The following is a 139,573-nucleotide window of genomic DNA, read 5'->3' on the forward strand; positions in this document are numbered from 1 at the left end:
TCATTTCTTGATCCGGCCAGATCCCACAATGGGTTCCAGAGTTATGGCCCCTGAAAGGGCCAAAATTAGCTATTTTGACCTTGTCTGCACAATAGCAGCTTCATTTATGATTTGATTTTAACCAAACTTGCACACAACTTGTATCACCACAAGATCTTGCTTCCTTTCTTCAACTGGCCAGATTCCAGCATGGGTTCCAGAGTTATGGCCCCTTAAAGGTCCAAAATTAGCTATTTTGGCTTTTGCAGCCATATAGAGACTTCATTGATGGTTTTATTTGATACAAACTTCCAAAATATCTTCAACAACAATAAATCTTGGATTCCATGACAAATCAGATCCAATCGTAGGTTCCAGAGTTATTTTATATCTGATTACCTCCCCTGATTGTAATCAAAATGGATAAGTACTTATAGGACTTATTTGAAATTTCATTATTGTTATTAGTTGGACAGAGACAATCAGGGTAGATAACTATGGACTGGTTTTATTTCAAATTACCTCCCTTTATTTCAAATTAAAATGGGTATATCTCCATAACTTATGAAGATACTGATCTGAAATTTCATTTATGTCAACAGATTTATTTGGCAGATCCTTCTTTTGTTCACTTACAATATTTAATTTTTTAATTACTTCCCGTTTACGTTACTATAAATAGCTTATTTTTAGTAACTTTTTTATTATTGGCCGTAGGGAAAAACCGAGACCACTTTTCTGTGGTACAACATGGATGGTACCTCCAATTTTTAGGTGTATTTTGACATATCTATACCTTGTAAGATTTTTTTTTCTTTTTGGTTAGATTTCTTCCCTTTGTTGTTCCTGTCCTTTGGACTTTGATATTTTACTGAGGACCTTCTTGTCCTCAAGTGCAATGATAACAGGTGAGCGATATAAGGCCATCATGGCCCTCTTGTTTTTCCATTGTTATCTAGATAAAGTCAGTGTTTTAAAGATTTATTTCATAGTGCTTTATAAATTCACATAACTTACAAGTTCTTTTTCTGTTCACAACAGGTGTAACATAATATATATTTTGTTTTCCACAAATTCTTGGATATCTCAATGAATTTTCATTGCTTTAGTTTACCTATATGGTTTTTGATAATAAAAACTGCTTTATATTAATTCCTTTTGAAATATTTTTTTGTAAAACAAGAATAGTTTTAATGCATTTCTGTTTTGTTTCAATTTTGTTCCTTGCAATTGCACAGCATTAAATCATGTCACTTTATAATAATCCCATGGTATCAACATATTAGTTCTTCTTCAGTTTTAAGAATGTTTTGTATAATATTGTTGGGGTTGAGATTTGGTATAGATTCATCTTCAGTAAAGTGACAACATATTGAGATTTATATGTATGTTTTGTATCACTGACTCTAGCAAAAAAATGTGTTATCCAAAACAGGAACGTGTGAACATGATCAACAACTCAGTTTGATCAATCATTTCATTTACAATTGTAGTCCTTCTTTCTATTGGTCTTAACATATTCTCATGAAGAATGATGTTCTGGTGTGCATGTGGATCCAGAAACACAGCATTTATTGTAAATGTTTTGTGAACACCAGGGCCCAGTTGTTCAAACTTTAACATGCTGTTAAACTAACGGGAAACACCAGTACGATGTTTTAATTTTACTGCAGAGACATTTTTGTGTTCATGATAATTAACTCTACATTTGTTTTTGTAAGTTTTCTAAACAGTCGAAATACGGCCCTTAAAATTAATCAACCGTTAGCTTAATCGTACGTTAAAGTTTCGAACAACTGAGGCCAGACCTGATATTTCAAATTAAAATGGAACAAACATTTGTAGGTATCCCTTTGTGTCCCTGTCAAAATTGAATGGTGACTTGACTGCTGTCTTACTGCTCACTGTGACTTAGTCCAATCAGTGACCCTAGTTACCTCTCTTGATCCGTCCACTGAGTCACAAGACTGAAATGGGAGGGATAATCATATGCCACAAGTTGGACTATCTGCGACTGAACTAATATAATCATGTTTGCTGTAATTCTTCAGGTTTATTATGACAACTTTGCCTAGCTTTTTTCCTTCTCAGCATGTTGTAATATATAAACTAGACATGTGTCCATGGGACACAGATGCCCCCACGACATGACATTAAAATGACAATTTTTTCCTAGGTCAGGGGCCATAACCCCTACAATACTGAATGAATCTGGACGCGAAACCCCAGGTGCACAACTGCACATGCTGACCAACATTCCTGTAAACTTGGTAACTCTTAATCAAATACTTTTAGAGCTACGTGCAACACAACATTAAAATGACCAATTTTTAACTAAGTCAGGGGTCATAACTCCTACACGACTTAATGAATCCGGATGCGAAACCCCAGGTGTACAACTGCACATGCTGACCAACATTCCTGTAAATTTTGGTGACTAGGTCAAATACTTTTGGAGCTACGCACGACACAACATTAAAATGAGCAATTTTTAACTAAGTCAGGGGCCATAACTCCTACATGATTGAATGAATCTGGACATGAAACCCCAGGTGCACAACTTCACATGCTGACCAACATTCCTGTAAAGTTTTGTGACTCTACGTCAAATCCTTTTGGAGCTAGGCACGACACAACATTAAAATGACCAATGTTTACAAAGTTAGTGGCCATAACTCCTACATGACTGAATGAATCCGGACGCGAAACCCCAAGTGCACAACTACACATGCTGACCAACATTCCTATAAAGTTTTTTGACTCTACGTCAAACACTTTTGGAGCTAGGCTCGACACAACATTCTCAGAAGGAAGGACGGACGGACAAGGGCAAATCTATATGCCCCCCACCCTCCCCCAAAGTGGGGGCATAATAAAATGAAAGTTTGTCCAAAATTACTATTGAAACATAGGTCAAAACGTTTTAACAATAATTTTATCTTAAGATTTAAACTGTTACCCATCAAGTGACTTTGCACATTGTTTTATTTTTAGTTCGTCTGATTTTTTTGAAAAAAAAAGATGAGTTATTGTCATTACTCGATCGGCGTCTGAGTTGCCTGGTTAAGTTTTATGTTTAGGTCAGCTTTTCTCCTAAACTATCAAAGCTATGGTTTTGAAACTTGCAACACTTGTTCACCATCATAAGCTGACTCTGTACAGCAAGAAACATAACTCCATCCTGCTTTTTGCAAGATTTATGGCCCCTTTTGTACTTAGAAAATATCAGATTTCTTGGTTACGTTTTATGTTTAGGTCATCTCTCCTAAACTATCAAAGCTATTGCTTTGAAACTTGCAACACTTGTTTACCATCATAAGCTGACCCTGTACATCAAGAAACATAACTCCATCCTGCTTTTTGCAAGAATTATTGCCCCTTTCGGACTTAGAAAATCAGTTTTCTTGGTTGAGTATTATGTTTAAGTCAGCTTTTCTCATAAACTATCAGCTATTGCTTTAAAACTTGCAACAGTTTTTCACCATCATAAGCGGACGCTGTATGTCAAGAAACATAACTCTATCCTGCTTTTTGCAAGAATGATGGCCCTTTTTAGACTTAGAAAATCATGGGTAGGACAATATTTCTATTATACAAAAAAATCAAACGTCAGCACTCGCAAGGCGGTGCTCTTGTTTTTAAATTGATATTTTCATGCACCTCAGTGGAAATTTATGCTTATTTGTTTGAAATAAAAACTGTGTTGCTGATTTTGTTGTTTTCATTTTTGTAGATCATTTTGTGCTGGAGAGACACTAATCCTTTTTATGATTGTAAGTGAAAAACCAGTGTATGTACATTGTTATTACAGTTGTGAATAGACACTGATATATTTTAGGGACCTAAACCATGATTTATTAAATCATAATTGTGTCTCCCAACATACAGTTTTGTGGGAGACATATTGATTTACTCTTGTTTGTGTCTCTGTCACAAATCTTGTCCGCACTCTACGTAAACATTTCTCATCTGATCTTCACAAAACTTGTACAAAATATGTTTGACCATAAGTGCTCGGCCAAGTTCAATACCTTGCCAAATTCACCCAGGCACTTCGGAATTATGGCCCTTGAATTACCGAAAATCGACCTTTTTACTCTTGTTCGCGCTCTTAGTCAAACAGTTCTCATCCGATCTTCACCAAACTTGAACCAAATGTTTTTGACCATAACTCCTTGGCCAGATTCATTAAGTGACCAAATTGCCTAAGGCACTTCAGAATTATGGCCCTTGAATTACCCAAAATCAGCCTTACTCTTCAAAGATATGTTTGTAGTGAGTAAGTATATAAAGACTGACTTACTATTTAGATGATTAGGCAGTTGTGGGAGGCGCTTTTCTCAAAAGCAGCTCTAGTTCTTAAATGTTTTAAAGATACATAAGACCCAGCCTCATATTTGTAAGTATGAACAATGACTTCATAGTTATTAAGTAAACATAAAATTAATGTGTCAGTACAGTGTGTCAGATTCAAAATAGTACTTAATACATGTGTAGCTGTGCACAGTGTATATATGTGTGCTACCACTAAAATCCTTGAAGTTTTTTTAAAACAAATGACAGTTTTTACATGACATTAAATTGTGATTGTAGCTCTATAGACATGATAAGTTTATATAGTTGGTCAAGATGAGTTAATTTGATGGGGATATTCAAAGAAAAGTAGACTTCACTTGTGGGAATATATTGAAACTTCACACACTTATTCACTGTGATAAACTGACTTACACTGCACAGGTTACATAACTCTGTTTTGCTTTTTTACAAAATTATGCCCCATTCTCGACTTAGAAATTCTTGGTCAAGGTTTTGTATGTAAGTTGGTATCTCAGTATCCGCTAATGGGAATGGATTGAAACTTCACACACTAATTCACTGTCATGATTTGACATGCACTGTTCAGGTCCCATAACTCTACTTTGCACTTTTTCAAAATTATGCCCCTTTTTCTGACTTAGCAGTTTTTGGTTTTTGTATGTAAGCTGGTATCTCGGTATCCACTAATGGGAATGGATTGAAACTTTACACACTTGTGCACTGTCTTGATCTGACATGCACTGTGTAGGACCCATAACTCTACTTTGCATTTTTTCAAAATTATGCCCCTTTTTCGACTTTTGTATTCACTCAATTGACAAGGCTGTTGAATAGTTGAGCGTTGCTGTCCTCCGACAGCTCTTGTTTACCTTAAAGTACACTATTTTAGTGAAAGATGCACATTGACTATCTTAAGATAAATCAAGCTTGATGTCCCATCTGCCTACTTATATATTATTGGGACCAAGACCAAGAAATAGGTCTACAATATTTGATTGAGAATTTTATTTAATCAAATAATTTATAGCAGAAGAACAGTTTAATGAATGTAAACACATTTGCTTCTGTTTATCAATATTTTTAAAGGTATAAAAGACCCAAATTTCACATTTGAAAATACAAACAGTTACTACATAAAGTTTGTGTAAACATAAAATTAACAAATTATGTTTATAGCCAGTACCATGCATAAGGTTTAAAGTAGAACACACTTCAAGCATGCGTAGCTAAACTCTGTATAAATGTGTACTACCACTGAAAACTGGAAGTTTTTTTTAATCCCCCACCATGAGTGGTGGGGGTTATAGGAATGGTCTCATCCATCTGTCCGTCAATAACAATAGTGTCTATGCCAGATAACTAAAACCCCTTGAAGGATTTTCATGAAACTAGGGTCAAATGATCACCTCATCAAGACAATGTGCAGGACTCATGAGTCAGCCATGTCAGCTCAAGGTCAAGGTCACAACTCTAGTTTTAAACGTTTAAGCCTTCCATTTTGTCTCTGCTCTGTATCTCCTAAACCCCTTAAAGGGTTTTCATGAAACTTTGGTCAAATGATCACCTCATCAAGATGATGTGCAGAACTCATGAATCACCCATGTTGGCTCAAGGTCAAGGTCACAACTCTAGGTCAAAGGTTTAAGCCTTCCATTTTGTGTCCGCTCTGTATCTCCTAAACCCCTTAAAGGGTTTTCATGAAACTTTGGTCAAATGATCACCTCATCAAGATGATGTGCAGAACTTGTGAATCAGCCATGTTGGCTCAAGGTTAAGGTCACAACTCTAGGTCAAAGGTTTGAGCCTTCCATTTTGTGTTTATTCTGTAACTCTTAAACCTCTTGAAGGATTTTCATGAAACTAGGGTCAAATGATCACCTCATCAAGACAATGTGCAGAACTCATGAGTCAGCCATGTCAGCTCAAGGTCAAGGTCACAACTCTAGTTCAAATGTTTAAGCCTTCCATTTTGTGTCTGCTCTGTATCTCCTAAACCCCTTGAAGGGTTTCATGACACTTTGGTCAAATGATCACCTCATCAAGATGATGTGCAGAACTCATGAATCAGCCATGTTTGGTCAAGGTCACAACTCGAGGTCAAAGGTTTGAGCCTTCTATTTTGTGCCCGCTCTGTATCTCCTAATTTATTTATTTGGGTTTTACGGCGCACCAACACAGTGTAGGTTATATGGTGCCAAACAGGACTACAAATTTTGGTTCCACATCTCATTTACATCGAAATATGAGAGAACTCGTGAGGCAGTCATGTCGGCTCAAGGTCAAGGTCACAACTCTAGTTCAAATGTTTAAGCCTTCCATTTTGTGTCTGCTCTGTATCTCCTAAACCCCTTGAAGGGATTTCATGAAACTATGGTCAAATGATCACCTCATCAAGATGATGTGCAGAATTCATGAATCAGCCACGTGGGGTCAAGGTCACAACTCGAGGTCAAAGGTTTGAGCCTTCCATTTTGTGTCCGCTCTGTAACTCCTAAACCCCTTAAAGGATTTTCATAAAACTTGGGTCAAATGATCACCTAATCAAGACAATGTGCAGAACTCATGAGTCAGCCATGTCAGCTCAAGGTCAAGGTCAAAGGTTTGAGCCTTCCGTTTTGTGTCCGCTCTGCTTGAAGAATTTTCATGAAACTAGGGTCAAATGATCACCTCATCAAGACGATGTACAGAACTCAAGTCAGCCATGTCGACTTGAGGCCAAGGTCATAACTTCAGATCAAAGATTTGAGCCTACATTTTTTGTCTGCTCTCTATCTCCTAAACCCCTTAAAGGATTTTCATGAAACTTGGGTCAAACGAACACCTCATCAAACCATTTGCAGAACTCATCAGTCAGCCATGTTGGCTCAAGGTCAAAGGTTTGAGCCTTCCATTTGTGTCCAATCTGTATCTTCTAAACCCCTTGAAGGAGATGTCGTCATACATGGACTATAAAATATACTAAACAACGTCAATGCAGATGCTTCCACTCTATACCATCAACACTTTTGCTATCAATAACAGCGGCGGGGGATATAGCTGTCTTTCAGACTGCCTTGTTTTTTTATGTTTTAGCTACTTCTCTTACACCATTGTGCAGATTTCCACAAAACCTTTCAGGACTTATCAGTGTCGCGTGTAGTTATGTATATCTTGGGTATGTTCTGGTTCAGTGGTACACAGTGGAGTTGTGGCCCTTAATTTGTCATATTTTATTGTGTTGGCACTACTTTAACACGTAAACCACGGGCTAAATTTCACCAAAACTTGTGAGTGATCAGTGTGGAGCATAGTGTTCAGTGATTTTCACTTTGGTAATGGCCCTTAATTTGTAGCGTTTTACAATGTCTGCATGTTAAGTGGTGTTTTTTTTTTTATGAAAAACTATCTTAAGTCTGTTTTAGAGCTGTGACCCTTTTCTAGACTTCGAAATAGTAAAATTACATCAGGATATTGTGTACTCGACTCGTCCTTCGTTTTTCATCCAGTTGAAAGAAACTTCCTAAAAATAAAATCGAGATGCGCATATTATTGGGACTTTTATGCCTAGTGTTTCTGGGTCTGGGCTTTATTTATTTGTCCCTATCAAAGAAGAGGGGGTACATTATTTTGCTCATTGACTATGCTTTTATGTTTTATAGCCTGTAGGTCAGTCAGTAGACTGTTTGGTTTCCAATCAATAACTAAAGAATGTTTGGATCACAATCATTATGGTCAAACTTCACAGAATGATTGCCTATGACAAAAAAAATAACTCCCTATTGTTTTGTAGATCAGTAGTTCAAGGTCAAGGCCACATGCACAATTTTGGGATTGAAAACAGTGTCCTGCTCAATAACTAAAAAATGTCTTCGCCCACTATCATCAAATTTCATAGAAAGATTGTCTGTAGTCACTAGATGAACACTATTATCTTTGACCTACAAATACCAAGTTTCAACTGATTATTGCCCGTGGACAGTAGTTGCATCGCACTGCTTTTTACGGAACATAGGTTAAGGTCATAGTGACGTCAAGACTGAAAATGGTTCCCTCTAAATAAACTAAATAATGTTTTGGCCTACAGCGGTCAGACTTCATAGAATGATTGCCTGTTGACAGTAGATGAACCTCACTGCTGTAGTCACTTAGCACTAGGTCAAAGACAGACTGACATGTAGACTGAAAATGGTTTCTGCTAAATACCTTAAGAATTAATTTAATCCCTTGAGCTTGCTGTCTTTAGACCTCGTAGAATATGATTGCATGTCAGTAAATAAGGCCTACCTTTCGTGTTATTTTGTTTGTTTTTTGTTGTTGTTTGTTTTTTGGAGCCAATAGGTCAAAGGATCGAAGGACAATGTCACAGTACTCTCGGGACTGGAAATGGGAAAGGCCGTCTTAGGGCCTACATGTCTTACAAACAGCTCTTTTTCCGTCAAGCATTTTAGGAGGCATGTTAACATACAATGTTGTTCAGGACTATGATTTGCCATTGTAACTGTAAATACTGTGTACGGTGTAAAATATTTGAATATATTGGCAATGTTTGATTCTGGCTGAACTTAATGATACCGCAAAAGAAGTTTTCTGCAACCGGGAGGGCAAGGGAAACAACTGTGTGCTTGTTCTGCAAACTCCAACACAGTGTTACTTCCCCTTATCTGCCTGTGCAGATTTACAAATGTAGCCTCTATGCCAACTACGATATTCTGAAAATTTTATAATAATCTATCAGCAAAGTTTGATTTTTTTTCCTAAACTTACAATTAAAAATTACTTCATCAAAAATGATATTTTAAAAAATCAGTATTACCACCCTCGGAGTTCTGTATGATGTATAAAAAGGCATTGTAAAATAAACTGAAGACTGAAGACTGAGCGGTTTATACTCTACGTGGCATTTATATGCTTCATTGTGTCTGAAAGAGCGGATGGACCGTAATTAAACTTAAATAATCAATCAAACTGAAGACTGACAGCAACACTGTCTGACTACGAAGCCTTGAGTCGTTCGGCACAGCCTCCGGTTACCACCAAAACAGTTGGTCTTTAACCGAATCTACAAAAGATTATTATGCTCGGAAATTGAAGCGTTTTCTGTATCTTGGTCTAGCTATCCTCCTACTAACACTGGATGAGTAGTCCATGATGGTTACTAGTGGCAACTATAAAGAAGCTTACACGCAGAAACTGACAGTTGGCAGAGGCGGCGGAATATGTTCGGCTCTGTGGATGGATGCTGTTGCAGCATTGTTCTGCAAAGTCATACTAATATTGTGATATTTTCACACACAGTTCATGGCTTAGGGTGATTTATGCTTTGTCCATAAAAAAAAACATACTAGTACCAAAACTCAACGTCGGCGCTGACTGTAGGAAGGATTCAAACAAAGTGGATTCTAAGGCTACACATAATAATGTAGAAAATCTGGTGACCGCGTGCACACGATAGGCCTAGTAGTCTAAAATATATCGTTTACAAATATAATATTTAAGTATTCATTAATGGGCATATCTCGCTTTTAAAGAAAATTTCCTTTGATGATGTACATAATGTCTGTGTTTGCTTCGTGCGGTTCCTACGACTTTCGTATAGATGTAGACCTCAAGCACCGACACGTAGCAGTTCCACTTCCCCGTAATTACTTAATGAATATAACCTTAAGCATGTTTTAGTGTATGATCTTACATTTTTTTTTAATTTTGAAACAATGTATACGGGACAGACAAACTTAACACTATCCACGAGGTTTGGAGGGGATGGGGATACTTTCGGTGAAATCAATTTCATTATATGGAAACTATGATATATAACGAACTATGCATTTAATTCTTAAGAATCTTATCCCAAAATATTTACACTAAAAAATCAAGGTTGACAGCATTTTACATGTTTTATGACCGAATTAATAGTTTTTTACGTAATTTCATGTTGTGATTGATAACAAACTCAGAACTCTTATTTAAATTTCAATTCACTAGATCTACTGCATGCAATATGTCATTCGAATGTCATATGTTTTCACAAAAGAAGGATTAGCGGCTATTGTTGCGGTGTTCGTTCTTTCAACACACCTGAGCTGTGTAGAAGATACCTGTATAATCACCTTATATGGAAAAGCTGTTCTGTGTATTCACATACTAGTATCTGCTACGCGAATTACAGTATGATCCGTGTGTTTCCACTCGGTGAAATTAGAATCATATCACCCCATTTCTCGTTACGTATGAACTTATTTTGCTGATACCTTTGGCTTATTACATGTGTTCTTTACTACGAATTTCACTTTTAATGACTTAACTAATTTAATTTTTTACTTCACTCTACACAAAAAATTTTCTATACATGTACAAGCATATTCATTTGCTTAAAAAAATTATTACAGTCCGTTAAAAATTCGTCTGTTCCTTTTTTAAAAAGTCGTTTCTTCTTTATATTGTCTGTTTGTCATTGCGCCCGTTGCTCCTTCATCAGACTCGTTTTTTCGATCGTCTGTTCTGACATTGTCCCCGTCTTTTCCCTTATCGTATCTCGTCTGTTTTCATCTTATTTTCTTGTTTGTTATTGCCCCCCATCTGACTGTTTATATTCGTGTTTCTTATTATGTCTCTTGTTCCTTCTCATATTTCGTTGTTTATTCATTATATATCGTTGTTTATTTTATTCTCGCTTTTTTTTTTTTTTGTTTTTGTTTTTTTTTTTTTTTCTTTTAATCCCGTTTTTTTCCCCACCTTTTTACCCAGTGTTTTACATTTTACTTATTGTCTAACTTTTTACCGTTGTCCATTTTTACCTCTGTGTTCCATCATTGTAACGGACATTCCTGTATTATATCCATTCTGTTATATCACTTTTTTTTAGTTGAACCAGGTGGTTAAAATAAAGTTAAGGGCGGTGGGTATGATTTTTTGTTTTTTTTTGGGAAAAGTGACGTTTTCCACAGTATTTTTTATGTAATAAAGGGCCCCTGGATTTTTACCGTTTTAGCCCTTCTCGCTTTAAAATGCGTACCAATGAAAAAACGTAGAGGGATGATTCAGAATAAAAGCGTCACAGAGAACAACGCTTCGACGGGAGATCAGCACAAATAGATGCGTTTTTTTTTGTTCTCTGTAAATTAATAAAAGAATTATGTCGAAATTTATTTCATGCTGTTTTTTTATAACCATTCAGCAACTTATTAAGGGAGAGGGGTTTAAAGGGTGTGTCTGTCAGCCTCGAGGTCGGGGATTCGACCCCCATGGCGGTCGCGCCCATGTATTCTTATGACTCATTTAGGGGTTTTGCAGGAAGATTAAAAATAAGAACCCAAGCTTGACACAACCGGCTGAAATAATTAGAAAAACTAAAGTAAAAATTCATATTGTTGTTGCCCATCTAGCCAATTATTTCCCCCATTTTCATATGTGAAAAAAAAATTTAAGTTTTTTTTCGCCGGGGGATGTTTTTTTTGGGTTCCCCTTCACGATGCAGAAAAAATTAGCATGCGAATTAATTTTTTTTTAGCTAAATGTTCTTTTTTTGTGTGGTAGAGAATTTTTGTTTTTTCCATAAACAAAAGGGGTTTTGCGCATTTGGGTGCCCTGCTTGTTTGAATAGTTTTTTTACAAGTATCGAGTGCAGATCATTTTGTATGTGAGGGATTTTTGCCAAGGGAGCCAATGGAGGAACAGTTTCAATGTGGGTTGAATAAGTGTTGAAACTGTTTCTGACATTTAATCAGTAGCCCTTTCAAAATAGCCCAACAAAACCAAAGTTGGGGTATAGAAAAATAAACGGTGTGTACCAATATGTATGTTCCCAGACAACACGCATGTTGGGTTTGATTTGTTTCATTGTGTAGCGGTACGGTGGGAAATGTGTAAGAAATTCCCCGAAGAGCAAAGGGAAAATTTGGTTGCGCATGAATGTGTTCACTCTCGTCAGTTGTGGGCAGTCGTTGGCGGAAAAAGAACGAACACGGGAAGGAAGGTAAAATTATTTTTAAAAAAAAGAAATTTTTAAATTTAAATTTTAGTTTTTAGATTTTATTTGTGTTCGTGTTTTTTTCAATTAAACAGCAACAGTTTTGCAAGAAATTTTTTTTGTGGTAAAGTAGTGTGTCATGATTGCTTAAAATTTTCCTGTAAATGCAATTGGTTACAAAATAATATTTCCTTTTTGTTTTTTTGCAAGTTTCTTGCGTAAGGTAAACATGCCCTTAAAAATGGTGTTGGTTTATTGTAATCAGCCCATTGCATAGGAAATATTTGTTATTTGGCATAAATGTTTGCCAAAATTGAAAGTTTTTGAGAAAGATAAGGTTTTTTTTCAAAAAGGGTCAAGGATTATTCCCTATAGGGTCAAAGGTTTGTTAGATTTGTCTGGGCTGAAACCCCTTTTTCCCAAGTTATTTATATCTGGATTTTTCTTTTTATCTAAAAGATTTGTATGAGAAAGTATGGGAGAAGATATATATAAATAATAATACAGACGGGTTATGGTTCTGCACTTTGCTTTTAATTCATTATTTGTCAAAATATTCAGTGCATTTTTTTGGGGGTTTTTAAAAAGTTACAAAATGTCAAAGTACAAGGGAAATAAAATTTAAATTCCTTGCATCGAGATTTTGTTAAGGCCTTGTTTCATTCATTGTTGGGAAAAATCTTCCCGTTTGTCACTAAAAAAAGGGGGAGGTTTGGTGGCTTTGTGATTTTTTAAAATTTTAAATTTGTAAGTTATCTCTTTTAAGTTTTTAGGTTGTCAAAAAAAAAAAAAATAACTGAAACAGCTTTTTTTTGCTATCGTGGAATTTTTTTGGATTGGTGAAACCATGAAAGGGCCATACTTATTTATTTTGCATAAAAAAAGTATTCCTGATTATTTGATGAAATTTTTGAAGTCTAGTATTTGTTTGTTTGGGTAGGATTATCGGTTATTTTAAAAAATAAAATGCAACATCTTGTTTTGTCGAGAAATGCCAGTAGGCCTTTACTCAAAATTAAATTCTCTAAAAAAATTTAAATTTGGATAAAAATAATTAGTTGTGCTCAAAAACCAATACTCTGTAAAAAGCCATGTCTTGATTTGCAATTGGTCTAAACCGTATCCTTAAAACATTAATTTGGGAAAAAATGTCAGTGCTGTAAACCAACGCATCTCTATGAATTTTCTTGGTTTACTTAGATCTAAACCGTATCTCTAAAAGGTTAATTGGGAAAATATGTCAGGTCTGAAAAGTAATTCCCTGTAGTCAATTTGGTTTACAAAAAAAACTGATCCAGTTTTTAAAAAAAGGTTATTGGGGAAATTTATGTTGGTCTGCCCAGTAATTTTCCAGTTGTTACAATTTGGTTTACAATAAAACTGATCCGTTAGCTCCTCAAACAGGTTTAAATTTTGGAAATTGGGTTGAAAAGTTATCTCTCAATAATAACTGGTTAAAAAATGAAATAAATCAGTTCCTCAAAAAGGTCATTTGGGAAAAAAACCAGTGCCAGGTCGAATCGGTATTTGTGATAGTCAATTTGGTTACAATAATTTGAAGGTTAAATTGGGAAAACCATGTAGGTCTAAAACCGTTCCTTCATAGTCAACTTGGTTTTCAATAGATTAGCCCCAGCTTCATCCTCTAAAAGGTTTAAATTTGGGGAAAACCCCGTGTAGAGCTGAAACGTAGGGTTCATTAGTCACTTGGTTTACAATTTTTTAAAACGGTATCTTAAAAGGTTAAATGGGAAAAAACCCAGTGTCAGGTCTGAACAGTATTTCTCAGTAGTAACTTGGTTTACATATATTTGAACTGTATCTCAAAAAGGTTTAAATAGGAAAACCAATCCCATTTCTGAACAGTACCCTCTAAATAGTAAACTTGTCAACATGGTTTAAAAAAATTTAAAAATGGTACCCTCTAAAGGTTATTGGGAAAAACCTTGATGGTCTGCCCAGACATTCAATTGTCAACATGGTTTGAAAAATTTTTTAAAGGGAAACCCTTAAAGGTTTAAGGGGGGAAAAACCAATGTCTGGTCTGAACCAGTATCTTCAATAGTCAACAGGGGTTTATGGTATCCTTGGGGAAACCAGGTCGGTCTGAACCGTATCCTCCAATGGTCAGTTTTGTTTACAAATAATATATTGAAAAGTATCCAAAAAGGGTTTAAATTGGGAAACCTTTAAACCTTTAGTGTTTTTCCAAAACCCTTTGTCTTATTTTGGAAGGTATCAGGTTGCAGTTTCCTTAAAAAGCAGTCTTTTTGGCTTTTTAAAATATTTTTCCATCTTAATAATGTTTTTTCCCAGTTGGTTACACTTTTAACATATTTTGGGAGAAAAATTTTGCTAATAATTTTCTGAAATTTAAAAAATTAATGAATTTGGGTAAAATGTGGAGGGCAGTTTTTTGCTAACGTACATTGCTGGAAAATTATCTTTTTTTTAAGGTTCTAGAATTTTTAAAGGTACTTTTACTCAATTTTGTATGGGACTTTATTTTTCACCCTTTCCCTTTTGCACCCTTCCTTGCGTTCTGCTTGTTCAACCCCTGCAATCCCCTGCATGCACAAAAGGTTCCAAGTCAAATTGAGTGTAATGTCCCATTAAAATTTAAATTTTTTTTAAAAAGTTATTTGTATGTAAGCAATTCAAAATGAAGTTCAGCATGATGTTTGTTGGTAGGTAGTTGGTCAGTAATCAAATCAAAAGGTCCAGCAGGTACATGATTATACACTTCTTTTAACTTAGTACTTTATTGGTTGGAAACAATATGAATTTTAAAAAATGTTATAATGAAATGTTTTGAGGGTCTGGTCTGTTCCTCAAATTTTAGGTCACCATGACAGCATTTTGTCCAGATTATCATTAATAAAACCCTGTTTAATATGCAATGGATTTTAGTGAATTTATCACTTCCTGTGCAATTTCTGAAATCCGGGTGACCACAGGGGGGTACTTAAAGTAACGTACGGTAGTAAGGGGGGCTGACAAGCCTGAAAGGTGGGTGAAACCATAGTGAGGTGGGCTGAAAAGGGCCGTAGTGAGGTGGGCGAAAAAGCCGTAGAAAGGTGGGGACAAGCCGGTCAGTCTGTGTTGTAGGTCAAATTGATCTTTTGTCACCAACTTGGGGTGTGTAAACTTAAATAAATTTAGCCCTGCTTTTTTTTGGGCCCAATAACATTTTTCCGTTTTGATTTGGAAAAAGAAGGGGGCTAACGGAAAAATTTGGGGGCTGCGGTTAATAATTTTTGCCCGACTGACTAGTGTCCCCAAACTGGTGTGTAGTAGTTGAGGCCTTTGGTTCAGGTCTGTGTTGCTTTCCTGAAAATTTTGTTGTATTGACAGATATTGTCCAAAGGGAAATGTATAGCATTTAGATTATATTATGGGGATCTGCTTTTTATATAGTATGAAAGGCGTTGGGGTCATGGTCAAAATTGGTGTTGAATTACAGTTGGGGCCCCAGGGCCAAGGTCATGTTAAAAAAAAGGAAAAAAAACCTTTGGTCAGAAAGATTATTTGGAATGACCATTCTGCCTTTGGGGTTGCTTTTAAAATAGCATGACTAGTTGGGAAATGTATTTGGGTTTTGTGCTAAAGGTCAAGGTCCGGAACGTTTTTAAAACAAAATTTGTCCCCAAATTGGTGTGTATAAGCAAATTAAAACCAGTTTGTATTAATGGATATACTGGGTTAGGTACGGGTAATAAAAAAAAAAAAAAAAAAAAACAAGGTTTTGTCAATATTACCTAAGACAAAATGTCAAAGAGGTATGGGTAATTCTTGAAAAAATATAAAAAAATTTTTAAGGAAGATTTATTTATTTTTGGAACATTTTGTTACAAAATTTTATTAAAAGGGACTAGTACTGTAAAGAAAAAGTTATTAATATAAAAGATCGGGTTTTTAAAAGCTTGTCACATAACGCGTTTGTGATTATTCGAAATGGGGAAATGTGCTATGGTTCTTTTTTTAAATATTGCTTTTTTTAAGGAAAATGTCGTTTATTTTTGAAGCTTTAAATTTTGTAATTTTTTAGTTTTTTTTATAGCAGTAGGGAAAAAATTGTAAATAAGTGTTTTTGGTGTTTTCAGTTTTAGGTATTTAAACTATTTTGACAAAAATGCCTTTAAAAATTTAAAAAGGAAAGGGTTTAAAAGGTCTTTTTCAAAATATAAAAAAGTGTTTGAAAAAGGGAAACAGGGTGACTGGCTACTGGTTCTATTCTGCTTTAAAAAGACATTTTTGCATTCATTTTTGGGAATGTTTTTTATGTTACAGGTAGCTGATTTTGTCCCACAATTTAAAAAAAAGGTTACCTTTTCCCTGTTTAGTAAAAAATTTTATGTGTTGGTCATCTTTAAAAATTTTTTGTAGTCACTAAATAGTTTGCTCGGTTAATATCAGAATACAGCATATTTGTCTACAATTTGTAAAACTTAGATTTTTGGAATATGGTAGGATAGGTAAAGAAATAGTGGTTATCACTAATATGAACTTTTGTTTTCGCATTGGGTAGTCTTTTTCTCTTTGATTCCATTTGTTTGCCACTACAATGTTTTATTTATTCAATTACTACCTATCCACCCTACTTTTGTTATTTATTTGGGAAACTAAAAACAATAGTATATATTTTAGGTTTTTTAAGTGTTACACAATTATCTGGGGGCAATATGGGGTTTGGTAATAATTTGTTTGTTAATGTTAATTTGGGAAAATTACGTATTTTCAATGTTATTCTTTCAAGGCGTTGCTGTTTTTAAAAACTTGAGGTCGGTCATGAAATCTATTTTGGGGAATATTTTTTAAAAAAACAAAGGGAAAAAAGATCCCTTTTTTTAAAGTTTTGATTTCTGAGCATATATTTCAAATATATTTTAAAAATGATCCAGCAACTTTGAAGAAAGTTTTGTGAGCATTTGTCTTTGCAGTCGGGAAAAAAAAAGTGTTTGTATTCAAATGTGAAGATTTATCATTTGAAACCTTAATGATTAGAAAAATTGTAGCAAAAAAAAAAAGAAAAAAAAAAAAAAACATTCAGGTCTTATTTTCCTAAAATGTACATTTATACATATTAGCTTTTTACAGTTTGTGGAAAGTAGCCTGATGTACATACAGTGGAATAATTTTTGACAGTTTTTTGTTTTTTGAAAAACACCTTTGGAATATTTATTTTTGTGGTTTAAATTTGTACTATAAATAATCCCAACAGTTCACTCTTTGTGCTGGAAATAAAATGTTGAGTTTTAATAAAATTTTTAAAGTCATGTCGTTAAGGTCAAGGTTGTATGATGGTAAAATGAAAAATCTTTATTTTTTACTTTTTTTAAAACTTTTTAAAATTTGGATTTTTTTTTTCCAAAGTAAGAGACTTTCGTCGTTGGTTCAGTTGGGGTATATTGTGGATCTAAGGTCAGGTTTTCATGTACTTTAACACAGAAAAAGACCTATATAACTTTGAAAGTTGCATGATGAAAAGAATTATGCTAATTTCTTTTCATCATGCAACTTTCGTCATGTGCAGTCGAAATTTTTTGGGTCAAGTTTACGGGGGTTGAAAGGTGAAGGCAGTTTTTCAATTTTGTTTATATTTTTTTTGGAAATATTTTCAAAAAAAATTTGGATATATATTCTGTTTAAATGGAAATGTTGCATTAAATACTTTAAAAATCAAGTTTAAAGAACGTATTGGTGAAAAAAATAACCAAAAAAAATTTTACATTGGTGGATTGAATTTAGTTTTAAAAAATTTTTAAGTAAAGGTTAAGAGGTATTAGGGTTTTGGGAGAACCTTTTAATGCGAGTTGAATTTTTACTCATAAAGGCAGTGAGCGTTTCATATGCACACCCCTTAGTTTAAAATAATATGTTCAAAAATTTAAAAAAAAAAAAAAATAGAAGATCTTTGAATGCTTTGTTTTGAGAGTTTAAAAAATTGCCCTAGTCAATGTCCCAAGCTCAGGTTAAGCGGTTACATAAGATTGTTTAATTTTCAAAATTTTTGATTGTTTACATTCCGTTTGAAATTGTTTGCATATGATTTATTAAATGAAAGTATTTAAAAAAGCTCCTTTTTAAAAAACTGAAAGATTAGATCAGTTCTTTTATTTTCTCCCATTGCTTTTCTATCATACAGCTTATTCGTGTGCTTTTATTTATTCAGTACCTTTTTCCCTCCGGGTTCCTTTCCTATGCTGCTACGTGTCTCTTCCATCCACTATCTTCACTAGCTATCCATGGTTTCCTCCTGATGACTAGGGTCTATATTTTTCTAACTTTTACATCACCCAGCCTTTGATAGCTATTTTCCTGGTGCCCCCCTGATGTTTTAGGGTTTTTTTCTTTAATATCAATATCTGTCTCGAAATAGTTCCCTTTGGGGGTTCCCCCTGAGTTTTGGGTTATATTTCTTTTAACTATCACATTCTCTGTCTCGAACTAGTATCCATGGTGTCCCCCCCTGATCTTCTAGGGTATTTTCTTCCCTTTCTATACATCCATCTTTTATCTCTAACTAGCTATCCAATTGTCCCAAACCTATTGTACTAGGGGTTTTATATTTCTTCCCTTTTAACTATCCTCCCTGTCTCTACTAGCTTCCCTACTGCCTTAGGGCCAAAATTATATCAAATAGCTTTTACATGTGTGGGGTTTTTTTTTCATCCCCCAGTAGCCCCAAATTTAGCTGTACCAAGAAAGATTTGCTACACAGCCCGCCCCGTTTTTTAGGGGCTTTTTAAAAATTCTTTGCTTCTTAAAGCCATACCTATATATTCCAATATCCTATGGTCTTTTTGGCTTTTATTTCAGCGGCAAAAACATCTCCTTATACTTTCTTAATTAAAATTTAAATAGTCTTGTGTTACCGGTTGTAATTTCTTCCATCAAAAAAAGCTAGTAAAGCTGCTAAATTATATGGTTGTATACGCCGTGCTTTTATTGCTATTGTTTTTTTGACCTTTTGTCTTTCAAACTTTTAATATTTGCAACTTTTAATTCAAAAATTTAAATAGAAAATGGTTTTCATCATGGAAAAATGGTAACTATGAAGAAGCAATTTCATTAAATGGGCTACCACGAAATAAAAATTCAAAACATTCGCCTGTTGAGTTTTTGCTGTTTGATAGAAATTTTTTTAAAGCAAATTTAAAAATGAAGCTTTTAGCTTGCATATAAGGTTTTCAAAAACTAATATTTTTAAAATCTTTTCTTTTGGGTACATAAAAATTTAGTCCCAGAACCAAGGGATATTTTTTACATTGTTTTTAACACCAAATTTTTTAGTTTGTATCTCTTAAAAATTAGACTAAATTAATAAGTAGCCTTTTTGGACCATTTTTCCCCAGTTACTGTCCTTTACTGTTAAAATTTTAAAAAAAGTTTTTTCTGCCCCTTTTCTTGACTACACTGTTTCTATATAATTAGGTCAAATTTCTAACTGTATAAGCAGAGTTATTGCCTTGAAGTAGTCAAAATTCTAAAAACTAATGAGTCTGAAGAGTTTTTGCTCTTTGATTCGAAAACAAGCTACAGAAAAGTTTGCAATTGCCAATAAAATCAGAATAAAGGTCAATATCATAAATTAAGACCCGTTTCCCCGGATGCCCTTGAATTAGTCAAATTTCCAAATTTTTATGGGTTGTCTTTATTTTTTTAGAAAAGTTTTGTTCTTTGTTCATTTAACGAATATTCAGGTCTTTTAAAATAATTGTAAATGAAAAAATTTCGAGTAAAGACTCTTGAAAATTTGTCAAAAATTTCAAAATTTGACATCTCCTAGTGAGAATTTTAAAAAAAGAATTAATTTGATTTTTATTATATTTTGGGACTTTTGTTGTTTCTGGCATAAGTTGAAAGGGAGGAAGTGTTTGGTTTCTTTTTCTTGTATTTGTATTTTTCCGTGGTGGTGTTTAAAGTAAATTAAGGTATGAAAGTGTCCGTTGAAAGTGAATAATTTTGGTTTTTGGTGCATTTAATTCAAAAAGGGGTCTTTAGTACTGACAAGGTTACCAGGTTACAAGGTCAAGAAAAAAATTAATAAGATTTTCTTAAAGGGAGAAAAATTTCTGTTCAAAATTTTTGGGGGTTTTGCTACCCAAAAAGGGGCTTTCTTGAGTTTGTTTATTATGTGGCTTTCCTTTCAATGTAACTGAAATATTATCTTTTTCAAACTTTGGGATTTTTTATCAAAACTGTTTTTTTTTGAATTAAATTTTTCGAATTAATTGGATCAGGAAAATTTTGCAATGTCTGTATAAGGAAAAATTTTGTAAAATACAAAATTGGTTTTAAAAGTTGAGTAAAGTGTAATGTTTAAGTGGCTGGGAAATGAGTTGAATGAAAGCAAAAAGTTGTTCAAAAAAACACAAGCCTTAGAGTAAGCATAAATTTTAAAATTTATATTGTTTCTATATTCCTTTTTCGTATAAATAGGTCCCAGGGCAATCATTAAAAAAATCTTTGTTAGCAAAACAGGAAAGAAACTTTTTTTTATTAAGCTTGGTCATTGTGGGTAAAAAGTAGGTTGGGTTAAAAATCTAGAAAAAAAATGTTAACACTGTAAAGGGTATTTTTACCCTATTTAATAAATTAAGGTCAAAATAGAAACTTTGGGAATTTTATGTTTAAAAATAGGTTTAAGTCTTTCTAAGGGAGAGGCCCAAAATTTTTTAGGTAACGGAAAAAAACCTTTTTTTTTGGGGTAAATAAATTTGGTTTGCTGTGTTAAAAATTTACCCGGTATTATTGATACAAATATAAATTTTTTAGTGAGAGGAAGTCCAAAATGAATTTATTTTAGGTCAAGAAAAAAACTTTGGGTTTCGCTTGGTTTTAAAAATGTAAAAAATTTGGGAAAACAATCTAGCACTATTGTGACGTCTTCTTTTTGTAAATTTATTAATAGTGTAATATTTAATATTTTGGTGTGTCGTTTAAATTATTTTTATGTTGTATTGCATTAAATTTGGTTAGGATAAGGGTTTTTTTCGTCTTTAAGAGGTGAGTTATTGTGTAATTGTCCGTTATCTGTTCATGCGTGTGTGTCATGCATGTAAAAAATTTGCCGAGAAAAGTTCGTATATGCGCTGTGTGTCGGATGTAAAGAATTTTTTACCGGAATCTTTAAGGTCACAGTTTTAGCTCAATCTTTATGAAATTGGTAGAATCCTTGATAAAAAATTTAGTTTTTTAAGGTGAAAAAATTTTCTCCCTAGAGGCCACATTTTTTCCTCATTTTCAAAATTTTTTTCTTTTAAGAAAAGGGATAAATTTAAAAATGGGTTGTGGGTCAAACTAGGTCAACCGGTCAAATTTAGCAAGACCAAATTTACTCTGATCTTTAAAAAACTTTGGGCGATAATTGCCTCTTTTAGATTGGTAAGTTCAAAAAATTTGGGTTTCTAGGTCAAAAGGTCAATTATAGATGACATTTTTCCCCAAAGTTTACATTTTCTCTTATCTCCCTGAGACTTGGTTGGAAAGTTTTTCTGTTTAAAAACTGGATAAAATTTTTGTTTGGGGCCTTTGGGAAAAAAAAAAATAGGTCATTTTTTCAAACAAAGGGAAATTTTTTTAAAAAAAACTTAGCATCCTTTTTCAACTTATCTTCTAAATTTTTGTGGGAAAGTTTGGGCAGGAATTAGGTCTTTCAAATGGGGGCCCGGGCAAATCTTGTCCTGGGGTTGAAATCAGAAAAATTTAAATGTCTCCCCATTTCGGATTCAAATTGTTTGGCTCTAAAATCTAGGCCAAAAAAGGGCCCCCCGGTTATTGATAAAATGACTTTACAATACAACCCACCCCTTTTTTGGGTTTTGTTTTGTTTTTGCTCTCCACTTGTGAGGGGGAAATTTTTTCAAAAAGGCAGGTTCTTTTTGGAGTAACCTTACAGATCCCAACTTTTTTCAAGCCCCTTTGTTGCTCGGGGTTTTGTTTTATATCCGCTGTGAAAAAGGGGAGGGGGGTCTTTAAAAGAGGGGGTGTTTAATGAAAGGTTTTTCCTTTATGTTTTTGAGAGGTAGGAATCGGGGAGTTGAGGATTTTTTATTTTTTTTAAAAGGTCCACAGCCCGCCAAAGGGGCAAAAGACTATATGTTCCCCCCCATACATGCAGAGGCGGTTTTCTTTTAGTGGTCAAGCCTGCCTGGACCCCTCTATGGGTAGGGAGGATTTTTTTTTTTTTTAGATTTCAAGGGCCCGGCAGTCCCTGAAAATGTTGTCAAGACTATTGCGTAACTTCGAGGGACCCGGTGTCAAAATTTTCCCCCAAAATGGGAAGCGTTAAGGGAAAAAATGGTCTTAATTTTCGCCCGGGTGTTGTAGATGATTGTTGTTCTTTGTTGAGAGGACGGAAATAGGGGTTTCAAGGGGTATTTTTTTTTCGGGGCCCTACCCCGCCCCGGGCTTCTAAGTGTTTTACTTGGACGGGAAAATACATTGGGCAGGATTTTATTTCTTTCAGGTTAAAGGGCCCGCCCCGGGTGGGCGGATTTTTTTTTTCAGATTTCCCTTTAATTTTTGCCCTTCCCTTTCCGGAAGGCCCCGTTGTCGATTTGTTTTTATTAGTCACTTCTGCGTATTAAAAATTTTTGCCTTATTAATTAATAAGTAACTTTTTTAAAAAAATAATTTTAAGTTTGTTTTTTCCCGTTTTGGCTTTTTTTAATTACGCTTGGGAGCCGAGACTGTATTCCCATGGAAAGTGAATAGAGTCCTTTAGTAGGGAATTTGGGGGCCCAAGGCAAATCCTGTAGTTCCTGTTTAATTTTAGACCCCTATGCTGGTGTTTTGTTTTTGTAAATATATTTTTTAAGGTAATTTAATGTTATGAAAATTTGTTCTTTGGGAAATTTTCACTAAAAAATTTAAATACGTTTTTCATAATAAAAATAATAAAAAAAAATAGAAAAAATATGCGGTTTCTAATTTCATTCAGCAAAAAGTTAAATGGATAGAAATTTGTTTTTGCGAAACAGTTAAAATGGATAGAAAATTAAACCTTATTTTTATTTTCTAGCTGGTAACTGTATGAAGAAAATTAAATTCAAGAAGAGATGCCTGTATAAGGAAAAAATTTATAACAAATATGTTGACTCCAAACAAAAAATTTGGTCCTCGGTTTTAATTTTTTGGTTAAAAACAGACAAATTTTGGTGTCAAAATAGAAATAATAATAAATTTATTGTAGAAAAGATTCTTTATTTCAGCAGAACCCTAAAGGGAGGTAAAAAAATCCTGGTTTATTAAAAATTTTAATATTTTAAATCTGTGTTCAAAGCTGTGAAAAATATATAGAGAATATTTGTGTTGAAAAAATTTCACCAAAAAATTAAGCAAAATTTTTTTCGAGTGGACGCCCGGGTGAAAATATAAATTATGGTGTTATGAGAGAAAAATTTTCGTTTACACTGAAAAACAAAATTTTTATTTATTTTGTGCATTTTTGGGGTTTTTAAACCAAAAATTTATTAGTTTGCCCACGCAAAAACACGTTACGTCAGGATGTCTTTCTAGAAAAATTATAAATAGTTCTATTACATTTTATTATGATAAAATGTAAATATTTATGATTTTTTTCATTTTAAAAAAATTTACTTTTCTGAAGAATATTTCAAAGGAAATTTCCTTTTATTTATATTTACCCTTTCGATTCAAATGTAGTTGTACCAGTGAAAAATAAAAAGATATTTTCACTGTTTGAAACAGTGAAATATCAAATTTTTTTTTCATGATAAATTTCAGTTTTCCCGAAGAAAATTAAAATAAAAAAGAAAACTATTTAAACAAATTTAACTAAAGAGTAACGTGTTTTATGTTTATAAGAAAAAGGCAGCAGCTACAGCATAGTCATTGTGGCCCCTCAAACACAACTTGGTAAAATTCCACACACTAAAAGATGACATTAGATTAAGAGCAGTGTACATGAACAGTAACTCAACTTTGCTTACTTAATAAAGATATTCCCTGCAGAAATTATGCCTGAAACTTTTGAGAATAATTAAATTTCACATGACACTTTGTGTTTGAGAAGCGAGTTAAACCTTAATTACAGCGCTGGACACTGTTGATCCTGCCTTTGCAACCACTGCAGATCATGATCATCCTGCACATCCATGAAGTCTGATCATGACCAGCACTTTTTGTCATTCAGTCAGTATCTTTTTGGTAAGCACCCCTTATAAAAGTTAATGGTACAGTCCAGATTGGACGCTGGACAAATTCTATATAGAAATTTAGCAGGGTAAGGGTTAAGGAACTGCAGTGTACATAAACCATAACTCCTGCAAACACATTATTCATGGTAGTTCTTGACATGCTTTTACATTCTGCATACATTTCATTTAGTTTTGGTACAGACTGTTTGGAAAGACTGGCAAAAAATGACTGATGAATAAAACTACAGCAACAACAATTAAGCAACAACAGACCAGCTAACTCAGACGAACTGCCAATAGCTGCTGGAAATGTGGGACAGAGTGAATAACTTCCAGCTGGATCTTGTCTGGAGCTTTCTGGAGTTCATTTGAACTACATCTGTACAGTCAACACTATAAATCAGGTAACATGAATGTTTAAGTTACACATTGCAGGAATACTGAACCTCTTTAAGGATTTAGTGCTGAAAAAAGACAAAGTCGCAAATGGCAAGGCAGGTCTGCTGATTGATTGACATTTTAAGCCCCTCTCTTATTTGGTTTGAATCAACAAGGAAATATTCACTGTCGTTTTCTAATCACTTAAGAATTAATATGTATGTTGTAATGCACTTTTCACATCTGTAATTAATAGTTATCACTGTTTTACAACTAGTTGAAAGCTTTGCATATAATAGCAATGCCAAGAACAATAAACAACTTATTTCAGGCTATTGAGTCTTTGATTGGTTCTACACCAAGAAATGAGGAGACTTCTTTGTTCTGATGTCTGCCATCACTTCAGTCTACTGTCCTGAGAATCACCATGGCAATGGTGTCAGAACAGGAACCAGAACATACCTTATTGAAAACCTAGACATTCTCATTCTTCCAGTAAGTTACCTGTATATTAGTTTTGCCAGGGATAATAGGACTTGCTTAATTACATATTCAAAATGAAGGCTACATTGCAGCTTTGCCAAGCTAATTATTTGCCAGGATTAGCTTTAGATGGGAAAGTTATATCGGCGGTGTCAATCGAAAATCCCGAAAAATAAAAAGGTGGTTTTCAGGAGAGGCAAAAAACTAATTTTTAGTGTTTTTCCGGCATTTTCTCCAATCGACAATATCGATCGGCATTTTCTATTTTCCTCATTATTTGGTATTTTATTTCTTCATGTTTCACCCTTTTTCCATTGGCTAATTGTCCCCAGATTTGGAGAGAATGTGCGCTGGAAAATGCTGAACATTATTAGGCAAAGACAAAAATAGGCATTTTCATTATTCGGGATTTTCAATCGACACCGTCGATATTATACATTGAAAATATTATATATATGAGAAAATTAAGTGAAACGGTTAAAAAAAATTATCAAACACAATGGATCCCAAGAGGTTGCAAGAACTTAAAAATGGAATTGCACAGCTTGAGGAAATGAAACAATTGTTTAAATCATTAAATGTGTGTACATATATTGAATTACAGATCTGTCGTAGGGTTCATGGAGGTCATTGCCAACATAATACAGATGCCCCTGTTCTAAGATTTATTCCTGCAAACCAAGACCAAACTGATCGATAAAGTATCAGCTAATTCATGTAAGTTCTACAGAAATCTACTGTGTTTTTAGCTCGACTATACGAAGTATAAGGAGAGCTATCCTACTCGCCCCGGCGTTGGCGTCTTTCCGCGTCCCCACCTTGGTTAAAGTTTTGGTGCACTTTCTCTTTTTTCAACATACCTCTGTAATTACTTGATGGATTTGATTCAAACTTGAAATACTTATTCCTCATCATCATCCACATCATCTGACATTAGGGCCATAACTCTGGCACCAATATTTCATGAATAATCTCCCCTTTTCACTTAGATTTTCAGGTTAAAGTTTTGATGCACTTTCACTCTATCTCTGTTATTACCGAATGGATTTGATTCAAACTTAAAATAGTTATTCAACATCATCACCCACATCATATGACACAAGGTGCATAACTCTGGCACCATTTTTGCATGAATTATTCCCCCTTTTTACTTAGAATTTCAGGTTCAAGTTTTGGTGCACTTCCACTCTACCTCTGTTATTACTGAATGGATTTGATTCAAACTTAAAATAGTTGTTCAGCATCATCACCCACATCATATGACACAAGATGCGTAACTCTGGCACAATTTTTCATGAATTATTCCCCTTTTTACTTAGAATTTCAAGTTAAAGTTTTATGCACTTTCACTCTATCTCTGTTATTACTGAATGGATCTGATTCAAACTTAAACAATTGTTCAACATCATTACCCTTATCATATGATGCAAGGTGCATAACTCTGGGACAATTTTTCATGAATTATTTCCCCTTTTTACTTAGAATTTTAGGTTAAAGTTTTGATGCACTTCCACTCTGTCTCTGTTATTACTGAATGGATTTGATTCAAACTTAAAATAGTTGTTCAACATCATCACCCACACCATATGACGCAAGGTGCATAACTCTGGCACCAATTTTTTATTAATTATTCCCCCTTTTTACTTAGAATTTTAGGTTAAAGTTTTGATGCACTTTCACTCTGTCTCTGTTATTACTGAATGGATTTGATTCAAACTTGAAATAGTTGTTCAACATCATCACCCACACTATATGACACAAGCTGCTCAACTCTGGCACCAATATTTAATGAATTATGCCCCTTTTTGCTTAGGATATACTTACATAGTGTTTTGATACATTTTATCTTTACCTCTCTTATTACTTTAAGTTGATATTTTTGACATAGACTCAGGCTATTGTGCAATATCTTCATCCACAATAATTGGAGTCATTAAACACTCCAGTGACAGCTCTAGTTTCCTCAGATGTGCCCAGTTTCACTATCCAGCATAGTCGAGCACGCTGTCTCCTGTGACAGCTCTTGTTAGCTTGACTATTATTCAAAGAAAAAGGAGGGCTATTGCACTTGCCCTGGCCTTATGCATCGATGTTAGTCAAGGCTTTATGTAGTCTAATATTTTCTTCTTTAATTAATATTCAATTAAAATATGCTGTACTGGCTAGTACTGATAAATGTTAAATAGCATGTTAGGCTGTGTAACTCCGACTGCAGTATCATCAGAATTATGCACCTTTTTAACTTAGAAATTAGATTTAAGTTTTTTTGATGAAGTCCAATATCTTCATTACATAAGATATTCATTTTGATACTTACTGTACTACTACTTGTTCATAGTGAAATTGTATATTAGTGTGACTAGATGCAGAACCCTCCCTGCTATTACTTAAAACAGATTATACTGATTCAAGGTGGTGTCCAACTTCATAATCCGCATCAGTGGTGTTAATCACTCCAGTGATAGCTCAAGTTTCCTCAGTTATGCCTGTTTTTTTTTTTTTTTTTTTTTTGCTATTTAGCATCGAAGTAGTCAAGTGCATTGTCTTCTGTGATAGCTCACGAACATGTTTTTTTTTCATAGTTTGACTTGCTGTCGGAGGTAAAATGCATTGTTTGCGTGAGAATTTCAAGTAAAAAAATTATTTTGATAGTGTTCAAATTGTAGATTTTCAATCATTTCCTCATTTATTTACCTCTACTGAAAACCTGACTTGTTGTACAGGTGAGCACTTGGAATGTTTTCATGATATCTTTAAAGGAATATTTTTATACGCCCAAAGGGATGTATTATGTTATACCCTAGGTGTCTGTCCGTCTGTCTACTATTTTGTGTCCGCTCTGTACTCTCGAACCCCTTGAAGGATTTCAAAGAAACTTCACATAAATGTTCACCGCATCAAGACGACGTGTAGAGCACATGTTTTTGATCTCTCGCATCAAGGTCAAGGTCACACTTGCGGGGTCAAAGGTCATATCAGATTGTTTCCTGTCACTCTGTAACTCAACCCGCTTGAAGAATTTCAAGGAAACTTGGCACAAATGTTCACCACACCGAGACAACGTGCAGAGCCCATGTTTCGGATGACTCACTTCAAGGTCTAGGTCACACTTAGGGGTTAAAGGTCATATATGACTGCTTTGTGTATATTGCTCTGCATTGGAGTGCTCTTGTTTTTATTTGGCAGATCCCATTTTTGTTCACTTACAATAATATTTTTTTTTTTTTTGGAATTATTTCCCTTTAATGTTACTATAAATAGCTTTTGAAACTTCTTTATTATTGGCCGTAGAGAAAAACTGAGACCACTTTTCTGTGGTACAACATGAATAGTACCTTCAGCTTTAGGTATATTTTGACATACCTGTACCTTGTAAGGATTTTTTTTAAAATTTCTTCCCTTTGTTCCTGTCATTTGGGCTTCAACAGTCAAGTTCTTGAAATTTTGCTCCCATCCTCTGATGTAACCCTTCGGGCGTATATTGCCCCGCTTGGCGGAGCTCTTGTTTTTGTTAGCTCACCCATCGTCAGTCCGTCCGTGCGTCAACAATTTCTTGTCTGTACGGTAGTGGTTTCATTTATGATTTTATTTTAACCAAACTTGCACATAACTTGTATCACCATAAGATCATGGTTCTTTTCTTCAACTGGCCAGATCCCATTTTGGATTCCAGAGTTATGGCCCCTGAAAGGGCCAAAATTAGCTATTTTGACCTTGTCTGCACAATAGCAGCTTTATTTATGATTTGATTTTTACCAAACTGGCACACAACTTGTATCACCATATTTAGATCTTGGTTCCTTTCTTGAACTGGCCAGATTCCATTATGGGTTCCAGAGTTATGGTCCCTGAAAGAGCCAGAATTAGCTATTTTGACCTTGTCTGCACAATAGCAGCTTCATTTATGATTTTATTTTAACTAAACTCTTGTTACTATCGACGCTTTTGACTTGAAACTTTAAATACTTACTTACTATTAAAGTTGACACCAAGAGAAACAATCACCATAACTTGGTTTGAATTTTGACAGTGTTATGCCCCTTTTTAACTTGGATTTTTTTTGGTTAACTTTTTAGCTCACCTGTCACATAGTGACAAGTTGAGCTCTTGTGATCACCCTTCGTCCGTCCGTCCGTGCGTCAACAATTCCTTGTCTGCACGATAGTGGTTTCATTTATGATTTTATTTTAACCAAACTTGCACACAACTTGTATCACCATAAGATCACGGTTCCTTTCTTGAACTGGCCAGATCACATAAAGGTTCCAGAGTTATGGCCCCTGAAAGGGGCAAAATTAGCTATTTTGACCTTGTCTGCAAAATAGCAGCTTTACTCGCGAACCACTGCACCCAGGACCTTCAAACTTCACTTGCTGATAGTACTTATTGAGTACACCACTCCTACTAAATTTGGGTTCACCAGGTCTAAGGTCAAGGTCACAGGGGCCAAAGTTAACTTTTTGCATGAAGGCACTTTACTCGCGAACCACTGCACCCAGGACCTTCAAACTTTACATGCTGATAGTACTTTATGAGTACACCAACCCTACTGACTTTGGGGTCACCAGGTCAAAGGTCAAGGTCACAGGGGCCAATGTTAACTTTTTGCATGAAGGCACTTTACATGCAAACCACTTCATTCAGGACCTTCAAACTTCACATGCTGATAGTTCTTATTGAGTACACCACCCCTATTGACTTTGGGGTCACCAGGTCAAAGGGCAAGGTGCTGCGGGGGCATTTGTCACCATTAGTGACAGCTCTTGTTATTTGGCAGATCCTTCTTTTGTTCACTTACAGTACTTTTTAGCTCGACTATTCATAGAATAGTAGAGCTATTGGACTCGCCCATGCGTCCGCGTCCGCGTCCCGATTTGGTTAAGTTTTTGTATGTAAGCTGGTATCTCAGCAACCACTTGTGGGAATGGAATGAAACTTCACACACTTATTTACTGTGATAAACTGACTTACATTGCACAGGTTCCATAACTCTGTTTTGCTTTTTTACAAAATTATGCCCCTTTTTCGACTTAGATATTTTTGGTTAAGGTTTTGTATGTAAGCTGGTATCTCAGTAACCACTTGTGGGAATGGATTGAAACTTCACACACTTATTTACTGTGATAAACTGACTTACATTGCACAGGTTCCATAACTCTATTTTGCTTTTTTACAAAATTATGCCCCTTTTTCGACTTACAATTTTTTGGTTAAGGTTTTGTATGTAAGCTGGTATCTCAGTACTCACTAATGGGAATGGATTGAAACTTCACACACTTGTTCACTGTCATGATCTGACATGCACAAAGCAGGTCCCATAACTTTATTTTGCTTTTTTACAAAATTATGCCCCTTTTTCAACATAGAAATTCTCGGATTTAAGCAATAATGTGTTTACATGTAATAACGATGAATCAGAGAGGTTCTGTAATAATCACGATTTTAATAATTGTGAATCTCCTTTTGAAGAATTAAACGTACCTATTACAGTCGATGAGATTATACTTGCAACCAAAACATTAAAACATGGTAAAGCAACAGGATCTGATTTTTTATTGAACGAATATTTTTCTGAAAGTATTGATATTATAGGTTGTCATTTATGTGATATATTCAATGCAATTTTAGACTCGGGTTATTTCCCAGACAAATGGACCGAAGGGGTAATTGTGCCTGTGCATAAAAAGGGAGACCCTCGGGTGGTTCAGAATTACAGAGGTATTACTCTTGTAAGCTGTCTTTCTAAACTATTTACAACAATATTAAATAAGCGTATTGTAGAATTTTGTGAAACAAATAATATAATTTCTGATGCTCAGTTTGGATTTAGAAAAAATAGGTCAACTGTAGATGCCATTTTTATTCTTCACTCTATCATACAGAATTATTTAAGTAATAACAGACGTCTATATGTGGCTTTTATCGACCTAAAGTCTTGTTTTGACAGCATAAGTAGAAATTCGTTGTGGCTAAAAATGTACAAAAGTGGAATACAGGGAAAAATTTTAAGAATCGTAAAAGACATGTATGAAAAGGTAAAATCTTGCGTCAAATGTTGTAATACATATTCTGATTTTTTCAATTATGCTGTTGGTTTACGACAAGGGGAGGTAATTTCGCCGATACTTTTTTCACTGTTTGTTGAAGATTTAGAAATATATTTACAAAGTAATGTAGAATCAGGATTGCTTATAGATGATATTGTATTAATATTATTATTATTTGCTGATGACATGGCCATTCTTGGCAAATCTATCGAAGATCTACAAAATAGTTTGAATTTATTATGTACTTACTGTAAATGTTGGGGTCTGGAGGTAAATACACAAAAAACAAAAGTAATGGTTTTTAGAAAAAGAGGTAGAACAATGGCTGATGAAAAGTGGACTTATGATAATAATCAATTAGAAATAGTAGATAACTTTAATTATTTAGGTACTGTGTTTAATTATACTGGTAATTTTGCAATGAACCAGGAACACCTAAGCGGAAAAGCACTTAAAGCAATGAATGTATTAATGTGTAACTGCAAAAAGTTTAATTTAAAGCCAAAACTACAATGTCAACTATTTGATTCCTTTGTTGGTTCCATACTAGGATATGCTTGCGAAGTCTGGGGTTATTCAAAGTCGAAGGAAATTGAACGTATTCATTTGAAGTTTTGTAAAAGGATATTAAATGTTAGAACAAGTACCAGTAGCACAGGTGTTTATGGTGAATTGCAGCGTTATCCTTATATAATGCAAGATATGTTAGGATTATAAAATACTGGTGTAAATTATTGTACACAGATAATATTATTTTGAAAAAGGTTTATGAACAAAGTTTAAATGATTGTAACAAAGGTTATAATAATTGGACTGCTAATGTTAAAAGGTTACTTAGTATATATGGTTTTGCAGACGTTTTTTCAAATCCTGAATCTGTGGACTGTAATGTATTTCCTAAAATATTTAAACAGAGGGTTTTTGACAATTATTTGCAAGACTGGCATAATTCAATACAAAATAATACCGTTTTAGAACTATATGCACGATGTAAAAATGATTTCTCTTATGAAAGTTACCTTGACATACTACCAAAAAATTTAAGAAGTTTTGTATCACGAATTAGACTGTCTGCCCATTCTCTTAAAATACATACAGGTAGATATGGTAGAAATAGAACACCAAGAAATGAACGTTACTGTGACTGTTGTAATTTACGTGATATCGAGGACGAATACCATTTCATATTGATTTGCCCTTGTTACTCACAAATAAGAAAACAATATATTAAAAAGTACTTCTTCAACCGGCCGTCAATGTTTAAATTTATAGAATTGCTTAAATCAGAAAATAAGACCATTCTTATTAGATTAGCCAGATATATTAAGGAAGCATTAACAATAAGAAAAGAAAAATTGTATATTAGTTCATCCTCATAATAGTCGGATATGAAATTATGCAGGTTTGAGCTTTTGTGATAAGTTATCCCTGAATTAGCTGTTACCATATTTATCTAAAATGATTTATCTAGAACGATACCTATGTCAAAAATTTCGTTATTGTTTATTAGAAATTCGTGACTATATATGTGTATTATATTTTCTTTATCAAATGACAATGTATGTACATACAAGTCATAAATAAAATATATGTTCTGTTCTGTTCTGTTAAGTTTTTGTATGTAAGCTGGTATCTCAGTATCCACTAATGGGAATGGATTGAAACTTAACACACTAGTTCACTGTCATGATATGACATGCAGTCCAAAGGGTCAATAACTCAACTTCGCATTTTACAAAATTATGCCCCTTTTTCAACTTAGGATTTTTGGGTTAAATTCTTATATGTAAGCTGGTATCTCAGTACCCACTAATGGGAATGGATTGAAACTTCATACCTTGTTCACTATCATGAGCTGATAAGCATTATGCAGGTTCCATAACCCTATTTTACTTATTTACTAAATTATGCCCCTTTTTCGACTTCCGTATTCATTCAAGCGACAAGGCTGTTGAATAGTCGAGCGTTGCTGTCCTCCGACAGCTCTTGTTAGCTCACCTGTCAAATAGTGACAAGGTGAGCTTTTGTGATCACCCTTCGTCCGTCATGTGTCCGTGCGTCAACAATTTCTTGTCTGCACGATAGTGGTTTCATTTATGATTTTTATTAGTCCCCTACTGGTTGAAAACCAGTTTCGGGGACTATAGGAATGCGCTTTTCCGTCATTCCGTCCGTCCGTCTGTCCGTCCGCTATTTCGTGTCCGGTCCATAACTCTGTCATCCATATTACTTGGCACAAATGTTCCCCATGATGAGACGACGTGTCATGCGCAAAACCCGGACCCCCTAGCTCAATGGTCAAGGTCACAATTGGAGGTCAACAGGGCTTTTTTCCTGTCCGGTCCATAACTCTCCCATCCATGAAGGGATTTTAATATTACTTGGCACAAATGTTCCCCATGATGAGACGACGTGTCATGCACAAAACCAGGACCCCTAGCTCAAAGGTCAATGTCACAGTTGGAGGTCAAAGGTCAACAGGGCTTTTTTCCTGTCTGGTCCATAGCTCTCCCATCCATGAAGGGATTTTAATATTACTTGGCACAAATGTTCCCCATGATGAGACGACATGTCATGCGCAAAATCTAGACACCTAGCTTAAAGGACAAGGTCACAATTTGAGGTCAAAGGTCAACAGGGCTTTTTTCCTGTCCGGTCCATAACTCTACTGTCCATGAAGGGATTTTAATATTACTTGGCTCAAATGTACCTCATAATAAGACGATGTGTCGTGCACAACTTTCAGACCCCTAGCTCAAAGTTCAAGGTCACACTTAGCAGTCAAATGTTAACATAGCATGAACAGGGTCTGTTTCGTGTCTGGTCCATAACTCTGACATTCATTAAGGGATTTTAATATTACTTGGCACAAATGTTCCCCATGATAAGACGACATGTCATGCGCTAATCCCGGACCCATAGCTCAAAGGTCAAGGTCACAATTGGAGGTCAAAGGTCAATAAAAAAAATTTCCTGTCCGATCCAGAACTCTGTCATCCATCAAGGGATTACAATATCACTTGGCATAATTGTTCCCCATGATGAGATGACATGTCGTGCGCAACACCCAGTACCCTAGCTTAAAGGTCAAGGTCACACTTTGAGATCAAAGGTCAGTAAGATTTTTTTCCTGTCCAGTCTAAAACTTTGTCATGCAAAACAGGATTTAGATATCAGTTGGCACAAATATTCCCCTGGATGAGACAATGTTATGCGCAAAACCCAAGCCCAGGGTCTAATGTCAAGGTCACACTTAGAGACCAAAGGTCAGACACAAGAATGACTTTGTCTGGAGCATTTCTTCTTCATGCATGGAGGGATTTTGCTGTAACTTGGCACAAATGTTCACCAACATAAGACGGACTGTCATGCGCAAAAACCAGGTCCCTAGGTCTAAGGTCAAGGTCATATTTAGAGGTCAAAGGTCAAATTCAAGAATGACTTTGTCCGGAGCATTTCTTCTTCATGCATGGAGGGATTTTGATGTAACTTGGACCAAATGTTCACCACCTTGAGGCACCCTTGTTTTTAGAATTACGTCCCTTTGTTGTTACTATAAATAGATTTTATTGTAACTTTTTTAGCTCACCTGTCACGAAGTGACAAGGTGAGCTTTTGTGATCGTGCAGTGTCCGTCGTCTGTGCGTCCGTGCGTAAACTTTTCCTTGTGACATCTCTAGAGGTCACATTTTTCATGGGATCTTTATGAAAATGGGTCAGAATGTTCATCTTGGTAAATTCTAGGTCAAGTTCGAAACTGGGTCACGTGCCATCAAAAACTAGGTCAGTAGGTCTAAAAATAGAAAAACCTTGTGACCTCTCTAGAGGCCATAATTTTCAATGGATCTTCATGAAAATTGGTCAGAATGTTCACCTTGATGATATCTAGGTCAAGTTTGAAACTTGGTCACGTGCCTTTAAAAACTAGGTCAGTAGGTCTAAAAATAGAAAAACCTTGTGACCTCTCTAGAGGCCATATATTTCACAAGATCTTCATGAAAGTTGGTCAGAACGTTACCCCGATGATATCTAGGTCAAGTTTGAAACTGGGTCACGTGCCTTCAAAAACTAGGTCAGTAGGTCAAATAATAGAAAAACCTTGTGACCTCTCTAAAGGCCATATTTTTCATGGGATCTGTATGAAAGTTGGTGTGAATGTTCATCTTGATGATATCTAGGCCAAGTTCGAAACTGGGTCACGTGCGGTCAAAAACTAGGTCAGTAGGTCTAAAAATAGAAAAACCTTGTGACCTTTCTAGAGGCCATTATATTTCACAAGATCTTCATGAAAATTGGTCAGAACATTTACCTTGATGATATCTAGGTCAAGTTCAAAACTGGGTCACGTGCCATCAAAAACTAGGTCAGTAGGTCAGATAATAGAAAAACCTTGTAACCTCTCTAAAGGCCATATTTTTCATGGGATCTGTATGAAAATTGGTCTGAATGTTCATCTTGATGATATCTAGGTCAAGTTTGAAACTGGGTCACGTGCTGTCAAAAACTAGGTCAGTAGGTCAAATAATAGAAAAACCTTGTGACCTCTCGAGGCCATATTTTCCATGGGATCTGTATGAAAGTTGGTCTGAATGTTCATCTTGATGATATCTAGGTCAAGTTTGAAAGTGGGTCACGTGCCATTAAAAACTAGGTCAGTAGGTCAAATAATAGAAAAACCTTGTGACCTCTCTAAAGGCCATATTTTTCAATGGATCTTCATGAAAGTTGGTCAGAATGTTCATCTTGATGATATCTAGGTCAAGTTTGAAACAGGGTTATGTGCGGTAAAAATCTAGGTCAGTAGGTCTAAAAATAGAAAAACCTTGTGACCTCTCTAGAGGCCATACTTGTGAATGGATCTCCATAAAAATTGGTCATAATGTTCATCTTGATGATATCTAAGTCAAGTTTGAAAGTGGGTCACGTGCCGTCAAAAAGTAGGTCAGTAGGTCAAATAATGAAAAAACGTTGTGACCTCTCTAGAGGCCATATTTTTCATGGGATCTGTATGAAAGTTAGTCTGAATGTTTATCTTGATGATATCTAGGTCAAATTTGAAACTGGGTCAACTGCGATCAAAAACTAGGTCAGTAGGTCTTGAAATAGAAAAACCTTGTGACCTCTCTAGAGGCCATACCCTTGAATTTATCTTCATGAAAATTGGTCAGAATGTTCACCTTGATGATATCTAGGTCAAGTTTGAAACTGGGTCACGTGCCTTAAAAAACTAGGTCAATAGGTCAAATAATAGAAAAACCTTGTGACCTCTCTAGAGACCATATTTTTCAATGGATCTTCATGGAAATTGGTCAAAATTTTTATCTTGATAATATCTAGGTCAAGTTCGAAACTGGGTCACGTGCCATCAAAAACTAGGTCAGTAGGTCAGATAATAGAAAAACCTTGTATTCTCTCTAAAGGCCATATTTTTCATGGGATCTGTATGAAAATTGGTCTGAATGTTCATCTTGATGATATCTAGGTCAAGTTCGAAACTGGGTCACATGCTGTCAAAAACTAGGTCAGTAGGTCTAAAAATAGAAAACCTTGTGACCTCTCTAGAGGCCATATATTTCATGAAATCTTCATCAAAATTGGTCAGAATGTTCACCTTGATGATATCTAAGTGAAGTTCTAAAGTGGGTCATGTGCCATCAAAAACTAGGTCAGTAGGTCAAATAATAGAAAAACCTTGTGACCTCTCTAGAGACCATATTTTCCATGGGATCTGTATGAAAGTTGGTCTGAATGTTCATCTTGATGATATCTAGGTCAAGTTTGAAAGTGGGTCACGTGCCATTAAAAACTAGGTCAGTAGGTCAAATAATAGAAAAACCTTGTGACCTCTCTAAAGGCCATATTTTTCAATGGATCTTCATGAAAGTTGGTCAGAATGTTCACCTTGATGATATCTAGGTCAAGTTCAAAACAGGGTTATGTGCGGTAAAAATCTAGGTCAGTAGGTCTAAAAATAGAAAAACCTTGTGACCTCTCTAGAGGCCATACTTGTGAATGGATCTCCATAAAAATTGGTCATAATGTTCATCTTGATGATATCTAGGTCAAGTTCGAAAGTGGGTCACGTGCCATCAAAAAGTAGGTCAGTAGGTCAAATAATGAAAAAACGTTGTGACCTCTCTAGAGGCCATATTTTTCATGGGATCTGTATGAAAGTTGGTCTGAATGTTTATCTTGATGATATCTAGGTCAAGTTTGAAACTAGGTCAACTGCGATCAAAAACTAGGTCAGTAGGTCTTGAAATAGAAAAACCTTGTGACCTCTCTAGAGGCCATACCCTTGAATGGATCTTCATGAAAATTGGTCAGAATGTTCACCTTGATGATATCTAGGTCAAGTTTGAAACTGGGTCACGTGCCTTAAAAAACTAGGTCAATAGGTCAAATAATAGAAAAACCTTGTGACCTCTCTAGAGACCATATTTTTCAATGGATCTTCATGGAAATTGGTCAAAATTTTTATCTTGATTATATCTAGGTCAAGTTAAAAACTGGGTCACATGAGCTCAAAAACTAGGTCACGATGTCAAATTATAGAAAAAATGACGTCATACTCAAAACTGGATCATGTGGGAAGAGAAGAGCGATTCAGGACCATCATGGTCTTCTGGTTATTATTGGCCGTAGAGAAAAATAGAGACCACTTTTCTGTGGTACAACATGCATGTTACATCCATTTTTTAGGTGTATTGTGACCTATCTCTACCTGGTAAAGAGTTTCTTGTGGACTTGTATTATATAGAATTTTTTTTTTTTTTTTTTTTTAATTTAATTAATTTCCCTTTGTTGGTACTATAAATAACTTATATGATAACTTTTTTTATAATCGGCAAAAACATTTCAATATGAAAACAACTGGGTTTTTATATATGCATATTTTAATCCAGGTGTGTTGTTATAACATATTGTATATAATAGTACAATATTGTTTATACATCATTGACAGATATCAGTTCATGATGTTACACTGCAGTAGAGAAAATTAGGTGCCTTCCAGTAGGGGACTTTGTATTGAATGGCAATACTTCATTCACTTGTTTTAACCCTGAAAGGGCCAAAATCAGCAGTTTTGACCATGTCTGCAAAATAGCAGCTTTATTTATGATTTGATTTTTACCAAACTGGCACATAACTTGTATCACCACAAGATCTTGGTTCCTTTCTTGAACTGGCCAGATTCCATTATGGGTTCCAGAGTTATGGCCTCTGAAAGGACCAGAATTAGCTATTTTGCCCTTGTCTGCACAATAGCAGCTTCATTTGATTTGAATTTAATCAAACTTGCACAAAACTTGTGTTGCCATAAGATCTCAGTTCCTTTGTTATACCGGCCAGATCCCCTAATGGGTTCCAGAGTTATGGCCCCTGAAAGGGCCAGAATTAGCTATTTTGACCTTGTCTGCACAATAGCAACTTCATTATCTCATCTGATTTTTTGAAAAAAAAATGATGAGTTATTGTCATCACTTGAGCGGTTGTCGGCGTCGGCGTCTGCGTCGGCGTTGCCTGGTTAAGTTTTATGTTTAGGTCAGCTTTTCTCCTAAACTATCAAAGCTATTGCTTTGAAACTTGGAATACTTGTTCACCATCATAAGCTGACCCTGTATAGCAAGAAACATAACTCCATCTTGCTTTTTTCAAGATTTATGGCCCCTTTTGTACTTAGAAAATATCAGATTTCTTGGTTAAGTTTTATGTTTAGGTCAACTTTTCTCCTAAACTATCAAAGCTATTGCTTTGAAACTTGGAATACTTGTTCACCATCATAAGCAGACCCTGTACATCAAGAAACATAACTCCATCTTGCTTTTTGCAAGATTTATTGCCCCTTTTGGACTTAGAAAATCAGTTTTCTTGGTTAAGTTTTATGTTTAGGTCAGCTTTTATCCTAAACTATCAAAGCTATTGCTTTAAAACTTGCAACACTTGTTCACCATCATAAGTTGACCCTGTACAGCAAGAAACATAACTCTGTCCTGCTTTTTGCAAGATTTATGGCCCCTTTTGGACTTAGAAAATATCAGATTTCTTGGTTAAGTTTTATGTTTAGGTCAACTTTTTCTCTTAAACTATCAAAGCTATTGCTTTGAAACTTGCAACACTTGTTCACCATCATAAGCTGACCCTGTACAGCAAGCAACATAACTCCATCCTGCTTTTTGCAATAATTATTGCCCCTTTTGGACTTAGAAAATCATTTTCTTGGTTGAGTATTATGTTTAAGTCAACTTTTCTCATAAACTATCAAAGCTATTGCTTTAAAACTTGCAACAGTTTTTCACCATCATAAGTGGACACTGTACATCAAGAAACATAACTCTATCCTGCTTTTTGCAAGAATGATGGCCCTTTTTAGACTTAGAAAATCATGGGTAGGACAATATTTCTATTACACTAAAAAAAATCAGATGAGCGTCAGCACCCGCAAGGCGGTGCTCTTGTTTATGATTTGTTTTAACCAAACTTGCACACAACTTGTATCACCACAAGATCTTGGTTCCTTTCTTGAACTGGCCAGATTCCATTATGGGTTCCAGAGTTATGGCCCCTTAAAGGTCCAAAATTGGCTATTTTGGCTTTTGCAGCCATATAGAGACTTCATTTATAGTTTTATTTGATACAAACTTCCAAAATATCTTCAACAACAATAAATCTTGGATTCCATGACAAATCAGATTCAGTGGTAGTTTCCAGAGTTATTTTACATCTGATTACCTCCCCTGATTGTAGTCAAAATGGATTTATATCAGTAAGTACTTACAGGACTTATTTGAAATTTCATTATTGTCATTAGTTGGACCGAGCCAATCAGGGTAGATAACTATGGACTGATTTTATGTCAAATTACCTCCCTTTATTTCAAATTAAAATGGGTATATCTCCGTTACTAATGAAGATACTGATCTGAAATTTCATTTAAGTCAACAGATTTATTTGGCAGATCCTTTTTTTGTTAACTTACGATCATTTTTTTTTTTAATTACTTCCCTTTTACATTACTATAAATAGCTTGTTTTTAATAACGTTTTTATTATTGGCCGTAGGGAAAAACCGAGACCACTTTTCTGTGGTACAACATGGATGGTCCCTCCAATTTTTAGGTGTATTTTGACATATCTGTACGTTGTAAGAATTTTGTTTTTCTTTTTGGTTAAATTTCTTCCCTTTGTTGTTCCTGTCTTTTGGACTTAGATATTTTTTCTGAGGACCTTCTTGTCCTCAAGTGCAATGATAACAGGTGAGCGATATAGGGCCATCATGGCCCTCTTGTTTTTAATTACTTCCCTTTTATGTTACTATAAATAGCTTCTTGTTCTTAAGTGCTATGATAACAGGTGAGCGATATAGGGCCATCATGGCCCTCTTGTTGTAGTAAATGACTCGCAGGGCCTCAGAGGAGGTAAAAAATGTGTTTTCAAGAAATGGCCCATTAAACTAGGTGTCCGAAACTAGCGGGGTGGACCCCTTAGGGGCCATTTTGGTTGACAGCAGGTGATTCAGGGTCATTTATGGCCCCTTAAAAAATGGCTCTTTGGCTGTTGGCCCACTGACCTATAATAGTGGACCATCTGTCTGTCCGTGCGTCAACAATTTCTTGTCTGCACGATAGAGGATTCATTTAATGATTTTATTTTAACCAAACTTGCACACAACTTGTATCACCATACGATCTTTGTTCCTTTTTTGAACTGGCCAGATCCCATTATAGGTTCCAGGAAACGGTCCCTGAAAGGGCAAAAATTAGATATTTTGACCTTGTCTGCACAATAGCAGCTTTAATTATGATTTGATTTTTACCAAACGTGCACACAACTTGTATCACCATAAGATCTTGGTTCCGTTTTTGAATTGGCCAGATCCCATTATGGGTTCCAGAGTTATAGCCCCTGAAAGGGCCAGAATTAGCTATTTTGACCTTGTCTGCACAATAGCAGCTTCATTTATGATTTTATTAAAACCAAACTTGCACACAACTTATATCACAATAAGATCTTGGTTCCTTTCTTGAACTGGCCAGATTTCTTTATGGGTTCCAGAGTTATGGCCCCTGAAAGGGCCAGAATTAGCTATTTTGACCTTGTCTGCACAATAGCAGCTGTATTTATGATTTGAATTTAATCAAACCTGCAAAAACTTGTCACCATAAGATCTCAGTTCTTCTCTTAAACTGGCCAGATCCCATTATGGTTTCGAGAGTTATGGCCCCTGAAAGGGCCGAAAGTAGCTATTTTAGCTTGTCTGCATAATAGCAGCTTTATATATGATTTGATTTTAACCAAACTTGCACACAACTTGTATCACCACAAGATCTTGGTTCCTTTCTTGAACTGGCCAGATTCCATCATGGGTTCCAGAGTTATGGCCCCTTAAAGGTTCAGAATTTGCTATTTTGGCTTTTACAGTCATAAAGACTTCATTTATTGTTTGGTTTGATACAAACTTCCAAAAATAGCCCGCCCGCTTAGCTCAGTAGGTAAGAGCGTTGGTCTACGGATCTCGGGGTCGCGAGTTCGATCCTCGGGTGGGGCGTATGTTCTCCGTGTTTATTTGATAAACGACATTGTGTCTGAAATCATTACTCCTCCACCTCTGATTCATGTGGGGAAGTTGGCAGTTACTTGCGGAGAACAGGTTTGTACTGGTACAGAATCCAGGAATACTGGTTAGGTTAACTGCCCGCCGTTACATGACTGAAATACTGTTGAAAAACGGCGTTAAACCCAAAACAAACAAAAACAAACTTCCAAAATATCTTCAACAATAAATCTTGGATTGCATAACGAATCAGTCAGATCCAGTTGTAGGTTACAGAGTTATTTTATATCTGATTACCTCCCCTGATTGTAATAAAAATGGATTTATATCAGTAAATACTTATAGGACTTATTTGAAATTTCATTAATGTCATTAGTTGGAGTGAGACAATCAGAGTAGATAACTATGGACTGATTTTATGTCAAATTACCTCCCTTTATTTAATATTAAAATGGGTATATCTCCTTAACTAATGAAGATACTGATCTGAAATTTCATTTATGTCAACAGATGGACTTGACAATCAGTGAAGATACTTATTGACTGAATTTATGACAAATTACCTCCCTTTGTTTTTTATCTAAATGAACACACCTTAGCAGCTTCTAATGAGATTGGTTTGAAACGTTATTTATGTCTCCATGGTAAGAAATAGTCATATTAGATAACTCTTGATTGAACATTTAACATTGAGATTGGTTTTAAATGTTATTTAAGTCTTCCTGGGTAAGGAATAGTCATGTTAGTACAAAAGTCCAAAATGCAGCATTTGAGCCTAGGACCCTCTAACTTCGTTTGGAAATTGGTCCTGACTAGGTCAAAAGGGATTGTTAAAAGAAAATGTTTATCCTGATGATATTTAATGTGTATGCCTATGTGCTCTATGGCAAAACTTTATCATATCATTTTTAGCTCGACTATACGAAGTATAAGGAGAGCTAATCTACTCGCCCCGGCGTCGGCGTCGGCGTCTTTCCACGTCCCCACCTTGGTTAAAGTTTTGGTGCACTTTCTCTTTTTTCAACTTATCTCTGTAATTACTTGATGGATTTGATTCAAACTTGAAATACTTATTCCTCATCATCATTCACATCATCTGACATAAGGGTCATAACTCTGGCACCAATATTTCATGAATTATCCCCCCTTTTCACTCAGATTTTCAGGTTAAAGTTTTGATGCACTTTCACTCTATCTCTGTTATTACTGAATGGATTTGATTCAAACTTAAAATAGTTGTTCAACATCATCACCCACATCATATGACACAAGGTGCATAACTCTGGCACAACTTTTTCATGAATTATTCCCCCTTTTTACTTAGAATTTCAGGTTCAAGTTTTATGCACTTTAACTCTATCTCTGTTATTACTGAATGGATTTGATTCAAACTTAAAATAGTTGTTCAACATCATCACCCACACCATATGATGCAAGGTGCATAACTCTGGCACCAATTTTTCATTAATTATTCCCCCTTTTTACTTAGAATTTTAGGTTAAAGTTTTGATGCACTTTCACTCTGTCTCTGTTATTACTGAACGGATTTGATTCAAACTTAAAATAGTTGTTCAACATCATCACCCACCCTATATGACACAAGCTACATAACTCTGGCACCAATATTTAATGAATTATGCCCCTTTTTGCTTAGGATATACATACATAGTGTTTTGATACATTTTATCTTTACCTCTCTTATTACTTTAAGTTGATATTTTTGACATAGACTCAGGCTATTGTGCAATATCTTCATCCACAATTGGAGTCATTAAACACTCCAGTGACAGCTCTAGTTTCCTCAGATGTGCCCAGTTTCACTATCCAGCATCGAAATAGTCGAGCGCGCTGTCTCCTGTGACAGCTCTTTTTTTTAGCAATGGTACTCAGCTGAGCGATACAGGGCCATCATGGCCCTCTTGTTACAAAACTCTGCCCCCTTTTCAACTTTAACATTAATTAAATTAACAAGGCTGTTGAATAGTCGAGTACTGCTGTCCTCTGACAGCTGTTGTTTTATACCTGCTTAAATTAATAATTATAGATTGCATTTAGACATATGAAACAATTTTGTGACAACTATTACACACATACTAAATGACATGCAGATCAATAGTCAAATCTATTGTCTGAGATGCTAAGGACAGAGACATTCAAGAAGTGATTCATTACATGACACCAGGAATTAATTTTCAGTTTTGTTTTAGAATATTTGGTCATATTAACCCAGTAAACAATTGTTGAATATGGACTGGTCATAGGGCATGAACTATGAACTGGCATGGTCATATAGCATGAACTATGAACTGGCAATGTATGTTAAGTCATGCAATAATATTTATGAATATTTTTAAACAGAAAACAACAAACATGCTTATACTTTTATTTGCAAATTGAGTAACCGTTTGGGCCCAGATGTTTGAAACTTTTAACATGCGATCAAGCTAACCATCAATTAATTTTTAGGGTTATATTTCGACATTTTAGAAGACTTGTATCAATTTTCTTGCATTTTTTCAGTTGTGTCCCTTGCTTGAAGCTGCTAACCATGGAATTTTTTCACGAAGTCATTGACTGTCAACGTGGCATGAAGACGGAATGCACTGATCAGTCCTAGTTCCTCGCTGTTTCCTGGCAGCCAATGGAAGAGCCGAGAATACCAGTGCGAGTCAAGTGTTGAATTTTCCACAAAATAGCACTGATTCCGAGCACTATTTCTCTCTGGTCAGAAAAAAAATCAGAGAAATAACTAATCAATGATATATTCCTATCTGTTAGTAATGATTGATCACAGACTGAATGCTACCATGGGTCTACTGGCAAGCTGGAAAGATACAAAGATAAAGATAATTTATTAAACTTACTGAACAGGACATTGGAGAATATTCAGTTGTGAAAGTGAAATAGGCATTAAAAATATTAAGATCAAGTACAAATTTGATGGTTCATGATTGACATTAACACTTACTGAATGTAACATTAAAGGATGTTCAAGTGTGACAGTGAAATAGACATTAAACATTAAAGATCAAGTTGTGGTTTAAGATAAAATACTGAAAAGATCAACACCAGGATGTTCACAATAATGTTGCAATTTATTTTATGGCATTTAGAACCTTAGCATTAATATGAATTTTGATATTGTACTTAACAACTTTCTCTATTTTTGCTCCATCACACTCACATGAGACACTGCAATTGACAAGATCCTGGTTAGTTAGCTTTCAGTGTCTTCTAACAATTTTGGCATAAACACTGCTGTAACATCAGTTAGTTGATCAATGGTCAATGGCAAAATAACACCAGTTGGCTCATTTTCGACTTTGTATGTACGCTCACAATCAAGGCACTCAAAACCAAGGCAGTCTTTGTATTAAAATTTGAAGTGTTGTTTTCTTCATTGTATTTGTCACTGACCTTAATCTTTGCTCCATCATGCACCTGGTTTTGAAACATTGCCCTGTGACATGCTAAATGCCACAAATTCTGGTGTGATTAAAAGCGCTTTTCCTTTTTATATGCCCGTCTGAATGTATGGTGTATTACGTGAACATCTGTGGTGGGCGGGCAGCATCCACAGCATGTTCGCTCTTTAAGTCGGTTATCATCCGATCTTCACCAAACTTTCTGACAATGTTTGTGGGCATAATATCTCGGCCAAATTAAGCATTAGGCAAAGTTAGATGACAGGCGTATTTTGTGATAGTCTGGAACTCTTGTTTCTTGAAACTGTCGTTGAATAAGGACAAACTCATTCATTCGTTCATCGTGCATTTGATCCAATAATAAAAACAAGAATCACCAATCCAAACATGCCACCAATGGTCAGCACATGCTGATTTCAACTTCTGAAAAAAGAATGAAACAATGGAACAAAGTGGGGCAACACCTTGTAGTGGTCAGTGACAAAAATACCACGAGGCAGAGATGTTTTTCCCATTATAGAATTGAACAAATGTGGTGCCTCACTGTGTTCCTAGATAGAGACACTTGCATTTCTCTCTGTACATTGTGCCATCAAGTTCGTTGTTTTTACATCGACATCGCATTGCAAATCAAAATTATGCCCCTTTTTCGACTGGTATCTCGGTACCCACTAATGGGAATGGATTCAGATTGAAACTTCACACACTTGTTCACTGTCATGATCTGATATGCAATGCACAGGTTCCATAACTACACTTTGCATTTTTTACAAAATTATGCCCCTTCGACTCAGCAGTTTTTGGTTAAGTTTTTGTATGTAAGCTGGTATCTCAGTACCCACTAATGGGAATGGATTGAAACTTAACACCATTGTCCACTTCATGAACTGATATGCATTTTACAGGTTCCTAACCCTGTTTAGCAATTTTACAAAATTATTCCCTTTTTTCAACTTATTTTCATTCAACTGACATGGCTGTTGAATAGTCGAGCATTGCTGTCCTCCAACAGCATCTGTTACTTTACTCTCAGATGAACATTGAAGAATATATAGTATTAGTATTTGTAAGAAACTTTCAACATCTCTGCTGCGTTAACAGATTTATTTCATTGCACATAGTTGTTCCCAAGGGGATATTTAATTTTGGGGGCAGGAAATTCTTGGTATTGGCTCCGTTGTATGGGGAAATGAATATGCAGATTTCAACTTTTAGAAGATAAAAGAAATAGCAATTTCAATTGTTTAATGGGTTGATGCAGCCATGAAATCCGCAAAAAGTAGTCCCCCCTTAAATATTAAAAATTTTATAGCATGACTTCAAATGTCTGGTTTGTCTGTTAATTTTTAGCCCGACTGACTATTCAAAGAATATGGACAGCTATACTATTCACCCTGGCATCAGCGTCCGCATTGGTTAAAGCTTTTTTAGCTCGACTATTCGAAGAATAAGTAGAGCTATCCTACTCATCACGGCGTCGGCTTTTTTCGTACCAGTCCACATTTTGACAAAGTCTTTTGAGATAAAGCTTTGAAACTTTCAATACTTGTTTACCATCACCATGTCCAGTTATAGGCAAAAGTACATAACTCCATCAAGGATTTTGGCTGAATTATGGCCCTTTTTGACTTAGAAATCTGGGTTAATATTTCGTACCAGTTCATATTTTGACAAAGTCTTTTGAGATAAAGCTTTGAAACTTTCAACACATGTTTACCATCACGATGTCCAGTTATAGGCAAGAGTACATAACTCCATCAAGGATTTTGGCTAAATTATGGCCCATTTTGACTTAGAAATCTTTGTTAAGTTTTTCGTACCAGTTCATATTTTTTGTAAAGTGTTTGACATATGGCTTTGAAACTTTTATCACTTGTTTAGTATAATAGTTTCTATCTGTAGGAAAGAGAACATAACTCTGTCATCTATTTTGGCTGAATTATGGTCCTTTTTGGATTTTGAAATTGGTTCTGTTTTCATACAAGTCCATGTTTTGTCAAAACTATTTGACATATGGCCTTTAAACTTTGAACACTTGTTTATCATTATGATTTCCATCTGTAGGCAAGAGTACATATCTATTTTGACTGAATTATGGCCCTTTTTAGACTTTGAAATTGGCTCATATATTGCCATTTAGTGCAAGACTTATCGAAATCAAAGTAATACAGGAACATTGTTTGTCTAATCTATTTATTCCTTTTGTCTGAATATCCGTGGAAATATTTTGACCCCATTCTTCAATCAATTCTTCGAATAGTCGAGCGCGCTGTCATCAGACAGCTCTTGTTATAATATCAAATAACTTGAACACTATCAAAGATATTCAAGTGAGACTTGGAATACTTTCATGAAATTATAGTGACAGTGTGCACATGTATGACAGTGGATATTACTCTGTCAACAATACAAAAGTGAGTCTACCTTTGCGATCAGTGCAGACCAAGATCAGCCTGTACATCTTTGCAGTCTGATCATGGTCTGCACTGTTTGCTATTCAGTCAGTAAATTTTCAGTGAACACCCCTTCGAATAATAAATGGTACTGCCCAAATTGAACGATGGACCAGTCCATTTTAGAAATTTAGCAGGCAAAATGTTAAACAGCATATAAAACATACATACAAGTCTATCAAAGCATCATACAAGTCTATCAAAGCATCATCAATTTGCTCAGATAGGTACTGAATTCTTGAAAGGGACTGCATGAAGGGGCCATAACTCTGGACAGTTCTCACCTTTAAACACGCGTCATTATTAGCTCACCTTAGCCAAAGGCTCATGGTAAGCTGTTGTAATCGCTCAATGCCCGTCGTGCGGTGTGTCCGTCAACATTTTCTAAAAAAATCTTCTTGAAAACCACTGGGCAGAATTACACCAAACTTCACAGGAATGATCCTTAGGTGGCCCCCTTTCAAAATTGTTGAAAGAATTGAATTCCATGCAGAACTCTGGTTGCCATGGCAACCGAAAGGAATAACTTTAAAAATCTTCTTGTCCAAAACCACAGGGCCTAGGGCTTTGTTATCAGGTGTGTAGCATCATCTAGTGGTCCTCTACCAAATTGTTCAAATTATCCCCCTAGGTTCAAATATGGCCCCGCCCCGGGGGTCACATGGTTTATATAGACTTATATAGGGAAAACTTTGAAAATCTTCTTGTACAAAACCACACAGCCTAGGGCTTTGATATTTGGTATGTAGCATCATCTAGTGTTCCTCTACCAAGATTGTTCAAGTTATCCCTCTAGGGTCAAATATGGCCCCGCCCCGGGGGTCTCAAGTTTTACATAGACATATATGAAAAAAAGTTTAAAAATCTTGTCTGAAACCACAACACTTAAGACCTTTAATATATGGTTTGTAGCATTGTCTTATGGTCTTTGACCAAAATAGTTCAAATTGTCTGAAACCGTACAACCTGTGCTTTTGATATTTGGTATGATGCATTGTCTAGTAGTCCTCTACCAAAATTGTTCAAATTATGCCCCTGGGGTTAAAAGAAGCCCCGCCCTGGGGTAACTTAGTTACTATGTGAGTTATTTCCAAGACTGTTTAATAATAATTACCTGATGAACCAAAGTAATATGATGTCACTTGACTTTGATCTTGACATACATTTGTAAGTCCTTGAGGGGGGGGGGGGGGGCTATTGTATTGAAACTTCACACATGTCTTTGGGTCATTGCATACAGTCACTGGGCCAAGTCCAATAACTCTAAATTGTATTTTAACAGAATTATATCTTTCTTGTTTTTTAAAATACAGCCTTTTTGATGACGTACACAGTTTTGCACACCAGTCGTAAAACAGAATATCATTGACCATGAATGTGACCTGACTTTCTTAATATTTTATCATCAGTTTGATCTTTGAAACATGTAGCTCATATTACTCAGGTGAGCGATCCAGGGTCATCATGACCCTCTTGTTAAAGAACTGTTACATCTTTGTTTTTATGCAACTGCAGTTATGTCCCAGTGCTTAAACTTCACATTTGAACAATTGTTTACTTTTATTATCCCCCGACAAAGTCTGAGGGATATAATTTTAGCGTTGACCGTCCGTCCAGAGCCATATCTAGGAAGTTGTTGGGAATATTTAAATAAAACTTCATATACATGTTAACCACTACGAGGTTTTGCGGCCGGTCAAGTTTCAGTCAGATTGCCCAAGTAATATCATAGTTATGGCCCTTAAAAGGTTTCTAGTGTTAACTATATAGGGTGATATAAATATGGCAATTTCTGCTTCATACCGTCTGATATATTTGACCTAGAACTATGAAACTTAAATTGAATTTAGATCACCATAATGTGGTTGTATACACACAATTTCGTCTGGATTTCCTTTAATTGTTTAAAAATCCACATATTTGTACATAACAAACTTACCATTTGGTAGAATTTCATCAAATTTCTTTCATTCTTTTCCATGAACATTTGTTATAAGCATGTGAAGTTGTGTACCCACACCTGATCACCCCCTTCTTTACAAATTGCATTCTTTTATAAATGGGGACAACTTCTAAGAACATTTTAAGTATCCAATGGGACAGGGCAGTAAGGTAAAACATGTTTTATTAGACAGATAGATTGTTGGTAAGAATGTTGTTCCTTTACCATACATTTCTGTGATTTGGTGATACACTGCTAAACCTTAAAATAAGTTATCATAATGATAACAATCTCTGCAATGCATTGATACATTGGATTCAAACTTAACTCATGTCTTTAGGGTCAGTAAATACAGTCACAGGTCCATTTCCTAGAAGTCTAACTTGTATTTTTACAAAATTATGTGTTCATACACATTTGTAAGTCCTTGAGGGGGGGGGGGGGGGGGGGGGGGGGGGGGCTATTGTATTGAAACTTCACACATGTCTTTGGGTCATTGCATACAGTCACTGGGCCAAGTCCAATAACTCTAAATTGTATTTTAACAGAATTATATCCATCTGTCTACTTAGTTCATACTGAGGTTTTGCATGCAACTTAAAATATTTTAAGCACTAGGGCAATTGGATTGAGACTACAAAGCTATGTAAAGGGTTGATGTACAAGGTCGCGTATCTTAGACTTGTATTTTAACAGAACTATGCCCCTTTTGTACTTAGTGTGTAAATACTGAATATAAATTTCTGCCATTGTAAGTACTTGTAAATTACAGCAGGTTTTATAATTTTGACCCTTACTGTGACATATAGTTGTAACAGTACTATTCTAAAAGTCATTTTATTGACGAGCCTTTGAATAGTCGAGCGCGCTGTCATCAGACAGATCTTGTTTTTTACTGTATTTTCATCAGGTACAGCGGTTAGTAATTCCATCAATACTGAATTTCCTAGATACTAATTCCAGTCTTTGCAAGTAAGTGACAACTTCTTCACATGAAGTACTAACTGGTTCCCAGCAAGTACTGACAAAAAATCCACATGAATCTCTGCTAGTAATGATAACATCTCGAATGAAGTATTAATCTTTCTGCAAAAAAAACCCTAGAAAGTAACTGACAATACTTCCAAGTGAAGTACTTGACTGTTCATTGAAAGTAACTGGCAACTTATATAAAGTATGCACCTGTTTTTCTGCAAGTAATGACATCTCCACATGAAGTACGAACCTCTACAACTTCTCTTCACAACATAACATGTTCTCTGCAAGTGGCATATCCATCGTAATGTCTTAAGGTACATATGGTATCGTGTAAAGCTGACATACTTCAAAATTTAGATCACCTGAGCTCTCCTTGCTCGGGGGAAGCTGTTATAACAACTCCAAAATTCTTGACGTCTGGACAGACAGACGAGGAAATCAGTGCTAACCCCACTTTTTTTTTTTCTACAGGAACCTTGAAAACCATATCGGAAGGTACTTTTGGGGTATGAAACAGTCAAATCAGTCAATCTTGAAAGTTAGTGCCAACTGTTTAATGATGTCATTGTTTGGACAGTTTAATTTTTAAGGTTTAGCAGTATATCATAAAACAATAGATTTTTTTTAACGAATGAACAGCATCTTGACACACAACTTATCTGCCCAATACATGTTTTACTGTTCTGTCCCACAGAGTTGGATACTTAAAATATTCTTAATGAGTTGTCCCCCTTTAAATAAGAATGCCATTTGTAAAGAAATAAATTTAAACAATTGTCAAAAACAATGTTTAACCTAGTTATGTAAAGTTTAAACTCTCGCACGATGTTGCAAATGCATCAAAACGAAGATGTGTAACAGCTTTTAAAAAATGGTGAGTTTTTAAAGGTGCTGAACTGTCCTGAAGTGTAGCTCCTTCATGCAGACCCTTTCAGGAATTCAATGTATTAATCAGTAAATTGACAATGGTTTTGTAGAATACCGGTAATATAAATTTTATACGCTGTTAAATTTTCAAGTAAAACAATACTTTCTTTCTATGATTTGATAACGTTCGAACTTTTTTCTCTGAAACATGGACCTAAACCTTAAAACATTTTAGCAATATATAAAATCAGGGCCTATATTCAAAGTAAGTTTTAAGTCTGAAATGTAGACATACACTTGAAAATCCCAAATTTTATTTTTGCTCTTTTTAATGTGATATTTGCTTTGACTGTAATGAAATTTTCTTTAAAACAACACTAGACAATAACAGATATTACAATGAAATTTTATCATTATAATTATGTTTGTTATAAACAAAATTCCAGTGAATTGAATATTCTTTACTCTTTAGTCTAAGTCTGAAACTCAAATTTTTAATGTTGAAGAATATGGGCCCGTAATTACAATTACTTGAATTGATGGTAACAAAATAAGTAAACACAGGGCTACGCAAAGGGAATTTGAAACAAAATGATACTTTCAGATGGATTTGTATGCAAAGGGTTATATTTTCTAAATCTTAAGTATTATAAAACTATATATACTTGACAATAAAAAGACTCGGCACAAGATGGAAGTCTATAAATTGAAGAAATAAAATGACTTCACATGCCTTTCCAACAGTATTTAATTACAAAAATACAAACTAGTTTCAGCTATCAGATATTCATCAGTGTACATACATACATACATACATACATACATACATACATATATATTATAACAGTCTCAGCCATGCAGAACAGGAATATGGTGTTTATTTTTAATCATGCATATTGATTTAAAGTTATTTTGACTGAAAATTCTACTTTGGCTCCTATTAAACATTCATACCGGAGAGATGCCTCATTTATATTGCATATTCTAAATGTTGCATACTGTTTACATGTTGAATATGGACCAAAGGCTGCATCCATATTAAAATCAGTGCATACGGAAATGATAATGCATATTTAATACTTCTGTATAATTTTGAAGCAGAAGTACATGTTTATGACATTGCTAAATCCCTCTAATTTTCAACAACAAAGCCATGAATAAGGGATGGCTTACTAAAATATTCATATCTATATCTATTTGTAATATTTCAAATGAATGGAAAAAGAAAGTTATGTAAACCTGTAGGGACACTTACCTTACCCTGCTAAATTTCTATAATGAACTTGTCCATCTTTCAATTTGGACAGTACCATTAACTGTTAAAAGGGGTGCTTACCAAAAAAGTACAGACTGAATTGCGAACAGTGCAGATCATGATCAGACTGCATGGATGTGCAGGCTAATCATGATCTACACTGGTCACAAAGGAAAATCAGTTGTGTCCAGCATGATAAGGGTTAACATGTCTCCTAAAAAATGCAGGGACTTTAATGGAAACTTTATTTATACAGCAATGTAGCAGAAGCTGTAAATTTTACAATATATAAATATGTAAATAAATAGTTCTTTCCCTCGGACTCGTATAATTTGAATACAGCTCTTGCTCGAAATAACAGACAGATCCCTACACAATCTTTTCTGTTATTTATCAAAGCTTTTGACTTGAAATTTAAACTTTAACTAGTTACTTACTATCAAAGTCAACACCAGGAGAAACAATCCTCATAACTCTTATTTGAATTTTGACAAGAGTTATGCCTCTTTTTAACATAGATTTTTTTGGGTTAAAGTTTTTGATAAAGTCAAATATCTGTTACTATCAAAACTTTTGACTTGAAACTTAAAATAGTTATTCACTATCAAAGTCTGCACCAGGAGAAACAACCTCCATAACTGAATTTTGAGTTATACCCCTTTTTAACTTAGATTTTTTTGTTAAAGTTTTATAAATTTTTTACTGGCAAAGCTTTAATTAAGAGTCAAGCACTGAGAATAGTCGAGCGTGCTGTCTTACGGACAGCTCTTGTTATTCAAAAACAATGTTTATTATGGATTGAACAATTTTAAAGAAAGCATTTTACGTCAGAAATGTTTGAAATGCATGCTGCTACTCTTACACTCGTACAGTTTGACAATTTCATTGAAAAAAGTAAAATAGAACTGCGTTTCCTTCAATTTTAGGATGAACTGTATTTCACGGTAATATGACTAAACAGATGATTTACCGATGTACAGTTTTACATTGTATTCCATCTTGTTACAGGGACTTAAATCAGAACCATAGCAAGAAAACATTTTACCAAACTAGTGTTGAAAAAATGGTGTTAAACCTAAAACAAAGAGAAAAGTTTAAAATGGGACATGAAATTATGCATTTTCAAACATTCTTTTGCATAACAGTACAGTTAAAATTGTGTTAGATCAGAAGAAAACAAAGTAAAATAAATATATCTGTTTTTCTGAAACTCTTACTCCTGCATAATGTGAACTTAACTAAAAGATGCTGTTGTACTTTTGTAGAAAGCGTCTCCCCCAATATAATTAGTAGTAATAGGCAAGAAGTCAATAGGGGACAGAAGCGACAGTCAAAGAAACACTGAAGGTTGGCTGAATAGAGGTCATCTACCTGGCATGTCCACTCTTCCCACGAAGTTTCAACATTCTGGGCCTGATGGTTCTCACTTTATGGATTGGAAACGATTTTCCATGTTCTGGCCTAGTGGCCTTGACCATTGATTGAGTGACCCCTAAATCAATAGGGGTCATCTACTCTGCCTGTCCAATCATTCTATTATGTATCGATTTTCTTGGTCAAGTGGTTCTCAAGTTATTGATCGGAAATGGTTTTCCATAGTCAGGTCCTTGTGACCTTGACCTTTGATGGAGTGATCCCAAAAACAATAGGGTCGTCTACTCTATAAGCCCTGTCAGCCTATGAATTTTGAAGGTTCTAGGTCAACTGGTTCTCCAGTTATTTATTGGAAATTACCCGGTAAGTGTGACAGATGGACGGATGTTCTTACATATGACTAATCTTTTGTTCTCTCTATTGTTCATTTAGCTCTTGATTGTTACCATCTACGAAAAAAAATTGGGCCAAGAGTTTGGGAAAAGTATTGAGAATGTCTGGCAGACGTTTTGTGTCGAGAAAATATAGGAAAATTGTAAGCTTAGCAAAGATGCTACCTGAATCAGTGATTTTCCGGTTTCTACGTAACCGAAATGTCACGTGAGTTGGCCACCCATTACGTTTATGCTCGTAAATGCTTGTTAACATCATGCAAGGAAGTCATCATTCGAATTGAGGAATATCAGTGGCTCTATCCTGGTGTCTGCACATGCGCAACATATATTGACACTATTCACACGTGCCTTATAAAAGAACAACAAAAACTCGTCATCAAACCGTGATTTGAAAACTGGCATCGACATCAAAACTGTTAAATTTTCGTCTTCCAACCGTGACATCTCAATATTTTAATAAGGTCAGTTAAAACAAAATATGATCAAAATTAAAAAAAAAAAGAGTTAAAATCCACAACTTTGCTTTGATGGAATTCGTGTAATAAGAAAAAAGCAACGTCATTTGGAGTTTGGAAGTTTAATATCACAAAAAAAAGTTTCTTCACAAGTAAAGTTGAATTCTGTAACCTTTGTCATGGTAAAAGTGTAACATGCATTGGAAACAAAGAAAATCATATATAGTTAATCAAAATATCAAAATAAATCATTTTCCGTGCTCAGAAAAGCAACAACATCAGGAAATCCATTCCGACTTTTACAAGAAGTACAAATCTGGATGTCGTTACATTCCAATGTGACATGGTAGGGTACTAAGATTTTCATTTACGTTAATTTGGATCTATGCCTGTACGCTTGTTACATAAAACGGATATTTGTATTGTAATTTGTAATTAGCCATCTGTTTCTTAATAACATAATTCTATGTTTTAAAACTTATTATACAACATCATTGAATATGACAGTTTTAGAAATAAGTGTTTTACATTTTGATGAAATCATGTCCATTGTAAATTAAAGCTAGTGTGTGCCTCGCAGTTTTGAAAAAGAACAGAAATTTTGAACCCATAATTTTAGTTGTCATGTTCTCGTAACTTTCTTAATATTTCTTTAATACAGTTTACCCTGCATGTATTGTAACAATCCCCATAACTCAGATTTGTGTTTTTGATGGATTTATGCCCCTTGATGTATCTTTCTTTTAAAGTAGAGTTCTCTTATTCAGACATATATTCATTTTACTGTCAAATCTCCAAATAGTGGAGCACGCTGTCTTACGGACAGCTCTTGCTGTTACAACCAGTATAAATTGTATACCTTAAGCTGATTCATTCAGTACTGCACGATTTCAAATTCTTAGATAAAATAAATTGATGTTAATCTATTCATTTTCCATATTCTTCAATTTAGGAGCAACCTTGTGACATGACTTTTATTAGAGAGGAGCATTAAATATCTTTTTGATCGTGTTATTCTTTGTGCTGCCACTACTTATCACTGTTATGATACTGATAAATGAAATGACTAAAAGTTTTTTTTCTTTGTAAATTGATGAAAAAGAACACAGAAGAAAATCCCGAAGCTCTTATGTTAATTACTGTATTTTGCAGTCGCTTATCCTGTGTCTCCTGCATTACTGACCAGCACGGTCATGAATCGCCTGATATTTGTCTTCCAAGAAACATAATTAATCATTTATGATAAAACACGTTACAGGAATGTGTCAGTGATACTCGAAAGTGTTAAGTGTTTTTGCGAAGAACGTAATGAAATAATGCTTTTTCTGGGTTGTGGTATTATTTACCTGTTTTTTTCACGTGGTTTTCCAAAGTAATTAAAAAAGTGCTTAGATTTGCTGGAAAATGAATTGCAACAAGTACTTCATTATACTCGGAGCACATCTTCCACTATATGCCGTCTTTGACAGTGATTTACAAATAACAGAAAAATATAATTTCCTTACCCCAAATCACCAAAACTGCTCCATTTGGTCCGAGATCATGCGTTACTGATCCGGTTTTTCAAGGTAACGATTGGACTCGGTGTTTTTACCTTATCCATTTATGACGTGAGTGTAAGCATAAAGTGCACAGAAACATTTTTAAATCTCCATGCTTTCAGATAAATTAATTTTAATTTCAAAGGTAAAATATATGTTAAGTCAGGGTGCCTAGCTATACCGTCAGGCAGGCATATTATACTACCAAAGGGACTTTCGCGAAAAATGAGGGATTCTGAGGTGGCTTATATACTGAAACATACTGTACAACACACTGGGACTGGTGCTTTTATTGTATTATCTTTACTGTTAATGTCTCGTAAATCAGCAGCAGCTTTTACAAGCCTTTTCAACTCAAGCCGACCAGAAAAGTTTACAATAATATATACATTTATAAGTTGTATATTTAATAGCTCAGCATATTTATCTTTTACAAGGAAAGCTATACCCGGACTGCTGAGTCGACATCACAGGATTCTCTTGACAGTGGTTGTGAGCTTTGTCTTCCCTCCCTTGTATTTCCACGGCGAAAACTTGAGCCTAGTATGTATAAGCTTTCTGATTCAATTTGTACCATAAAGTGAAATGAATTATATAGTACTAAAAAGTCAGCAACATTGAAAGATTTCTTAGAAATATTAGCAGAAAACCTGGTAACGTAGAATTTCAATTTAAAGATTTTTAATTCAGACACATTTAACAATTATCATTGTATACGAATTCAATTTTTTTCATTGTGATTTCAGAACTTTATCATACTTTTGTATAATTATGATTCTTAACATGTCAAGAACAACTGAGGGGAGCTGTGATCTAGTGGATAAGGTGTCGGCTGCTCGATCCAGGGGTCGTGGGTTCAAGCCCCACTGGGGTCATGACCATTACTTCTCATATGACACCAGTACAGCCCGAATTAATACATACAATATATCAAAATATATAAATGACATATGTCAGCAAAGGGGTCTAGCCACAAGCTCTAACAACTTAAGACCAATTCTCTGTAATATTTATTAAATGACATTTTTTTTGGATAATATAAAAAAAAACACTTCTACTTATAAGGTTAAAATACTTTCAGTGGTAAAATGAACGTTTCTGTTATCAATTTACATCAACATAAGCATGTAACAAACTTAATTTTTGGTATTTGAAATACAAATATCCCAGCCATTTTCATCCAGCATATTTTTTTAGTGAATATTTTAAAAATTGATATTTTAACAATCAAATTAAGTAAATTAGATGATCTACATAACAGTTTAGTTATTATTTTGCTAGATACAAATTTAGATGTATATAATTCTTTCAAACTATCAAGACAATGACCAGACTTTTCAAGGATAGCTTTAGTTAATGTAGATTTAAGACTTGGCTTAGTCAAGTTATTTAGAAGAAAAAAACCCTGATCATGCACATTCCTGTGCCAGTAAATACTCAGTAAATACAAACTGAAGTTGCAGACATATTTCCTAATTCTTTCTGAAATTAATCAAAATACACAAATAAATCTACATTATTTTTTTTTAGATAAATACATGCAGGTAAAATAGAATGTTATATACATTGTATATCTTAGAATGAATGCTGTTTTACAGATGACAGTATTATTGTTACATGAATGAGGCCTTAAATTTGTCAGAAATTAGTCAGAAAGTCAGCTGGGAACTCAGATATTCTCTTTAATCATTGACCAGTTAGTATATATGGGCTAATTTACCAAAATCATATAGGTAACTTTACCAATGTATGAATTGTCATTAAAATCTGCATTGCAGACATTTTTGGAAAAATGAATTTCCTGAAGAAAATATGATTTTATGATACAGACTTGAGTGAAAAAGAATTGTAATATTATAACAGTCTCACAAAATCAAGTATACTAATTCAACCATTATTTTGCTATATTTTCTAAGTATTTTTTAAAGATTGAAAAAACCCAAACACAATAAGTTTATCTTTGGTAAAAAATAACCAATTAGATCTGTATGTGATTGTGGGTAATAAGACTTCATGTATAAATATGCTGTAAACTGGAAACCAAATCTAATGGGAACTGCAAAACATGTTTTTTTTTTACAAATATTTAAAGACTGTCATGTGTCTATTCCTTTTAAATATGTTCAGATGCATCTTTTTCAAAATACATTAAATTTTATCTAATTTAGATATAACAATTTTAATGTTATACATGCAATTAAGAGTAATCAAGCAATAATCGATTTTTTTTTAATTTAATTCAAGGTCAAGAATTGAGTTATTTTTCCATTAAAGGGTCTTTGGTTAAAACATTATGAACATTTTTAAGAAATGACTTTCTCAATTTTTTCCATAAATCTGAAAAAGAAACATTCATGCAAAAAACATAATTCTATTTTCAGGGAGGGTGTCCAGTGCTAGTACTTCTATTCACTGTCAAAGACACCAATCACTCTTAAAGGCAGATCTTCACTGTTCAGATGTCCATAACTTATTATAAAAACACTGATTGATGATTCCACACTTTCAGCCTCTCTATTTGGAAAACAACAACAAAAAGCACTATTTCTAAACATTTTGCCTTCACGGTGACACACTGCATCTCTACCTTAGAGATAAAATGTCATCTTGTCAACACTTTAACTACCTGGATCAGGCAGTTATATAATAATCTTTCACTGGTCGCGGGTAAAGATGGGAATATCCGGCACGAGGGTAACTGTTTAGGCGGTAACGAGGCTTCCAGCCGAGTTACCGCCTAAACAGTTACCCGAGTGCCGGATATTCCCATCTTTACCCGCGACCAGTGATTGATTCTTTTTCTTGCATACCGATTTCAAGAAATAATAATAAAAATAAAATCAATCGAACGGCTTTCCTTTTAGAACTATTTCTTATAGCAGTGTATTTAAACAAAGCGCGGGAAACCAACGTCCGTAAACAGGAAAGACGTCATGACGTTTCAAAACAAATAACAATGTTTAGTTCCGGTTTTGTTTTATCATTTGCAGCGTAACGTTATGAATTTTTGATAAAATAACGTGATTTGAATCGAGAAATATACTATCAGGAACTAATAGGAACAGTCAAGGTATTGAATTTTTATTCCGTTTTTTAAATAAAATATCAATTACTACATAAATCTTCTACATATATGTAGTTCGTAATACGTCATTTACAGCACGAGAGTCATCTTACACCCCGGGGTGTAAGATGGAGTTTTCCAGCACCGGTAAAAATACCGGAAATCCCCGTCTGGTATGCAAGAAAGTCACAGACTGCACTTAATTTTAGCAGTCCTTGTTATTTTCATTTGATACACATCCAAGCTTCACATGCCTATTTAGCATAAAATCTCTGACTGTCATTTTGTTAATTTACTAAAAATTTACAAAATCCCAGTATGCATCCTCGTTTCCATGGTAACCGGGACATATATTGAACAGGAGTTTCTGAACTTTGCACCCTCCTCAGGAAAAATCGGTATAAAGGAAATCTGTGAATATGGGTTTCCAACTTTTTTTGTTCTTACAGAGAATCTGTCTTGGCTGTGCCCTGCATGTATACTGTAAAATTACCGCACCGGCTTTCATACAGTTACTTTAGCAAGGTACTTGTATGATATCATCAGTAAAGTGATGTCATCAATACACTTGTGTGTACACATATTATGTTTACCAATTTCAAGGTTAATAAACAGTGTAAAGGCGAGACATTGTATTAACTATCTCTTGAGAATATGTAAATTTAAGTATACATTTGGAATTAGGAATTACGTGTGTTTAAAGTGACAGCAGGTCTGTAAAATGAAATGCTGCATGAAATGCCTACGAAGCTTCTGTAGATGTACTGCTGAATATGGAGTAATTATCAAGTTAACAAGTAAGATGTTTGCTTCTATATTTCACATATCGATGTGAATGTAGAGCTAGTGCACAAGGGTGCAATACCATACTTAAATTACAAACAAAAGAAACATACCTTTGTGGTCGCAGGTCGCCTGGACATTTATACTGTGTTGGTGTTTTCTGTTAACAAATGCGGCCTCATCTGGATAACCAGGCGAAATTATTTTAACATGGGTCCCGTCAATACAACCAATTACAGATGGGAACCCACGAATGGCGTAAAATCCACTCATGATCCGTCTTCGGTCGAGGTCCGTCACTGGAAACTTGATAAATTGGTCTTTCAGTCCAAATAGTACGTCGATAACGTCTCTCACGACCCGGGAGACGGTAGAAATGTCTACGCCAAAGGTGTCGCCGATAACCTGCATGAAATTACCTGTAGCAAGAAATCTCAATGTTATCAAAATATGTTGGCGTGTTGCCGTGGGGTCAGGCGTCCGTCGCTCCAAAGTCGGTCCAAGAAGTTCAACAAGTCTGTCTATGTTGTCAGCTGAAAACCTGTACCTTTGGCGTAATTCTTCATCGGTCAAGTCCGTAAATTGTCTGTCAATACGTCGAAACTGTCGAGGTCGTCTATGTCTTACAAAATGAATGGCGGCCATGTTTGAGTGGTTACTTTGTGGTTACCAAGCTCCTGTAGGTGGGTTAAAATTAACCGTGGTTGAAAACAATCAGTTTTACTATAATAGAATTTCGCTTAAGCCGGTGCTAATTAAAGGGGTGGGATGGGTGTTGCACATTTCATTACCTCTCATTAAGGAGGTAGGTTACCTTCATATTTGCATGTGCGCATGTCCAACCGGAAGCTAACGTGACGATTTACGGCGACGTTTACGACAAATTAAATGTGTTTGTATATTCATTCTCCTGAAAACAAATCATGAACCTGTCTCTGATCTGATGCTTTATGGTTTAGTAATGCAGAAATAATGAATAATTTGCCGCAGAAACGCTTCAAAACAATGTTGCCTTAAAATGACGTCATTGACGTCATGACGTTACGTGTCAGTTACCGCGCAAAATTAGTAGCTTTTATCTTGAAAGTACGTAATTCTGTGCATTTTCTTTATTTTAACTGTTTTCAAATAACCACAATTTGCTGAAATATTTGTTATGGGTCTTTTGCTCTGAATAAGCATCAATATTTTGTTTCTTTTATGTAGTTATATTGAAACGTTATGCGGAATGTAAGAAAATGGATGATGGTAACCAATGTTATCTGGAATATAGTCGGGTGAAAGGTTACGTGTAACGGCCATTTTCAAATAAAAAAATCTAGCATTTTGATTTGTAATACCTATTTTCCAGGTTCCGTTGATAATTTGTTACTTATATACTAAATCTAAGACCTAAAATTGTTCAAATTTTAGTAGAAAATTGTGGTTTCTTGAATTTAATTGATGTTACCATGGAAACGAAGCCCGTGATCTATGATTCTAAATGTAAAATTCAAAAGCGTTGACACTGATCTATTTAAGAAACACAGCTTCGGCTTTTTATTTTCATTTCAACAATATCCATGAGAATAATAGCAGCATGCTGAACGATTTTTCCATGAAAAATGCCAGACGAAGGGTACTGCTGTAACTATTTTAAGCTGTGAAATTTGTTTGAATAAATGCAAAAAACACGAAAATATAACTTACGTTAGAAATAATATGTTTTAAAGCTACATAAACTAGAAAGATAATCTTATTCAATATTTTTTATAAGAAATTACGACAAAAAGCAAGATATAAGCTATTTTAAACATCTCTGTTGCCATGGTTACTGTAAACTTTAAGAAAAATAGGGTACCATATAAAGTGCTTGGTATTTTGCTAATAATATTTCCCAAATATTCCATGTTGGTCATTAACGGAATGGCACTGAAGCCGTCGAAAACCCCTATTTTTATACGTAGTTGTTTAGAAATGAGAGAAAATGCGTTACCATGGAAACACGAGCCCCGCGACACACACGCGACATATACATTTAAAGCTTATATTAGAAAGCTAACGTGCATACTAGTAAAATTATCAATTATGCAGACTTCTACGGATATCAATGAAACTAAAATACACTGAAAAGTGTTAAATATCCGTATTTTCCTTCTTCTTTCAATATGAAATACCTTTGGAGGGTCATGTTCTTCAAACCTGGATAAAAATTGAACTTAATTGTAGCAGATATAACTTCAAATTATACGAAATACAAAAAAATGGTGCGGTTCAACTAACTTGAATTTACCCTTGTAACAAGGTAACCTACCTCCTTAACAGACTCAATCAAACCAAGTTTGCTATTACCATTTACTTGGTTGCGTTCTATGCTCCCAGTGTATCCGTCACAGATCTTAACAAAAACTATAAAGGGCTTGGTTCACTTATAGGTGAAAATGGCACAAAATCAAATGTTGTTGAAATATTATTATAATGAATGACCAACAACTCAGAATGCAAAATCTCATATTTTAATTCATCTGAAACTGTGCTGTTGCCATGGCAACCGATTGATTTTCTTTATGGAAACACGAAAATCTCTTATAACTAATTACAATAACAAATTACATCAGAACGTATAATTAACATTCAGATATGCTAAGATATAACCCTAAGCAACGCCTATAATTTGAGGCAAAAAATATATGGTTGCCATGGAAACGGAGATAAAAATGAGAATATTTGCTATGTCTGTTTTTTTATGGAATAAAACCAATTTAGGTCATTCTTTAGGAAAAATAACATATGTAATTTGTTTGTGAAGATCATTATTCATAAATAATACAATATATTTCTGTTGCTATGGTTACAATGGAGTTGCAGTATATGCTTCAATGAGACAACAATGACGTTTTTGCTAAGTTACTGTAGAACACTTTCAGCATTTACCATTACATGTAAAAATTTAAAAAAATGCACCACTGAAAAGTGTTCTTCAAACAATGTTTTTTTCAAAACATAATATAGAACAACAGAAAAATGTTTCCATGGTTACGCAGTTAATTCCGTAAACATAATACTTCATAATCTCATTTAACACACAGTAATAGTTTAAGAAAACTGCCTTATTAAATGTCTTGATCATATTAAAAGAGTTAGATGATACTAACGGCAATAATATATAATTAGGCATACAAAAACTAAATTGTTTCCACAATAATCCAATGTATGTTTTTTACAAATTATACATATATTGTGCTTTCAAGACAGGTTAAATTAATTGTTCATGAAAAGGGAAATAAACATGATACTGCCGACAGAAATGATTACATTCAGTCTGAATACAGCAGAAAATATTCGTAGATCTATATAATCCAACTGTCGTAATGAAAAAAATGTATATTACTACCATATATGTTACAATTATTGTTGAAAAATCTTCCAGTGTTTTAGAGGAATTTCACATTTATACTGTGTTCAGCCTTACATGTATATAGTGAGTCAATATTTAACAAATGCATAGTACTGTTGACACCATAAAGTTGTTAATTCAATGTTAACATAAATTATATGTATCATTTGTTCTTTTTCAAATATATGGAATTTGGGTCTAGTACATCTTCAAAAAATCAAAAACACTTTCAAATTAATCAAAATTTCAGAGCTCTTTCTCAGTATTACTTTAAATGTTAAACACTTTTTTCCATTCATTCTTCGTTTTAAATGACTTGAATTATCAATTTTAATGGCTTTGACACTGCTGGTTTTGAGCATACATTGCTGTTGCTGCAAAGGGGCGCTATTTCATTATACAGGTACCACTGTCGACTGGCATTCAACTCAGGAATGGTAATACGGTTGGTGAATTTGCCTGTCATGCCAACCCCCTGCCTAAAAATATTAATCTCCGTCTCTGTGTTGAAGTTATAATCCTTCAAGAATACTATCTATACCAGGTCATGCAGAAGACATTCTGTAATGATAAATGTATCAAATATTTAAGACAAAGAACACATAACCTTTTCATCAATCCTGAACAACAGCATTCCAAAAGACATCCCACACATAATTACATTAAATAACATTTTAGAATTTTATTACAGTAATAACTTCTTTTCATGAAAAAATTCAACCATTGCACATATTCTACATCAAGTAAGGGCCATGATTTTGATCTCATTTTAACAAATAGTTCTTTAACCTGGTTAAGAAAAAACAGTTACTTTATTAGAATTATGTTATTTCTGATTAACTTGCTTGCAGTGCAGTGAGCTAGACACTCTTTAACAACACAAACATAAACAGAAACTGTGGTATTTTAATGTAAGTGGCCTCTTTACAGACATGATCTCTGCAGCAAGTTCCATCAATACTTGATTATTAATAAAAACATAATTGATTAAAGAGGCTCAAGCCAAATATACCTAAACATGTTCAGGACTGAATTCTGTATGCCTCAATCAGGTTGTACTCCAAGTCATCATGTAGACCCATCATAACAAGCCACATTCCATAGCTAAAATAACGGGTATATTTAAACAATGAATTCTTAAACAAAAACTTCTAAGTAGCAATAGTGAGTCCTTAGAATATAACATAGCATCACTTTATTAAAACAAATAAATGCCAGCTACACAGTTTATTTTCTTACATACACACCTAAGTCTTAATACAGTATGTTGTGTAAGTATGCAATATTCAAATTGTAATTCAATGTTTATCAGTGGAGATATTATTTTTCATTTAGATAAAATTATGCACATTATATATATAAACTGGAAACTAGTGACTTTCCAAACTGAAATGTATGAACACACTGTAAAATTAAATATTTCAACATCAAATTCTGTGTGCTTAATAAATATTTCTTTATTTATTGGGAATTCTTACCTTATTACAACACTTTTCTTATTTTGTCCACTATAATTGTCCATATGTAATGAAAGATTCTTTTCTCCATAGCCATAATGCTTGAAGTGATGGTGGACCATAGATACCACACTGTTTGCTCCTCTTCCAACAGCAGTACTGTACTTTTCATACAAAAACAAGAACAGTTTATAAGAAATGTATTAAATTCTCATCAAAAATGGAGTGAATCAACACTGACCAAACAGTTCATCATTCCTTATAGATATTGCTTAACATTAACTTGTATTTATCAAAATTTAATTGAATTCCAATTCACAGTGCTTATGATATAGCATCTGTATTATAAAGCAATGCAGTATTTTCAACCCAATTTCAGGGATTTACAGAAAGTTCAGTGAAAAAAAAAACCCGTAGAAATTAGTAATATCATGTCTTAACAAAACATAACTTCCTTTAGATAATTTTACTTGACAAAATTTCTGCAAAGGTGTCTCTATAATTCCAATGTAAAATGTGCACTGCAGGCCTGAAGCTTTTAAGCTTTTATTCATAGAGTCAGGATTTGTTTGAAGACTATGGAATTTAATTTAGTGATATATGGAATTTCATAGTTAAAATTGATATTGAAAAAGTGCATTTGAGGATACTGACACTGATATGAATGTAAACACTAACTTCAAAATCTTATACCTGCATGAGGATTCACAGAAATACAAGGGCCCTACTTGCTGAGCATAGTATGGGGTCAATACTTGTTGAGCACTCAAAACTGCAGTGGGCCTTTATATTTCTTACTGCTGGAGGTTATCCTGAAAAATAAAAAAAAGTTCTCATTTATTTAGTAGCCTACCAGCATGCTGTCTACCAGTAATGGCAGTAGTGAGAATGAAAAAGGTAGTTTTTATTGTAATTTGCATGTAGAATTTTTAAGAAATTTTCAGGAGGTCTATTTTAGTTGCTATAATTACAACAAAAAGTGACAATTTAAAACACCACTTTTCCTGTGTTATTGTACAATAATTTTCAATTTTCATAGATTCCACTGTGCATAATGAACCTGTAATTATAAAATTGTTCACATCTGTGACAGTTTAAACTGTTCACATCTGTGACAGTTTAAACAATGTACAATATCTTGTAATATTGGGCTATTCCAGAAAATATCCACCCCCTCCCTGTGGAAGCAGTTTTTTTTGTACAACCTGAGAGGAGGGGAGTGGGGGGGGGGGGGCGTATTTGGAGGGATCCTATTGGGAGCAAGGGGAGGGGGGAGGGTATTTGAGGTAACCTGTGTGTGGAAGTGGGAGGGGGGATATTTTCTGAAATAACCCGAGAGGAGGGGAGGGGGAGTATTTGGAGGGATCCTACTGGGAGGGTAAAATGTCTCCAGGAAGTGGGGGGGGGGGCTTAATTTTCTCCGAAAAAAACTGCTTCCACAGTGGGGGGGGGGGGGGGATATTTTCTGGAATATATAGCCCATTCCTGTTTATCAGATCAGTTCATTTACCTCTTTACAATTTCTAGATAGAAAGTTTCATACAGAATGTAGGCCTACTTAACATAGTAGATGCCCGACTGTCTTGGCTACAAGTATATTCTGCCATCATGAAAACTTACAAATACATCTACACAAGAAAGATATTAAAAGTATTTGACAGCAGACAGTCGAATCGAAATGTCAACACTGCTATTTTTCGCTGCAAAGTTGTATCTTCGATAAGTCAACAAACGAAGCGGTCTGTCCATTTTGTTTTGCCTCCAATTACGAATAAATTTATAATGAAAATTAACACTTACCATAACAATTATTAAATCCGCCATGCACTTTAAATATCCGCGTATATTCAGAGCAATAACTGCATGTATTCTCTGACCCAGTTTCAGACATGTATCCACCGATAATGGCGTGTTGATTTCAAAGGGAAACAACTCGCTAATTCACTCATTAGGTTTGTGATATTTCACTAAATGTTGAAACATTCAAACTTAAAAATCTTCGTCCGATATTATTGATTTTAACACTAGCTCTAATGGCTGTTGCTTGAAAAACAAATTAATGAAAACAAATATCTAATTAATTAAGTGACGTCAACTTCAACGTCATTTTACCGAAATCGAGGCTTGTGTAATTTCGGATAAAAATGTGTCTCTGAGACGGACGTTTTTTTCGTTTTTGAATATGGCGGCATTGCTCACCAGCGATGATTTTTGCACTTTTTGTTGGTTTTTAATGTACGAAGTAGTGGTTAAAATATTAAGACTGGTAAAGGATGCCGCCAAGGCGAAAACCATAAATAAAGTCTCAAATTTCATGGAAAATTCACATTTTTTTGGAAAGTGGGGCATGTTTGGAGTAATATATAAACACAACAACACATTATTTTTCAAAGTTTATTACTTATATATGAAGCATTGTGTTTACTTGTTACGAACAGCATATGTATCAATGTAGAATAAGTAATGTATAATATGGCAAAATTCGGTGCCATTTTCATACATTAGTGAACCAAGCCCTTTATGCCTAATGAAGTTCGTCTACAAATGAAAGTTACAGGCACCATTTCCCATACATAGAATACAAGGCATGCAGGAAGTAGGAAGTATTTTTAGAGAAATAAGAAATGTGTCAAAATTTAATCATTGATAATGTTTTGAATGTTTTGATATGTTTTTTGTGATCCTGAGTAGAGGAAGTCTAATTACATATCATTTTCAATTGCAGAAACAACAGCAGCAACAACAACAACAACAACACAAGAATTATCACAGTCCATTCGAAGCTTAGAAAAACATTGTAAAACACATAAAAATGTAAAAGAAATATGTGAGAGTTGATAAAATAACTCTGCATATTCAGAAAACAGGAATAAATAAAGTATCACGTAACATAAATTATTTGTTGTCAGGTTTTAATCGAGTTATATTTAGGGCTCTCTTCGTGAAGCACTTCTACAAACATCAAAACCTCCGTCAAGTTATGCATTGTGAATCGTTTTGTTTGTTTCTTTTTACAATAGGTATACTTACTGTTATTAAAATTTGACTTCACACGTAGAATGCATAATGTATCATGAAATCATTATAAATTCGAATAAACAGGGGAACACCATGTATATTTTAAAGAATTTTATTGGTGGGGTTGATACATACAGAGTGATAATGTGAATCTTTCTGAATATTATACAAAAATCTGAAGGAATGTAGAACTTGTTTCGGATAAGTTTTAAAATTGCAGAAAGGAAAGAAAGCATTCAGAAATGAAAGAAAGGTAACAAAAAGTGAATTTGTAAATGGTTTCTTACAAGAAGAAAGTAGAAACAAGCTGGTTCAATGTGTCCGTATACTTTTCCAAAAGAAAAAAAGGAACTAAAATATAAAACTGTCAAAATAGTGAGCTACTGTTATTAAACGATTTCAAGACGAAAAACAATGGTTTCCGCTTACGGCCAGTAGTGTCTAAAGTTTTTGTCCATTTTGTCACATTTGCGAGGGTAGGGGCCATTAATGAGATTGGAAAGGTAATCAGAGCATCGTTTAACATTTCATTTTGTCATGAAAGACAATGTGCTCCTCGATGACCCGACGGTCAGTCTTTTTAGAAAACTTGAGACCACAAGTAGGGCACTGCTCTGCTTGATATCGTTCTTTGTGTAGTTTTGATCGTTGCTGCTTCTCGGTACGGAGGACCTTAGATATCTGCTTGTTTCTCAGTTGATGTCTCTCTGGTGTTCGAAGCTCACTACTACTTCCTGCCTTGCTACAGCTAGTGCTACTGGGGCTTACATTCTCTGGTGATGTCCCTCTGTCCTCTTTCTGCTCAGTCGGCGTCTGTGTTGTTGTTTCCTGCAATACAACGTATAAATCTTAAAAACCGGACTTCTTTTATCCAAGTAATAATAGATCGGACGTCATGTGGCAATTTTACGTTATAATTAATGTCATAATGTTCTCCTACCGGTCCGCGCATCTACCGCTTTTTGTCGCAGAATATACATGGCTTGACCTTATTTGTTTAATAGGCAACCAAATTGAGCCATGTTAGAATGGGTTTTTCTAAATGTTCACGAGCAACACTCCTACATCAAAGATTATAAAGCTAGTTTGGAGACTGATTTCACTACTTTAAATTTTACCTAATTATCCGCCGAACGAACGTAGTTTTAAAGTTGACCCGCAATTATTAAAATCTGAGATTTGTATCAAAACGAAATTTTTAATTTTCTGGAACCTATTGCACTGTTCTTCGGCACATTTAAAGTGTTTGCTGTGTTATGTTATTCTTATAATATCCTTTTTACTTGATTTTGACAAAGATTTTGATGAGGAAGAATTAACATATAGCGAAGAAAGTTGCATGGGAAATTAAAAGCGGCTGCAGAAATTAGATCTTAAAAAGATAGAGGAAGATGACAAAATGACAGGTCATCCAACACAGATTTTATCTAACTTGCAATACGCGTGAATGTCTTCTGGGTCTACAGTAACCAATTTTATATCTAGATAATATAATTTAAAGCAAAGATCTATGAAATGACAAAACTGTCAAATAACGATGACTGCTGGAATAGCAAACGTTCCAAGGTCGAACCACAACGAACAACTTCGGGAAATTCTATATGATAGCCTAACGTAAAAAGACAGTCGAAGCCAAATCGAGCGTTGGGATCTCTGGAATGTGCTGCCTTTGGGGTCATGTGAATTGGTATGCATCCACTGCTTATCCTTTTATTTAAGAAAACGCATTTACACTGTAAATATTTAAAAAAAAATACTATTGTACATAACTTCTAAAACCCATATGCCGGCGTTTTTTTTATACATGTACCTACATGTACGTTACGGAGAAACTGCCTCCATTCGTTAGTGTGATCTTTGGCTCTTTCTGCCAGTACGCTCTTGATTCGGCGATTCAACTCCTCTGAAAGTTCCCGGAATTTGTCACTGGTGTTAAAGGCATTCTGAAATTCAGAAAAGCAGTCTTAAATTTACATTCAGAACAAAAGAAACGTCAAATCATGATTCCCTATTCTAAATAAACACTTAACGAAAACCGTTCTCATGGAAGAGCTGATTTTACGACAAGTAATGAAGTATCTTACAGAGATCAAAAGAAGCAATCTCGAAGTGTAAATAAAGAATAAAATAAGCTGTTTATATTGAAATTTGACACATACAATTCATATAGTACCTGGACAAGTTTTCTCAATCGTTTGTTCTCTTCCTGTAGCCCACTGATCTGTACCTGTTTGGTTTCGTTACACATATGTAACAAATGTATCGTCCTACTCTGTCTGCCTACAATTTTCTTTATGCGTGCTGGAAAAATAAAAAAAGTCCTTTCTTATTTGAGCCACGCCATGAGAAAACCAACATAGTGCATTTGCGACCAGCATGGATCCAGACCAGCCTGCGCATCCGCGCAGTCTGGTCAGGATCTATGCTGTTCGCTTTCAAAGCATATTGCAACTAGAGAAACCCTTAGCGAACAGCATGGATCCATGCTGGTCGCAAATGCACTATGTTGGTTTTCTTATGCTCATTTGTTTTGTCGGGTGGAAAGCCGTTAAAACAGTATTTCAGGTCCCCCTTGCCAATGTGAATATGACAATGACAATGACAAAATATTTATTTGATACTGGCCACCGGCCGATAACAATATAATGCAGTACAGAAAGACATTTTAGACAAATGCACTGGTACACTAAAGATATATATAATATATATTATTACTTATACGCATGTATTACATCTACAAATATTAACAAAGATGTATGTATCTTTCCAAAACATTGGCTATAAACTTATGACATTTAAATATATTAGCCTAATTCTTTATTATGTGTTCGAATGTAACAGAAATAGTATCTGAATATTTTTACTTATTATACACACGGAAAAATAATGTATTAACAATATGCTAAATTAACTGTTTTTATTGCTAGACTTGTTATTTCAGTGTTTAAAATGAAATTTATTTCAGCAATAGCAATCATTCAAAACAAAGGAAAATACAAGACGTAAACCTATAATTGTTGTTATAATAATTTTATGAGATTGCACAAGTATTTTCACAGCCTGTGACATTCCAAATTTAAAGAAATATTCTTATAATAATTATTTTTCCAGTCTCCATTAATTTCCAAAAATGGTCATCTTTATCGAAACGAAAACTAAAGATGTAACCTTTAGGAATTATTTTCGATAAGATCAAATTTATTGTAGCCATGTAATACATACATTTATATATGGTATTCTTAAGAATATGTCAACCTTTTAATTACATTATATTGTATGTAAAAATGTACAATTTAATATCTTGTAATCAAGAAAGCTATACTTATCACATAATATACATTCATAAAGTTATCATTGGTTCAAATCATGTGCCATGCTTTTATTATTAAGCATCATTAACAAAAAAGCATCAGCAAAAAATATTTTATATGTTCTCCACAACTGACTTCGCCGCATCAATCATAGTTGGTAGAGCGAAAAAGCTTCAAACGTATTTTAGTCAGTCATCAGAGAGGAAATATGCCTCGCTGGTGTTCGAACCTTAGGTTTTGTTACAATTTCAACATGTTTTAAAATGCATTTTTTACCATCAATGCCCATTAAAAGGAAAGATGGGCATATGTGAAATTGACACCCAGAAACAATAGTCGAATCAGCTTTTAAATAAGCATCTTCCTATGAATCACTGGTACCAATCGACGGGTTTGTAACCATTTTGTCAAATGACACCGGTCCTGACGACTGACATTCGGGTTCCGACGAGAAATCAATCGACCAATTTTACTTGTATTTTGTACTGCGCATATCGTATCGGGTACCAAACTTGACTTTAAACATAGGAAGTGATGATCCGGTTAAATATAGTCGTAAGCGTATTAATTTTAATACCCGGTTAATGACACGGCCCAGCGCAAGCAAATGTTCCCAGTGTCAGTTTCACAGATGCCAATCATCTTTTCTTTTAGAGAGCATTGATGTTAAAAAAGTGATTTTAAAACAGGCTGAAACTGAAATTGTAACAAACACGTTTTGTTATAACCGTCACTTATGCTCAATGCTAAAAATATTGGCAAACAGTTGGCAGGGGCCGATGAGGGGCACGGGTACTGACCCCAAGTGTCTTTGGTGATAATATGTTCAACCTCGCAATATACGATACAATCAAAATAGAAAATACACCACTGAATACATAATCATTATAGCAACATTCATATCATGTACCTATGCGTTTTGGATCTTTGACAATCCAAGTTCCGTATCTGTCGTCTGATACTTTCGTCACAATACTTCCGGTTTGTGATCTTTCCCTGAGCCGGGATCGAGCCTCGAACAGCAGTCCCTCTAGGTTTTCTACACGTTTTCGTAGAGACTTGTTATCATCTTGAACTTGACTGAGCGCCAAGTCCAGTAAACCAACACATCTAACTCTGTCGTTCTCCTGTAATTAATATATAATTACTGACATATAATACGCCTGTAAACTGGCAAGTGCTAGGATAAATAAATGCCATTATTATTGCAGACAAATCTGTTAATAATTTTCATGTAGACAGTACGCCCTTTACATATACATGGCAGCTCAGTTACACTGGGTCCGTATTCATCAACGTCTCAGACTTTCATTAATTTTATATTAAGTTTATACTCTGCAGCAGCTGGAGGCTCATTCTTGCAACGTTTAACAATGACAGAGCAAGCTACGGAGTCTACTGTTAAATTCACCTTTTCCGTAACACGCATTTTTTGTAATTTTTCTTTAAATATGACAACACTTCTGGCATTCTAAAGAACTCCCGTGACAGCATGTAGAAGGAATATTTTAAATTTTCAGAATATCTCGTTTAGTTCTGAACTTCTCACGCACACACACACACACACACATACACACACACACTGGGTTGTGCAAACTTCATTTTTCAAAAATCCACCTTTTCACACAAATGTACTGTAAATACAATGTATATGATACTGTGACCGGATTTTTGGCCATCGATTTGTTTTCATTTGACTAACGTATAAACAGTACATTTGTGTGAAAAAATGGATTTTTTGAAGAAAAAATAACACTAGACCAGTGCTTGTGAAACTGTGATTATTTCAGAGCATTTTCTTTCGTAAATTTCAGCCATTTTGACAGCAAAGTTTTTCTAAACACTAATTTTGAGTTTATTTGTAAACGAAATAAAATTTCATTTCTAGTCATAAAATTTACATTATTGAAGATTTCTTAAAGTCCATAGTAAACAGCGTACTACAACCATTGGAGACCTTTTGAATGTAGTATAGTTTAAACCGGATTTTGTTTTTAAAAAAGCTACAAATTTACAGAAAAACAAAACTTGTTACGACTTAGGTGGGTTGATCAAACAGTGAGTCTAAATGTTTCCCGCCTGATATCTATTTAAAGACGAAGGTGAGTCCAAGGTTATAAGGCCTAGAGATCATACTGTGGATACCCAACACCAAAATACTAAGTAAATGTAGCTACCTCAAGTTTTGATTTTAGTTCCAACATTGCATTCATTTTCAGTTTCATGTAACGCATTCTCTCTTCTTGCAAAAAGTCTCTTTCAACAAGGTCTTGCACAAGCGTTTTTGCGACCTGGCAACTCGAACAATCGTTTCCGGTTCCTTGCAAGGAGAGCAGGAATGCCTCTGGACCAGTTTTGAGCATTTGAAACACTGGGTATTCTATCGCGATCGGAAGTTTGTCGGAACAGGAAGCTGAAGGTGTCTGCCGCCTGGCCCATTTTATGTCGAAAACTTTGAGTTGTTTTGTATCATTGTGCGGAAGGTTGCTTGACTGGTTATACTCCTGTACTACTGGATGGGTACCGATAAATTTGAACTTCTGCAACCAATCTGGAAGCAGTTATACATTTTATTGATAAAGAAGAAAAAGGTAGCATTTAAGAATAAAGTTACAACATTTTGTTCAGTAATCAACAATACGTCAAACACAAATAGAAACAAAAGAGCTGCATGTTTCTTTAAGTCGCTCTAACGTCAGACTGTATATGAGCCGCACAATGAGAAAACCAACATAGTACGTTTGCGATCAGCATGGATCCAGACCAGCCTGCGCATCTGCACCATCTGGTCCGGATCCATGCTGTTCGTTTTCAAAGCCTGTTGCAATTAGAGAAACCATTAGCGAACAGCATGGATCCTGACCAGATGGCGCAGATGCGCAGGCTGGTCTGGATCCATGCTGGTCGCAAACGCACTATGTTTGTTTTCTCATGGCGCGGCTCATTTCTATTTGAAGGACTTTTTGGCGGCAAATTTCGTATTATCTGTATGCCATTTCACCATTCTCTGTTTTCTTTTAAAGAAATGCAGAATAACCTAACGAAAATTACGTAATTACACGGAAACTGTCGAGTATCATAACGGGTCCACTACCTTAAGAATTTGTAAGCTTAATATTCCCAAAGTTTGCAAAAAAAAAAAAAAAAAAAAAATAAATAAATAAACAAGAGGGCCATGATGGCCCTATATCGCTCACCTGTTATCATTGCACTTAAGGACAAGCCTTCAAGGTCAAAAGATCATAATAGAAATCAATCAAAAGAATTATGAGAAAATATAGTTGAAATTTTCTTTAAGTTACTTAAAAACAAGATTTGAAAACTTTTTGTAGAGGTCCACTAGGCAATGCTACATGTCAAATATCTAAGCTCTTCTGGTTTATTTTTAGAAAGTTTTGAAGATTTTTCTATGTACAATCAAGTAACCCCACAGGGCAGAGTCAATTTGACCCCAGGGGTCATGATTTGAATAAACTTTGTAAAAGTCTAATAGGCAATGCTACATGTCAAATATCTAAGCTCTAGGCCTTCTGGTTTATTTTTAGAATTTTTTTTTAAGATTTTCCTATGTAAAATCAAGTGACCCCTAGGGGCGGAGTCAATTCTGACCCCGGGGGACAAGGTTTGAAAAATTTTTGTAGAGGTCTACTAGGCAATGCTACATGTCAAATATCTAGTCTCTAGGCCTTCTGGTTTATTTTTAGAAAATTTTTGAAGATTTTCCTATGTAAAATCAAGTGACCCCTAGTGGGGGGGTCAATTTTGACCCAGGGGGTCATGATATGAACAAATTTTGTAGAGGTCCACTAGGTAATGCTACATGTGAAATATCTAAGCTCTAGGCCTTCTGGTTTATTTTCAGAAAACTTTTGAAGATTTTCCTATGTAAAGTCAAGTGACCCCTAGGGCGGGGTCAATTTTGATCCCCGGGTCATAATTTGAACAACTTTAGTAGAGGTCCACTAGGCAATGCTACATGTCAAATATCTAAGCTCTAGGGCTTCTGGTTTTTGAGAAGAAGATTTTTTAAATATTTTCCTATGTAAAATCAAGTGACCCCTGGGGCGGGGTCAATTCTGACCCAAGGGGCCATGATTTGAATAAATTTTATAGAGGTCCACTAGGCAATGCTACATGTGAAATATCTAAGCTCTAGGCCTTCTGGTTTATTTTTAGAAATTTTTTGAAGATTTTCCTATGTAAAATCAAGTGACCCCTGGGGCGAGGTCAATTTTGACCCCAGGGTCATGATTTGAACAATTTTAGTAGAGGTCCACTAGGCAATGCTACATGTCAAATATCTAAGCTCTAAGGCTTCTGGTTTTTGAGAAGAAGATTTTTTAAGATTTTCTTATGTAAAATCAAGTGACCCCTGGGGCGGGGTCAATTTTGACCCCGGGGTCATGATTTGAACAAACTTGGTAGAGGTCTACTAGGCAATGCTTCACACCATATATCTAAGCTCTAGGGCTTCTGGTTTTTGAGAAGAAGATTTTTAAAGTTTTTCCTTTCGGTTGCCATGGCAACCAGTGTTCTGCATGGAATTCAATTCTTTGAACAATTTTGAAAGGGGGCCATCCAAGGAACATCCCTGTGAAGTTTCATCAAAATTGGCCTGTTGGTTTAGGAGGAGATGTTGTTTAAAGGAAAGTGTGGACGGACGACGGACGGACGGACAGACGGACGGACGGACGCCGGACGGTGAGCGATCACAATACCTCACCCTGAGCACTTTGTGCTCAGGTGAGCTAATAAAACGAGAATTTTCATAGAAGAAGAAGTTACCAAAGTTTCCTTTGTTGGCGAGTGTGCTGACGTCATGGTAGACTGCGATGACCTTTTCTTTTGTCTTTGCACGTCTTTTTGGTGGTGATGGGCATGGTAGGTCATTTATGATCTCGAAAGTGTCGTATACTGGAGGAACGCATGCTGTTTGAAAGAAATGAAATTTCATTACATATAAATTTTGTAAGATTCAAAAGGGAATACCTTCAAAATTTCTAGTAATGTATATAAAATATCAATGACTCAAACATTAGATTTTTTGTATAATGATATCTATAGTACTGGCACATTCCTTTATTTTACTGCGTTACTAACGTAGATGACATATTTTAAAAATTATATTAGACCTTAATCGCGTAGCCTTTTTATAGCCTTTACACAACAGATACAACAAAAACGCTCGCGGAATATAACTTTGTTTTTACCTTTTATTAATAGCTGCTAGTAAATAAAAACATTTTTTGAATTTTACAAACAGTTAAATGTATGTCCCTTTAAAGTAAAACTCAGTCAATTAAGTATACTATTCCTCTTAACCGTTAAAGATTATATAGAGAATATTAGGTTACTGTCTGATAAATTTAAATTTATTAGGCGAGTTGAAGAAAATATATTAGGCGAGGCTCTGCCGAGCCTTATATTTTTTCGTAGACGAGCCTAATAAATTTAAATTTATTCAGACAGTAATCTAATATTCTATTTATCCTACCTGTTCAGAAAATTAGGCAAAAGTCGTTGGAAAGAGCAACAGCGTGCAGACTTGACGTCATATAATATGACGTTTGCTAGTGTAATTCAGTTTGTGGAAAATTGAAAAAATGCAATAACTTTTTTGTTTCTGGATAAAAACTTTTGATTTTACCACTTATTTTCTTAGTTAGAACATTTCGAATAAAATGATAACAGTTTCAATGAAAAATTCAGAAAAAAATTGGTTTCAAAATTTCCGGCTGAAGTGCTGTAAAAGTGAAAAATAGCAATAACTTTTTTGTTTCAGGATAAAAACCTTTGATCTGACCACTCATTTTCCAAGTTCAGACATTTCCAATACAATGGTGATGATTTAAATGCAAAATTTTGATAAAATAAGTGATTTCAAAAGTTCTGCAAAAGTGATATCTTGACACTGACTAGATAAAGCAAAGTTTATTAGGCAGGCAGATATTGCGCTATATCTTATATGAGGGTAGAATAAAAAAGTTTTAGGCGTAAAAAAATATATATATACATTCTTAAAGTGTTTTTTAATTCGATATATTAAAGAGCATAAGCAAACTATTTGTAATTAAGGTTTCTGAAAACAGATACTAATCTTAGAAAACAACAACTTATGATATAGGAATCACATGTACAGTGACTGACTATATTTAGTTATTAGGCGCGTTTTAGCTGGCCTTCAAATTCTTCCGCTTCGTGCCTAATAACCTAAATATACCCCACTGAAATATTCGATAATTTCAAACGTAAATACAGTTTATATAATTATACTTGTATAAAAGTTACCTTTTCTAGCGCGTTGTTTCTCCGGTGCGGAAGATGGTTCTTTGTAAAGTGCAGCAATATAGAAATCTGACAGTTCTTCTACATCTGTGATTTTGAAAGGCGCACTCACACCAACCACGTGATTGCCATGTGAGACGTACAGAAACTGATAGAGGTCTTTATCATTGGCAGGGATCTTCAAAATTGAACAATAAAAATGTACACATTTACCAAACAAGCAAACATAAACAGCATAAACAAAAATGGGGCACTTTTTATCGCCACACAATCTACTTTATTTCCAAGGAAACAGGATCATTCAATAAGCTTTGACAAGACGTCTCCTGTTACTCATGACTCCTCCTATGTACTAAATGTATAATTATTCAAACCTTGCTTGTAATAACTAAAATGCTTGAATTCTTCTTTAAATTTTGAAAAAAAGTAATAATACCATTACTTACTTGATGAAGGCTCTTTGGGAAGACTACTGCTCGTCGTCTTGGTGCAGTACAGTCTAGACCACGAGCTTGGGCCCAGCGATACGACATGTATTCACCTAAGTAGCGCCAGTCCATCCGAAATATCCCAATCCAATCCCAAGATGAGGGCCTAAGGAAAGAAATATAAAATCAGCGTCTGTAACTTCAAATCTTGAAAAGGGAATGAAATAAAAGAAAACAAATATATCAGCGTAAGTTTAAAGCCGACAATTTACAAAATGAATATATACACTACTATAGTACAAAAGCTAAATGAAAACAAGGTTTGTACATCAATACAAAAATGAGAAGGACATACGTTACATCTTGCCCAAGACTATAATTGGCTGTGATATCTTTGTCGCAAGGGTAACAGCTAATAACATTGTCGAAGAGCACGAGATCCACGTGCGGTGCCACTCGGACAATGTCAAACTCTGTTACACTGCGATACATGCTGAAATGAAAATAAAGTCTAAATAATATTTTTAGTGTCTATTATATTTTTGTTCAACAAGGCGACATTTTGCTATGATATTGCCTCAGAATACTTTCATATATAATTTTCATGAAATTTATTTTCTTATCTAATTATTACTGTGCTCATCTTTTTTAAAAAAAAAACAACAACATTTTTTATGAAACGATTCGGTAACAATGGCTGTCCTAAATCACATTGGACAATATCATCAAAATTGTAGCCCATTCTAAAAAACACACAAAGATTAGAGATTCGTTATAGGAGCTGAAATAAGAATGGGATATGTTTTTAATTTATCATTTAAAGCTATTTGTATATGACGGTTAGAATGCACTTTTACTGGTACGCACTTCCTGATAAGATTTTAAAAGGCAGGATGTTTAGATCAGGTCACAGTTGTGAGACTCAGCTCATTAATTTCACTCAGGAACTTTACAATAACACTGAACAGGGTCAACAAACAGATGTTATTGTCATGGACTTCTCCAAGGCGTTTGACAAGGTCGATCACATTAGACTAATTTATAAACTACAAAGCCTTGGTGTCAACCCACAAATTACCAAATGGGTCAAATCTTTCCTGTCCAACCGCTCCCAGAAAGTCGCTATTGATGGTCATTTTTCCAGTGAACTTCCTGTACTGTCTGGAGTTCCCCAGGGGTCTGTTCTTGGGCCATGTCTCTTCCTGGTATATATCAATGACTTACCAGATTCCGTCAAATGTAACGTAAGAATGTTTGCAGATGACACCATAATATACCTTACCATCAACTCCATTTCAGATAGTATATCTCTGCAACAAGACCTGATTAGCTTAGAAACCTGGGAGAAGAAATGGTCCATGGAGTTCAACCCGGACAAGTGTGAAGTCCTTAGAATTTTTAGAAAGAAAAATCCTGTAGTCTACCCCTACAAACTTCACAACATAGAGTTAAAAACTTGTGAGGCAGCTAAATACTTAGGCATAACCATTTCCAAAGATCTAAACTGGTCCAAACACATTGACAGTATCACTTCCAAAGCAACTTCCACTCTTCGCTTCATACAACGAAATGTCAAAACTGATAATAAAAAGGTCAAAATTGCTGCCTATAACACCTATGTCCGCCCTCAACTTGAGTACTGTTCAAGCGTCTGGCATCCTTGGCAAAAATCCCTCACTAGCAAAGTCGAAAATGTCCAAAGGTCAGCTGCTAGGTACGTCATGTATGACTACAGTTACACCAGTAGTGTTACACAAATGCTGAAAACCTTAGAATGGAATACACTCCAATATAGAAGGTTACACAATTCATTAGTAATGTTTTATAAAATAAGGACCCAGACAGTTGCAGTCGACCAATCTCATCTTATTCCAACTAGAAACCTAAATTACTTAATCCCCATGTCTCACACTCAGTACTTTTCTAACTCCTACTTCCCTAGGACCATCCGACTCTGGAACTCCCTACCAACTCATGTTAAATCTAGCCCCAGTCTCAGTATCTTTAGAGAGAGGCTGGCGGTGGTCAGTATGTAATTCTGTTGCCTCTGTCCCATTTTAACTGTAGCATACTGTCTTTTTTAGCTTTTATTCTTTTAACATTGTAACATATCAATTCTTTAACAACTGTTTCTCTGACAGCGCCGCCCAGTGATAGTCGGAAATCGACGGTTGGGTGAAAGATGTAGATGTAGATGTAGATGTTCTTGTTATCAATCTGACTTAAGTACTTGATCTTCTAAAAGCCTATGCGTAGCGTAATAGGAGATGTACTTTAGTCAGATTGTTCTTGTTATAAACACTTAAATAAATTGTAACAAAAATCTATTCAAGAAACAACAATGGAAAGCGGAGGTGTGGGGCGGTACGCCCCATAAGAATAAAGAGACACTTTTTTTTTGGAAAAGCCTACCGGTAAAGTGCATGTCCCACATATGCGTATTTCTGCCATTTTTGGTCATCAAATCAAGTTCGAGAACTTGCAATTTTGACTCTAAGTAAAGATGGATCCATTTAAATTTTTCAGAACGTATTGATATGCATTAAATAAAGAAACATGTGCATAAGTTATGAAAAGAAAAAATAATCATTGGCCAAAATTTCCAGCAGGGATTTTCAAATGATTTTTTTAAAACTTTTGGCCAACTTTTGTATCAAAAACTTACAAAAAAGTTCCACCAACCATTTTTTGAGACAAAAAGAAAAATGTCTTACAATATGTTTAAGCAGATGTTTTTAAATGAAAAGGATCTTTCACGGTGGGGACAACAATATTTTGAAATATTTAGAAAAAAAAAACATATCAGTTTTCACCCTAAAAATATAATTAAATCTATATAAAAATATTTTCCATTTATGAAATCATTCTTGTTCGAAATGTGATTTATCAGTTATGTAGATTCTATCAGAAAGAATCCATGGATTGATATTTTTTGAAATTCAGACACATTCTATGACCAAATCTAGTCCTTTTTTGTAGAAAATTCCTTGTGAAAATGAAGAGTACTGTATACATTTTATGTTGCAAACTTGTAAGTAATGTTACCTTGATACAATTAATAGTCGTAGATATATAATGCTATGATAATCGTACTTACGTGCCCTCCTGGACCAACGACGTCTATCTACTGATGTAACTCCAATACAACGGATGTGACGTAAAACATATTTTGACGACGCGCGAGATTTTAGCGCCAAATTCGCAAAAGACGTTTTTCGCGTCATTTGAAAGGATGTAGTGTTTCGACAACTCCTGTACGCTTTAGTTTCTGAATTACCGTAATCTATTTCCCTTGTTCATGCATGGATTGGTAAAGGAAAATGGCCGTAAATATACTGTGTATTTACATAGAAATCTAGTTGCAAACTATAAACACATGCCTTTCATGAAATGTATTGAATGGACAGTGGTTTAAATGAGGGCATTGCGGGTATTGATTACTGATGCCTGTGTCGCTGTACACAGCACAATGAACACGGAAGTAAAGGGTAAGATTACAAGATCATTTGTTTTTGTTTCGGTACAGTATATGTAAATTAGTCAGACTCACATGATACGCAGCTGAATTTTGATATGGGTTATCGTGGATAATACACCTGTGATAGCAAAAACTTTCATGCAGGATTATGTTAATTTCAGGATTTCAGGATTATTTATTTAATGTACACTACGCATTAAGTTGTTAATCATTAATTGTAGTGTCATTTTTATATGTTTATGTGTTTGAAATGATATAAAAATCTAACGGATTGTCGGAGATGTCGGAGGTAATGTTATTGTAAATTTGATTCTACATGTATTATCAGTATGTATACATGTATGTACTTTTTATAAGAATGACATGTATGGATATAATGCGTATGCGTAGGCCAAGGGGCGGCAGGGACCGCCCCTCAGCTGACATTGGTTTCCACAGCCTAATTTTCACATGAATAAGCCTATGTCACGAGTACATAGATTCTGTCTGTAGCAGTCTATTGACAGTGGGATTGGTATTTCAGAAAAATAAATAAGAATGGAAGAGTTGCTAGCCCCCCGCCCCGCCCCCCACACACACCATAATTTGAACAAATGATATGTTTCCTACTAAACACCAAACCATTAATGAGGAAAGTTTATCTGTAAGAGTAAATTTCTTTTTTACTTCAGAAACTTGACAAGATGGCGATTCCAGAGGAGGTGGCGGAGAGGTTGCCAATCCTCGGTCAGTCTGCTGAAGGAGGTCCTGGGTCCGATACTGCAGTTTACAGCAGGAGATGGTATGTCTTGGTTGTCTTCTGTCTCGGCAGTTTCAGTCAGGTGAGTTCTATAGGATTGGTGACATAAGTAGTCAAATTAAACACTGCTATTTAATTGACCGGCCTAATTGTTCAAGTGCACTATTTTTAATGCCTATTGAGATAGTAAACAAAGATAGTGAAAACTTAGTCAACTTTAAACTTATTGTTATACAGTAGTCGCAACTTGACCGCGATGGTTGACCTTCGGCTGATTATTCATATCGATTATTTCATTGCAGAAATAAGGGGTGCTTAGGGTAGCCGTGTATATTTATATAAAATTAGTTTGCATACAGTGCAGTATCAAAGAATTTATAATTACATTTAATCAGTTAAAACTTTCCAATACAAAATCTAATTTATATTTATACAAAGTTATATTTCCATTTTCTTGTGCAGCTCGTGTTTGTTTGTTTTTTCAACAAAATTTGCTTGACATGTACAATTCTGTGTAGCGTTACTGTACATTACTGTCATTTCAAAATAGCGTTTTCCTTACATTTCCAAAAATCATTTTAAATGTTACAAAGTATTTACAGCCAGCGAATTTGACTCCGATTCGGGCTGAATTGTTACCATTATTATGTTTGTACATGTATGATTAAACAAATGTCTTTGAATAAAAAATATGAAAAATAAATAGAATAAAAAGTAAAAACACCAAATAATTATAATAAAAATGAAATAGCAAAAGAATAAAAAGAGCAAAAAGATGAAAGAGATAAAATAAATTTTAAAGGATCCCACACAGGACTCGAACCTATTACTTTATATATAACTTAACAAAAACAAGTACTTGAATTCAAGCGCTTACACAACTGCAGTAAATCTATATCAAGATAAATCTACGTCGATTTAAATATATGAATGCTAAGAGATGAAGCGTTTTAAATATCAGAAACCCTATATACATTTTGAAAATACCCATCTAAAAGGAACAAATTCTTCAGTATCTCTGTATACTTATAGTTGATATTAAATGCCTGTTTTAAAAAGATTGATATCTCTATAGTTTAGAACAGATATTGAGTACATATTGTGTTGATATTCTATCAAAATGCTGCTTTATTTTGGATTTTTTCGTGCTTTTAAAGTCTTTAGTAAAAAAGCTAAATACGTTTGAAGTCGTACTTTTATGGTATGATTAAAATAAAATAAAATGAATACACAGACGACAGTTATTCTCAGGAATAAAAACGGTATGCTACCAGTAAATTTAAACTTATTTTCATTATTCGTGCAGGCCTTGGTGTGGAATACATGGGGTCCTATCACAGAGTCTGCGGAGATAGTGCTTAACTGGCAAGACAGCAATATAGGAATGCTGGCCAACTATGGAAACATCGCTTTTATGTTTACTGTGCTTCCAATGTGCTACTTTATGGATGTTAAAGGTTTGTATAAGTTATAACCAGAAATGTAAGAATGATAATGAAAATAAGTGGTAATAGATAACACCAGACGGATGGGTTCCTCACATGAACAATTCCACAACCAAAGCGAAGTTCGAAACCCGCGTGGATGAAGGGCAAGTTATTCGAAGTAACGACCTTGATCACCCGGCCACGGGGGCCTTATAAAAGTAGTGTTTGTTTATTACAGTGTTACCCCTACTAAAAAGGGCCAGCCAAGTTGGCTTATGAGACACCTACATACATTGAATAGCATTACTTCTCGATTCATATTTTTTAATGTCAGGCACCAGACAGGTAGACAATCGGTAACCATTATTCAACTAGCTTGCGGCTCACTTACCGGTCTCTCTTCAGTAACAAGACACGCCTCTGACAGGGCTCGAACCTTCGATCTCCCAATTGCAGAGCAGGTGCCTTATCCTGAAGTGACAATATGTAACTTAATACACAGGTCACGTGATTGTCTTAGCGGCCAATGAATAAGTATCTGACCGAGTTTGAGTTATTTAACAGAGGTACATTTTCAGGTCTACGGGTATCATTGCTGATCTGCAGTTTTCTAGTCATGACGGGTACTGTGATCAGGTGTTTTACACTTGAGCCTGTTCCCGCAACATGGTAAGTCCACTTCTCGTTGCTTATTCCATCATAATAAAAATATAAGAGCCGTAGGATCCATATTCAATGTCATGAACTTTGAAATTCTCTGGTATTTGTAAATCTTGTTCGGATATCATTTAAGCTGGGCATATATACAACAACAACAAAGAAAAAAACAATACAGAGTTTAAACAAGGGCATGTCCATGCTAATTTTTACTTTAGCACTGCATTTTCTGAAATGGTTAGTTTTAGATGCAACGTGTTTTGTTTAACGTGTAATGTTTTCTTCATGGGGTCGTTGTTTTGTGAACGGTTAATAAAAGCCTTCTGTAAAGTCTCAGCACTGTTTTGTATGTTGTAATTTATTATTAAGCGTTCTACGTTTTGTTAAAAAAATCAACTGTGTTTTGTTGATAATACTTTTTACACATTGTAGTTTGGTGTTGTTTCCCGCGTTCGTGTGAATATATACGTTCTGTCGAACTACCAAGATGCCTGGCCGCGACGGTTACCTAAACTTAACATTTAAGGCTTAAATTAAGGCTTAAAACTTTAAAAATCTGTTGTCATCGGTATGTGTAATTTTCTCTGTAGTTGTATTTGTGTTTTTTCAGGCTTGCAAATATTTGTGCTGTTCTGAACGGGATAGGTGGATCGGTGCCGTTTGCGGGGCCGGCGGCCTTGTCGTCTGTGTGGTTTCCGCCAGATCAGAGAGCTACGGCAACAGCGATCGTGTCTTTTGCTAACTACCTTGGTGTATCGTTGTCTTTCATTATAGGTATGTATGACACATTCACGCTTAATTACGTTGTAAACTAATTGTACAGGCAGCTAATACAAGAACGGAAAATTATGGACTGTTGTTGATGTTGCTAACGCATGTATTTATAAATCCGTCTCCTGAAATTTTAATGATTGATATATCTTTCAATATTTCTTTGTTTTAGGACCCCAGATGGTCTCAAGTCCTGCTTATAAAACCGTAAACTCAACAGAAAATGGAACTGTAACGGACACAGTTAGAATGACCCCAGTGTTAGGGAGTGGCCACACATTGAGGTCTTTTCATGTACTTCCTTTATTTAGCAACACCCAAAGTAACACAACACATAGAGGTAAACAATATTGGCAGATGCAATACTTGTATTTTTTTCTTTTATTTGATAAATTCTGGTATATGTTTGTGATTTTTTTGTTTTGCTTTAGTTTTATGATAATGCCTTTCAAAATGTACATTATTCTCAATAAAGTTCATGTGAACTGAAATATTTGTTAGAACGGTAATTTCCAGAAATACCCGTAATGAATTTGTAAGCCCTCCTTTGTAGGCCTTTTCTTATTTAGACAAAATAGAAACATATGAGCCACGCCATGAGGAAACCAACATAGTGCGTTTGCGACCATCATGGATCCAGACCAGTCTGCGCATCCGCGCAGTCTGGTCAGGATCCATGCTGTTAGCTTTCAAAGACTATTGCAATTAGAGAAACCGTTAGCGAATAGCATGGATCCTGATGCACAGGCTGGTCGCAAACGCACTATGTTGGTTTTCTCATTACGCGGCTCATATTGTCATTGTCAAGGATACACTGCTTCTATATACTTAGCCTTCAGCCTTCTGGCGGCAGTTAGTTCTGCCTTTGCGATCAGTGCAGACCAAGACAAGTCTGCACGTCCGTGCAGGCTAATCTTGGTCTGCACTGTTCGCTATTCAGTTGGTAAATTTTCATTGAGCTCCCCTTCGAATAATTAATGTTACTGTCCAAATTGAATGATGGACCAGTCCATTTTAGATATTTAGCAAGGTAAAGGTTAAGTAGTAGTTTAAACAATAGATTGACACAACACGAAATATTTTCATTTACAGAGAGTTTTTGTACCAGTGCGTTTATTTAGTGGATTACCGACTTAACTACATGAGAAATTTCGTCTCAGAATAATCTTCATATGAAAAATGTGACTAAAGCGGACTGGCTCTGATAACCAACAAGTTGAATATATCAATTTTAACCCTAACCCTGCTATATTTCTCTACTGAACTTGTCCATCTTTCAGTTTGGACAGTAATATTAACTTTTAAAAGGGATGCTTACTAAGAAGATGATAATTATTTAGTTCTTTAACATTACGAGTGAAAGATCTGTATCTGTTAAATGCTACTTTAAATTGTTTGAAAACGTGTCCATTTGAGTAAAAGCATGTTTTGCAAAACATCATCACATTAGATAGAATCATTTCAGTCTAAACTTTTCAGACTTTTGTCAGACAGAGTTATATAAGTAGGACCTGTGAGCATTTAAAAGGATGCATTTCTCCATTTATATAGTCCACCTCTTTATTTAGATAAGCAGTTTGTAAAAGGACTTTTGAATATTTATGCATTTTATCATTGGATAATTACCAGCCCATGTTTGACATTTAGAATTTGACAGTTAGCATTTGGTCCTAATTATTTAGCATTTTGCACTTAGCTTGGTGCACTGGCCTTCCTTGCACAACACATACTGGTTGGAAAACCCGCATATGAAAGACTGTAATATTATATGTAATATGTAACAATACTAAGTTTAAGATGAGAGATATTTCTTTCTAGTATGTCCGTTATATGATGTTACTTAGTCTGTGTTCAGACACTGTGTTTTATTCACAGGGGATAACTCCTGAGCTTATTCAAATTTTGTATAACTATGTCCCTTTTCTTCTCAATAAAATCTGTAAAATGATCCTTCGGAAGCAAAGAATGCAACCAAGAAGAATAATAGTAGACTCGGTTTGATTGAGTCTGATCATGAGAGGTAATGAAATGTGCAACACCTCACACGCCCCCTAGCACCGGCTAATGCGGACCTCTGTTACACATATATTGGATGGACTCCATGATCCCAAAAACACAGGATAAGACCGATGATTGGCGATGAAGTCAGGATATATAATAGAATTATTTTTTTCTAAAAAAATAGGTTATCTGCTCGGTAGCCAGAATACTTCAAGTGTTTTATTTTAGGATATTATTATATAACAAGACTATGCTGATAAATTTAAGTATTTGATAATTAATTACACAAGGAAAAATTCAAAGTTTGTTGTAAGAGCTTTCATGATAAGAGAAATCGTGCTAATTATCAGTAGATTTTCTGTTAACTTTATTTTAAAAATAAGGCTTATTCTGTAATATCAGCACAACGCACTTGTTTTGATACAGTTCAGTTAACAGAATTATGCAAAGAATTTACATATTCTTGTTTATGTTGCCTTGTTTATTATTTTGTATATTAAGTAGGTTGTAAATGAATACAGTATTCGCGTAATGTATTTAACGAGAGGCATGATTTATTTTACATTGTTTAAAATGCACAAGCATGAACAATACTCTGTATTGAGTTTGTAAATATCTAACCAAAAGTACCCTTTTTTAAAACCTTTAACTCGAGAATAATTAGAATGTAATGTCATACTCTTCACGAAAGCTTGCAGAGCTGTTTTCATGATATAGCAAAATATGAGCCGCGCCATGAGAAAACCAACATAGTGGCTTTGCGACCAGCATGGATCCAGACCAGCGCAGTATCCATGCTGTTCGCTTTCAAAGTCTATAGCAATTAGAGAAACCGTTAGCGAACAGCATGGATCCTGACCAGACTGCGCGGTTGCGCAGCAACTGTGTTGGTTTTCTTATGGCTTGGCTCAATTATCATGTTAATTAATAAATCTATAAACTTAAATATTTTTTGTAAACAATTATTTAAGCACTTTAAATTTAAAATGTCCATGTTAACTATTGAATTCTTTTAGTGTGTGTATCTGTGAAATATTGTTAGATATTTATGAAAGGTGACATATAGGTCGGTAGGGTCGGGTGTTTAATACTTGTAATATATCATATGTACGAATACAATATATATCGATGTCATACACATGTCACTGGCCGGGTGTTTAATATTTGTAATATTTTATATGTACGAATATTTCGATGCCATACACATGTCACTATAATAAAAGAATTCTTATCTTATCATACCAGATGTTTGGTATAATTAAACTTAGATATAAGTATCAAATTTGCTAACCCGGCAGTAAAAAGGTGAAAATACGTATATGAGGGACACACATTCTAGTATTGTTGTCCCGACAGATATAATTAAGAATTTTGCATATTTTCATATTTGTTTTCAATTTTGTTTATTTCAGAGGTTATGAACAAACCTACACTCATTTCTGACATAAAAAGCTACCTGTATTTTCGTAAGTTACATTTTATTTTAACATATTGTTTGAGTACATCATGTATTAAGTTGCTTTACGAATACCTCAAGTTTTTAGCTCACCTGAGCCAAGGGCTCATGGTGAGCTTTTGTGACCGCTCAATGTCCGTCGTCCGTCGTGTGTCGTGCGTCGTGTGTCCTCAACATTTTCTAAAAACATCTTCTCCTTAAAAGCCACTTAGCAGAATTTCACCAAACTTCACAGGAATGATCCTTGGGTGGTCCCCTTTCAAAATTTTTCAAAGAATTTAATTCCATGCAGAACTCCGGTTGCCATGGCAACCACATGGAAAAACTTTAAAAATCTTCTTGTCCAAAACCGCAAGACATAGAGCCTTGATATTTGGCGTGTGACATCATCTTATGGATCTCTATCAAGATTGTTCGAATTAGGAGAAAACGTTGAAAATCTTTTTGTCTAAAACCACAACACCTAGACCTTTGATATTTTGTATGTAGCATTGCCTTGTGGTCATCTACCAAACTTGTTCAAATTATTACCCTTGGGTGAAAAGAGGCCCCACCCCGTGGGGTGGGGGCTCAAGTTTAACATAGACTTATATAGGAGAAAACTTTAAAAATCCTCTTGTCTGAAACTACAAGACCTAGGCCTTTGACATTTTGTATGTAGCATTGTCTTAAGGTCCTCTATGAAGATTGTTCAGATTGTGCCCCTAGGGTGAAAATAGGCCCCGCATCGGGGGTCCTAAATTTTACATAGACTTATATAGGAGAAAACTTTAAAAATCTTCTTGTCTGAAACTGCAAGGCCAAGGCTTGTGATATTTGGTGTGTTGCATTGCCTTATGGTCCTCTTCCAAAATTGTTCAAATTATTACCTTGGGGTGAAAAGAGGCCCTGCCCCGGGGATCCCAAGTTTAACATAGACTTCTATAGGGAAAAAAATATAAAACTCTTCTTGTCTGAAAGTTCAAGGCCTAGGCCTTTGATATTTGGTGTCATTGCCTAGTGGACCTCTAAAAGGATTGTTCAAATTATGCCCCTGGGGTGAAAAGAGGCCCGGCCCTGGTGGTCACTTGTTATATGAGTTATATAGGAAAAAATACTTCAAAAATTATCAGATCATATTTCCTAGATTGTTTAATTATACCCAAGTGATTACTTGTCACCTTACTGTAACATTGACCTACTTTCTTGTTTTTTGAGATACAACCTTGAAATTTGGATGACATGTACAGTTTTGCATACCGATCTTAAAACTGACTTTCAGTTACCATGTGTGTGACCTACTGACCTACTTCGTAATATTTTAGCATCAGTTTGCCATTTGAAACATGTGGCTCATATTACTCAGGTGAGCGGTTTAAGGTCATCATGACCCTCTTGTTTAAATGTTTTATGACAGATCAAGGGATAGGTACTTAGCAAAGTAATCAGTTTTTAATAATGTGAATGTTACTTTAAAAAAATCTAAATCAAGTTACACATTACGTTACTCGTTTTTTGCAAATAATTATTTCTATACTTTTTTCGGCGACGCCGTCTAAATTCGTTTTCCTTACCTATGCCACGTGACTTCAGTTTGCAAATCAAACTACTTGATAACGCATTATAGATAATTTATCAAAATGGAAGATTTATGCAACACTCTTCCTGATTGGACGAGAGTGTCAATTTCTTTCACTCTGTTGATTGTGTTACGCTGAGTGAAATGTAGACAAAGCGTTTATCCTAAACGACGCTGTTCACAGTTTTAAAGTTAACTTTGGCTCAGTATATTTAGCAAGAATATTGATATATCTCAAAATGATAAGTAAGTTTAATAAATATGATAAAAACCTGTTCAAATACCAACATATATCAAATTAAAGAAAGAGCTGAATACGGTCTGCGTATCACATGAATAAGGGTGTGATAAGAGTCTATCATGTAGAAGATTTTCCTTGTTACAGTTGTCGTCTGTATATGAAAAGGTTTCTTGCTTTTGTGACTTATTCAGATTGTATATTAAAATGAGTACTTGTTTGCTTTGATATATTTGTTATAAATTATTTAACTGATTTATTATATATGAATATTTTTCTTTAGTATGGTATGCAAATATTGAACACAGTTGAAATCTGTTTTATTATATATATGCTATATAATGACTGAATCTCATTAGATTGAAATGAAGGTACGCTGCATACAGTTTATCTGCGTGATATGACTACGGTCAAACTTTGCTTATGAAACAGAAATATTGAAATAATTACAATTGTATGTTTTACTTGACCTTCACCTTTTTATAGGTGTGACGTCATTGTCTAAAGATTCATGAATAGCGAATATGCATTTGTTAAAGCGGGATCAGTTGGCCTATTTTAGAAATAAATAAAAATAATAAATAAAAAAATCCTTTAATTGATTTTTTCCCATGTATTCTAATCAAACTTGATTTGTAGCATCTTTATTAGGCCCGCAGCCAACTTTGTTCAGCTGGGACATTTAACCCCTTTTAGGGGCTGCTAGAGCTAAAACTAGAAATGCTATTATACAGCGTCTCATGAACAGCTTGGTGGATCTTTGTCATACTTGGTCTGGAGCATCATTATAAGGTCCTCTTCCAAATTTATTTATATAGGAACTTGGGCACTATTAGGGACCACTATAGCTAAAAGTAGATATGCCTTTCTCCGCATTAACCACCAAAATGTAATGGATTTTTATCAAACTCGATGTGTAACAATATCGTAAGGTCTCCTGCTATTTTGTTACAAATGGGGATAGGGCCCAATTTAGCTAAATATATAAACACGTTTAATGACCTCTTCTCATGAACCGCTTCGTGAATCTTCATCAAACTACTGCTGTAATTATTCGTCTAAGGATAAACGAAACAAAATTGCAACCCTACGAAACCTTTGTGAAAAATTAAAAGAGAACCATTTAAATTGTTAAAGTGTGGTGTTTAGTTTTGCAATTTGAAAAATGTTAGATGAAAGATGAATGTTAGATGAAAAATTCATAAACTTCTTTCCTTATTACAATTCGCCGACCATCATTTTTAAAGATATTTCTTGTTATAGATACATTCATAGGGATCCGTCACGTGCTATGATAGAGGGAAAAAAATTATGATAGAGGGGATTTTTTTTTGTTTAAAATGTTTCTTAGATGAAAATTCAAGAACTTATATGTGAAAAAAAGTCATCCATAAATAACATAAATATAAACAAGGGGTGGAACATGGCCAGTTTCGATCTTGTCAACTACCTTCTTGTACCCCATTCTATCGCGCCCCATATTTGTAATATCCGACTCATAACCACTGCATTACATGAGCAAAGGCTCACTCTAACTGAAAATGTATACTTTTCCCACCTTAAAATGTTCAACAAAGCCGTAATTTATAATTTTATATATGCCGACACAGCCGTGTTTTCATCTTGGACACAGTCGTAAAATATAAACACGATCATGTCCAGGTGTAAAATGCAATAAATAGCCGTTGAACGTTATGAAACAAGTTATGGTTCTTAAGAATGATAATAAATACACTAACTGCAAACATTTACACACCTCGGAAAGCTCTATCGACCCATATATAAAATTATAAATTACGGCTTTGTTGAACATTTTAAGGTGGGAAAAGTATACATTTTCAGTTAGAGTGAGCCTTTGCTCATGTAATGCAGTGGTTATGAGTCGGATATTACAAATATGTGGCGCGATAGAATGGGGTACAAGAAGGTAGTTGACAAGATCGAAATTGGCCATGTTCCACCCCTTGTTTATATTTATGTTATTTATGGATGACTTTTTTTTCACATATAAGTTCTTGAATTTTCATCTAAGAAACATTTTAAACAAAAAAAAAATCCCCTCTATCATAATTTTTTCCCCTCTATCATAGCACGTGACGGATCCCTATGAATAAATTTATATCTGACTTCGTGCATTTCAAAATTAGAACAAAGCATTGCATGTATTTTCCCTTGAAATTGCTTCTTTTGCTGCCTAAATTATTGATTATTTTTAATTTGAAACTAGATGTGTTGCCATAGGACGCTTGTGACCTACGTTACTGTAAGGCCATATGATATTTTTGTTGACAATGCAAAATGAAGTTAACGTTTGCTACCTTGGGTGGAGGTGTGAGTCATTGGGATTGCGTGGTTGAATATACTTGTAGTGGATAGGGGTTTGGTTATGGATTATATAAACATCAATAAATAGAATGGGAGAGTAAAAAAAATAGCAGGCGCAGGGTGGGGATAGGATGGTTGGATGGGAAGGTAGATGGGGTGAATTTCACAACTTCACATTCTGAACAACATTTATATACAGTTTCATGACTCCGTCTCATATACTTTTTAACGTATTTGCGACGCAAGCATTTTAAACTCTGTATACATATTTTTGACTAGGTGAAAAGGTACATCGTGAAATTCCAAACAGAACGCCATATCTCATCTTTAAATGCTTTTTAGCAATCCTATAATGTTTCATTACTGTATATCAGATGCTGTTTAGATAGCTGACACAAACTTAGGTGATTCGTGAATACCATTTCAAATTTTCATATTTGCCATTTGAGTAGCATATATTATTAAAAATGAGTTTGTTGTTGTTGTTTTTTTTTTGCAGAAGCGGGGCTAGGAGTTCTGTTCTTTATTCTCGTTGTGATATACTTTCCTGCCAGACCACCAAAACCACCCAGTCCCTCAGCTTCAGTCAAACGTACAGAGTATTTCAAAGGACTGGCCAAACTACTGCGGTGTGTGTTTATTTGTTGTGCGTATTATAGACAGATGTAATTCTATTTTTGTCGGAACTGGTGAAACGCAATATGAGAATTTTTCTTAACCTTTAGCCTGCTAGCTGCAAGTGATTCTGCCTTTGCGATTAGTGCAGATCAAGATTATGGTCTACACTGTTCGCTTTTCAGTCAGTAAATTTTCACTGAACACCCCTTTGAATAATAAATGGTATATACTGTCCAAATTGAACAATGGACCATTACGTTTTAGAAATTTAGCAGGCTAAGGGCTAATTGTTATTTCATAATTGTTTGATTTATCATAGGGGCCTCCGTGGCCGAGTTTTAAAGGCCGCTGACTTTAAATCACTAGACCCTCGACGAGGTGGGTTTGAGCCTCACTTGGGACTTAGAATTCTTCATTTTATGAAGCCATCTAGCTAGCTTATGGAATGTTGGTGGTTCTAGTCAGGTGCTGTCCGTGATGAACTAATGCTCGGAGGGGCACCTGGGCCCCCACCCCACCACAAAAAGCCGGAACGCAGCCATATAACCTATGGCTGTGTCGGTGTGATATTAAACCCAACAAAAACAACCAAAAATATTAATTATTAAAAGTCAAATGGTATGACCTGCATGTTCGGTCGTGTGTGAGCTTCTGGAATTGAGATCATGTTTTAATTTTCTTTCAGTAACGGGTCTGTTTGGTTGATTGTGCTGGCATATGCCATACCGACCGGTATACTAGGGGTGTGGCAATCAGTTCTTGATGTGAACCTTAAACCCTTGGGTATATCCCAGAACACAGCTGGTTATATGGGGTTCTGGCAAACCTTGGCTGGATGCACGTCAGGACTAATTATTGCCAGGTAAACGGATTACGTCAGTATATGAGCCAAGCCATGAGAAAACCAACATAGTGGCTTTGCGACCAGCATGGATCCAGACCACCCTGCGCATTCATGCTGTTCGATAACGGTTTCTCTAATTGCAATAGGCTTTAAAAGCGAACAGCATGGATCCTGACCAGACTGCGCGGATGCGCAGGCGGGTCTGGATCCATGCTGGTCGCAAAGCCACTATGTTGGTTTTCTCATGACGCGACTCATATATGTCTACAGGAATGATTAAAATATGATTAGTAGTAATTACTAGTATAAGTATTTCAAACATATCTTGTTTTGAAGTATTTGTTTTACGTCTCACGAGAAGGTAACAAACATTAATTTTTTCATTTGAGCTTGTATAACTATCAAATTGCCTGGATAAATATGCAAAATTAAAGTCAAAATGAGGACAAAGTCTAGTTTGTTTACTTTTATACTTGTCCTCGCCAAAAATACAGACGCTTTTCGACTATAGCTTTATATACACACCTGTATGGTAACTGGCCACTTCTCTTTACTGAAACGATTACTTGGTATCAGTCAGTGTCGGTTATTACATGTTTTGGAAGCAGTCAATGTCGGTTAAGACAGGTTTTGTTTTACATTGCAGATTTGCTGATATATTTATGAAAAGGATGAAACTATTTCTTATAACATTGTTCCTGGGCGCAGTGGCTTCCTCGGCATGGTTCTTTATTCTTTGGGAAAAATACATTCCTTTCAATTTAGGTAAGAAAATGCGTAATGAATGAAAACTGAATCAGAAGTTTCAGTTTTGTTCATTCATGTGCTGTATGTAGACTAACGGAATATAGACAATTATTTTAAAATCAACTAAAATAAAATTGTAATTTACTAAGTAAGTGCTGATGTGGTACTTTTATATTTACAATAGTATCTAGATAAGCTGTTGATATCTTAGAAAGTTATTATTTGAAAATCAATTTAAAAAGTTGCCATAGAGATGTTTTAAAATGACATTTAGGTCTTAACTTTCTATTTAACTCGAGTTTGACAAACTTCATCAGCTAAATCCTGTCAGTTCAGTGATTTTAATGCCTTCTGTTATTCCCTTCCACTGTTACTTGTTTGTTGTTTGTTTTTCAGTCTCGCTATATGCAGCATGTATTCTCATTGGCATACTGTTTAACGGTGGAATCCCTTTGTTTTATGAAATTGCTTGTGAGGCCAGTTACCCTATTGCCGAGGGGGTCACAGGGGGATTTCTCACTCTCATCAACAATATTGTTGGAATTTGCTTCCTGTTTGTCATGTTAATACCAAATATTGGTAAGTACTCGAGTAAAGCAAGTGTGGCATAAATGATAATATTAAACAACAATTAATTAATACAGGTTTATAGGCTTGTTTCTACAGAATTCAACAGTGTATTTACCTTCTGTCTTGATTAGTTGTGGATCGAACCCTCCGACACCCCGTTACAAAATGCTTTTCAATTTTGAATGGAAAAATTAGTAATAACAACTGATTCTCATGTGTATCCGTAACATATAATCTGCGAGTAACTAAGTTTCAAAGTCGTCTGAAGAAATATAGCAATAATTTCCTGATATCTAAAATTTTTCTCGTTTGTTGTCGTACGATCTAGAGGTCATTGTCTTTAAATATATAGCCAGACACAGTATAAATGTGTACTACAGCTAAACCCTAAGATTTCTTTGACAACTATTATATTTTTAATTGTGATTGTAGCTAGATACAAACGTTGTTACCAAATAAATTTCATTTGATAAGGGATTTCTGTATTTAAAGTAAATATCTAAAATGAATTATTTTAGTAAAATAATATTATGTGCATTAGATACTTTTAAAGAGCAAGAGTTTCATGACTCTTCAGTCTTTAGTGAATTCACAGGGGCCAGTAGCAAACCCTTTTTGAGCGGTAAATGACATACATGTGTATAGTTATGCTATATATTTAAAACATTTTCCTCCCAAAAGAGATTGATACTGTCCTCTGTTGATGAAGTAGCTTATTTTACTCTTGTTACTTGTGTTTTAAGGTCAGTCCTGGATGAATGAGGTCCTTCTGGCATCAGCCGTCCTAGCATTGCCATTATTGTTTGTGTTCCCAGAACGGTACAGACGTACCGACCTTGACATTACCATTGACATCAAACCTTCATCCGGGGATCTGCAAGCGTCTGTAACAACGGAAGACGGTGAACCAGGCGTGGTTGGTGTTTAATAGATTTCAATGGATTTAATAGTTCGGAATCAAATTGCGAGTAATTCGGAAAGACCTATGGAATTCGCGACCATCTTAGTCAAATGATGTTGACATTTACGAAAATATGTACATTGTGTATTCTGAAATATATTCGCCATACTGAGCCGCTCCTAACAGGATGTTACATGATTTTTGAAAGCTAGGCTCTGCGTATTGTGATCTGTGCTAATGTTATTCCATATTGATTAAAGCATCCAGTCAGGGTTTAAAAAACCGCATGTTGACATAGGTAAACCAAGAGATAAACCATTCCAAGAATCTGTGATATACCTCGAATGTCCTACATGTGTTAGGCCTAATGTTTATAAATATTGTCATAAAATGCAACAGTGCAATCCTTATTATTACAGTATTATTGTACCCCCCGACAACAAAGTTGTAAGTGGGGGTGGGTATACTGGTTTCAGGTTGTCTGTCTGTCTCTCCGTCTGGCCGTAGACGCAATCTTGTGCGCACCATCTCTCCTTATCCCCTTGACACAATTTAATGAAACTTCACACAAGTGATCAGTACCAACAGTAGTTGTGCATGGGGCATGTTAGGTTCTTTTAGAAAAAACAAATTGCAGAGTTATGGGACTTTGTTTTTTTTGTTACTATACTATATACATAGACACAATCTTGTGCGCACCATCTCTCCTCATCCCCATGACAGAATTTAATGAAACTTCACACAAGTGATCAGTACCAACAGTAGTTGTGCATGGGGCATGTTAGGTTCTTTTAGAAAAAAATTTTGCAGAGTTATGGGACTTTGTTTTTTTGTTACTATACTATATACATAGACACAATCTTGTGCGCACCATCTCTCCTCATCCCCTTGACACAATTTAATGAAACTTCACACAAGTGACCAGTACCAACAGTAGTTGTGCATGGGGCATGTTAGGTTCTTTCAGAAAAAAAAATTGCAGAGTTATTGGACTTTGTTTTTTTGTTACTATACTATATACATAGACACAATCTTGTGCGCACCATCTCTCCTCATCCCCTTGACACAATTTAATGAAACTTCACACAAGTGATCAGTACCAACAGTAGTTGTGCATGGGGCATGTTAGGTTCTTTCAGCGACAAAAATTGCAGAGTTATGGGACTTTGTTTCTTGTTAACATACTATGTGCATACAGTCTGCATATGCAATCTTGTGCGTGCCTAATCTACCAAACCCTTGCACTTAATTTAATGAAACTTCACACAAGTGATCAGTACCAACCCTAGTTGTGCATGGTTCATGTTACATTCTTTTAGATAAATATTCTGCATAGTTATGGGACTTTGTTTTTTGTTACTATACTGTATACATACAGTCTATATACATACAGTCCACATATTTATGCAATCTTGTGTGCGTCAAATTGCAATGTACTGTGTCAGTGCATGCGGGGGGTACATTCATCACCTTTAGTGATAGCTCTAGTTACATTTAGTTACACAGAATATACTTTTTTCCTGAACAACTCGATTTCACACTTACATGCCAGCTTATCTAGTCCATATTTTATGATAATTTGAAATAGATGCATAACGTACGGACACTTTAGCGAAACATATTTTTTTCAGCTAAGTAATATGAGCCGTGCCATGAGAAAACCAAAATAGTGGCTTTGCGACCAGCATGGATCCAGACCAGCCTGCGTATCCTTGCAGTCTAGTCAGGATCCATGCTGTTCGCTAACGGTTTCTCTAATTGCAATTGGCTTTGAAAGCGAACAGCATGGATCCTGACCAGACTGCGCGGATGCGCAGGCGGGTCTGGATCCATGCTGGTCGCAAACCCATTATGTTGGTTTTCTCATGGCGCGGCTCATTATTAAATTTCGAAAGTAATGTTAAATATTCTCCGATGAAATTGATTCAAGTGTGAGACAAACTCTCCCATATGAACACTGCGTCCGATTGCAGACTCGTCTGTACATGGACGGAACCTTAAACGTTTTCAGAACAATGAAACATTTTTGGTCAAGACAGCGTTGGACATTTTTTGCTATTTTTTCGTAGGTTGACCACAATATATATGTACCAAGAACCGGTGAATATTATTTGTGGTGTGTTGTTTATCATTTATTTATCTCTATTGGTATTATTTGTAAGGATTGCAAAATTTTCAAAATGCTCATGTATGTTCAATTAGAATGCTTAAGTTGTGATAGATGTACTTGTTTGTCTTCTTTTATAATAAGGGAAAGTGAACTAAGAGAGGACTGATGGAAGGTTTTACCCTGTCTCTCGAGAAACTCTGATTCGAAAGGACAAAAAAGATTAACGGTACACATATGGAGAAATCTGAGGAAAGGGTGAATTGCATCATCAGACAAGATTTTAATGTATCCGTTGAGTTGTGGCTGACCGTACTGAACTCGTCAATAAATGAGCCATGCCATGGGAAAACCAACATAGTGGCTTTGCGACCAGCATGGATCCAGACCAGCTGCGCATCCGCGCAGTCTGGTCAGGATCCATGCTGTTCGCTAACAGTTTCTCCAATTCCAATAGGCTTTAAAAGCGAACAGCATGGAGCCTGACCAGACTGCGCGGATGCGCAGGCTGGTCTGGATCCATGCTGGTCGCATACCCACTATGTTGGTTTTCCCATGGCAGGGCTCAAATGTGTGTAGCCTGATCTCTTTTGACCTAGGCAAAATGAAAATGTGTGTATGATACAGGAACTAGAGCTATAAGCGATCAATGAGATGATACTGTTTACATTCTAAACTGTTACTAAATCAACATATTTTATCTCCCTTTATTTGTTTCCATCATCCCGGTGGGGTGGGGTGGGATAGTAAGCAGATAATGCAAGATAAAAACCGAAAATTCACTTTAAACAAATAGTCTGTCGGTCCCATTTGAGATATGACGTAACAAACGTTTGACCTTTAATACAGCGTCATCGATTCTGACGTTTTGATGTCGTAAACGGACATAGCAACATAGTTAACAACGCTACTGCACCAGACGGCAACTTTGTATTTGTTAAGAAAAAAAAACAGCTTTAAAATGCACCCAGATAAACAATTCTGCGACAAGTAAGTAAAGTTTCTCATGTTGGTCATATCTTTGAAAAGTGCAATAATTATAGACTAAGGGCATAGAGTTTAGTCATACACTAGTAATAATTATTGTCTGAAAATATTTACTAGAATGAATCTTATTAGTTTCTCCAAGCACTAGTAAGAGTGACGGACCTAATTCGATACTCTTTAATTTCTGACAAAAAACAAAAAATATATATATAACTAAACAGTGGAATTTTAAATTGATTTCTAAAGCGACCAGATTGCTTGACCGCCGGCGCTAGCAGCTTTATCAAAGCAGGTCGTTTTAACGTTGATTCGGGTGACCCTAAAGAGAAAGAGTAGATCAACATGGCTGAAATGATTCAGTTCTATCGTTATTGAAAATGATTGATGGAATTTGTCCAAACACTTCTGCACAGTTCGGTTTGGAATACTTGCGCATATTTCACCTAATATGAACAATTATATCATGTTAAAGTAAATGAAAAGAAAGAGGATCTAAGATAATGTTTGTCTAGAAATAGTTCGGTAAACTACATAGATTTATGTAGAAGAGCCAGCGTTTAGTTGTATGAACCTTTCATAAACCACATCTTACCCCTGAAATTACATGTGTGGTACAGTTTTGACATGATGAAGTTTCTGTCAAACAACAGACCATGCCAGTACATTAATTTTGTATATTATAAACTTACTGAATGGCTTTCCGGTGAGTAGTCAACACTATTGCCGAGGTTGAAAGGGTGCACTGTTACATGACATAAAATATGTTTTTTCATATTCTTTTCTTCAGTTTTTGACGTTTAGTTTGAACTACAGAGCGGGAAATAGCACAAACTGTAAGGAGTCATGTAATCAAACATTACATTGTCTTAACGACTAGTTGCAAAAACTTGTCAAATAATATTCTTTGATGAAACAAAACAAAAATATGTACCTTTTAATATAGAAGTTATGCAGCCAAACGTCAACAATAATTCGTTCTCATATATTTTAATTTCAAATTTAATAAAATATGCGCTGTTTTAGACGATAAATAAAATTCAGTGTTGTTATATGTTGTCCTTGGGGTCATGGAGTCCATCCGATATACATATATCTGGCTGCGTTCTTTCTTCCATAGGATTAAGTATATACTTTATTATGCTCCATAGTTAAATAAAACCAACTTATTTAAGTGATCTTCCATAACACCACACACTTAGAACGGGAAATTAGCCAGGGATCACACCCTTTGTATATTTTTATGTCTAACTGTTAAGATTTAAATACTACTGACAGAGTAAGGACCATTCTATAACAACTGTTAACGTTATACGCGGCCCGCTGTAGTTACATGTAAGTTATATTCAACTCTGTTTCATTGTCTAATGAATGCTATAATATAACATAAAGCTAATATTTAAACAGCAGTGTTGCACCTTAGATTGGTAGCGACGCGTTTTGGTAGTCACTACCAAAACGTGTTACACTCAACGAAATTTGGTAGTTTACAGAATTGTAGTACCAAAATGCGTCGGATATGTACACATCCAACGGAAAACGGTATTAATAAAAATCTTATGATTTGCAAAAAAAGAAGATATTTTGCGACAAATCGACAATATTATTTCAAAGAGTGTCATGATGGAACTTAACCACTCATCCGACCTTGACCTTTCAATCTTGAAAACATATTCAGTCAAGCAGGACCATTGGAACACACGTGAGTCTAACTTTGACATATATCGAGAGATATTGAAGGAACTTGGCGCAACTGTTTACCACAATTATTTGATGCGTCGGACGCATGACCCGACCCTGGGACAGGTTTCACAAACGCTCATAAGTATAGACTGAGGTTAATATTCTAGCGATTCACGAGAATGGTCACATAAGACGGTCTGTATAATACCTTTAAAAGTATATGCAAGATAGACATGCAACATTTATCCACCAAAATTCTTTAGAAGTTTTCAATGTTGTTTAATATAGTGAAGTGAAATGCAATTAAATAATCAAATCCCGTTGTGAATTTAATTCCGAGGGTTACCGATTAATTTATTCACCGAGAGTTATCGAGGTTGGTCGAGTAAATATCAAGCACTTGTATATTTGTATACCAGGCATAACTTTCTCGTATTTTCACCTGGTGCTGGAAAAAACTTTACGTACACCCCGGGGAGTAGGACTGCCGTTCGACTGAATGCACAAATGTAAACTCCTGAATTGTTACATCTATTTTAAATTTGAGGTTCAGTTGCACATTAGCTAAGTGTCTTTCCACTACTCGAATAAATGTTGGTATCTTGGAAACATGAGCCTTATTATAATAACTGAATATTCAGGATAAATACTTTATGCGACTTGGAACGAGAACCATATATCACATTAGGACCTTCACAGATGTGGCGTCGGTGCCAGCGTCCAAGTTGGCGTCCGCTTATAAATTTACATGTAATCAGATCCTTCGCCGGACAGAGAATACAGAAAGTTTAGCACTAGAGAGTGCAGATCCTTCGCCAGAGAATAGTGATTCAGTGCCAGAGAGAACAGATCCTTCGTCAGAGAATACTGAAAGTTTAGCACCAGAGAGTGCAGATCCTTCGCCAAAGAATACTGAAAGTTTAGCGCTAGAGATTGCAGATCCTTCGCCAGAGAATACTGATTCTGTGCCAGAGAGAACAGATCCTTCGCCAGAGAATACTGAAAGTTTAGCACCAGAGAGCACAGATCCTTTGCCAGAGAATACTGAAAGTTTATCTCCAGAGAGTGCAGATCCTTCGCCAGAGAATACTGAAAGTTTAGCGCCAGAGAGTGCAGATCCTTCGCTAGAGAATACTGATTCAGTGCCAGAGAGAACAGATCCTTCGCCAGAGAATACTGATTCTGTGCCAGAGAGAACAGATCCTTCGCCAGAGAATACTGAAAGTTTAGCGCCAGAGAGTGCAGATCCTTCGCCAGAGAATACTGATTCTGTGCCAGAGAGAACAGATCATTCGCCAGAGAATACTGAAAGTTTAGCGCCAGAACGTACAGATTCTCTTGATCCTCAGATAAAGTGTACCGATCCTCAGCCAGAGAATACAGATTATCAGCCGGATACTTTAACTTTGCTACGATTAGTTGAGAGACAGCGTCATAGGAATAAAAAATTGCGTACTCCTTCTATATTTCGCTTTGATATGCTACCATTGCACGTACAAATTCAAATAGTGAAAATTTGTCTTGAGGAGAATCCATCAAATACGATTTGTTTTAAATAAAGTAGAGCATTTTTGAGAAATGATTAAGTTAACAGGAATTCTCAGACCCAGCATCTACCTTTCCAAAGGCATAGTAGAGGAAGTCCCGCAAAGAATCACCGTTCGGAGGATTCTTTTAAAATGTGGAAGAAATAGCGGTTAATTTTAGAAATAAAAAATGTGATAAAGGAACCAAGATGGTCAAATACACTAGTCTTTGTTCAGTCTAACGCAATTTGGTAGTGACTACCAAAACTCGGCCGAACTTTGGTAGTGACTACCAAAACTCGGCCGCACTTTGGTAGTGATACCAAACCTCGACCGAATTTTGGTAGGTCTACCAATAATGCGTTGCTAAACCATTATTGGGCCGGTAATTGAACGCATTTGTAGTTCCGTCTACATCAGGGGCTGGCTCATTTTATGATACACACCGAAAGAGGTAAAAGGGGAATTGCAACCCAAAACTGTTGAATTCTGAGCGTGCATGCATAAGGAGTCTTAACTACCTAAACGAAATCAGAACTACGATTTATTACATATTATTTTCATGTTGTTTTGAGGAATCTTATACGAAGTTTACTTCGCATAAGATAATTGTTCGTCATCATTATTTTCATCCTCAATTCATCACCAATCATCATTTTCATATCTTTGTTTCATTATCATCATTATCATCACTTCCATTAACGTCATCATACAGGCGTCATCAACCATTGATTAAATTTTATTGAAATTAAACAATTTCACTAACATAAGCAAAAATAACGTTACTTTGATTACAAAACATTTAAATAATTGTAGGGTATGCACTGTCAAGTTTAAGTATTAAAATGGATGCAAAAACACAATCAGAATATTAATAGAAATTAGGAAAATGCTGATCAGTATTAATATATTTTATTCTATGGAATTATCCATTTTTACACATATATTTTGATACAAAACATTTAAACATTGCAGGGTAAGACCATGCAAAGCTAAGGAAACTTTAGTTTTTGCTGTTGGTTATCAAACTTGCGCGAGAATATTGCCTATTAATATTCTGACCAATTTGGTGAACATTAAAAGAAGTTTGGTGAACATCGGACAAAAACTTCTCCGTAAGAGGGCGGAATTGTTCAAACATTCACAGTTCTGAGTTATTCGAGGGACATACCTCCAATGACAGATGATCTGACTGGTTATAGATCTTGACCAAGATATAATGCAAATCAGCATACTGAACCAATTTGGTGGATATTGGATAGATTGCTCAATTTTAAGAGTGAGACGCTGCCAATACTTGCAATTTTGAGCAATTTAAACGGGCGAAACTCTAAACTACTGGACGATCCGGCTGATATCGAACTTGTCCAGATGTCAACATTCTGAACCTAAGTCTATAGAAATTGATAAAAATGCTCAAGTTAGATAGCGAACACTTTTGGAGTCTACCCGCCCACCGCAGGTGTTCTCACAATGCGTTCGTAAACAATGAAGAAAGAGCCAAAATCTACGATAAATATTAAGAGAAAATCATTCGCATATATGTACATTAAATAAATAGATACATGACCCTTGTATACCTCATTGCAAATTGCATGACAAGCTTTCATTTCTGAGTAAATTTATATATTTCTTACCCATCTAACACACAGAACCCACCATTTCCATGTGTTGCCCGAGGAGGACCCAAAATACCACTCGCATGTAGACACCAAATAAAAATAAAAATCTAACGACGGAGAATTCAGTTTTTGGAAAATGAGTCAAGTAAGCCCAGGCCCACATTCTACCATTTTTTTACGTTGTGTTTCAAAGATATATGTGGTGGGCTCTCGAACCCCCTCACCTTTAAAGAGAAAAAACCCTTTTTGCCGGTAATATTTATCGGAGACCCCTTAACACGCACAAAATTCACCATTTATGTTTATGTAGGATGTTTTAAAAAAAACATTTTGGAGGAGGACCCACGTGCCTTCCTCACAGGCCCCTTTCACACTCTCAGGAATCTACATTTTGGTTGTTTTATACGAAAACTATATATCGGGAGAGAAATTCCGAACACCCTCTCTGACCATTTTTATGAAGCATTCACTCCTTTTATCTTTCTCTTTTATGCGTAATGCAAAAAATGAGCTCAGTCCCCGGTGCAGAAAAAAACTACCAAAACACGTTCCATTCCATGATCCTTAACACATCATATGTACCATTGCAACGTATTTTGTCGCTACCAAAACTCGGCCGAATTTTGGTAGTGACTACCAAAACGCGTTGCTACCATTTTGAGGTGTAACACAGCAGCATTTGTACGCGTATTCGTATACAAGCAACCGTTTGTGAGCTACTTATATTCATCTTTGTTAATGTAAGGCTTTCAATATATATTCATGTCTGCAAAATTCCAAGTGAGGGGGACAGCCTTTGCTCTCCGTATATGACACACATTACTAAATTTGCGGATGAAACTTTTTCTTACCGCTCAAGTCATTTCAGCAACATCTTAGGGTAATACAAACACATTCAATGCAACTTTTCAACGGCTGATCAACAGGACACATCAATGCAAAAATGCTACCAAATATACGAGAGAGAGCTTCTTTTCGGTTGTTAAAAGTACAACTTCGCCTCTTCGGACATGTAAGCAAATACAAAGGATGCAAAAAAGAAACATAGACTTAGAGGGGATGAATCTTATGAGTGTCTGTATGTGCGCCTTAATGTTTGCGGATGGGGTTGGATGAATAGAAGGGATGAGAGTGTGTAAGAGATACCATGCTCCATGAAGTGGAAGCTGTGCTACATCGTTACTGAGACGATTAGAGGTAAAATGACCAAAAACAAGCTTGCTTTTAGGGGCCGTAAGGGAAGTTATCCTAGGTTAACCTGACCACTGGAATATCCAAACAAAAAAGACTGTCTTTCCTCCGACTAAGACCCATAAGTCCCCATGTGAGTTTAATGATAATAGGGACGTAGTTAAACACACAGTGGAACTGAAAACTGTGTCCTTTAACCATCACTGTTACAATATATGATCAAGGTGACCTTCACTTTAAGGTACTAAAGATGCATACCGCTAGCAAGATCAATCCGTACGTACGGGTGTTGATTTGTTCTAGAAATTAGGAAGACATAGTTGAATACGGTGTCGTACAATTACAAATTTTGACCCCAGTGACTTTGTACTAAGGAGTAGCTGACCCTACAATTAAAAGTGTATATATGTGCCTTACAAAACCGAATCCTTGAGTGAGGTTCTATGTCAATCAGAGTAGTAGTTAATCTCATCCTGAAAGCAACGGTGACATGGTGGCGAGTACATTTAAATTTTTAAAAAGTCAAATTTCCACCGTATATATCTAAATAATAGAAAAAAACCGGAACAGGCGTAACTTAGAACGTTTGTCTATTTTGCACAGAATTTTTCCGTGTGTCCTAAGTACGGCGAGAACACGTTTGATCATGTCTTACCTGATACAATGACCGTCAGAATCAAGTAATTCGTCAAAGGACTCCTTCTGAACACAAAGTATCCGTATTTCTATGGAATTATTTAAGTTTTTTTCTTACTTATAGGTGAAACCTTAACACAACTCCTTTCTGAGTGGATCGCTACACAACGAATAAAAGTTGATATCATCCTGTTTCTATTTTTCCCAGCTTTACTCCTTACAAATGTGTCGTTTTTACTTCGTATCAATTTCGTTTTACTATCACGATACTAGTATTTTTACGCACCTATAATGCTTTACAAATATATTATTTATGGAGGAAAAGTGTGTGTATATATTTAAAAAAGTTTCAAGTTTATTTCATTTTCATCTAGAAGGTCTTAGATGTGGCATAAACAACAATATAGACAAATATGACGACAAATCTTCAAATAATATCATCATAAAACAAGTACATACCTAATGTCCACATGATTTCAAGTCAATTACAACACAAAAAGTTACAAGGCCACATTCATTCTCATAGTTAGGTCATTTTTTACAAAGGATTATTGATAGCACAAAATACTTAATTGATTAACCTTTAGCTTAATGGCGGCAAGTTATTCTGCCTTTGCGACCAGTGCAGACCAAGATCAGACTGCACATCCATGCAGGCTGATCATGGTCTGCACTGTTCGCTATTCAGTCAGTACATTTACAGTGAACACCACTTCAAATAATAAATAGTATTGTCCAAATATGAGTGATGGACCAGTCCATTTTAGAAATTTAGCAGGGTAAGGGTTAAATATATATCCACATTCATATCAATCATTTCTGTCGATCTAGTAATTCTGAATGAATTATAAAATTATTTTTTCTGGTGTTCATACATGCATAAACACTGTCTATTAACGCACCCAGTGAATAAAGCCCCGAAGACACTAGGCGAACTTCGTTATCATGTTAGTTAGTGACGTAACAATGTTGTGACGTATCAACGTCAGTAACGTCATTGACGTACATAGCAACACTGCTGCGGCTTCTGTTATATTTGGAGAAACGTTTTTTATGATTTGACAGCAAATATGCACTTTAACAATAAATACCGTGACAAGTAAGTACAATTTGGTTGCATTTAGCAATAAAATATATGTAATCATCTTCAAAGTTTATAAAAAAAATAAGGAGTTAAGAAATTCTCCTTTCACTGCTTGTCATTCATGATTACTACTATTATCAGTGTGGTGCTTTTTAAGACGTTTCTCACATTCTGTATGCTCTCTACCAAAATTATTTTGAATGAAAAATATATGAAAGGCTTTAAATCAGCATCAAATGCAGTACTTTTCGCATTTGTCAACTGTATAGAAATACAAGCACTGTTGAATGGATAATTTAAGGTTATACAAACACTTTTGTTGACCGGTTAGGAAATAGGTAGCTATATAGAAACTGAAATAAGAAATGGAAAAAAATCAGTAACAAAGGATAAATCAGCAAGAGAAAAGTGATTCAATAACTTAAGATTTTACAGAATTTATTTAAAGAAAGAATCACATAAAGACATATTCTAAGAATAATTCTTAAATCATAAATGTAAATCTTAAGTTTCAATATGACTTTCTGCAAGAAAAACATCGGCATCTATAAAAATGTTTATCGAATTGAAAAAGGTACGTTCAAATACCACAGTCATTTTTGACAAGCAAGATATTAAAACAAACAACATACTATTTGTTGATTCACACAAATGTCAAATCAGCCAAATAAACACTCGCTTTTAAAAAGGATGAAAATGAATCTACAACGGATTTTCTACGGAATGGTAACCTAGTATAACAAAATGATCTTTTTATATATAATTTGTGTGATATTTTGGTAATACAATATCAGTATGTGTAGTCATATTTTTTATTGCTAAAGAAATGTTAAAATTTCATTTTTCACTACTTTAATAGAGTAACTGCGTCTTTCAGAAAATTTCATCCATCCATGTTCCTTTAGCATTTCATATTTGCTGGTTTCCATTACACGTTTTGGGAAAAGGAAACCAGACAATTTTATTAAACATTCGAAATGAGATTTATACGAAAGACTGGTAATGTCTTTATGATTCACAACTTCACATCTTGAAATTTTGAAGTACGAAATCATGAATTATACAATTCCCCAGTCCACTGGTCTTCCGTAGCATAGTTGACTCGTCTTCCGTAGATTTATCTGAAGGTTAGGCCGAATCACATCAGCTAAGAATTACTTCGTCGAATATTCTAAGTAATGCCGCTATCTGTTGCTTATTTTCAGCTATTCGTTGTCACCACAACTTAGCAACAGGAGTGATCCAAAATCAATGCTAGATGGCGGCGGAGACTTCACTGAGGATAACGTATTATCATCAGCCCAAAGGTCTTCTAAAACCAACCTCTTCGGTGGTACACGTACACACGGCCCTTCATTCAGCGACGGTAAGTATATAAATTCTTCTTTTCCCCATGCATGGATCATCATAACAAAATTTTCAGAAGTTTTAGTATAATCCTATGCACAAACGTAACGAAACAAATATATCTGCTTTTTTCGAAAACCTATTTTTTGGCCAGGGCACAGGGTTTACAAATTATCTACAAGCGTAACTTGTTGGTATCAAGGACGTAAATTCGCAGCTGTTTACGTCCTTGTTGGTATACCAGTATATGAACATATGAATATATAGATCAGTTTTATCAATTTCTTAAGAACACAGTAGAACAGCAAACTAAATGCATAAATCTTGTAATTGTATTGACCTTGAACTTTTGTAGATCCGACTGAGTGGAACAAGGCAGATTATGAGTACAACATCAACTTTCTGTATGACTACATGGTCAGCCAGAAAAGATACATGAAACATGAAAACGAGAAGTACGCCAGGAATAAAGAGTATGCCATTTTTTCAGATTTATTCATTGTTGTTTATTATTTACATTAATAAATAACAACAATTTCACATGCACAAACAACAAGCAAAATGGCCGAGAAATATTGTAAACCAAGTAAACTTTAAATATGTATTTATCTTTGATAATTGCTGAAAAGAAAGCAGTAAAATGTGTAAAAATATTATCTTCAAGAGGGTAAAGTGTAAGAGAATGTGCACATACATAATTACGAAATTAATATAATTTTCTTTAGAATGTTTCCAGTGTCGTTATAGGCCGTCAATAGTACGAAAGTTATTTTAACAATCTTGAACTAAGATCTTCTATTAGCGGGAGTTATATCTGCAGCGAACTGTGTGTTATGGAACTGATACTCTCCTCCCCAAAACTGTATAAACATAAATCGTATAATAAGTATTTGATTTTTACATCTTCAGACTCCTTGCCAATATGAAAACTACGCGCCAACAAGAATATGATAATTCTGTGCGGAAGACATCCGAAACCAAGCGTCTAATGAGCGAGATCGAAGGCTATGAGTTGCAGATAAAGCACCACACTACTTTGGGCGCCTGCAGCAAAATCAGGTACCTGGCAGAAGATAAACTCAACAGGGATCTCAAAGAGCAGAAAAAGAGGCTTCTTAGAGAAAAAGAATTCCAGCTGAGAAAACAGACCGAAGAAGGAATCTTGCCATATGTCATTGAGAAGCATGAATCAGCCAAGCAGTTACTTGAGACAGAGCAAGACAGAAGAAAGCGTCTGCAGCAGAAGGCTCAGTGGTATGACACAGAAATTGCAGCCATTCATGAAGTTTTAGGACAAAATGAAAACAAGAAAATCAGAAAAGAGGGCATACCTATGGAAACCGAAAATGGAAACACATGTTTAGTTCAGAATAAAGTTGCTAACAGCTGCAGTAATAACATTGCTAGCTTCTTACCGGAAATCAATACAGGGAAGAATAATATGGTAACCCTTAAACCTGTTGAAGAAAATGTCAAATTTATTCGGGATCAAGGTAATTACAGTCAGTCTGTACAGGAAGCAAACCCACATGGACATGTACCTCACCTCCCTCCAGTTACAAACGCACATACATATGTGTCCCACCCACCAACAGTTGCAACAACACATGAACATGTACCCCACCCACCAACTGCTGCAACCACTGAGAGCTATGTACCAAAGCCACCATCGGAGAAGAAGGATGGACGGCTCAAGAAATTCTACAGAAAAATTAGGAATGTCATTAAATGAACTATTTTACTTCAAATATAAGTTTACAATTATGTGTTATTTGTATAATGGGTTTATAGAGATTTATATTTCAGTAAAATTAGATCACATAGTATATAAAATCATTTGGATGATCGACAATTTGTGAATAAATTACCGAAGTACGGAAAATACATTTTTTATATTTTTTGTTTCGGTATTAATTGTGACGGAAAATATATGCATACGATGGTGCAATATTCCCATGCCCGATTTTTCTATGCTTTACTCTGTCCATTGTGGTAGAAAATGTCGGTGATTGTTTGCCATCCTCGCACAACCCTAATTTGACTTCAAACGCTCATACCGAGACGGGGCGTTTCAAAATGTGAAGTCTTTTGTAACGAAGACAAGCATAGCCTTTTCTAACAAGACCTGTAAACAGCACATACCTTCCTGCAAAGGCAAACGTTTTCTCCGACTAATTCTGTTCCATAGTCATCTACCTGCTCAAGATTAGTGGTAGCAGTAGAAACAGCAGCAGTAGAGGTAATCATTAGTAGCAGTATCAGTAGCATTAGAAGCAGTATCAGCAGTATCATCAGCAGCAGCAGCAGCAGTAGTAGTAATAGTAGTAGAAGTAGTAGTAGGCAGCTACAGCAGTATGATTAATAGCAGACGCAGTAACGGAAGTCGGTGTGACAGAAGCAGTAGCAGCAGTGGTAGAAACATGAGCATCTATAGTAGTCCTAACTTACAGTTCATGAGCAGTATATAAAATATATATATATAAAAAAAGATTCCGTCTGATCCCAGGATCACATCACATAGATCGTGTGCCCCCAAGCAAACCACCTATAAGATTACATATAACTGTAAAATGAGTATAAGAACAAATTATAATTAAGATTTCCTACGCTGCGTCTTCTTGAATTATTTGAAACGTTCAGAGTACATAAAAGAGAATATTTTGTACTAGTATTCCCACTACAACAATGCTTGATATTGGACTTAAAGCTAGAGATATATATTTAATTAGACAGAGAAAATCTGATATTGAAGATGCAGTTTTATGCAATATAAGATTAAGAACACTATATACAATAGCTTCAATTTCTTATACGCCTTATACGCGAACAGTAAGACAAGTGACTGTCGGATATCTAAACAATTCAGGAATTATTATAGTTCAGACAGACAGACAGACAGACAGAGCTCGATCATGGAGTTTGAACCACTTCTTACAGAATACCTGGTAAGCTTAAAATATTTGTACTATTCTCAATGTTAACTTTTCAATAAAAAGGATACATTCAAAAGTCATAGTTCGAAACCTCGTTTGGGATGTAGAACTTTTATATGTGAGGATGCCATCCAGCTGGCTTGCGAAAGGTCGGTGGTTCTACCAGATGTCCACCCGTGTCTGAAATAATACTGGGGGTGGGGGTGGGGGTGGAGGGGGGCACTGGTGGTCCTCGTGATAAGTCGATGTATGACCTGTAATTATGTCGTTATGAGGTAGAGTCCAACTAAATTAAAACAAATAAACATATATAACTGGTTGATTTGAAATTTATCATTAAATCTATAAAAAGATTATTTGAAAACACAGAATAGAATCTAGCAACATAATAGCATACTCGGTTTTATTAAGTCTCGTTTGTAACACCATGGCAATAAAACTGTTATATATAGCATTCAGTAAAATAATGTAAAATGATCATTATATGTATCACAAACACATACTTCAGGACATTCTTGTTGCCCATGCAACAGTATTCTTTATATTTACATTCTTTACTCCTTAGACGTAGCAAAAGTGTTAGACTGAAAAGAAATTTAATGAACTAGCCCATGCAGGCGTAACGTAATTTAGAATAACTGCCGTGCGTAAACTGTCTGAATGTATATACATGCAACAGATTTCTATTTCATTAACAAGTATATTTATATACATTTTTTGTAACATTTCTTCTCATGAAAACATATAATTGATTCAGCTGTGATGTTATTACGTACAGAAATGTCCTTATTACACATTTGGTAACAGATGTTAACCGGTATGTTACAACAAAAATCAGATATTAATGACAGGGTAAATAGAGAAGGCAAAAGATTAGATAAAGATGTGAATAAAGGTATTGATAGAGATCGCAAGTCTGGTACAAGAAATTAAAAGTGGAATATGGCTGAGATAGACGTTAAGTGAATGTTAAGGTACTTGAATATCACTGCGATTTCATTTTTTTTTTTAAATATTCCCTTTTCATATCAATTATTAATTTTTGTGGGGTTGCCGTAGCTGAAATTTAAAGCAAAATATTTAAGAATGACTTAAATTCTGGTGAACGTTTCAAAATAATAGTTAATAGTACTGATAAAATATTTATATTTTCAGCCGTCTAAGTTTCTTATTTAAATTAAAACCTAATAATAATTAAAGAAAAATAGTAAAATCATATTTCTAAATACAATAAACAAAAAGGTACGCTTTATTTTTCAACATTATTCAATAAAGGTTTTCCAACTATTGTAGAAGGTGAAGAAAAGCCTACAGAGAACAAGAAAAAACATCGGGAAAATGATAATCCGCAAGAGAATAAGAACGCGTAGTTCTATTACTGATTTAATTATTGCTTCATGTGACTAAAGTTAAGTAAAATTCAACAGGAATCGCTAGCTGACTTAGAAAACTGTTTTTTTTGTTAAGTTTAAAAAACACTGACCATTGTACAACAGCTTTTACACAGCCATGTTGAGCCGTATACGGTCACAGAGCGAACACGTGTGATATATTCGATCGAAAATAGCACTGTAACGCCGCATAGCAGCATCGCCGCATAAACGTGTTTTTTTTTTCGTTTATGCGGTGATTTTCAACGCATAAACGTTTATGCGGCGACGCTCAACGCATAAAGCAGAAATTGCTTATATGGGGCGCAACTGTGCCTTTTTACCACATAAAGAAGATTAACTTAACCATTTATTATAAAGCTAAAAAATAGAGTTTTAATATTTCAACAAAAGCGCTGGTGATGACGTTGCTGATGATGATGATGATGATGATTAAGATTAGGACGTAGTATATTACTGTCATTTTGAAAAAATACGGGAAAAGTAGGCATGCAAATTGGTCAAATTTAAGGTAATATTTCAAAGTTGAGCCAAAATTGAAAGTTGAAAATAAATTATTACTCCCCTTGGAGTGTTCACATCTACATTTTCTTGGTTACAAATGACTAGTGCATAAAACACAATCAGTGAAAGAAAGACGTCCATGATGACCCTATATCAGTCATCTGAGACCTCTTGTTCAAGTGCCCAAAACTAATGTTGTGTTGAAATTTTTGGAAACAATATAATCTTCAAAAGTTTTCCTTTCGTTGCCCTGGTAACCAGAGATATACGCTGATGACCTAGACGTGAATAAATTTCACAATCGCACAATTACCAGTGGTTCTTGACAAGAAAATAATTCTTAGCTCATCTGAGCACAAAGAGCACATGTGGAGCTGTGAGGATTGTTGGATTTGTTTGTCCGTCGTTAACAATTGACTTTTCTAGAAACGTTTGAAATGACGTTGAAAGTGTGCATTGTCAAGGGTACATGCCCGTCAGTCTGACAATTAAGGCGAGAATATATGTTACGTCATACGACGATTCAATTTTCTGATTGTCCCAAATGACGGTGATGTGCGTTGTCGTAACATATATTCCCGCCTTTAGTTGGGCCAACGTCATTTCAAACGTTTACGCAGAAAGATCAATTGGTTTGGTTCACATTTAAACCGATCTTACTAAATCTTTGTCAGAATTTACGTCTCTAAAAGTCTAGTTCAAAGCTTGGTTAAGTGGACACAAAAAACAAAAGTCCGATCTTGATGAAACTTTATCAACCACTAATGTACTAGTATGTGTTTTAAAGACGATTTCGGGAGTTTCATGTTTTTTTCATATAGACAAAGAAGGAAAATTACAAACTGTTCCATAGAATTTTCTTAAACTTGGCATGATTATAGAAAATTACGTCAGGAAGACATTTATGAGAAAAAAATCGGGGGTCATCGTCCTACTTTTTGAGTTATCTGCCTTTGAATCTGAGATTTTTACTATTTTAGGTCATTTTCAAGGGCAGATAACTTAAATTTGCGTCTAGTCATACCAATTGTCATTTGAAATAAATGGTTCTTACTTTATTCCGTGTCATTGTACCAACTTTACAGAACTTTCATCAGACAGATATCTTTCAATAGTCTCTTACGCGAACAAATAGATTTTAATTTTCAAATTATCTCCCTTTTTTCAAGGAAAAAGCAATATGCTTACTCATTGAAGTATAGCAATAATTCTATTTGAAAGAATTATTTAAAACTTTGCAGAATGTCTGAAATTGAGATAACAAACAAGAATATGAAATTGTATGATGTATTAGTAGGCTTGATTTTGAGTTATCTGCCCTTGAAAATGACATAAAATAGCAAAAATCTCAGATTCAAGGGCAGATAACTAAAAAAATAGGACGATGACCCCCGATTTTTTTCTCATAAATTTCTTCCTGATGTGATTTTCTATAAACATACCAAGTTTTAAAAAAATCTATGGAACAGTTTGTGCCTTTTTGCCACATAAGAAAGTCCTGTTTATGCGTTGAAAATCACCTCATAAACGAAAAAAAAACACGTTTATGCGGCGATGCTGTTATGCGGCGTTTGCCCTATAGCTTACATGATAAATGGTTCGAAAAACCACCATCGTCCGAATTTTAGGAGCATCTGAGAACGTAATGTACCAGTATGCTTGATTAGGAATAATTGTTATGGTTTGAGAATCAAAGAACAGTAAAATGATTTCCATTCCTCATCGGTTGTCCTGCGGTTCCTTCAGCAGAATGCATAAACCATTGTAAGTTTTAAAGAATAATGAAAGACAGACAATGCACTCCAGTTTCAGACACTTCCCTGGTTCTTTGACAACAAATAAAGATATGCACCTATACACGAAACAATTACAAAAGAGAAGGATAGTGCTTTCGAAGTAAGTTTCGTATTCAACGTTTTTATAGCTGACAATAAACCGTTCCAAAGCAAGGAGTAAATAAAGACCCAAACAGCGAGAGCGTATAGATTATGTTTTTTTTTACTTTCTTGCAGTGTGACCTAAGTGAGAATTATTTACTAAATTGCATTGTATCACGCAATGTTTTATGTATTGTATTTCCTTTGCTTGCTATGAGTCATAGTGAGATTTTCTTTGTATAATGTAAAGGAAACATCCATTTTTTGTTTTGTAATCACGGCCCCAGTGATAGAACCGCTAAAATATCCCATTCGTACACGCTCTAAAAATGTTATGCATATAAAGTGAAAATAACTCTAGTTGTTAACATATTCGCATATAATTTTCGTCATAGCTTCTTTTGCCATATTACTCTGTCCCACTTCGTTTGACGTATGAAATAAAACATTCGTTTCTACATATAAAGCACATGTAGCAGTGCTATCCAGCAAAATCTCAATAAAGTGGCCAAAAAGGTCTAGTAATTTTAAATGTGTTAATAAACTTTTGGAAGCATAGAATGCATCAAAGCAAAATAATAACAAAGTCTGTTCATGAAAAATAATCTATTTAAGAGGAATAAATATAATCTTATAAGCAAAATTTAGACAATCAAAAAAACATGTCTATATTTATCTTGTCAATATCAAACATTACTTATCAGAGTGAAGTTATTAAGTAGATAATAAGTAGTTTTATGACAAACAAGTTTAAATAATTTTTTTATGAACACAAAATATATTCATTTCTTGTGAAAACTTAATTTCAGTAATTGTTTTTCTAATATTTGCCAAATGTTAAATATATTGATTAATATTGTTACAAAGTTTTATTGAATACATTGTTTTTGATTACCTCCCTTTACAGCTCTAAATGTTTATGTTCATGTGCAGTATTTCAAGCAGTGCCTTTCTAATTTTACAATTATGCAAACATCTATTTGGACAGCTTTATCATCTGTTTTTAATATAAAATTAAAGGCCTTATTGGTATTTAAGGGAAAACCCAATGGAACGGATAGGCATTCAACAAAATATTTATAACAATTAAATAGAAAAAATATCATGTTACATCAATGCAAGAAATCGAATACACAAAAAAACGGAATGCGACGGGACATTTGGAATAGGTATAAATAATGGAGTAACAATATACTAAATCAATCAGGACCGATGTTGAAGTATTATTTGAGCCGCACCATAAGAAAACCAGCATAGTGCATTTGCGGCCAGCATGGATCCAGACCAGCCTGCGCAGTCTGGTCAGGATCCATATTATCCGCTAACGGTTTCTCTAATTGCAATAGGGTTTGAAAGCGAACGGTATGGATTCTGACCAGACTGCGCGGAGGCTGGTCTGGATCAATGCTGATCGCAAATGTACTATGTTGGTTTTCTCATGGTGCGGCTCAACTATAAGTGACTATTGTGCAGATGTTGCCAAATGCATACCTTGTTATATTAGAATGTGCTTTGTATGATGATATCAGATCAGCGTTATTTGATAGAATTGTTGAAATAGAACCAACTTTCTATAATATGTCGGAGTTAGATCAGTTGAAAATTCTATTTTATTGTTTCCCATTGATTAGGATTTGCGTCAAAACCTGTTGTAATATTCTTAAAAGGTGTAATTCTTTTATGTGTAAATAACTATGGATGTAATTCTAAATTAGCTAAAATTATTTATTTATTCCTGTCAATCAGTTCAACTGTGATCTGATCAGCATGATATTATTTTTTTAAGGATAACATGGTGTAATAGCCATATTTCATATCTTGTAACTGGATGGTTATATTTAAATGAAATTTGGTCACTTTAAAGACATTCAAAATTAAAAACATTTTACCGAGAGATTTTTCGGATTTTATCGTTTTTTGGGGAGATAATCAGTATTGAAGTTAACATTGATGCCTATGGGAAATATATAATTTCTTCGATTATAAAAATCTGAGTTTGAGTTTCGAGAAAATTTTGCGGTAGAAAGCTGCATTATATGATTCTGATACAAATATCAAAAAGAAATCTAAAATTCCCCGTAGGGAAAAGGAGAAAATTATATTTTTCTAGTTTTCAGGGGAGATAACTCATGAAAAGCCAAAATTATCAAGGAAGGTAATCTTAAGGAAATTTTTGAGAACATCTGTCACTATATAACTTGTCAATATGTACCTTATTTCTATCGTTTGACATTTTCAAAGCTTACAGTATCAAGTTATATGTACGTTTCTGGTGAAATTGAGGCCTATTACGGGTAGTCATCCTTAAGGAGAGGTTGATATTAATCAGTTTACCAGTATAACAGATCTGATATGTTTTTAAAATCCATTTTTTACCAGATACACGTTAGTGGTGTTTTGTATTTCAGCTTTTTAAAGATCATTGTATGTGTTCTGTGTAAATTGATATTGTAATATTTTGCTATAGTATCTTATAGATTCTAGTTCAAATTTGAACGGTCATGTACTAATTTTTTTTATGTATTGAAATGTAATTTATGCCTGTGATATTGTACATGAATGAGACGTAAATAAAGATTCTATCATGGCTCGATTTGATTTCAAGTTAAACAAAGAAGAAAATCAAGCTCTATATATTTAAGAAATAATAAATATGTTCCTATATTTTATCAGTTAATAAAATATGGGCAGGAGTTTGGATGCGTAATAGAGTAACTTCGGGTATATTCGACACCTTAAGCATAAAAACGGTGAAGCAATTTTCGGTTCAGAATGATCGGTGCGAACATTTCATGAAAACGAAAGTAGACCTTTTCTGCGTCTTCAGTATAAAACGCTGCCCAGTGTTTGCATCTGCATCGTCAATAGGATGGATATTATTCTGATTGTTGTCGTCGTGTAAGTTCGACATCTTTCGGGCAAATTCGGCACCCTGGTAGAGTTTTAAAAAAATATACAAGTTGAAGATTTATCTTTTTTATATAGCTACATTAAAAACAGCAAATGTCGCAATAGACATAACACAACAGTTTTTATGCTGACGAGTAGGCTCTAATTTTTTCAGATTTCATAACTCGATCAAGCTATAAAAAGTAAAACAAAAGAATAATCTTTATTAATTGTTCAGCAGATTATACAAACGCCGGCTAATTGTTTCGGGAAACAATAAAATATAGCCTCATTAATTATGTTTATTTATTTATTCGCTGCTGCCTTCTTTTTTGACAATGGTACCATTTTCTACCATCTGAACGGTGGGGGCAAGTTTTGATGGAGAGTAAGAGCTCTGCAACACTTCGCACGAATTTGTCTGGACATTTTAATTTCAAATAAGGCGTATACCGAAACCTTTGGGTTACTCGGCTATGATTGTTTTAAATAACAATGATATGTTCTTATTATATCCTATTCAATATATTTTACTTTGCACAAATTTTGATTGTCTAATTAATTGTCATAAATTCGTACTGGTCCCAGATGTAAATATGTGCACGCTAATTAAATGCACAGGTGCTTTTTTAATGCACAAATCAGTGACGTAATTAGCGACGTCAGCTTAGGTTAACATACTTTAAGAATCTGCGTGGACAAAATTAGGAAAGCATGGATATGGTTAAGAAACACACTTAAACCATTTGTATGCCGTAAATATCCTTTAAAGACGATATAATCGAATAATTTTGATAGTATGTCGAATTTGCACAACAGCGTTATATCTTGTCGTGCAAATTCGTCACCCCTAGCCAAGGTCATGCTTGGAAACCGGGGAATATTATTTGCTTCTAAATATCAACATCAAATATATTTCTGTTTGTATTTCGGTTAAGTAAAGTCAAAATGCAATTGTAAGAATAGTTTTAAATACCTTAGCTCCGCTGACCATTCTTACAGAAAACTGTAACTACGATTTTCGTTCAAAATGAATTTGAATGTCGAAGTTACCCGATGCGCGTATCGGAAAAGGAAAGAAAGCCTGTGTGATCAAAATGTTCTCATGATGTCATATACAAATATGACGTCATATAAATTACTCAAGAAAAATTATTCAAGGACATTATGGGTTTTTCCACGTGGATATTAATTCAATGTGTCGAATATACACGACTGTCGAATTTTCCCGAAGCTACTCTAATTAAATCACGAGTGCGTAGTAGCACGAGTGATTTAATTATTCGCATCCAAACGACTGCCCATGTTTTATTGATTGATAAAATTATCGGAACATATTTATTATTTCGATTCTAACAACGCAAATAATTCGCATTTTACAGTACTACATTTTCAGTGTAATATGTCATTCGAGTCATATGCTGTTACAATTTACCCCCTATGGTCAGAAAGTGCTGCATAGCCAATGGAACGTATAGATATTTGTTTCTTTTTTATCAGAATTTTGAGAAGTAGATCTATTTATGAATTAGTAATCTAACAGCTCGCAAACTAATTATGAAGAAAATCATCAAATTAGGCGAGTTGACCCTGTGTTACAAGTTACGAGCTTAACTTTATATGACATCACATCATTATGACGTCATACTTTATGTCATACATTTATGACGTCACCGCTGAATCATAATCGAGCTAATGGGCGATATCGGTCAGTTAATTCCCCTGATAAAACAGGTGCGCGTATAGGTGGCGCTACATGCGAATAGGTCCCAGACTAAAGTTTGTAAACTTACATCGTTATACAGTCGTTGTCACTTCAAAATATTAGTAGAATTGGAAAGTATCCGAAAATGTCATCAAAGTTCAGCTTTTTATCACTTGAGCAGAATTTTGAGTGTTCAAAGAGCTTTATTCATATCTATTGATATTCTATGCTTTGAAAAATAACAGACAAGCTGTAAGGACTGTTTTAAAGTGCATTTTCTGTGTGTCAGTTTATTCATGGACTGTATGATTGTCATATTTGTTAATTGTGGCAATAAATGATTTATTTAGCTTTTAAGTAGTTTTCAATGCCCTCCTTGGAAAATCCTTTTATCATTTTGCAAGTATTCAGACTATATTCTTTAAATAAAGGATCAGTGTAGACGGTGTATATTCCTATAGTTACAGTTTAATTGGAAAGATCTGCATACACAGGTGAGGTCTTGAAAAATATAGAAATTATAAGAATGTTTACTGTAAAACGTTAAATATATGCCCTTGTGATAAGATGTCCCTACAAATTTCCATCAGCCCAGTTAATTATTACATCTGTGTTTTTTCATATATTTTATGAAAATATCATCCTGAGGCATAAATGATCTCTATTGACAAATTAACACATCTTGTGTTAATTTTAATTTTATGGTGCTGCCTCTTTAATTTTCAGTCAATTCAAATTCACAGCAGCTTGCCCACATAAAGTGAAATACAAACTTCCAATAAAATGGCCATTGGTTCAATCTCAATTTTTTGTTGGGCCTAAAGCATCGCCTCTTGAGACCAACAATTAGTTAAAATGTTTTTAATCAACAACAAAAAAAACCTGACACGTTTGTTTCTTAACTATAGATAACAAAGTAGAAATATCACAAGAATGTCAAAATATGAATTTTTACATATTATAAAACACCCGGAGGATTTTTAATATACAGACCACAAATTTGTAGAGCTTTGGAAATAAAAAATAACAACAAATGTGAGACCTATTAGACATTATGTCAAATCAGTGTTAAAGTATTAAGAAAACTTATTATAAACATTAACATCAGACTGTCAAATATGTAACACCCACGTGGGAGCAGGAAGTGTTAAGTCTGCTTCAATGACATTATTCTTTAACCCCCTAAGAGTTAACAGGACACATGGTATGCACATTTTTTATGATAACAATCAGTATGCAGCCAGTGGATAGGAAATTTTATGCAAACTTAATAAATCCAGAGAAATCATTGTCTATGTGAAACAAAGTATCCATACAAGGGTAAATTTAGCAATATTTTTCAACTAGCTAAATTAGCTAACCCCGCTTTGCTCACAAATTAAATAGAAATGTGACTCGCTTAAAATAAATGCTAGGATATATATAACTGGCCAGTATTTTGAAGTGAGGCTATAAATTTCTTGTTAAAAACAGAAGAAACATGTAGCTATCTAAATAGATGATATTGATAAATTACATGATTGTATCTTTTTAAATAACTGAATCACTTTTTTAACACTATGATAAAAGCCGAGAGTACACCGCATGATAGGACCTATTCGCCCGTAGCGACACCTGTTAAATCATTTGGGAAGATAACTCGCCGAATGCTGCTATTGAATTCGCTCGTAGAGATCAAAACGTGCTTTTCGGTCCTACACATAGGTCAATATGACTTTTTATCATATTTATGTTTTTGAAATGCTGTTTTCAACCGTTTGGCCCTGAAATAATTCGTATGTAATGGAACTGAAGTAGAGTCTCTTATGCCACAATCGTAGGGGGTGAAATGTAACAGCCAACCATATTTTATCGTAGATTCATGTATATGCGATTTCGCTATATGTTTATATAGCAATTGCTGCGGATCGTGTTAGAATCTGCGATAAACAACGGTTGACGCGCGGACCGGTAAGAGAGCATTATGACGTCAATTATGACGTCATATTGCCGCATGACGTTCGATACATACTCCTCGCGTAAACGAAGACCAGTATAATATCTATTAAAATATATCAATGAGCATGTCAGATTGAAAGTAATCAAGGCCTTCTTGTTATTTATCGTCTACTTTACCACGGTTCATTGTTCAAATGCTTCAGTATTTAACCACTCGGGCTAACGCCCTCGTGGTTCAATTCCTACGCATCTGAACTCTGAACCGTGGTAAATCAGACGATAAACATCTCGAAGGCCTTGATTATTTGCTAATTCTAACATGACTCGGTTTGATTTCCAGTTAAGCAAAGAAAGAAATCAAGTTCTGTATATTCTGCGGTTGACGCGCGGACCGGTAAGAGAACATTATGACGTCAATTATGACGTCAAATTGACACATGACGTCCGATACATTACTCCTCGGGTAAATGAAGTCCAGCATAATATTTATTAAAACATGTCAATGAGCATGTCAGAATAAAAACAATCAAGGCCTTCTTGTGATTTATCGTTCAGATACTTCAGACGATAAACCACTCGAAGGCCTTGATTATTTGTTATTTAACATATGCATAGATGTCATGTGAAAAAGGTAAATGAATGGCCATATAATGCGGTGTCCAAGTCAACAGAAACTGAATTCGACTAGCCAGCTTGTTTGACGGGTATCAAAACAGTCTTGATTAATAGTCATTTTAATATCCATTTACTGAACTACAGTACCGAACAAAACAAAAAACAAAGTCTGGCAAATCGTTAATGAAATAGCCAAAAATATATATTATAAGTTACAATAAGAATTGTCTTGTCTTAGCCTTATATATGTCACTGTCAGTTTGCAGCTAATACATTTTTTTTTCTCTCATTTTTTTTCATGCAAACCAAGTATAATCACCATCATGGAAATAAAAAGAACACCATTATTCTGTGGCCCGTCTTTAACAATAATGGGATACTATAAAAGCAATATCCTTCCGGGATTCCCTTCACATTACAATATATCTCTTTTAACCCACCGTGTCCAACGTATACGTTGCATTTACGGCGAGTACGCTACATACATGGTATATTGTACGCTCCATTACCGGCATTTCCTGTTGATTTTGTCAACATCCTATGTGGTGCGGTAAGAAAAACTACTCATTTTCATTGAAATTCAACGTGTTCAAAGAAGCGATATATTCAGTACGAGCTGCAGATCATTCAAGCTCCCCATGGTAATGTGATTTTGGTCAGTAATTCTCTAGTTTCTTCAAACATTCGAGTAAACTGACGTGTGAAGTCGGTTTCGAACTCGGACGTTCACTTTCAGGTTCATTTACTGTCTCTTAAAATCATTCTGTTGATTTTTCATTTGTTTAACGCGAAAATAGTATAACAAGTTACAAATAAAAATATATATCATGGCGTAAATTCATGTTTTAGGGACTTTATGCCAAAATTAGCGATGTACGCCCCATAAAACGGCGCGTCTACAGAAGTACGCCACATAAAAAGGCCGTTATATTTATAGCAGCTGATTACATATGTCTTCACTCGCATCTGTTCTTTCATTTTATTTACACTTTTTAACAATTATAAACGGTTTTTGAATTACATAATGTAATAACAGTAATTCTCTAGTTTCTTCAAACATTTGAGTAAATTTTCTGACGAAGACATAAAGGTCGAAACTAGTCAAGAATGTGTTGTCTTGGTCATTTTAAATCCTTTTGATCTATAATGTAATAACAGTAATATTAATTATTCGAAAGATAAAATAAACATGCTTGTTTTGTATAAACAGTCCGGTATAGAATTGCCCGTTAAAGGTTTTACTTGGGAATCATGAACATTCCATAAATTTTCGTAAAGTAATCTTCGGTGTCGGAACCTAAAACGAATTAAAAACTGAAAATGTATTTCACAAGTAACATACTGTCGTATTTTCAGGTAGAGTGCGGCCAAAACGAATACTGCTAGTGTGAACATGGCCTGTAACTTCACAACCTGCCCCGCGTCTGGGGTAGGTTGTGACAGTATGCGGGGTACACTGTGCGGGGTACACCCTTACCTTTCAGTATGGTATAGCAGTATGAAAGTACATGGCATTTAACCTCAGGGAAATGCTGAATTTCATTATAATATATCTTATGTCGATATATCTACATGATAACGAACTGTCAGAACACAAATGTGTAATACGTCAAAAATTAATTATAGCGGTCAAAATCGGTATTTCAAACACAGTTTCGCTGTCCTTTTGTTTACAATGCTTGTGCTTTCCAAGAAGTGTATTTGAAAAAATGGCGTTTTTCAAATATTTGCAAATGACGTCTAAGCTCTTCAATAAATATTTTAAGTCACGTGTGGCACAACCAACCCGTGGCACATTCAACACGTTCTCCCCTACTTACCTGATCAAACTAAAAATCATCATTTCTTGTTCATTTCCTGAATGAAAAACACTTGTTTCCAAGATAACCGTGGAAGAAATTATCAATTTTTCTTTTAAAGTATCTAAGAAGAAAGAAAGACATATTTCCTGTTGTAAGTGATTCCAGAAAGTAAAAATGAGCCACGCTATGAGAAAACCAACATAATGGCTTTCAGCATGGATCCAGATCAGCTTGCATTTCCGCGCAGTTTGGTCAGGATCCATGCTGTTCACTTTCAAAGCCTATTGCAATTAGAGAAACCATAAGCGAATAGCATGGATCCTGACCAGAATGCGCGCATGCGCAGGCTGTCTGTATCAATGCTTGTAGCAAAGCCACTGCATGTTTGTTTTCTGATCTACAAATGAAAACAATTAAAATTCGTAAAATATGTTACAGGCACGTGAAATAATATAAGAATAAAATTAATGCCAATAATACTGAGCCACCACTGCGCCATCGTGTAATGTGTTTTCTACATATGTAATTATTTTCAGGATACGATTCTTTCGTAAGCTAACGTAAACGCCCAAAAATATTGGCGAAGATTAATGAGTGCCAGGTAAATGCTTATGGACAACTGACTAAAAATTATTATACATGATATCTAATAGTGAATGTTACTCTACAAACATAGTTATTTCATATATTTAGTCAAGTTTATTTGATAACATTCGACATTAAAATTAATATTTTAAAGAGACTTTTTTGCTAGGAATTTATCATAGTACGCAGAGGTGGGGTTTAGTTATCCTCCCCGGAAATTCCTTACAATAATGACAGTAACTGTTGCATTTTAGATAAAGATAACGGCCTTTTTATGTGGCGTACTTCTGTAGACGCGCCGTTTTATAGGGCGTACATCGCTAATTTTGGCATAAAGCTCCCTTTAAACATGAATTTACGCCATGATATATATTTCAAATTGTAGCTTGTGATACTATTCTCGCGTTAAACCAATGAAAAGTCAACAGAATGATTTTAAGAGACAGAAAATGAACCTGAAAGTGAACATCCGGGTTCAAAACCGACTTTACACGCCGGTTTACTCGAATGTTTGAAGAAACTAGAGAATTACTGACCAAAATCGCATTACCATGTGGAGCTTGAATGATCTGCAGCTCGTACTGAATATATCGCTTCTTTGAACACTTTGAACTTTAATGAAAATAAGTAGTTTTTCTTACCTCACTATACGGGATGTTGACAAAATCAACAGGAAATGCCGGTAATGGAGCGTACAATATACCATGTATGCAGCGTACCCACGGTGAATGCAACGTATACGTTGGACACGGTGTAACCGGTTGAAAATATTTACAGTTAACTGCCTCAAAGGTTATCCATGATTTGTTCGTGCTGGGTCTGCAATCACACAGGTCAAGTAATTCAATTCAATGACCATGACGGGTAAGGGTGAGGATAATTCAACATGTATGTATATTTTTGTCAATTATTCAGCATGTTTAGCACTTTCAAATAGTAGAGCTAGTATTGTATCTTTTCGTCGATCCGTGTCACAAAAGTTTTACATGTGAGTGTCCATTAAGAGATCCGTAACAGTGCTTTTTTATACAGAGAGGGGGTGGGGGGGGGGGGGGGGGGGGGGGGGGGGGGGGTCGTTTTATATATAGTCTTTTGGTGGCTTACGGATAGAATTTCAGGCTCCTGTGGTAACAGTATATAAACATCTATGACGTTCTTTAGCTCCTTCCACTTACGTCTAACATTATCGGGTCACCTCATATGGAAAATTTATTTTTTTTATAAAAAATAAATGTCCCTTTTCCACTTGGAAATTGTTTTGCCAAATGCTTCCAGACTCCCAATAAATCTACTGAGATATTAGATGACTTCACAGGGCAAACAGACTACATATCTCTTGATTATACTTTGTCAAACTAATGGCGTAATGCCCCTTTTTAACTTAAAAATTGGCACTGAACGTAAATGTATGTATTCAGGTTTCTCAGAAGCAACTAGACACAGTGCTTCTAAATTCTTACATGTCTTTGGCATTAAAATATGACCCCAATGGTCAGTTTCATTACTCTGGCTTACATCAACATATATATATATGGCGGCTTTCCAGCTTTTCATAGTGGATGGAGACCCCTGGTGCATCTCCGAGGTTTATTTTTTAAGCACAGGCGGGCGCCTATAGATTAAGATCTTCCGCATGCCAGAAAGAATTTTACACACTAGGCGAAGTTTCGAACTGACAGCTGTTAGAAGTCAGGAATCTGAACCACTCGACCGCACAGGCCCCTTGGAATTGTTTGCGGAAGGTTGACATGTAAACAGATGGATACTTTCAAACTATTCACAAGTCTCTCGCATTATGCAATGATCCCTTGGCGCCAGCTTTCTTAATTCGGGATTACATTTAGGTAAAACTTCTGTTTGTAATTTATATGCAGAACAGTTCAAATAGTGAAGCGCGCTGTTATAGGGCAGCTATTGTTGAGTCACAGAATGAAAAAAATGGTTAAAATCTTCAGCCATAAATATTCCATTATGGTTCCCCCTTAAACTTTTTGGGGTCCATCCGGATGTCCGTCCGCATTTACGTCGTGCGTATCTCGAAAAGTATTTGACCTTGAGTCAGAAAACATTATAGGATGTGAAATTTTGTTTGAGATTTCACTCAGCAATACCAGAGTTATGACCTTTGACTAATACTAGTACACATAAAAGGTTTAAAGGATGTGTCGCACGTATCTCAAAAAGCATTTGACCTGGAGCCGTGAAACCATATAGAATTTTTATTCAGCATATGAAGTTGTGCACCGTTGGTTTTATTTGGGATTTTAGTCCCTGAGGCCAGAGTTATGGCCCTTGACTTAGTATACATTGGGCTTTATTTTGGATTTACTCCTTCTACCGCACCCTACTGAGAAAGAATATATTTTTGAGTGACTTACCCATTCAGAGGTTTTGTACAATACTTAACCTTGATCACCGTCGTTTATATGACTGAAAAATTGTTGAAAAAGACGTTAAACCCGAACACACACACACACATTAACCTTGATCATTAAAACAAAATTACTATCTTTGAACCAGGCATCTTTCTATTCTAAATAAAGCAGCTGATAAATAAAATGAGCCGCACCATGAGAAAACCAACATACTGCCTTTACGACCATCATGGATCCAGACCAGCCAGCGCATCCGCGCAGTCTGGTCAGAATCCATACTGTTCGCTTTCAAAGCCTATTGCAATTAGAGAAACCGTTAGCGAACAGCATAGATGCTGATCTGGATCCATGTTGGTCACAAATGCAGTTTGTTGGTTTTGTCATGGTGCGGCTCATTAATGATAACAATATTACAAACTAGCTGGATAGATTATATATCGCGAAAGTTCAAAATTACTGCTCTCCGATACAGTATACAATACAAATTGTTATCACAGTCAAGTTATGAATATTAAAAATTAATTGACTGAATTATGGGACGTATCATGAAAATACGATTAAGAGATATGGACTTAAACAAAAAAGGTATATGATGTTACGGACAACTTAGAGTGATATAGATAATAACGCTTTAATAAAAAGCTTGTTTAATCTGTTTCGTAGACGATTGCTGAAGTGATATACATGTACATGTAACTCATGACTTTCTTAGTTCATACTGTGCAAAATAATTAAGTAAAGTCATAAACATAGTTCAGAGATCTGTTGTATTTGATTGGCATGTAATGTTTTAAACACTTTCCCCCAAAAATGACGTTTTCAAGGGCAGATAACTCTTTTTCGAATCCGGTGACCTATGATTTTTATTGCATTTTTTTGTTTCTTAGATGATTGTCCTTCAATATCCAAAGTTTGAAGAAATTCTGTTATTGGGAAAATTTTCGCCCATCTCATCTACAGGGAATTCTAGCGTACGCCTTTAAAGGCATGAACTAGTATTTAAATGTATTAAAACATTGTATTCAAACATGTTGTAGGAGCTGGAAAACATGAGTTCTGACGAGGACGTTGAGGAAAGATTGCCGATTGTGGTGGCTGAAACTGCGGTATATGGTAGAAGATGGTACGTGCTAGTCGTGTTCTGCCTTGGCAGTGTTAGTCAAGTGAGTGACATTCAGTTTAGTTTTACTCATTAACTTTAGATGAATTATATGTATATATATAAAAAAAGATTTATGAAAGGTAATGACAAGCGCAAAAAAATGTTATTTGTGTTGTCATGGCAACGGAACATGGCAACGGAAATTCCAAAGCACCCATGCCTCATGAAAATATAGAGGTGTGTAGATAAAAGGCCCGTGATGAAACCATAAATATACTGTATAGTTATTTTTCAGTAAAATCATTTCGAACGATCTGAGGATCGCGGGTATTGAAATGACATTTTGTCATCTGTGTTCCTTTTCCTTTTATAGGCCATATTGTTAATTTTTTCCCTGTTCTCGTCTTTTCTGAAATGCCTTGATGCGTTTTGACTGAATTTATATGATAAAATTATTAAAAAAACTAGGTAGGACTTTGTTTCCGCGTCTTCTTCATATGGGTTACTTTTAAAGCCAGTAATTGTGTTATATTACCATGCATAAATATGAGTAATCTTCCTAAATAATGTAATAACTGATTTATATTTTAAGGCTTTTGTTTGGAATACCTTTGGACCGATAGCGGAGTCGGCGGAAATTGTTTTTAACTGGAGTGATATTGACATTGGAATGTTTGGGAATTATGGCAATATTGCTTACATGGTAGCGGTCCTTCCTATGTGTTATTTTATGGATGTGAAAGGTAAACGGCTTTACAACTATTTGTTGAAAAATGGTTCTTCATTTGAAGAGTGTGATGCCACAGTGAGAGATAAAAAATAATGACAGACAGCAAGGGCGGATTCGAGGAGGGATGTACCTGGAGCTTCCACTACCCCTACCCAACCCTACAATAAGGAAAACATTCATTTTAATTGCATGTAATACATTAGCCATTGAAAGAAAGAAAATAGCTCGCTTTGCAACACATTATTTCAGTTGTACTTTTTTTATAATTGCTGAAGCGGAGGGACCGGAAAACAATCCACATTACAAGTTTTTCATTATGAGCAAATTGGGTTTTGCTAAAAAAATACAAATGTAGAAGTCAACATTACGTCAAATATTTATGTTCAGTCCAACGTTTGAGAAAACTTTCCCCAAAAAAGTCCGAGGGGGCATGTCCCCTTGCCCACTGAACCACGCCTCCCCCTCCCCCCACCCCAACCCCTAGAAATTACATATCCGCTTGATCCGCTCCAGGATATTTGTGAATAAATGTTGTTTGTTTGTCTCTGTACCTTCAAGAAAAAACAACTTAAGACGGGTTTATAGTGCATTACCTTCTAAAGGTATTTTATATTGAAAGAAGAAAGGAAATATAGATTTTTGATACTTTTCAGACTCTTTCAAAAATGTATAGTTTCATATACTTTCTTAATAAAGTAAAACAGATATAGATCTACGTGTTAAGTTTCGCAGTTCGATTCCTAGACTAAGACCTTCGAGTTGTGAACCACATTCTAGTCAGCGTCCGCAAATCGCAATTCGAATAGGGAAGTGCTGATCAGATATCACCGCGAACTGCGAACCGCGAACTACCATATACTATAGAACTATAGAACAATTTAACCAGTATGGAGATTTTGGCGTATAAAACTTCATAAAGCGTTATAAGACATCTTGATAGTAAATAGAATTAAAAATGTATAACTTTTTAAGCTATTTGCATCTTGTAAAATTCTTATGAACAACTTGACTCTCACTGAATACCACGGTACGTAGCATTTCATACTGTATATACGGACATTTAACATGAAAATGGTAATACCACATATAGATATCTGACGATATTTTACAAATATTTATTTTACAAAGATGTCTTATTTACAGGCCTGCGTGTATCCTTGCTCATGTGCAGTTTTCTAATAATGGCTGGTACAGTGGGTAGATGTGTGAGCCTTGAACCAGTACCAGCTTCTTGGTAAGCGTAACACTTACTTCTTGTGCTTAAGCTATTTTGGGAATAGGCCATGCCATTGTCTTTGGAATGTTATAAATGCCATCTTGGTGTCTGTTTTTGGTTGATTTTGTAGCTGAAATTGGGTGATATTACGAATGGAATAATACTATTTCATCAAAAATGTTGGCAAATGTTTCAAATACAGACTACAGAAATAATGGTTACAAACTACGACAGCTTTTTCTAAATTTCACTTTCTTTCAACTCGTTACAAAACCTTCTTGTTCGTGTAACTGTAAACAAATACTCGCTAACAGTCTGTAACATTATGTTGTGATGATGCAGTTTTGGGAAAACATCATGGTATCTGTACAATTCTTTTTCAGGTTGGCTAATATATGCGCAGTGCTTAACGGCGTCGGAGGTACAGTACCGTTCGCAGGATCAGCAGCTGTTTCATCCATCTGGTTCCCGTCAGATCAACGTGCCACAGCAACAGCTATCGTGTCATTTTGCAACTATGTCGGATTTGCATTGTCTTTTATCTTAGGTAAGTACATGTAGATAGATCTAAAAAAAAACAACACAATGACTTATTACGTTAAATGTTGTTTTTCACTTTTCGTAAAGGCGATGTATCCGAATCATTAAGTCCCTGGACTTAGCCTTAACCTATGGTGGCATGCAGGATGCTTGTAGTCGGTCAACAGTTCTACGTATGTGCCTCAATGAAGTTTAATGTTTGAATGGTGCTTTAGGATCAAACATATGGGTGTGACATAAAAGCCAACAAAACAGAAACAAACTAATGAAGAGCAATGAGAGAGATTTTTGCAAAATATTTTCAGTATGTTTTATCGATTTCAGGACCACATGTTGTTTCTAGTCCACAGTACAGTAACTTCAACTCCACATCAAACACAACGAACACTTTCTGGGTCTCTGAAAATGACAACAGTACACACAAAGGTTAGTATGCTAGTTTCCTCAATTAATTTTTCTTTTATGTATTATATCTATATGTATGCATTAAATTTTATTTACAACAGCTCAATAATTTCCTCTTTCAGAAGTAACAAACAGATCTACACTTGAGATTGATATACGGCATTACTTATATATACGTGAGTACAGATTTTCATTACTTGAGACTGGTATACGGCATTACTTATATATACGCGAGCATAGCTTTTCATTACTTGCGGCTGGTATACGGCATTACTTATATATACGTGAGCACAGCTTTTCATTACTTGCGGCTGGTATACGGCATTACTTATATATACGTGAGCACAGCTTGTCATTACTTGCGGCTGGTATACGGCATTACTTATATATACGTGAGCACAGCTTTTCATTACTTGCGGCTGGTATACGGCATTACTTATATATACGTGGGCACAGCTTTTCATTACTTGCGGCTGGTATACGGCATTACTTATATATACGTGAGCACAGCTTTTCATTACTTGAGGCTGGTATACGGCATTACTTAATATACGTGGGCACAGCTTTTCATTACTTGAGGCTGGTATACGGCATTACTTATATATACGTGGGCACAGCTTTTCATTACTTGCGGCTGGTATACGGCATTACTTAATATACGTGGGCACAGCTTTTCATTACTCGAGGCTGGTATACGGCATTACTTATATATACGTGAGTACAGCTTTTCATTACTCGAGGCTGGTATACCGCATTACTTATATATACGTGGGCACAGCATTTCATTACTCGAGGCTGATATACGGCATTACTTATATATACGTGGGTACAGCTTTTCATTACTTGAGGCTGGTATACCGCATTACTTATATATACGTGGGCACAGCTTTTCATTACTTGAGACTGATATACGGCATTACTTATATATACGTACGGCATTACTTATATATACGTGGGTATAGCTTTTCATTACTTGAGGCTGGTATACCGCATTACTTATATATACGTGAGTACAGATTTTCATTACTTGAGACTGACATACGGCATTACTTTGAGATACTTTCCTGCAGAAAGTTTTGTTTAGCCGATTGGTACAAAAAGCTACATCAAGAAAATAAATACCTGTTTCTTTTCCTCAAGATAAGATCAAGCAGGAGAAGCTCACATTTATTCCCGAGAGACCGATTCATGTGTCTGGTTTTTGTTGCAAATAATATGATATCACAGATCTACAGCATATCATTTACAATATATATTGTGAAAATGATAAAACAGATCCATATCTTTTAAGCGATATTCAAGTGTTCAATGGAAATACAGACTCTAACTGTTCTCCAGTCCTTCTCGTTTTCCGTGAGTTGTATATTATCATGATAAAACTGCCATGAACCTGTACTTGCTGTCCTGCCATTAATAGATGTTATTCACTCTGTTTTGCTAAACATCAGTGTTTCCACCTATGTGTATTACCTTACCTTAAATCCAACCGGGATAGGGGCGCATATTAAGGCCTTCTTTCATCATTTCATCTGAAAAGTGATTATGAATAACTCCTTAGTTCCGTCTGGTGTAACTTTAAAAACTAACCAATGTACTTACGTAATTTCAGAGGCGAGTGTTGGGGTGTTGTTCTTTGTTTTGGTGCTGATTTACTTTCCGGACAAACCTCCTAAGCCCCCTAGCTCCTCGGCATCTCTTAAACGTACAGATTATCTGAAAGGACTTTCACAACTGGTATGGTTAGTATTTCGATAACAAATTCATGTTTTACACATAGGTTAATCTATGTTTTGAACAGGGTTATGATGTAGAGGTGGTATTTATGTGACACTTTACAACAGTTTTCTTATCACAGAGTTTTTACAGATGAAAAGGGGAGTCAGTTCAGATACTGGCCTCATAGTTTTAAAAAAGAGCAAGGTGAAATATTACATGTAACGATTTTGGATTTATTTATTCAGTTAGCACAACAGTGTATGAGCTCTACCATTTCATTTACTAACTGTCAATGTTATATGTACGCCAGCAGTGGTTTGTGTGACCGACTGTGTCGGCGTGTGCTATACCAACTCTTAATTAATAGGGAATCGATCTTACCGAAATTGACTATTAGTAGTATGTAGAGATTGTTGTTCTGCAAAGGTAAATTTTAAAGTATATTTCAGCAAAGGGAAATTTTGATGATGTTGTTAAAGAGAGGTTTTTACTTAAGAGAGGGCCGCTCTGGAGAGGTTGTATTGTATACTATCTAATTAAAAATGTGTCCTTCCGGCACGTGCAAAGAGCGTCTAACTTCGGACCTTTTGGAAGAATACGCTTTTTCCTTGTGGCTAATAAGCGTCCACATAACTTGTCTGAACCGCAACGTCTTGCACATCAGTACAAATATGGGCAGTGTTGTTTTTATTCCAAAATCTACCTTTTAAATGATACGGAATCTATCCTTCTACGGTAACATGCAATATACCGAATGAAAATTTACTGTCGAATTAAAAAAATGTGTCCTTCCGTGCTGTCATTTAACAGGCCCATAGGAAGCATTTTCAGAATGATGGGGGGAGGGGGGGGGGGGGGGGGGGGGGGGGGGAGGGTGCACACATTTTAAAAATTAGCAGACCTGGTATAAAAACCCTCACCTTTTTCTCGGGCTTGGGACCAACAAAGAAATCTGCTCAGCTGCCCTTTAATAACAATGTCCTCAAGAAAGCCATTGTCATGATGGGGAACAGACTGTAAGGCTCTGTAGCAATGGCCTCTAAAGTCACACAGCAGAGCTCCAGATAAGCTGCGTATTTGCGTATGTTATTATGTTAATATGCGTACACTGTTAAAATCTAATAAAGTTTAAATTCCAGGGAGTTAGGTATTATGATAGAAGGGCTAAGGCTGTGATTACATTTATAAGCAGTTTAAGATGGGCTAAGCACTACTTTGCTAAGCTGCAAACTAGTCTTAGAACGGTGCATGCTTAGCCCATCTAAAACAATTATAAAACTGCATGTCTGGTGACTGGTCACAGCTAAAATTGACCCGCTATCAAAACATAATTGATTGCAAAGATAATTACCATAATTGGTCAAATTATTGGACCCCCGCCCCTGTCACCCCCACTTCCTAAGGCCTGCATTCAAATGTTATATGATGAGTTGAAGTCAGATCTATTCCCGATTGAGGCAGTGCCTTATTTCACATTATTACTTTCAGCAGTGGTTTGTGTGACCGATTGTGTCGGCGTGTGCTATACTAACTCTTAATATTACCTTCAGCAATGGATGTATGTGTGACTAGTTGTGTTGGGATATTCTGTACAAATTGATTTTGTTTGAATAATCTGTACACTCTTGACTATCAATAATGGTTCTTTGCGGTTGTTTTGGCATTTTCTGTACATACTTGTAATATTATATTCAAGTAAAGGGTCTGTGTGGGTCTGTTAGTGGTTGATTGTATTAGCCTATACACTACAACTTGTTTTCAGTAATTGGTCTGTATGACTGACTGTGTTAGCATGTACTATAGAAACGTGTAAACGTCTAACGTAGTTCTGTTAGAATGCTTTATACAAACGAATTATTTCATTTATAATAATCATATGGCTGATTGTGTAGGCCTGATTATTTTTAATTTCAGTTAGGCCTATACGTTTTGTTGACTGTGTTTGTATGCGTTTACCCAACTGCCCATTTTATATTTCAGCAACGGTTCTGTTTGGTTGATTGTACTTGCATGTGCTGTACCAACTGGTGTTCTACAAGTTTGGCAGTCGCTCCTTGTTGTTAACCTTAAACCTCTCAGTATATCCCAGGTGACAATCTTTGTCAATGAATTTATGAAGTTATCAATATAGACCTACTGAAATGAAAATGAAAAATGTTTCGTTAAGTATCTGCACAATTTAAGATTAGCGTTTGATAAATGGAATACTAAACATTTACATGGATATAGCTGCTTAATTAGGACAAATGTCGTTGGTAAAACTAACTAATTTATTAGCTTGTTGTTCTTTACAGTAAGCTCAAAAGAATATGAGTCGCGCCATGAGAAAACCAACATAGTGGGTTTGCGACCATCATGGATCCAGACCAGCCTGCGCATCCGCGCAGTCTGGTCAGGATCCATGCTGTTCGCTAAAGGTTTCTCTAATTGCAATAGGGTTTGAAAGCGAACAGCATGGATCCTGACCAGACTGCGCGGATGCGCAGTCTGGTCTGGATCCATGCTGGTCGCAAACCCACTATGTTGGTTTTCTCATGGCACGGCTCATATAATGTGCAAGTAGTTATTTTTGTGTAATGATGTACTTTTCAGAACACAGCAGGGTATATGGGATTCTGGCAGACATTATCCGGTTGCTTCGCGGGACTTGTCATAGCCAGGTAGGTTTAGACAGATGTCCGGATGAAGAGGGGTGCGAATAGGAGAGATTTCATTGTAATTGTTTAAATTAACGTAAAATTGAGTGTAGTATTCCTGCAAAGGGACTTGAAAATCCTAACTACTTTGAATTAATAATAACCTTGTTACAACGTATACTACTACCCATTCGGAGCTAATGTTATGTAGCTTGGAGTAAATAACGTTTACACCCAGTATGCACGTAGCATATACACAAAATTATTTTAAAACAAATTCGTCTTTTCTAACCTTCAGACTGCTGGCAGCAAGTGATTCTGCCTTTGCGGCGTGCGCCGACCAAGATCAGACTGCACATCCGTGAAGTCTGATCATGATCTGCACTGTTTGCTATTCAGTCAGTAAATTTTCAGCGAACACCCATTTGACTGTGCAAATTGAATGATGGACCAATCCATTTTAGAAATTTAGCCGGCAAAAGGTTAAAGTAACGACTATTTCTGTTCTTAGATTTTCAGATATGTTTATGAAGAGGATGAAATTATTTCTAATTTCGTTGTTTATAGGGGCTGTAGCCTCCTCAGCATGGTTCTTTGTGTTATGGAAACAATATATTCCTTTAAATTTGAGTAAGTCGTCATTCTAATTCAATCAATAGCTGAGGGCAACTAAGTGTATATGATTTTTACTTAAAACAAACAGTTCTACAAACGTTTCATTCGCCGCAAAATATATATAAAGTATTAATTGTTGTGTTTTAAAGTAATTGAGCTGTCGCTTCTATACTATAATAGAGTATTGAGAGGTCTCCGTTGCCGAGTGGTTAAGGATTTGATTTTAGATCACTTTCCCCTCATCGATGTGGGTTCGAGCCTCACTCGGGGCGTTGAATTCCTTAATTTGAGGAGCCTATCCAGCTGGCTTACAGAAGGTCGGTGGTTCTACCTAGCTAGGTGCCCGCCCGTATTGAAATAATGCACGGAGGGGCACCTGGGGTCTTCCTCCAACATCAAAGCTTGAAAGTCGCCATATGACCTATAATTGTGTCGATGCGACGTTAAACCCAACAAAAAAGTATTAGGAATATTGTTTTTAATATCGTGATATTGCCGTTTGCTGAATTTCAGATCATACAGAGATGGATTTCATTTTATTTCAGTCTCAATGTACACTGCCTGTATACTTATTGGTATATTTATCAATGGTGGTATACCTCTATTCTTCGAGATCGCCTGTGAGGCGAGTTACCCTGTTGCCGAGGGCGTCACCGGGGGACTACTCACACTGCTCAATAATATCGTCGGCATCTGCTTTCTCTGCGTTCTGTTGATACCAAATATTGGTAAAAAAATATTATAATACTTTAATGAAAGTTAACATCGATGAGAGATGAACTGATTTGCAGGCGGTCCCTGCTTACAGGTGAAGTACACTGCAAATGTGCACAACTGAAATGAAACACGTGGTCTTTGTTGTCTCGATTTAAGGTGTCTTTAGCATGTGTTTCGCTAAATTATACCTCTTGATACAAAGTACATAAGGGCTATATTGGAGTCACAAATGTACGTCCGTTGGTTTATTGGCCCCGTCCGTCCGTTCGTCCGTTGTGTCCGCTCCGTAGGAAAGATTTTTGATAAATAATAATAGAAAAAACACTATCAGTTATTCACCTTTACTTAAGACAATATTCCTAAGAGAACATCCCAGGTCATGAGGCTAAGGTCAAGGCCGCACATAAAGGTCAAATATCTAATAGCTTATTTTTCTGTCCATTACATAACTTTTTAACCACTGACATGATTTTCTGAAAACTTTACCTCATGGAGACGACTTACATAATGTGCAGCCAAGGCCACCACTAGGTCCAAGTCCAATGTTACACTTTGGGGTCAAAGGTCATGATCTTAACATTCTTGTATCATGGCAGCGTCTGAATTTATGTATATATAACTGATAATGGAATGGGGAATGAACGCTATAGTTTCATTTTGTTAAGGAATGTTGTTATTAATTGCCGGCTTCGGATTGGTTGAAAAATGTGTTGCCTTGAATCATAAAAATATCCTTAAAATCTGGAAATGTAATGTTTTCTGTGCATTTTGAAGTATTTTATAGCTGCCTGGCTATATATTTAACTCTGAAATTAGCAATCTAGTGAAGTAAGTACTTGTTGGACTTCACCACTAAATTCCATGCACAGTTTAGGGTGGTTGTCTTTGAATGGAAAAAGAAAAAAAATGGATCGGGCATGCCCATGTAAAAATGTTATTTTTCGGTGTCTGGAAGGCTATTTGACAAGGTAAATGGCACCTCATGTGTCAACAAAAGTTTTGAGGGAGTCCTACAGAGTCATTTCTTACAATGTAAGCCTATGGAAAAATTAATAGCAGTGTCTGACCATTATCTGTTTCTTGAAACGGATTTCGTTTAATTAGACAGCCCTTAAACTAGAACCTCAAATAAGTAACAACTTCCTGTACTTATCAGAGGTTGAGATATTTTATTCAGAGTTCTTAATTTTTCAGGTCGCACCTGGATGAACGAAGCGCTGCTAGGGTCAACTGTTGTCGCATTACCATTGCTCATCATTTACCCCGAGAGGTACAGACGCACAGATCTCGATATCACCATAGACGTTAGTCCATCAAAGGGCGATCTTCAAACTAGTGAGAAAGATGTGGACATTATTCAAGACAATAGCTGACCAAAATATCAACAACGCTCAATAATGGTTGTCTCTGATGATTAAACAATCGGACTGTTAGTGAAGTCTGATATAAATCTATGAGGCAGCTGGCGGTTTGCTTGAATGCTACTGCCATGAAATATTACTTGAAGCACAAACATTGTAGTTACTAATGAATATATTATGACTGAAGTAAAGAAAAAAATGTATTTTTGTCAAAACTCGTTTTGGTACTCATTTCTATTTTCACTATATCATATCGAAAATTTTGCTTGAATACTTTTCTTACAACCTTGGTTAATAGAATTCTGCTTAGGGGGCGTGAGAGGTATTGCTCCTTACAGTGCTTCTCATAAACAGCCACAATCAAACCGAGTCTGTCATTATTGTGCTTCCAAAAGATCTCTTTACAGATTTTATTATAAATGTAAACTTGCAGTTTGTATTGAATGTATCCTAATACCGCGCCTACCAGTACGGTATAAAACACGGGTACTAAACAGTGCCTGCGGCACTGCCTGTGCCGACGAGGATTGAAGGCACCTTGCTTCCTGTACCGCAGGTACTTCGTCAATGTTTACAAAACGAGCGAGATCTGTGAGTGATTTTTGTCATTTTTATCATTTTGTAACTGCATGAAGCATTTTTTCAAAAATCGGGGAATGTAGCGGGGTGTAAATGTATCTTATCTACATATCCATGCTTAAATTTGTGGCAAAAGATCAATTTCCTAGAAACGTAAGGACAAATAAGTTTGGAATGAAACGTTATTTTTTTCAAAACAGTGACTGTTTAGACTCATTTCTTTTTGCTGACCAATACGATGCCGGTTCCCTCCGCCAAAAGTCATTTTTTATAAATAACATTTGATCTGCAAAAAACAAAAAAACGTGTCCAAAAAATTCCCCGAATTTAAAAACGTTATGCCAATTTTTAAAAATTTTGGCCGAAAGGCCTTTTCGACGATGCGCAGCCCCTTCGGGGTGCCGCGGGCACTTCAAAAAGTTTCAAAAATTTTGGGCCCATAACAAACCCAAAATCTCAATAACCCCGCTTTCCGTAGATTTTTTTAATTCACAAATATAAAAATTATAGCAATCGGTTTACTTCGCGGTAATCTAAACTCTAGTACCGATTGTTCCG

At 35.3% G+C, this 139,573-nt stretch overlaps 4 protein-coding genes and 2 long non-coding RNA genes across 12 annotated transcripts; 4 read left to right on the forward strand and 2 right to left on the reverse strand.

Annotated features, from left to right (window-relative positions):
• Positions 1 to 24,599: 24,599 nt before the first annotated feature.
• LOC123560288 (uncharacterized) lies at positions 24,600 to 45,257 on the forward strand. The gene is made up of 4 exons (XR_006688172.2): positions 24,600 to 24,809; positions 25,115 to 25,278; positions 25,871 to 25,983; positions 44,388 to 45,257. It is a non-coding gene; the product is annotated as an uncharacterized LOC123560288 (long non-coding RNA).
• An 18,429-nt stretch (positions 45,258 to 63,686) lies between these two features.
• On the reverse strand, positions 63,687 to 67,181 carry LOC128559940 (uncharacterized). The gene is made up of 5 exons (XR_008372787.1): positions 67,033 to 67,181; positions 65,926 to 66,044; positions 65,254 to 65,396; positions 64,788 to 64,879; positions 63,687 to 64,336 (listed from the first exon to the last, which is right to left on the reverse strand). It is a non-coding gene; the product is annotated as an uncharacterized LOC128559940 (long non-coding RNA).
• A 1,165-nt stretch (positions 67,182 to 68,346) lies between these two features.
• LOC123561525 (calcium-binding and coiled-coil domain-containing protein 2-like) lies at positions 68,347 to 81,511 on the reverse strand. Its single transcript, XM_045353971.2, has 10 exons — positions 81,372 to 81,511; positions 78,630 to 78,767; positions 78,293 to 78,440; positions 77,850 to 78,024; positions 76,347 to 76,490; positions 73,739 to 74,112; positions 72,472 to 72,688; positions 70,424 to 70,551; positions 70,065 to 70,193; positions 68,347 to 69,078 (listed from the first exon to the last, which is right to left on the reverse strand). Exons 2-10 carry the CDS (start codon positions 78,764 to 78,766, stop codon positions 68,770 to 68,772), a joined length of 1,761 nt encoding a protein of 586 aa, XP_045209906.2. The 5' UTR covers position 78,767; positions 81,372 to 81,511; the 3' UTR covers positions 68,347 to 68,769.
• Positions 81,512 to 81,593: 82 nt separating this feature from the next.
• LOC123561524 (solute carrier family 49 member 4 homolog) lies at positions 81,594 to 98,826 on the forward strand. 3 transcript variants are annotated; one of them, XR_008372786.1, is made up of 13 exons: positions 81,832 to 82,041; positions 82,424 to 82,573; positions 83,798 to 83,948; positions 84,497 to 84,587; positions 85,186 to 85,349; positions 85,519 to 85,686; positions 88,760 to 88,813; positions 93,424 to 93,553; positions 94,228 to 94,404; positions 95,033 to 95,151; positions 95,530 to 95,712; positions 96,447 to 97,561; positions 97,734 to 98,826. XR_008372786.1 is itself a non-coding variant. In XM_045353970.2 (12 exons), the coding sequence occupies exons 2-12, from the start codon at positions 82,436 to 82,438 to the stop codon at positions 96,629 to 96,631; spliced, it is 1,560 nt and encodes a 519-aa protein (XP_045209905.1). In that variant the 5' UTR covers positions 81,594 to 81,762; positions 82,424 to 82,435; the 3' UTR covers positions 96,632 to 98,826. The 3 variants fall into 3 exon arrangements, 2 of the variants coding, with proteins under 2 accessions (XP_045209905.1, XP_045209904.1); XM_045353970.2 differs by lacking the exon at positions 81,832 to 82,041 and adding an exon at positions 81,594 to 81,762 and having other exon boundaries at positions 96,447 to 98,826; XM_045353969.2 differs by having other exon boundaries at positions 96,447 to 98,826.
• A 455-nt stretch (positions 98,827 to 99,281) lies between these two features.
• On the forward strand, positions 99,282 to 110,670 carry LOC123561522 (uncharacterized). Of its 2 annotated transcripts, none has more exons than XM_045353967.2 (4): positions 99,282 to 99,701; positions 108,643 to 108,803; positions 109,140 to 109,257; positions 109,694 to 110,670. In XM_045353967.2, the coding sequence occupies exons 1-4, from the start codon at positions 99,673 to 99,675 to the stop codon at positions 110,514 to 110,516; spliced, it is 1,131 nt and encodes a 376-aa protein (XP_045209902.2). In that variant the 5' UTR covers positions 99,282 to 99,672; the 3' UTR covers positions 110,517 to 110,670. The 2 variants fall into 2 exon arrangements, with proteins under 2 accessions (XP_045209902.2, XP_045209903.2); XM_045353968.2 differs by lacking the exon at positions 99,282 to 99,701 and adding an exon at positions 107,324 to 107,452.
• A 925-nt stretch (positions 110,671 to 111,595) lies between these two features.
• LOC123561521 (solute carrier family 49 member 4 homolog) lies at positions 111,596 to 138,911 on the forward strand. Of its 4 annotated transcripts, none has more exons than XM_045353963.2 (13): positions 111,596 to 111,729; positions 128,436 to 128,561; positions 129,093 to 129,243; positions 130,374 to 130,464; positions 130,830 to 130,993; positions 131,311 to 131,412; positions 131,514 to 131,567; positions 133,001 to 133,130; positions 135,088 to 135,196; positions 135,700 to 135,767; positions 136,255 to 136,373; positions 136,904 to 137,086; positions 138,270 to 138,911. In XM_045353963.2, the coding sequence occupies exons 1-13, from the start codon at positions 111,697 to 111,699 to the stop codon at positions 138,446 to 138,448; spliced, it is 1,509 nt and encodes a 502-aa protein (XP_045209898.2). In that variant the 5' UTR covers positions 111,596 to 111,696; the 3' UTR covers positions 138,449 to 138,911. The 4 variants fall into 4 exon arrangements, with proteins under 4 accessions (XP_045209898.2, XP_045209901.2, XP_045209899.2 ...); XM_045353966.2 differs by lacking the exon at positions 111,596 to 111,729 and adding an exon at positions 112,566 to 112,691; XM_045353964.2 differs by lacking the exon at positions 111,596 to 111,729 and adding an exon at positions 125,809 to 125,911.
• The last annotated feature ends 662 nt before the right edge of the window (positions 138,912 to 139,573 follow it).

The sequence above is a fragment of the Mercenaria mercenaria genome, chromosome 10 (genome assembly GCF_021730395.1).
Source record: "Mercenaria mercenaria strain notata chromosome 10, MADL_Memer_1, whole genome shotgun sequence".
Taxonomy (NCBI): Eukaryota; Metazoa; Mollusca; class Bivalvia; order Venerida; family Veneridae; genus Mercenaria; species Mercenaria mercenaria.

Bases quoted from the DNA above. Each gene is read 5' to 3' on its own strand.
- LOC123561525 (XM_045353971.2), bottom strand. From the start codon at position 78,766: ATGTATCGCAGTGTAACAGAGTTTGACATTGTCCGAGTGGCACCGCAC. The intron at 76,491-77,849 runs GTAACTTTTATA...TCTTTCAAACAG, and splicing joins GAAACAACGCGCTAGAAAAG to CATGCGTTCCTCCAGTATAC. The intron at 72,689-73,738 runs GTAGCTACATTT...TATTAATTACAG, and splicing joins AACTAAAATCAAAACTTGAG to GAGAACGACAGAGTTAGATG.
- LOC123561524 (XM_045353969.2), top strand. The intron at 85,687-88,759 runs GTAAACAATATT...TGTTTATTTCAG, and splicing joins AAGTAACACAACACATAGAG to AGGTTATGAACAAACCTACA. The intron at 94,405-95,032 runs GTAAACGGATTA...TTTACATTGCAG, and splicing joins TCAGGACTAATTATTGCCAG to ATTTGCTGATATATTTATGA.
- LOC123561522 (XM_045353967.2), top strand. From the start codon at position 99,673: ATGCACCCAGATAAACAATTCTGCGACAA. The intron at 99,702-108,642 runs GTAAGTAAAGTT...GCTTATTTTCAG, and splicing joins GATAAACAATTCTGCGACAA to CTATTCGTTGTCACCACAAC. The intron at 109,258-109,693 runs GTATGCCATTTT...TTACATCTTCAG, and splicing joins AAGTACGCCAGGAATAAAGA to ACTCCTTGCCAATATGAAAA.
- LOC123561521 (XM_045353963.2), top strand. From the start codon at position 111,697: ATGGAGTTTGAACCACTTCTTACAGAATACCTG. The intron at 111,730-128,435 runs GTAAGCTTAAAA...AACATGTTGTAG, and splicing joins CACTTCTTACAGAATACCTG to GAGCTGGAAAACATGAGTTC. The intron at 135,768-136,254 runs GTAGGTTTAGAC...TTCTGTTCTTAG, and splicing joins GCGGGACTTGTCATAGCCAG to ATTTTCAGATATGTTTATGA.